Raw genomic sequence first — 116,394 nt, forward strand, 5'->3', positions numbered from 1 at the left:
CGACCCGATATTTTACCATAGACAATAAAGAAGATCTTATTAGCTGATTCATTTCCACTTAAATAAAACCTTATATCAGCCTGAAAGTTGCCTTCAACAGTGAAGTCCACTCCGGGGCCATAAAAGCTTAACCCAAGATGCTTCATGGCTTGATCTAAGATAGCATGAAAGCTAATTGCCGCAAAGGTGTCACCAAAAATATCCTACAAGCAAAAAAAATAAAATTCACGCTAACAGTTATGTATATCAAAACAACTGGATTACATATTATTGTATTATATCATATTCATAAAACTGAGCAAGCCTCTCACTGATTGAAGCCAAATCCTCTTCGCCCTCCTCAAGAGCTTTTATTCGAAAATAGTTGTAGTCAGGCAAAAAGAACCCATGCTCCTTAAGCACTTTCAAGCACCCTTCAATGACGGTTTTTTTTGGAATGCAATGAAATCAGTGATACCTTGCCACATGCCCTAATAATGATATCCCCACTACTTTCTCCCCTTTAACGTATTCCATCTAGAGTGGATTGCACCAAAGGTACAGTACCACCTATAACAGGTATTACCTCTTTAAGCCATAGGATCGTTTCAACACCTACATGATAGGCTGGTATGAATTGAGCCTAATATACTGTAAAGTCAATTAAATTATTGTGTCCTAATGGGTGTTACTATGAGCCTAACAATGAGGGAGAAAAAAAAGAAGAAGATGTTACTATAATCGGTCTCGATCGTGGCTGGTGGGGGAACATCAGTGGGGGAATGCCTGGAGGGTAGTATACGCCTGGTGCGTGAGTAGATGAAGGAGTTATCAGGATCCATCCAAGTCTGCCACGGTGACGGCAACAGCCCCCGCCACTACCTTGATCCATCGCCCTAACCCTAGCAGGTAGAGGGGGGGGCGTCGGCGTACGTCAGGCTATGGTGGAGGGGGGAGGATGGCGGCAGCATTGGTGGCAAGGTGCGAACGGCGGTGGCGGTGGGAGGAGGAGGCGAGCGGACGTGAGCGTATATGAGAGTGATCGAGAGAGAGAAATGGGCAGATAAGAGTGGTCGAGCAGATAGGAGTGGCAAAAATTAGTGACGGGTTATAAGGACACCTATCACTAATGAGTCAGTCATTAGTGATAGTAACAACTACAACCCGTCACTAATACTAAAGTATTAGTGATGGGTCTCATAACAACCCGTCACTAATGAGTAGGCTACATTTAGTGATGTGTGTTTCATATACCTGCCACTAATGATTGAATTATTAGTGACGGATATTAATGTGACATGTCACTGATATATTTAGTGATGGACCGTTTGCTCGCCGTCACTAAGGAACCTTTACTAGTGACGGGTCGAGACTGGGTCCCGACTTGAGCCACACATTAGTGACGGGTCGGCACAAGACCCGTCGCTAATAGTATACTAGTGACGGCTACTGATGAGCCATCACTAATGACGTGTCTCCTTTGATAGTTTCTTACGTAGTGTGTAACACTATCTGTTCTACGAAAAATTTGCTCTCTGCAAGAAAAGTTCTAGTGAAAGCTTCCGATGATCTCACCGGATAATCCGTCGTATACCAATCCATCGAACCATCCTTCTACAACATCTCTGCAACAAAATAAATGAGACATAATTTCTTAGACTCTGAAACAGTCTTTTCCAATTTAAACTTTGGTTAGCCATAAATAAGATCACACACAAGCTCATGCCAACCAAAATTATTTCAAAATCCAATATTAACAATAACTCATCGTATGCAAATTAAGTCATATTTCAACTTGATTTCTCAATTGATCTAAATATTTTCATAATTATTTCATTAAATAATTAAATTACAACCACTGCCCTTAAGAGCTAATCTCATCATTTTCTTAACCCAAATCACCACAACCTCTCTCGATCCTGTACGCACAGCTTCTCCGTTCCTCGAACGCCTATAGCCGTCATGACCAAGCTCTGTCGTCCCCTCCTCGTCTTGAGACGTGAACCACCGAGGGAGTTCGCCGTCGCATATGGCTTCGCCAGCGTACCTGCACAGATCCCGTTCCCCTTGCACGCACACCGCCATCGCCGACCGGATCCCACCATCTGTGGACGCCCGAGGACACCACCACTGGAGAGCCAGCATCCCCGTCATCGTCCGCAGCTCCAACGCGTCCCCGGCGGGTGTGGCTCACTTGGACACCAGTGACATGATCTCTGACAGATAAATTACTTCACTTACCTCAAGACCGGCCACTACTACAGAACCCCACATAATAGCCGCCACCTTCAGTGCCGGTTCAAAGGAACCGGTACTGAAAGTGGTATCAGTGCCGGTTCTAAAACGGCCCACGATCGAGGGTCTGGAGTTAAGAACCGGCACTGATAGTGGTGTTTCAGTGCCGGTTCCTCTTTAAATTGGCACTGATAGCATCCTACAGTATATATAGCCCATCTTCTTCCCCGTCTCGACCCAAAACAGAGCCGCCACCACCACAGCCGAGTGTTACAGCGTCTCCTTGCCATTTTTTTGGCGATTCAAGGTTTTTTTTTGCGTGGGAGCCTTCAAAATTTGGAGGAGTCAACTGTTTTAAGGTTAGTGAGATGATCTATATTTCATTTTTGGATAGATTACTTGGTAGATTGCTCTAGGGTTGATGATGGATGGTGCTTGTTCCATGGTTATGGATTTAGAGATGTAGTTGAGATCTAATTTAGGTAAAGTTTGCAACTTTGTCGTTGTTAGATGTATAGAGATTATCTACATTTGATTCTTAGATGGATTTTAGTTGCTAGATTGTTCTAGGTTTGAATTTAGGTGGTTGTTAGTTGGTGTTGAAATTTGGAATGAGCAAGAGCTCAAATATCCAAATAAATTAGAGAAAGGTCAAAAATTTATCATTGTAGATGATTTAACGAGTAGATTAAAAGTCACATGTAAATAGAGTTGGGTGCCTACATTAAAATCTAGGGACAATTGCAAATTTGCCACTTGTTGAACCGTTATTGCCATTCAAAAATTACAAAAATACCGCTAGAACTGTCATTCGAGTAGCATCCAAAGAATAAAAAATTAGGGAGGTATTTGCAAAATGTCCCTAAAATCTAGCTCTAATTTCTAGTATGTGGATTGCGTATATTTTTAAAGTCATGAATTTTAGTCATAATCCAGTGGATTTCCTCTGTTAATTAATCAACGTAGTGAATTTAATATGTACAGTTGATAAAATACTATGTTGTAGAGATGTCATGTCCACCCACGGGTCGCAATTGGACTCGGCAGCCTTTGGAAGGTGGGTCCCCTGACCCAGCCCAATCAGGATGCAAGGTAATTCGATGAATATGTTCTAGATTTTGAAATGTTTAATGATTATAAGTCCAATGTGTTTAATTATAATGATTTGCAGATGGACCGGTCATACATACTTTTACCCTACCACTAGGGGTACGTGTTTCTACTTTTTTTTAGCAATACATCGTTAGAAATTAGAACCAACTAACCTATGGTGACCTATGTGCAGTTTTCACTGGATCATCCTTGTCATCCAGTCAGATATTAGCAAGATCTTTATTTTCAACTCACAAAATAATCCGAAAGAAACCTACCAACCCGTCATTGACTTGCTACAAAGGTAAAAACCGACCATTTCGTTACTGCTCTTGTAATATTTGATTTGATTGAATCTAAGTCTACTTACGGTAATAATCACACACATACAGAGTGTACCCGCGATACACCAAGAAGAGCGTTAGATACAGGCCATACACGAAAGAATGGACAGTCCGACATGACTTTCCTTGTAGGAAGCAGGGTCCGAGCAATAATTTATGTGGTTTTTATGTAATGTAATTCATGCACAGCTTGAACAGAGAGGATTTGGTCCTGCCGGAAGATCCTGAGGTAGGCGGTATACATATTGAAGACTAATTTTCATGTTCGATACGCCAAAATCATATGTATTGATTTCTTCAATTCTTGAAATTGCAGATCCTCGAGCTGTCCAAAGAACGTCTCATGCCTCATGAAATCAACGCACTTCATGAACAACTTGTCGGGTTCATCAATGACGAAACCATCAATCCAACCGGCGAGTTCCATAAAATTGGATCATCTTTCTCGTTACCTTCAACCCATAAGAAAGGGCAGAGTTCAGACCCATTGGTTCACAAGAAATCTTAAACTTCATAAGATTATTGTAATGAAACTTGATATGTATGCGGTGTGTGTGTGTGTGTGTGTGTGTGTGTGTGTGTGTGTGTGTGTGTGTGTGTGTGTGTGTGTGTGTGTGTGTGTGTGTGTGTGTGTGTGTGTGTGTGTGTGTGTGTGTGTGTGTGTGTGTGTGTGTGTGTGTGTGTATTGTGACGAGACTTGATGTTTTATAAATAAAATTTATATGTACTTGTGTATATATGCTGTGACAAAACTTGATATGTATGCGTGTCTATTGCCGGCAACGTCCAAAATTTAAAAATGGCACAGTACTGACGGCAACCGTCACATTTTTTTTTAAAAAAAGCTGGAAATACCTATCAGTACCGGTTGGTAACAAACAACCGGCACTGATAGCACATCTATCAGTGTCGGTTCTCACCTCAAACCGGCACTGAAAATCATTTTCAGTGCCGGTTCCATACCCGGCACTGATAGTCACTGACTATCAGAAACCGACACTGATCACGTTTTTGAACCGGTACTGATCATCTATTCTGCAGTAGTGGGCCTTTCATATCACTTGTCGACGTCAGCTGCGTGCAAGACCTCACGAAGAAGATCGACCCTTACACCAGGAGGATGAAGGCGTCCAGAGGCTACACTGCAGCGCTGGGTGCCAAGGACCGATTGTCGAGGACGATAGCCAAGTAGGCACCAAGGGCTTCGCCGGACCGGCTGCTGTCGAGAGCAAGGAGCACATGCCTCCTGCGCAGCAGCGGCAAACCACCTGCATGCCAGGGCAAGAGAGAGATGTGCAGATGCTAGGTCAAGGCAAAATGTAGGGTCCTGCAAAATGAAACGAGATGAGATGAGATTTACCGCAGATGAGCTCTGACGCACTGGAGCTAGCATGTTCTTCATTTTGCCAGCCTCCTTGTCTTACTTTGTCCATAGAGCTTCTTGCAATCGAAGTTCTCTGAGGGAAGTTTTTGAAGGCAATTAGAAAATTGCACTTGCTATTTCCATTGGAATGCAAGGATATTTGTAGTACAGAGTGCAGCGGAAATACATGCCAAAACACAGGCTAGCTAAACATGGAAAGTCCAATCCTTAATTTCCTCCATGCGCTGGCTTTCCTTCATACGTTGGCTGGCTCTCCTTGCTTGCCGCTGCGCTGGCTTTCCTTGCTTGCTGCTGGGCTGATTTTGTGCCTTTCTTTCAGCGTGAGCTCCCCTCTGCTGGAAGGCATGCACGTTACGTGCATGTGTAACGTGCCTGCCTAACACCCCCCCGCAGTTGGAACGGGAGCGGGGCGGACATTCAAACTGGAACAGAAGTCCTTAAACAGTGCAGTAGGTAGCCCTTTGGTGAAGACGTCAGCGTACTACGAGGTCGTTGGGACATGAAGAACGCGGACCTCGCCGAGCGCAACGCGTTCTCGAACGAAGTGTAGGTCGATCTCGACATGTTTTGTCCGTTGATGTTGGACGGGGTTTGTCGAGAGATATACGGCACTGATGTTATCGCAGAAGATGACGGTGACATTCTGGAGCAGGCGGTGCAGCTCGGTGAGGAGTTGCCGGAGCCAACAGGTCTCGGCAACTGCGTTGGCGACGGCGCGGTACTCCGCTTTGGCGCTGGAACGAGAGACAGTCTGCTGCCGCTTGGAGGACCAAGAGATGAGATTGTCGCCGAGGAAGACGCCGTAGCCTGAGGTGGACTTGCGAGTGTCGGGGCAGCCGGCCCAGTCGGCGTCCGTGTACGCCGTGAGGGACGACGGAGTGGTGCGGTGCAACTGCAAGCCGTAGTCGAGGGTGCCCTTCAAGTAGCGTAGAATGTGCTTGAGAAGGTTGGCGTGGGGCTCGCGCGGATCATGCATGTGAAGACATGCCTGCTGAACCGCGTAGGCGATGTCCGGACGAGTGAACGTCAGGTACTGAAGAGCGTCGGCGATGCTGCGGTAGTCCGTGGCATTGTCGACGGGTGCACCGGTGGAGGGGAGTTTGGCGCATGTATCGACAGGCGTACTACAGGGCTTGCAATTGCTCATGCCGGCATGAGCGAGGATCTCCTCGGTGTACTACCGCTGGGAGAGGAAGAGGCCGGTGCTGGTACGCTGGACGGAGACGCCAAGAAAGTAGTGCAAGTCACCGAGGTCCTTGAGGGAGAACTCGCGGTAGAGGGACTCGATCACCTGGTGAAGGAGTGTCGTGGAGGAGGCCGTGAGGACGATGTCGTCGACGTACAGGAGTAAGTACATCATGTCCGTGCCCCGTCGATAGATGAATAGTGATGGATCAGCTTTGGAGGTGAGGAAGCCGACGGACGCGAGGAAGGTGGCGATGCGGCTGAACCAGGCATGAGGTGCCTGCTTGAGGCCATAGAGTGACTTGTTGAGGCGGCAGACGTGTGTGGGACGCTCGACATTGACGAAGCCGGACGGTTGTTGACAGTAGACCGTCTCGGCGAGAGTGCCGTTGAGGAAGGCGTTGTTGACGTCCAGCTGGTGAACCGGCCAACCATTTGAGAGCGCGATGGTGAGGACGGTGCGCACGGTGGCCGGTTTGACGACTGGAATGAAGGTCTCGCCGAAGTCGACGCCGGGACGTTGAGAGAAGCCACGGAGCACCTAGCGTGCCTTGTACCGATCCAAGGAGCCATCGGGCTTCAACTTGTGTCGGAAAATCCACTTGCCGGTGACAAGGTTAGCACCAACCGGACGTGGAATGAGCTCCCATGTGTTGTTCCTGCACAAGGCGTCAAACTCATCTTGCATGGCGAGACGCCAATGCTCATCATTAAGTGCGGCGCAGTATGTCCGTGGTAGAGGGGAGGGGGTAGCCACATGCAGATTGAGCCTTTCTGTGGGCTGCCGGAAACCATGCTTGCCGCGGGTCGTCATGCCGTGGGAGTTGACAACAGGAGTGATGGGCTGAGCGGTGGGAGGAATGGGTGCAGCTGGGACCGGATCTGCTATAGGGATGGCTGACTCAGCAGCCGACTGAGGAGCATGGGCCGGCGAGAGAGGCACTGGACTCTCCGCAGGGGCGGATGCAGCAGTGGGCGCTGGTGTTTGGGCGGGAGTAGCTGCAGGGGTGCAGGGAGAGGTAGATGCGGTGCTGCGGCAGGAGGAGCTACGGGACGAGCGATGGGAATAGGAGCTGGTGGTGCCGTGGCGACAGAGAGGAAGTCAAAGTCGGTAGGAACAGGCGGGTGGGACTGCTCAGAGAAGGGAAAAGAGCATTCGTCAAAAGTGACATGACGAGAGATGATTATGCGGTTTGTAGATAGATCAAGACAGCGGTAACCGCGGTGATTAGCCGGGTATCCGAGGAAGACACATGACACAGAACGCGGGGCAAGCTTATGGGGTGCCGTCGCGGAGAGGTTGGGGTAACACCGACAACCAAAGACTCATAGATCGGAGTAATTTGGATGAGTGAGAAAGAGGGCTTGATAGGGTGTACCAAACTTGAGAGCTTTGGTGGGGTGGAGATTGAGAAGGTAGGTGGTGGTGTGGAGGGCTCAACCCAGTAAGACGGCGGCATGCTAGCTTGGAATAGAAGGGAGCGGAGGATGTCGTTGGTAGAGCGAATGACACGTTCGGCTTTACCATTTTGCTGGGAGGTATGAGGACATGACATGCGGAGTGCAACGCCATGGGAGAGGAGGTGAAGACGCATGGCGCGATTGTTGAATTCGCCACCGTTGTCACACTGGATACTCCGGACAGTGGAGGAGAACTGAGTGTGGACGTACGCAAAGAAATTGCGGAGTGTGTCAAAAGCTTCGGACTTGTGACGAAGGGGAAAAGTCCACAAGTAATGTGTGAAATCATCGAGGATAACAAGATAATATTTATAACCGGAAATGCTAGGAATAGGTGATGTCCAAAGATCGCAATGTATCAACTCGAAAGATTTATTTGTGTGAGTGGAAGAAAGATAAAATGGAAGACGAACATGCCGACCTAATTGGCACGCATGGCACAAGGTGTCTTTTGTGAGTTTATTACATGAAATGATAGACTGGCTGCAAAGTTGTGTTAGAGCTTGGTTGCCGAGATGACCAAGACGACGATGCCACAAAGTAGCGGACAGAGTGGTGGTGGAGAGGGCACTTGGAGTAGCCTGCGGCCAATGGAAGGGATAGAGGTCACCTCTACTATTGCACCTGACGATCTCGTTCCTGGTTCGAAGGTCCTTTATAGAAAGGCCAAAGGGGTCAAACTCGATGGAACAATGATTGTCAATGGTAAATTGACGAACGGAAATAAGGTTCTTGACAAGGTTAGGAGTGACAAGAACATTATTAAGATTGAAGGTACAAAACGGCGTATGAATAGAAGTGCTGCCAGTATGGGTGATAGGGAGATGAGACCCATTGCCGACAATAGCATATGGAGGAGGAGGTGGAAGAGAGGGGAGAGACGGACATCAAGTTACCATGCTCTGAAGTCATATGTGTGGATGCACCCGAATCCATATACCAGTCCGCCGAGGAGGGGGGCGTGAGTGACATGGTGTTGAAAGCTTGCATTAGCTGCTGTTGATCCCAGGAGTGGGGTGGTGTGGATGATGACCCAGGAGCAGCGGTGGACTGCCATGATGCACTTTGCCAGGGCGCACCTTGCCACGGCGCCAGAGAAGCCGGGGGAAGAGCGGCAGTGAACGCACCAGGAGGCGCTGGACCGAGAAGGCCCTGTCCAGAAGGCCGTGGTGGACCGGGCCACATGCGGATCGAGCCGGCCCATGGGTTCTGCATGGACGGCCATGGCGCAGCGTTGTTGGTGGTGTTCTGGGCCCTACCACCGATGCCACCGCCGCCGTTGCTGACACGGCGACAACGGTTGTTGGAGTTGCCGTTCCCGCCGGAGGAGTAGCGGTTGCCGCCACCTTGCTGTCCGCCAGACACGCCCCCATTGCTTTGTCCGAGTCGGGAGGCGTTGGAGGAGCCGCCAGAGGACCTGGTGTCGCCGGTTTTGCCCTTGCTGCCGCCACGAGTGCTGGAGTAGAGGACGGATGGAGGTGAGGCGTCGGACGGGCTGGAGGAGAGCTCCTCAAGCATGAGCGCGGAGCGCACTTGGGCGAAGGAGGGCAACGGGCGTTGCAGGGACAGAAGGGTGCGCATGTGACTGAAACGCACGTTGAGTCCCCGCAGGACGTTGTGGACGAGGTTCTTGTCGACGATGGGCATGCCGATGGCGATGAGCTCATCCGCGAGCGCCTTTTGGCGCCTGCAGTAGTCGCCAACGGACATGGTGCCCTGTTGGAGTCCGTAGAACTCGGCCTCGAGGAGGATGGCGCGAGTATCGGCATTGTCGCGGAAGATGGCCTCGACGTTTGTCCAGACGGCATGGGCTTTGGGTGCAGCCACCATGGCTTGGAGCTCGGTGGAGATAGTGCCGTAGAGCCACTTGCGAAATAGAGCATCGAGACGAAGCCACTGGGCGTCAAGTGCAGGCGGCGGCGGGGTGGCGACGTGGTCGTCGAGGGCGTACGTGAAGAGGGCGACCTCGAAGAGATCACGCCATTGGGAGTAATTGGAGTGGAGGTCAAGGGTGAGGGGCACCACTGATTTGATGCTGGGCACAGCGACGGCTTGCGCCCAAAGGGCAGCCTGGGCGCTGCGCTCAGACTTAGCAGTGAGGCGCTCGGCCTCAGCCGCGACATCAGTTGGATCGGTTGGTGCCATGGGGGCAGAAAGGAGGTGTAGAGCTCAAGATCGGAACTTCACTGATACCATGAAGGCAATTAGAAAATTGCACTTGCTATTTCCATTGGAATGCAAGGATATTTGTAGTACAGAGTGCAGCGGAAATACATGCCAAAACACAGGCTAGCTAAACATGGAAAGTCCAATCCTTAATTTCCTCCATGCGCTGGCTTTCCTTCATACGTTGGCTGGCTCTCCTTGCTTGCCGCTGCGCTGGCTTTCCTTGCTTGCTGCTGGGCTGATTTTGCGCCTTTCTTTCAGCGTGAGCTCCCCTCTGCTGGAAGGCATGCACGTTAGTGCATGTGTAACGTGCCTGCCTAACAGTTTTGTTCAGCTTTTCCTTCTGTGACCAATCCTGTGTCTTTATGCTTGGCCTGTAGTCGGTAAAGGTCAACAGCTGAATTGGCTGAACTAAAAGCAAAATACATTCTTGTTAAAAAAAACTAAATCTGCGGCAATAACCTTACAATTTCTGCCATTTGTTAGACAGTAATCCTATCCAAAAAAACACCATACAAATCGACATAATAATCACCATGCATATCTGATGGGTCAAATTTTCAATACTTGATTGAAATTTCATCTGCTTCAACTAAAAGAGTTATTTACCATCCTTGGAAGGTAAGGTGCCAAGAAGTACCGCTAGTTATAGCTGTAACGAATTTTGGTATCCCAAGTACTGTAAAGAAAGCTATGAAACTAGATGATTTACAAATGAGAACAGTTTCAATGGTCTCACAATTTGCATCACCACAAATGCTTTCCGTAGTATGGGAAAAGATGAATCCATTACAATATAGGGCAAACTACTTATTTGCCATCAAAAATTTTCGCTCTTCACTCTAAAAAACAAACTTCCTTATCTATCATCGGTTTAATTTTTCGTTCCTTCCCTGCCACTATTATGTTTGCCGTCGAAATTCACAGTTCATTGTTACTGATCACCGGTATTGTTCAAGGTCACAGTAGTCTTTTGTTTCTCCAAAAATCAGTGATCTTTTATTTCTCGAAAATCCTAGAATTTTTTTTACATATCTTATAATTCATGTGCAGCTCATTTAATTAGATTCATCCAAAAATCATGTGTAAAATTTAAACTAAAATTCTCCAAAAAAAAACTACTTTTATAACTTCTAACAATTGTTATGGCCTCAAAATCCGAAAAATATGAAAAAATCTCTAATATTTTTCTTATATGATGGAATAATTTCTAAAATTATTTTCATCCCTAGGTTATATTATGAAAAAATGAGTTCCTTTGTGATGATAAAAATTACATGTAAATAGAGTATTACAAAGTAACTCACTTTTTTACCATATAATATAGGACTGAAAATAATTTTAAAAATTATTCCATCACATAAGAAGAATATTAGTGATTTTTTTTCAGATTTTTAGGATTTATTTGAGGCCTAACAATTGTTAGAATTTATAAAAGTAACTTTTTAAAAAAAAATTAGTTCAAATTCTATCCATACTTTTTAGTGAATCTAATTAAAATGGTTTGAATATGGAATATGAAACATGTAAAAAAAATTAGCATTTTAAGAAACAGAAGACTACTGATTTTGGAGAAACACACCGTGCAATGAATAGTACATGTGAACAGTTATGGTAAACAGTAACTTTGGCCATCAAGGTAGCTTCGTTTTTTTTTGCAGTGACGTAGAGGGAAGAGTGAAAAAAATTTATTGTAAATAAGGAATTTTCCCTATAATATATTAGAGTCACACGCGTATCGGCCCCCTCGATGTACTCCGGCGAGAACGTCCCACAGCGCACAATGAACCTAGCACGATGAATCACCGTAGCGCATAATGAACCAGTCGATATAAATCTATAAAAAATGATTCAAAATTTTGATTACTATTTTATCCTATTTTATTTTAATTATTTATAAGTTTGTAACTCATTTTATTTTCTAATAGTACTTCTATGATACTCATAGATGATATCATGATACAGGAGATGATGGAAACTATTATTAGATTGATCCAAATTATCCAATTAAAGAATTTGATGATCCATATTAATTGTTGACTACCGTAAAAATTCTCTCTTCTATAATGACCGACTCCCGAGCCTGTCAAGGAATATGCACGGATGATGATAACACTTTTTTCTAATTAAAAAGAAAGACACACGCATAGTATGCATATCACACTCATATCACACGCGAATGTGACTGTTATCACACTGACTATGCTAAAACGGCGTATAAAAAAGCATAATCAGCTTCGTTCTCTTTGTTTTATTTTTTTCATCTAAATCCTAATATTGTCTCAAGAGGATAAGGAGAACTGGAGAAGTCAAATAAATCTATAGGATGGTTGTTCAACTCAAGCACTCCAATTAATTAATTGCTTGGCTGGTCATTGTGCCAGACTGCCAGTCAAAATGTATTGCCCGTAGACGAAATCGCCATGGCTCTCATCGACAAATTAAATATTCATGTGCAGATCTGGGCGGGTGCGAGATCACTTTCAGGCATAAACTTGTCCATTTTAGAAAACCAATACGCTCCAATACAGAGAGCAAGCTTCCATTTTCAAAAAACTGACAGACGGCTAGGTTGAGAGCCCACAGTCCACAGACAACTGCGATGAGTTCAAATGGGCACTCTTAAGTCGCTTTATGTAAAATGAATTATATAAATATTTATTGGAATTAGAGATATATGATTCATCAACTATCCGTATGAAAGATGACTCGAGATTTTATATAGGTTCAAGCCACCCTTAGAATAATGATTCTCCATCTTCTGTTACTGTGATTCATCTTAAAAGAAGATAATTTGATGAGGATGTGTCCTAGATCTATTTTTATGAATCTCGGTAAGTCCTCTCATGTTCTAAATCATGAAACTCTTTGTTGGATAAATCTAATTGTGTCTTAAATATATTGTGGATTTCAATCAATGGTTTGTTTCTGCTTGTATCCGACCCGTATTGCATATATTTTCATCTTTGTGTGTGGCTTGTCCTGGCCTCCTTTCTTCTCTCTTGAAGTACCTGATCCCCTCCTTATATAGTTGGGTCAAAAAGGCATAGCATATTTGGAGTCTCGAACGCACCCTTATCAGATTGTGTTATCTATAGGATTTTTTTCTATCTATAGATAGTTTATGTGTGAAACACGATGAACTATCTATAATATTCGTACATACCTTATTTACCTCATGGCGGTTATTAATCCTACCGTATGAGGTAATAGATATATATACAATGGTACCCTACTTAGGATATATTATATTTTTAGTAATTCTTTAATTATTCATTATGAAATCCTAATCAATTAATAATTTATCGTATTTGAATTTTTTTACCTAGAATAATGTATAGATATCCAATTTTTAGTTTTTGTCACAAGTATCATCTTAGAAGACTCGAGCAGAATGCACGAAACTGGAATGAAGCATTTTTTTTCTTGTTTTGCTCACTTAAAAATAGTCTGCTGTTTTCTTCCCACATCGTCTCCAAATCCCGACCTACCTCTCTGTCTCTCAGTGAGGTTGCTTGCAGTCTTCTTTGCCCTCCTTTTGTTTTACTTCCTAGGGTTTTGTGACACCGATTTTGGGGTGGAGGAGGAGCAGTAGCCATTGAGGGTTGGCTCTTAGTGTTGGTTGGCTTTGTTTCGGAATGAATTGAAGAAGACATGAGCCATGGTAATGAAGCACCCAGGGTAGCAGATTCACGATATAAAAGTAAGGAGTGATAAATTTGGGTGGTATTAAATTTAACTGTTGCGCCTTCAGTGGTACATATCTAGGGATCTTCCTATGCTACCAAACCAAAAAAAAAAAAAAATCCTTATTCCATAGTGCACACTGCTGGTGGATGCTCACTTTCAGTAACAAGTGATATTTTGGACATTTCAGCTGCCTTAAAACTTGTACCACAAAACAAACCGTAATTTTGCAGAAGAAATTTGCAAAATGAATAAATGATACAATTGTACCATAGAACGCATCATAACAAGGAGAGGACTAAATCGATTCGGCTGAGGCAAAATAGTGACAACTAATTCCGTTAGACTCAAGCGGACAGGGTAGACTCAAGCGGACAGGGTAGTAAGTAATTGAACTGTGGGATCTTTCGGTGGTAAAGTGTACCGAATTCTTTCTTTTTTTTTTTAAAGCCTATTTAATTTGTCATAGCCCTGGTCTTTATTGGAGATTATAAATAGGCTAACTCTACCTATAGAGCAACCGAACAAAAATTCCGAGCTCAGCACCAAACCCAGGACCGAGAGAATCGAACCAAATGACCCTCCCAACGGAATGAAAAAAAATAACAAAAGTGTACCGAATTCACTTATGTGGTAAATAACTGAACACATAATCTTTGGGTGTTATGAAATCAATTTTTGCATTCATTTTATCATGCATCCATCACAAAGTTCTTTTTTTATTTTTCAAAGGTAATCGACACATCATTAACCGGAGGACAGGGTTGCGTGTGGTTGATCCATCCGACATTTCATTTTCGCTGCTGGGAAATCGGAAGCCAACTAAATCTTGTAGTAGTCGAGGTGGTTCCTTCGTCCATCGAGCTTCTTCGAGAAGAAGCGCTTCATGAAATCCGCGTGGCTCACCGATTTGTACCGCGCCACGCCGCCGTCTTTCACGAGCTCCGGCAGAGGGCCGACCGTTGTGTCGCGGCACGGCTGATGGAACATCGCCGCCGAGATGCGCTCTTTGTCCGGGTGTACCACGGCCCTGTGCTCCACGCTTCTGTATCTCCCGTTGCTTAGGATCTGCAAATAGCAATAGCTCACGGGTAAAAATTCAAAATTAGACGATATACATAAGTGTATTTATCGAAATTGATAACATGTTATCGTATTTACACATTTAGCATTCGTATTCGGTGTATTATTTACTGAAAATAGATTTTTGGTACATCGTACATCGAAAAACCCATATTCGGTATACCGTGTGACGAATACGGCACTATAACCCGTATTCGGCACACCGTGTGCCGAATATCAACTATATTCGGCACATAGAGTGTCGAATACGGGCTACAGTGCTGTATTCGTCACGGTGTGCCAAATATGACCGTGTGCCGAATTAGTGACCCCACGACAGGTAAATGCCATATTCGGCACACCGTGTGTCGAATACGGCACTGTAGCCCGTATTCGGCACACAATATGCCGAACACGGTTGATATTCGGTACATGGTGTGCCGAATATAGCACTATAGTCCATATTCGATACACGATGTGCCGAATATGACTGGGTACGTGATTTTTCGATATACGGTGTATCGAAATTCCATTTTGATAAATAATATATCAAATATGAATACTAAAATTGTAAATACGACAACATATTACCTATTTCAGCAAACACACTCATATATATATTGCCTAATTTTGAATATTTATCTAGCTCGCCACGTACGAGTTTAGTGTTCAGTGTAGACACGCGGTGACTACCGCCCCCGGTGCAATAATTTACATGTGGTTCAGGACATCGATTCGGTTTTTCCTTGTACGCAAACCTTCGGCCACTAAATGATGCACTATATCTGTGCTTACCTCCAGTATATCGCCGACGTTGACCAAGAATGCGCCGTCGAGAGGGTCGACGGCGAGCCACCTGCCATCGTCTCTCCTGACCTGCAGGCCCTGCACGTCGTTGACGTGGAGCAGAAGCGTCAGGCCGCACGCGTCGGTGTGCGGCGACAGGCCGAGCACCTCGCCGGCCCGCATGCACGATGGGTAGTAGCTCACCCTCATGGCCTGGGGCAGGCCCCCGAACATCTCCAGGAGGCGCTCCGGCTCCACGCCCATTTCCACGGCCATGAACCGCAGCAAGCACGACACCACGTTGGCCGCCTCGGCCGAGTACCGATCCACTGAGCTCCTGCACATCATCGAAAGTGAATAACCACGGTCGACGCAAAAGGCGTGCTGCGTGCATGGTCAGGACTCAGGAGGGATCAGAGAAACGGAGTGGGCGGCCGGCGCACACCATGGGTCACGACCTGAAAGACGGAGGCTGGGCGGGCCAGAACCTCATGTCCCGTGACTCCGCGGGACGGACCATGAGGTAGATCATGTCCGACCAGTCCAGCTTTTGCGTCTCGGAGACGACGAAGGCCTGACCGTACCCCTCGAGGCCGGACTCCGGTACTTGTGCGTACACCTTCTTGGCTTCGAGCGGGAGCTTGAAGAACTCGGCTATGTCTCTCCTCACGTCCTGGATCGCCTCATCCGGCACCCCATGGTTGATGAGCTGCATCTCGTTTGCGAGTGACACCAACAACTTAACAATTCCCATTTGGAAAGCATGGATTTCGTCAGAATTTCATAGTAAACAACTCTATTCCTCGAGGCTCGGCAAATTTCTCGCATTCTGAACGGAGCCTAAATCATCCTAGTACTAACTTGAGAAGATGGTCAAAACATGTGCAGAATATAATGGATGCACCATGAACCACCAGCTTGTGGTTATCGGCGTCTTCACGTACCTGAAAGAAACCCCAGTGCTGACAGGCAGACCCGAGGTTCGCGAGCTCCTCTTCAAACGACCGCGGGTCAAGCAACCTGCTGAGATCGACGACTGGGATCGCGCAGCCGGCGACGACCTCCTTGGCGCTGACCTCCTCCGTCCGGACGTACCGTTCAGGCACCTGCTCGCCTGATCCGTTCCAAGTCTGCGCGAGCGCCTGCACGTTCGGCACCGGCAGAGACGTTCCTGTTTTCGCGTGCGCCATCGATGATTTGGTTCCTCTCCTTATTCCTGCTTCACTTGGCGGATGATTCTTGTTCTGATGAATAATGAGCCCCCTTAAGGGTTGGGGATATGTACTGAACTGACCTACTGGTGATCTGGTGATGCTGAAATGTACTTGCTCTTTCTCTCCCTCTTTGTCTGTTATTTTGCAATAAAAAATCCTAATCAGTCAATCTTTATTGGAGGGTTGGTCAAGCACTCGAGCTAAAATTATTGCCGCAATGCACTACCGTAGACAAAATTGTCATGGCCCTCCCATTAAAACAATGCTGTATGTGCACGACTGTCGTTTTTTATTGGAGGACAGGTGAAACGCCACTTTCGAGATAAGTTCATTTTAGAAGAACAACTTCAATTCTTTCCTCACAAAAATGTTGTTCCAACATGGGTAGTGTTCTAGGTATAAAAAATGTATATTGTTCAATTCTTTACTCACAAAAATAGTTCAGACTCCCATCCTGATCAATATTCTTTTTTTAGACGAAGGGATAAAATTTATTCTAGCTTCTGCATAGAGTTATGCACGTAGCCGTTTATTATGACAAAGTTTGACATAACACATGACATTTCGAATAAATTATAAAAAAACAAGAGAATACTTGACATTGGCCGGTCCATGTCAAGATCGAAGTCTATTACTAAACCGCCAATCAAATCGGGCATAAATCTCCATCAATATTTTTTCTAATCTTCGACATGCATCCTTTATAAGAGACTAATTTTTTATCTTCTGTAGTAAAGACTAATACTGAATCTAGTGTGTGCCCCTAAAAAGAACATGCATGAAAGAATGTACTTTTGTTTTGTCAAATACTGCATCATTTCGACCTAACTAAATAGCCAACAAATAGCACTAGCTCCAACCAAAACGTGGTTTATAAGTTTTGACTCATCCCATTAAGCCAGTTACCAAACTTATTGGAGATACTTGTTGGTAGATTTAAGCCAAACGTAACTTGAACAGCACACCAAATAAATTTAGCAGGACGACATTCAAAAAGTAGATGTTGTATTGTTTCCTCATGGTGACAGTAACAACATTTGGTACTATCTTCCTAACATCGTTGTGCTAAATTATCTTTGGTTAGGGTCTTTCCGTTAAAAAGAAACCATAAAAACACTTTAATTTTAGTGATAATTTTAGCTCCCAAAGATATAAGTTATTTGGAATGACAAATTCACTAATTACAGCTCTATACATCGATTGGACCGTGAATCTTCCATATTGATGTAAAGACCATTGAAACATATAATGATTATCATTAAACTGTATAAAAGCCAACTTAAAAAACAAGTCATTCCAAACAGTCTAAGTTATTTTGAATCAATGTTCTTCTGAAAATATATTTAGGGTCTGCAACCGTGACATACTTTCTTTATGCAATTTGAAATAAGGAAGGATACTGCCGTTTGAGAGGTGTTTGTTCAAGCTAAATATCCTCCTAAAATCTTATATGAGAATCACTATTAAGTTAAAGAAGGCTAAGAAAATTATGTTTGACTATCGTAAGACCAGTCCAAAACTTTGACACTGACACCGAATTGATGGTTCTTAGTTCTTACAATATTACGATATTGCCCTTCATCAAATGCCATGACGCCGACAGACGAGTAGGTTAAGGAAACTGTGAAGAGTTCCACTTAAGCCGCGTTACAAAAAATCATCCAAATTTCTTAAAATTCATCCAAGTACACGATATCACTAACGAAGCAACTTCTCTTCCTAAATGCCACCAGTCAAGTCACACCATTTGTCAACAATCGTTCAGAATAAAGCTTAAACCCTAATAGATCATATCAACTCGAGATAATTTACAAGACACGACTCTGCAAAGGGTAGTTTCTACAGTTTACAGGGCCAGGGGAACAAGATGAGGGGGCAAAGGTGAGGAGCATCTGCAAGACCAAAGGGCCATGGATCTCCAGCCTCTGCATCACTCCAGTGTCACAGCACAGCAGCACAAGCACAAGGTCATGACATTTATTTATTTTTTTTGCGAAAGGTGGATGGATATTCATTGAAGCATTGAACAGTACACCCTAGGTTTTACAAACAGGTCCTCAAGAAAGATAAAAATTACAACCAGAGGACACAAATACTCTGTCTTCCACCTTCTCAGTTCGCCGGTCACTGGAGCATTTCATGGTGACGAGAAGCACAAGCACTACCAGGACACACCAAAGACTCAAACATTGTTGATCAACGGCAGTAGAAGCATGCGACTAGGCACGGCTGAGGAGCTCTCGCATGCGAAGGAACGGGTGAAGAAATATCAGCCATCGTCTTCGTTGTCGTAGCAGAGTAGAACGCTGGCGCTGTCGAGCAACTCGACAGCCCAGATCCAAAAGCCAGCATCATCGATGAGGACAACGCTGGCGCTGTCGAGCAACTCGACAGCCCAGATCCAAAAGCCAGCATCATCGATGAGGACATCAGTGACCCAGAGCCCAATCCCAACCTAGGGGAAACAAGATCCATCCAGCTCCAACAGAAACGAGTTGAGAAAAGAAAACTCACACGAGAGACTATAAACCTTACGAAGCTGCCACCGGGGACTTCACCGCCGGAGGAGAAGACACCATAAACAGCTTGAAGGAACAACAACCTGTCGGACATCGCCAACGACGACTCCACTAGAAACCCCGGTCGCAACCCAAACAAACGCATCTTCAACAAGACAACTATTACCATATACCTCCCATGACCGCCATAGGAGAGGTTGGCGAGGCCGACAACCTCACCGGAGATGGCTTGGAAGAGCAAAAACCGATGGAACCATCATAGGGCCAACCAGACCTTAAAACTACACTAAACTAAACCTAATCCACAGACTAACACCAACTAAAACTACCTTATTAGAAGCTTCAGGCGTTGATCCACCCAATCTCCACCAACCCCGGTGCCCGCCGGCGTTGAGGAGATCGGCGGGATCGACGCCGAATTTCTAAAATCACCTTTTTCACATGGTGATCGTAGCAATGAAACTAGTATTGTACACCATATGAAGACATAATCTGCAAAGTCAAGAACTGATTAGCAAACCCATTCTCCACCACAGAAGATATTGTATAAATTTCAGCTACATAATGCGTCACTTAAACGATGCATGATTTATTTTACACAGTGTTATATCTATTGCACCTCAAAAATCAACCATTGCAACTAAAAGGTCATCAAGCCACAGTGAATCACTCGGACAAATTGGAGCAAACAAGATGGCACACGATGATTCAGTGAGGCGGGAATGCTATTGCAGACCTCAATGTGTGATGAGGTGGAGCAGCAACAACAATCATTGTGGCCTCCAATGTGTGAGAGATGGTCAGCGTGAAAAATTGTCATCTCGTTTGTGAGGCTAATTAGAACATGGCCTCAACCATTTTTCCACTCCTTGCCCCCTTCACAATTTCCTGCAAAATGGGTCATCATTTCCACTTACCATTTGATGCAACAAGTAGGCAAAAAAAAAAAAAACAGACTTGGTACAAAATTTATGTGACACAGCCTTAGCCTTGGCTCCTCAGCCGCACCCTTGTGCTACTCGCACCATACCATACGTGTTACTTATTAATGGTGTTTTCAAACAGGTACAAAGCAACAAAGCATAATTTAGATCTTGCTATGTGTTATTATACGAAGTTGAACTGAAATGAATGGAGTGACTGGAACTTAAAAATTGAGAAATAGGAAGGTACCTTAGGTTTGGTAATCATACAATAGAAACTTAGTACCATTGTCGCTGTAAGCCAGTTAGTAAGGAATTCTCACCCATACATTGTCTGAAGAATGCCAAAAAAAAAAAATCTATCTAAGCATAAGAAAGGTGGCAGCACCCAGAAAATTACATTTTTTATTTCCATATGAATTCAGCAGTCCTAAAACAAAGCAAATATCCGATTATGCCTATTGTTGTCAAAGAATAATGGATAATACAGGTAAGCAGTCCCTCTCAGCTGCATTGTGTGACACAAATCGTATTAAGGCCACATTAACTCACTGCAACATACTAACAACTAAATACACAAACTTTCCCATGATTCTCATGTAATCACAAGATCAGAGGTTTTACCTCGAAAACAAGTAATGGAACAACTGGTATTGATCAGCATCATAACTGTAATGATCTTAAATCATATAAACAAGACAAAAGGAATTTATAGAAAAGCAGAAACAGAAAGGCCAGATGCTGAGATAGTGAGATATATGGATTCCAGAGCAGGAGCAAGCATGCACAACCAGGCAAAAGAATCTCACCGGAGGCATAGACCAGCGAGGAGGCCGTGCGCGCCAGGTGGAGGCGGACGGCACCCTCACACCTGCGGAGCACTTCTGCCAGGCGGCCGAGCCCGATGAGCACAGCGGCGCGGTTGCCGCGGCATGAGGCGCTGTCGGGGCACAGTACCTCGCCATACCAGCCCTTCTTGTAGCACTCACTCCCGGCGCGAGTCACTTCCTGAAGACCACTACTGATGCCCGGCCGCGCCGACAGCTCGCCAGAGACATCGATGAGTTACTAAGGAATGGAGTGCCGGCGGCGTCAATGCTACTTCTTGCGGGAGCCGTGCCTCGGCCTCCGCCCCGCCGCGCATGATGCTGCCGCGACCTTAGTGCCCGGTGTTGAATCCGAGCACGATCGGGCTGGTGCGTGGCGGCTGCGGCGTAGCTGCCGCCCCCTCGACACGGCCAGACGAGAAGATATTTCCGGTGGGGGGTGCATTGGTCAGTGGCGAGCTCGCGGTGCTTCGCCCGCCGCATCCTCCCAAATCCCCAACCGCGATCGCAATTCGCATGGGGCAGATCGCGAATCGCCACGCCCTAGCAGCGGCGGATCGAGCAGCGCAGCGGCACGGTAGCGCGGCCCCACCCCACCCGAACCCAAGGAGACTGGAGTATCTCACCGTTCTGGAGGTAGGGCCCGTACTCCGTGGCGGTGAGATGCATCTTGACGTCGTCGAGGTTCTCGCACTGGCATAGGTTGTTGTAGTCGGCGGCGGTGAGGAGTCTCGAGCTCCCCCGCACGATACCTCCAGGAACCCATCGTGGATGTTGGAAGACAGCATACCGTACATCGTCGCCTCCAGCTCGTCGGAGATGCCTCAGCGAGTTGGGGGTTTCGGGGGAGGCAGTGCGGTGGCGGGGGAGAGGCGGCGCCGACGGGGCGTACTTGGGTGGGGAAGGAGGACGGGGGCAGCGAGGTGGGCGGGGAAGGATGACGAAGGGATAAGGTGGTCTTATTCTTCGGTTTTTTAGTTTCGCGGGGGTTTTTTCCTCATTTTTATTGGATTAATTAGATTCCTACCATTGCAAATTTATCTGCTCGGAAAGAATATCACTATAAATATTAAAATCGAGCTGATGCTATTACAATTTATCTCATATCATTACAATTTATTTCTTCTCTAAGATATACCAATATAAAGATTTTTAATCAATTACTCTTATCCTTCTTTCATCCTCTTCTCTCTCCCTTTTATCTTCGCGTGCTCTTTTGCTCATCTCTGATGTCACCTTCCCATGGCCGACGATAAGAGGTGATACCAACGAGCTACTCTGCCACTAAAATCAACAATAGGATTCAGTCATTCCATGGACGAACCTAACATGTGCCAGTGAGAGCACAGACTCCCACTCAGATTCTTATTTTTCAGTAGACTACAGTAGACTTAGTCTTTTTTCTTGAAATTGTAAAGTCTCAGTCACTAGTATACCCTACTCGATTTTTGGGCTAGGTTCGCCTCTGGCGCCACTCCAAGATCCAGCCGCCAAACGAACTCGGGCAATCATTTTCTTCGGATCCTGTTGTCATCAGCTCTCGTGGGGACTAAAATGATGTGGCAGCAGGGGCCATATTTGATGACCCACCGAGGAGAATCTCCGCCGACACAGATGTTGCCTACTTGGCGATGCAATATGCATCGACGCGAGAACACCTGGTCTTTGATCATAAGCACCGCTCGGCAACGATGAATACTAGATTGACGGAAGAGAAGAAGTGGTGTGAAAGTGTAAGGTAATAGGAAGAATAAGAACGAGGTAGGTAGGTCAAAAAAATCTTCATAATAGCATATCTCAAAATTTACTCGATTCTTCTTCTTCTGGCCACCATTTGGATCTCCCGTCTGTAGCTAGGTTAGTTTCTTCAGTGAGATGGAGCTCGGGCTATGGCCATTGGCTAAAATGGCCCTAGCCATTGGAGTCGCCGTGCTAGTTTCCATGGCCATACCTCGAGGTTGCGACGCTGCAGGGACCGTGGTGAGAAGCATCTATGTCAACCGGAACGGAAGCGCCGATTTCAAGTCCATCCAAGACGCCGTCGACTCTGTCCCGTACGGCAACGACCGGTGGATCCGAGTTCATGTCGCTGCGGGCGTCTACAAGTAAGTAATCCATGCATCCCTTGGGCTGTGCAGTTTAGATAAAAAAAAAGGTTCATTCTAGCTTTTGTTCTACATGGATTGTCACTGAAAAACCGACCATTATTATAGTAGCTATAGATGTCAGGCTTAATCCAAATTGCCTCCATTTTCATGTCAAGATTTTAACAATTTTGTTTATATCTATAAAAACGTCGACATTCTTTTGTTCATCGTGAAAGCAGAGGCTAATTTCGCTCTGTTTTTTGGTGCTATTGTCTCTGCATCCATGAAGTGAGAAGCTGAGCATACCTAGTAACAAGAGCTTCATCCTGCTGGAAGGCGAGGGGAGGCAGCAGACGTCGATCGAGTGGGCGGACCACGCCGGTGGGGACTCGGGCACCACCAGCTCCCCGACGTTCGCCGCGTACGCCACCGACTTCATGGCCCGCGACATCGCCTTCAAGGTCCGTCTCGTCGTCTCTGTGTCTATACTCTACCCTCTCCGGCCGTCACGCACGCACGGCTGTGGAGCTGCTGCCGCGCGCAGAACACGTACAACGGGGACGGGTCGATCGCGCCGGCGGTGGCGGCGCTGGTGGCGGGCGACCGGGCTTCGTTCTACGGGTGCGGCTTCGTGAGCATCCAGGACACCCTCTGCGACCTGGCGGGGAGGCACTACTACGAGAGCTGCTACATCGAGGGCGAGATGGACTTCATCTTCGGCAACGGCCAGTCCATCTTCCAGGGGTGCGAGATATCGACGGCGAGGACGCCGGTGTGGCTGGGGTTCGTCACGGCGCAGGGGCGGAGCAGCGAGGCGGACACGAGCGGGTTCGTGTTCAAGGAGTGCACGGTGGGGGTCGTGACGCCGGCGTACCTGGGCCGCGCGTGGCGGGGCTACGCCAGGGTCATCTTCTACCGGACGGCCATGTCCGGCGTCGTCGTCAGCCGGGGATGGGACGCCTGGAACTACAAGGGCAGAGAGTGAGTGGTGGCACGTTCGATTGGTCGGCGCCTAGTCTCTTGGCGATCTGATCGATCGATCGTTTGTTGTGCATGCATGCATGCAGGGGCACGCTGATGATGGTGGAGGCGGAGTGCACGGGGCAGGGGTCCAACCTGACGGGGCGGGTGCCGTGGACCAAGGCGCTGCCCGGCGACGAGCTCGTCAAGTTCGTCGACCTCTCCTACGTCTCCGCCGACGGCTGGCTTGACTCGCAGCCACGCTAGCGAGAATCAGTCTAGCGAGCAATATATATATATATGACGAGGCTATTCTACGCCTATACGTAGCTACTATTCGCGTTGCGCATATCCCGCAACCGTCAGTTACAATATGAAGAATTGCGAGTTACAACTTATTACGTAAACCAGTTACAACTCTGAATTACAACTCAGCCTCCAACATGCACCAAACAACATAAGCCAGTCAACCAGCTTGTACCACATCACCCATCATCCACCCGCCAGAGTGTTGCATGCAGAGAATCTTTTGTTAATTCGAATCGTTAAAATGCAATATCTCTAGAACCACAGATCTGATTCTCGATCTGTTTGATGCATATTGTTGGAAAAAATATGTTTAACAAAATAAGATCCATCAAGACTATATTTTAATGAAATTTTAAAATTATAATGTAGTTACATCCATATAGTTACAACATAGTGAACATCGCAGGTACAACATGATGAATTGTAGTATTCTTTAGTAGTGGTAAGCACTTTAGTTACAATATGGTGAACTCTTTAGTTACAACATGCTGAACACTACAGTTGCAACATAGTCAAGTATGAAAAAATAAAATCAAATTAATTGTATTATGTAACTAAAAACAGTTACAATATGATGAACACTACACTTACAACATGTTGAATAATCTAGTTACAACATGTATATAATTGTAACCGTTCTGTCTATTGTTGCAACTAATAGTTATAACCGTTCTATCTGTAGTTGCAATCACTCCAAATATAATTACAAATACAGTATACGACAAGTTGTAATTCGTGAGTTACTATTTTGTGCCTATGCATATGCTACACATCCGCTACGCATAGATACAGAATAGTAACACAATATATAGAGAGAGAGAGATTGTCGTCAATATCATGCGTCGAATCCCAGATGCAAACCCAGACAGAAAGGGTAACAGTTATAGTTAACTTCTAGATTTGTTGTGCACAAGTCGGAGGAAGTTGGGATTCAAACACGAACGTTAAAAAGATGTTAATTCATGACTGAGCATGTGCACATTGACTTCGGACTCAAAACAGGCTGGAGCTCCAACCATAACAATTGCACATTTTATTGGCAAAAATTGAATCTATCGACAAACTAATCAGACACTACACCTTCAAAACTACATTTTTTGAGAGACCACTTTTCCCCCTGAGATCACAAGGTACATTCCTGAGAGAAGCGGTGGTAACGTGGAACAATAACTTACAACATGTTGAATAATCTAGTTACAACATGTATATAATTGTAACCGTTCTGTCTATGGTTGCAACTAATAGTTATAACCGTTCTATCTGTAGTTGCAATCACTCCATATATAATTACAAATACAGTATACGACAAGTTGTAATTCGTGAGTTACTATTTTGTGCTTATGCATATGCTACACATCCGCTACGCATAGATACAGAATAGTAACACAATATATAGAGAGAGAGATTGTCGCCAATATCATGCGTCGAATCCCATATGCAAACCCAGACAGAAAGGGTAACAGTTATAGTTAACTTCTAGATTTGTTGTGCACAAGTCGGAGGAAGTTGGGATTCAAACACGAACGTTAAAAAGATGTTAATTCATGACTGAGCATGTGCACATTGACTTTGGACTCAAAACAGGCTGGAGCTCCAACCATAACAATTGCACATTTTATTGGCAAAAATTGAATCTATCGACAAACTAATCAGACACTACACCTCCAAAACTACATTTTTTGAGAGACCACTTTTTCCCCCTGAGATCACAAGGTACATTCCTGAGAGAAGCGGTGGTAACGTGGAACAATAACCATAGATTCCTTTTCAGTATCAGATGTCCTAACGGTTCATGGATGGACAAAAATCAGGACCGGAGACTCGATTTTTTCAACTTACATAAAACACACAGACAGTGCTGACTAGTGACGTTCCTCTTTCTCTCCTAGTTTCATCAACAACCACAACTTTGATTTCTATGCAATTTTGCTCGACTTTATGAGGTGTACAGACAGCTGGAAGACCTTGGTGATAATAACGCTGTGCTCAAAGAATAGTCGAATCTCACTTGGTGTAGAGGACATCCTCCCATGGGTGGCGGTAGAGGGGTTGCTTGAGCCTCTTCTGGTCAAAGGTGTGCCTGTGAATCCGAGTGGCACATTTGTTCAGAAAAGTGAATAGCTGTAAAATAATAACTCAAACTAAAGAAAATACGTAACTCCAGCATATAATCTAAACGTTGATATCAGGAGCACCGCAAAAGCAAATAGAAGTATCAGTTGCCGAAGAATAAGACTCACCCAATCAGGCCAATTGAACGTGCAAGCACAAAGAGCCCATTAAGATAACCAATCTCAACAATCTCATCGATCTCTTGTTTGCTGAACATTCCACTTCCAGAAAGAAGATCCAAGAAAAGTGACCCAATCGCACCATCAACATTCAGAACCAAATTGTTGGCTTTTGACAGGGTGTATGTCTCAACCTGAACAGCGTATTCCATGTACTTGACTGAAGGGAAATGCGTGTGAGCATATTTCTGTAGAAGCTGCACTCGTTTGTCCCTGTTGTCTCTGCTCTTGATCCTAATCATGACCGGCAAGTGAACTCAGTGCAAGTTCAGCTAATGGATGGCTTCAAGGCAATAAACTTTTAATGATTTTTTCTCGTAAAACCATTGCCAGATGGACATATTTTTATGACATCATCATGTCAAGGATATATATATATATATATAACATACCTGTGACCAATCCCAGGGACACGGATTCCCTTCTTTTTCATGCCTTCAACAAACTCATAAGGCGTGAGACCCTGCAAACAATGACGCAGATCCATTAGTGTGATTAAGCAACATTAGAAAAATGGAGATGCTGAAACCAAAAGGAGAAACTAAGTCGGCTCACCCTATCATATGCATCTTTGAAGTACCGGGCAGCATCATCAATTGCACCACCGAAACGGGGACCAATTGTCAGTAATCCTGTGATAACGGCATTTGGTTTTATTATTTCAACCATAAATATTGGTAATATGTACAATTGTGTGTCGAATGGGAAACTTTTGCATGCACAAATCAAACAAGCTCACCAGATACCAAGCTGGAAACAAGGTCCTTTCCAGCCCTAGCAGTAACTATAGAGTTATGAGCACCGGATACACAGGGACCATGGTCAGCACAAAGCATGATGCATATCTGTGAGACACATGGAACCCTTTTAGATTAAATGAACTCCACATACAGAAACAGTGTTGTTAGAATTATCAACAGCTGTTAGAGCTTGAATGCTGTAAAGAAGATAGGATATGCATATCACATATGCCAATAACATACCTCAATAAATTGAGTGCAATAGCGGGGAAGGCTGCGCTTGAACCACAAAAGAGAAATAACATCACCAACTCCGTAACCCTGTTCAATAATTGTAGACATGGGAACGCCAGCATAGCATGGTTCCTCACCTGCATCACAAACATGCGCCTATATTACTTCCTAGGGGAGAGAGTGGAACAAAAGTCAAATATAGAGCATATATAGAATAACATGACACCAGCAATCTAACCTCTGTCATCAGAGATAGTGGAGATAATGTGGGTAGGAGCTCGGACCTTCCCACTCTTGATTGCAGTTTTAAGGTCCTCGGGAATGGGAGGAGGTGTGATTTCAGGCACGGGAGAAATATTTCCTTCCTCAACCTGCCAAATATATTTAGCCTCAGAAGCTTTATTCCCGTATTACAGATTATCCCAAATTAATGCTTGGAAGACAGTCACGGTACAGAGAAACTCATCAATGTACCAGTTTTTCAAATGTCTCCTTAATAGCACTTTCGAGAGCTTCATATGAAGTAGGCACAACCGCCCCAGCTTCCCTTAGTGCCTGATTCTTAGCTTGTGCTGACTCCAACTCACCACCACTCTTTGCACCCTGTTATGTCCCACCAAAAAAGATCTCTGCACAGTAAGCATACTGTTCTCTTGACAGAAACTTAGGGGGGAAATAAACGCCAGTAGTTTTTCAAACTTACAGCATGGCCAAACTGTACTTCAGATTTGAATAGACGTGCGCATGTCCCACTAACCCATGCAACAACTGGTTTCTGAACCTTTCCTTGTTTCAAAGCTTCGACAAGTGAATACTCATCTTTTCCACCAAGCTCCCCGAGAACAACCATCATTTTAATCTAAAGCCAATTAACATTGAGTACAACAAGAAATTATTGGTAGACCAATGCTCCAGGCTTGGGTTACAGATGATGCATCGAAGGCAAGGTATTATGGTAAAAGCTTTTCTTTTATATGCTGACAACCTTTCTGTCCTGAAATTTTTTAGGGGTGTAAAGGTGTGCAAGATTATGGTAAAGGAATAGCCTTAGAAAATTAGAGAGCAAAAAGGATGTAACCAAGTTAACCAGGTTACAGAGATATAATTAGTCAGCCACAGGACAGTTCACCATACAGATAAATGAAGATATGTATACTACTGGAAGAAAACCCACACTAATTTACGTACAAAGATCTACAGCAGTTCAAATGTCAAACCTGTGGTATGTTATTAAAACGTAGAATGTGATCTGACAGAGTTGATCCAGGGAAAACATCCCCTCCAATTGCAATTCCTGAACATGTTAAAATAAAATTAGTACACAAGCATTTTCGTGTGTGCAGAAAATATTATATTTTAGAATTTATCCACAACTGTGTTACCTTCATAAATACCATCTGTCACTCTGGCAATGGTATTGTACAACTCATTTGACATGCCACCCTGTTGATGCAATGAAAGTTTAGCTCTTCATTGGCATTTGGGATGCTGTACAAGCATCCAAAAGTACACTCAAAATCTAGGACGTGCAAATGAATATATACTAGTCAACAAGTCAGAAATAAAAGAGACAGAAATTTGGTAGCTCACGCTAAAAAGATCCTTACATATGCATTTACATTTATGTATTTTAACTTAACATAAAGCCAAGCCTCATGTTCTACATTCGAAATTCTAAAAAGCTACTTAGCATATAATATATATTCTAATAATTCATTTGCTACAAAACAGAACATTTGCTCCTTCTGCCACTGTTTTTTTTTATGGATGGAAGCATAAGATGGTTATTTAAGTAACCAGGTCGACAAGCAAGAAACAAGTTTCTTTAACTACTACTGTTATTACTAGAACTATTTTGATGTTTCTATATTTTTCGAGTTTGTAGCTCTTGTTGGATTTCATCTCTTGCACAACTCAAATTACTTGGGACAAAAGGCTTTGATGTAGTTGTTTTTGTTGCATGCAGACAAGCAAACCAAGTAATGAAAGAAGGGCATAAAGGTGGTACCGATTTAGACACAAAACCGACAGATCCAGGCCTGTAAAGCTTGCATTGAATTATGTTGTCAATAGTCCCAGCAGTATCACCAATCTTGAAAGCACCAGCTTGAACTCCTCCAACTGTTGCAGGTCCAATGATGACCTACAAATAATACTAAAGCTGCTTAGCAAAAATAAAGGGCAAATATGCAGGCCAAAACACGATGATGTGATTCTTTGACAGATAGGGCATGAAGGTGCGTGCTAATAGCAATATCTGGGATGAACCGAAGAATCCAGAAGAAGTTTTTTAATAAACTTTTCTAGAAGGATGTGATCCTATTGACATAAAACTGTACTTCTTTTTTATGATAACTTGTAGATGAACCCTCAGGTCTAAAAATCAGTTAATTCATGTGAAGCTCAGTTCTTACCTTGTTATTAGCACGTGCATAACTAATTAGCTGCTTTGTGTCTGATTCAGGAACACCCTCAGCGATAATGGCTACAACTCTTATTGTTGGCTGCTTCAAAGCTGACATTGTAGAAGCAGCAGCACTGCAAATTTCACAGATAAAGTTACCATGTAGCTGCTCCAAGATCATGCGCTCTTTCACATAAAGAATACTGAAATTATAGCTAACCTTCGGAAGGATGCAAAGTTGATAAATACATCAGCAGTTGGGTGTGCATTGCAGGCTGCTTCAATTCTACAAAAGGTACACAAGTAAATCCAAGTTGAACTAGCAATAGGATAGCATACTCATCTCCACCCAGAACAAGAATTACTTTATTGCTCAATGAAACAACATATACGAGGAGCTACAGAACGCACGTAGGATGAACTGGAATAGCAATTTCCTCCTGTCCAAAGAAAAGTTTCTGAAACCCGTCAGAACCAGGATTGATTATTCCAGCAACAGAAGGTGTTTCCCTCCCTATAAAGAAATGCAAAGTCAGTAAGGAAGAAGCAAAACAGGAGTGCTATGCAATCCTGTTAACCAAGAATAAAGGGGCAATGTGTACCGCAGAGGAAGTCAAAATCAAGCATCCGTTGGATGGGAAGTTGCTTGTAATTGTAGAATAATGCTTGGGTAGTTTTTGAGAAAATTTGACCTGTCGCCATGATTTACTTCGCCTGTAAAAAGATAAATTAGAATATGATGAGAAAGAATAGTTACTAAATAGACAATCAGAAATCCTAACTCATAAGTCTCGCCATAGTTCTTGTACAACAATGTTTGCAGAATACTACCACAGCAGAATGTAAATATGTTCGCACAAAGACTTTAGGGTTGAACGGTGCCATGTTTGCACAAAAAAGGTGTCATAGCGGAACAAGGTAAAGCACTCTCAAACAGTCCCTCTGAGCAAACATAAGACCCAACTTTTATCAACAAACTGCAGAATGAACTAAAACTATAAAGAACCAACGCCAAGTATATTAATCTCAAATCCACTTTTTTCTATTACAATATCAGATCCACTTTAATGATGACCGTGTCGAAATTCAAAAGCACTTGGTCAAAAATCCGGTGTACACCTACTAAAACAGGACACTCGACAGCCCACAGAAGACTGCTCAATATTCAAAAGTACACCGTCAAGGAACTGAAATCTGAGCAGCACACCGGATCTCAAATATGATACAGTAGCACATTTTATTCGCATCATTGTACTTCCATCCGTCATCAATGCCAAAGCAAAGCAAATTACTTCCCAGCTGTCCAAATCTCATATTTGACCACCGAGTTCACCGTTCACGAGTTAGCAAACTCAAATCCCCAGTAAGAATAACGCTACCATTCCAACAAGTGATCACTCGCAGACAAATTATAACGAGTAAAAACGTCCTTCGACAGTTCGACAACGGAACCATCAAATTGGAGTCTCAACTTAACATTTGAAACTCGGCAAATTTAAACCATCGCTACTTGCCACTTCCACACCAATCAAATCCAGCGCTAAAAACACGAGATCTCCTCAGATCCATTAAAAAAAAACGCAGTCCGAATCCCTAGTACCCGACAAAAACCCCGGTACTCCTCACACCACCGCGCAGCAACACCTCGAAATCAAAACCCAGCTCGCGCGGCAAGGGACCATTTCGCGGCCCAGTTCAGATCAGGCGCGGCACGCAGGCAGGCCACTCCCACCCGAACCCCCACTAAATCCCACGCGAGCCGCGAGATCCCCGCGCGATCCCGCCGCCCGCGGCAGCCGCGGATCCGCAGATCCGCGGCCCAGCGATCCGAGCCACTAGGCGCTCGGCCTAATGCCGCAGAGAGCAAGAGCAGTGGGAGTGCGCGTGGGAGTGGGTAGAGGCTGCGAACCTTCCGAGTCGGCGCGAAGCGAGGCGGAGGGGGGGATTCGTCGGGAGATCAGTATGGGCGGATGGACGGACGGAGCTGAAGCGGACGGAGGAAGCTGAAGCGGAGGGATTTATAGTGGCGGGTAGTTTGATATTTTGCCACCAGTCATCCGGTAAAATAGCATATTTATTATTGTATTTATTGTTATAGACTAAGAGAGTCCATTTATTATTTTTAACAAGAAATTGTCACTCTAATAAAATAATAAAAAGTTAAATATTCAAAGTTAGATCGGTGACGAGTAGGCAACACGAGCAACGCACTCCCCATCTACCCATGACCTCCCTGCCCCTGGCACCGTGAGGGTTGTCTGGACCGGCTCCATGAGCCGAACATGGAGTTTCAGACGGCGGCACGTGCAGGACAGGGGAGGCGCGGCGCCACCGGTTGTGGAATCAGCGATAATACCGAGGCTGAGATTTAATAGAGCTGCATGATATATGTGCTAAACATAAATCGGTGGGTATAGTTATATTTGTTAAAAAATATTTAGTTAGTTGTATTTGTTTAAATAGTTTATGTTTAGTTGATCGAATTTGAGTTTGTATAAGCAGATGTAAGAATTAAGATTATGATTAGTTACTTGTATGAATATTATTTTATCTAATAAATAGGCTGGTATGTATTAGCTGATACAAGAGTCTATATCCGTCAGGTTAAACTGCAGAGTGAAACTTGATTCGGCAGCAAATGAGACCATATATAAGATCCATCGAGTTAAATTACAACAGTAAATGCAAACGACCGAATGAACCTTTTTCAAATTTATACGCATCTACTAAGCTAAAGTAACATAAATTTGAGTAATCGCCCACATCATATATCGTAAGCGTAGCTAACAATATGAGTGGAGGAGCCCACGGGGGATTAGAAAGTGGCCCACATGTCATCCTTCGTTCGCCGAGGTTGCATGGAGATCCCAAGACACAGACATTGGACGTCGTGGAGGGCTGTCTGATGTCTTTGTGTGGGCCCTGGTAAGCATAGATAGAGCTCGGAGTTCAAACTCTCTGGATACCTCCTGTATGGGTTTGTCGGATCAGCTGAGAAATAAATTTTATAAGATTTTTTTTAAAAGATTTTTATAAGATTTTAATCAGTTCTATATTCTCTGATCTAATGATTGAATTAAAGATGAGAGAGAAAAGGACACGTGTTATCACAAGTAAGAAAGTCTTTAGTAGGATTTGATCTTATAGTATTTGTTTTCATCAGCCGGTGGTAATCGATAACACCAATCTACCCAAAAGGTTTTGTTTACGCTACATGTTCGGTATAGTCCTCTAATATTTTAACAATCTAATTCTTGCAAAAAGTTCGCTGTATAGAGATATCTAGTTCAAATTAATGCAAAGATAACTCTTTCTTTAAAAAAGAGATAATTCTTTAAAAATCTTTGCGGGAGGACACTCGTTTTTAGGAAGGAAGGCATCTACTAAATCTCACGTAAAAGTTACTTGTGTCTAGAACTCTGGTGAATGGTAAAATCCGCCATTTCTAAGACGTGGCGCTTGTAAAATTTTCTACTTATTCCAACACGTGATGTTGTTGTTAACATGCCACTGACAAATGTCATCCGTCTTAAAATTTCCACCTTACAATTCATTTTTGATGGATCTCCAGGTTGAAAAGCCCTCCAACCGGTCTTTCGTTAGAAACAATGCGATCTAACCAAACAAATGCCATCCATCCATGTATCGTGACTGGTCAGCCGGCATGTCGCAATCTAAGCTGTTCATAGGCAGGCAGGGATAACGCTCTCTGACGCTAACTCCCAACAAAGCCGGTAGGTGTCAATTTGCAGCTAGCTCCATGTAGCAGTCAGCTCACCTAATGACCCCTTCAATTATTTCCTCACTGCCCACAGAAACATTTGGTTGTGCCAAAACTAAAAACAGAAGAAAAAGAAGAGTTTGGTTGCTTGCTGGTAGCTTGGTACAAATCCCTTACCAGATCAATGTTCTTTTTCATATAAAATGCTTGCAGACCCTTCAAGTCAAAGCAAGTGAACAATGATAGATCGATAGTACTAATCAGTTAGTTACGTGGTTGTGGCAGTGGTGACAGATTTTACAGACACAGACAAATGTCAAAAAAAAAATGTACCGGATTTTGTTATTCTTGATGGATGTGCTGGTGTTAGTGATCAGGTAGCTTAGTTTAGTGATTTTTTTGTTTTGGAATTGGTGGCTGATTATAACACGTAACGGTCAACTGCTAGCTGCACTTGATTACGTACTTCCGTCAGTCGACCTGTACATCTTAAAGGACTCATGTGCGATACCAAGAATTAATTGGCAATAAACTTGGGGTCCATCTCATTCATGTGCCCAATTTTTTTTGTCATTTATTTTGATCGTTCCTAGTTTTCTATACCCTGGCTACAACTATAAGCAAAGGCTAAGACCATCTCCAACGAAAGCTAAATTCAGAAATCCAATGCTACAGTGATTTACGGACTACTGTTCATCCGGTTTTCATCTCCAACAGAAGCTTTATCGGTCGCTACATGAATATGTTGGATTAGCACAGTAAACGGGAGAAGCAAATTTGTGGTCTACTGTAGCAATCCGCAATACTGTTTATAAGTATGAATGTGGGGTTGAAAAGAGGAAAAGAGTAATAAAAGATAGAAAATAGGTAGCTTTTGGAGATGAAAAAAATAAAGGATGTTGTAATAGTATTACTGGATGATGTAATAGTGTTATAGGGGATAAATTTTTAGATTCTCTGTTAGAGATGGTTTAAAAATATAAGTAGGTATTTAATATATAGTTCTGAGTCATTATTTAGTTTATTTTTTCTTTAATTTAATTAGATGACAGTAAATATTTAGTTCATTCTTTTAGTCTTGATCGACCTAACTTAGAAAATATAAAACTTGCATCGGCACTTGAGCAGCCAGCCGTCTCCACCTTGGCTTGCTTTCGCTTTCCTCCACCCGTCCACCGCATTGGCCTTTTCCTGGTCTCCCGTTGCTCACCATAGTTAGGTCCTCCAGACCTCCACCCTGCTCGATGTTCCTCTACTATTCGTGTACAATCCTACGGTGGGTGTGGGTCGTCGCCCATCTCCGAATTGCCCTCCTGTGCAGTTCGCAGCCGATAACGTCACCGTCGTGTCACCGCACATAGCCAACGCAGCCTAGTGACGGAGAGGAACAAAACGAGCCGCCAGAACGCAAATCAAAATGTAAGACCAATGTTGAGAAAATGGACTTCAGGTACCAATCGCTCTTTTATACAAATATGTGAAAATGAAAGAAAAAAATCAGTGGACATAGAACATGGCCTGGGTAGTTTGAATTTGAAGAGCAGAAAATAATCTTACTAGACATGGTCTCCTTTATTTAGCACTAGACTCAATTCATAAATGTGACATGTGACAATTTATTTCCTTTGTTATTTCATCATATATGATTTTTTCTTCATCATACATTTTATAATAATCTTTACCACATGTGATGTTATAAATAGATTCAGACTCTAAATATATAAAATCAGGTTTATAGAATTATTTTCCCTGTCAGCTGGTCACCCCGGTTGGCCCTCAAGACTAATTCATCGGATCCAATTGACCCACTGAATCTATATCTGCTGCCCCCTGGTCAGCAGATCCGTAGAGCACGTTTTACTTTTTTGCTGTACGGTGAAGACAAACAAACGATGTTTCATAGCAAATCTATTCTATTCTAGTCAGGCACTTCACCCACCGGCATGAAAACTGGACACACCATCAGTGTTGGATATGAGAGCCACAATCTGACCAAACTTGGAGCGCTCGGACCAAGACAGGTCACATGTACGCTATTAGAAGGAACATGATCAAAGAAAGAGTTCATTATACAACGACTCGCTCTTCTTAGTTTTTCTTAAGAACGTCCATGACCTGTAAACAGATTCAATGGAAGAGTGCTTTCTGTTATTACAGGGAAATTAAAGGCATTATTGGGCGCTTTGAAAACTGTACATAGTACTATCATACAACATCTGGAATGGCTATACGCCCAGCTTTGGCGTCAAAACTTGAAGCCAATAATGTCACAAAGCATCAACTGCCGCATTTCTTTTCATATGCAAAATTACCCCAGAGAGGAAACGAACAGCTATTTTCTACTCCGGACGTGCTCAATCTGTCAGTGATCATTTCTCGATCCCTAATCTCAAGCTAATTTGGGCTTTACACTCTCTTTCTCATTATATTCTTCCGTGGCTCCTTTTTGCTCGGCACAACCCCTGATCCTAGCGAAGTCAATCCTACAGCACTTTGGTACAAGTCCTTTAGCCTGTAGGAACCAAAATCAAACAAAATAGTTACTAGCAAATCCAATGTAATAGTTACTAGCCCATTATTACTTATGTAGAAGGAAATCCAATGTGATGTAGCAGCAAACCTTGGCATGCTGATGACCAGGGCAATCACAGAAACACCAACTATGAGCGGGAAAACTGGTGCCGGGGTCAGTTCCTGCATTGTACAAAAATTAACATGATATCCTAAAAAGACAAAAATGCAATTAACTTGACCCGATAACATGTCAAAGTTTCTAGTAAACTGACAGTTTGTCGGTTTGTCTGGGTATGCAGGAATTAGACTAAATCTGTTAGAATTAGAAAGGGAAATTAGTTCTTAAAGGTATTCTGCACCGCTACTGCCAAGTAAACTATCACTGTCTAATTCATATAGTGCCGATGAAAAAGGACCTCGATAATTTATATCCTTCTTGTGCAGTATAGTTACATCTTGAAAAGCAATTCACATTCTGTTCTCATCTCTTCCAGTTTGAGAGTGGAAACAAACTACAATGCTAACAGAATTATTAATGCTGCTGCAAGTGTGTGAGAGAAGTTACCTGCTTGTGATGGCGCTCCTCAGTTTTATATTTAAGGGGACCAACATGAATCTGGGGTTGCTTTTCCAGGTCTACTTCAACTAACTCTGACTCAAATCTATGGGTATGTGACGGAAGGCCGGATCGGAGTTGAACAAGATGCTTGCCTTTCGGTAAATCCCGCACTTCAAAATAGTTGGAAAGAGGAACAGGAAGTACAGATTCAACTCTAGAAGGGTCAGCTGCTGATCTGATTTCAACAGAAAGATGTGGCTGCAATGTATCAATGTCATCCCCTTCCACATGACCACTCAAAATTGTTACTTCCGGGCATTCAAAGACCACAAAATCAATACCCATGATGTCTTCCTGACCAACCTGAAAATGCAAATTATTGCTGAGCATAAACATCATAGAAGCGCAAGAAGTGCCCCATTCATCTGCAAATGCTAAGTGCAATCGACTTCAATAATAATTGTATATTACACTTACTTCAACCGAAACATATTTGGGCGAAGCACGCTCAACTGCTGCAAACCCGAAATTATCTTTTGCAACCACTCTTATAGAGTAAGTTGAGGCAGGCACAAGTCCTCTAAGACGAAACCTACCAGAAGTATCGGTAGTAGCTTCCTCATAATAACCTGTAGATTCAGATCTCGCTTCAACAAAAACTCCCTCCTTTGGTTGGCCAGTTAGCAGTGTTACAAAGCCCATGGCACTGCATTGAAATTTTAGTTGAATTAGTTACTGTAAGATTGGCTGCAAATTAGATGCAGCAATGCATATTCATAGAAGTTGTTTTTAGAACACAAGCATGAACATGATTATAACTGATTAGTTAAGCACTTCACATTGTGGCAACACACAGCAAAATAATAGAAAACACCCAGGCAGCTTAAGCAAGGTATTTACAAGTATTTAGTAACACGACCTGCAGTTATCAACAAACACTATTTGAGCCACACATGAAACAAAATAAACATCGGTGGTAGGTCTACCTCTCCACCCCACTAGTCAGCTGCTCATGTGTTGCCCATGTAGCGAATATAGTGGAACATTACCCAGAATGGCACTAATCATATGGTGCATTTACTTATATTTTGTGCATAACTTATTTACATAATTCAAAACAGTGCTTACCTTTTATTCTTTTTTAGTAATACTCTGTTTTTTAAAATATATAAGACCCTGCTTGACTAACAATCATATTGAGAATTGCTATTAGGTTATTCCATAGGAGATGCATAAATAATGAAGTATAGATTCTTTGAGAAATACCATAAATTCAAAGAATTGCATCAAAAGTCATTGCGATTTTAGTAATGCTCATAAGAAGAAGAAGCTAAATAAAATTAGCAATAAGCTTGAAAGCTAAATTACTTATGGAGATCAAGTAACTAAAGTTATAACTTGTTAATAGAGTTTTATGGACTAACCCGTGTGCTATGTGTTTAAGAATGAGTGGGGTTAGGTTCTATATGAAGATTGACAATATACATGAAGGCTAATCCATGTGCTTTGTGCTTTAGAGTGAGTTGGGGTTAGGATCCATAAGAAGGTATAAGTTGAATTAAAATCATATGTGACAAGAGTGAAGAACAAGAGTGGACTCCACATTTGATAAAGTGAATTCCTTGAAGATGTCAAATACAAATGGTTTCTATGGCAAGACGGTGAAGAGTAACCAAGACTCGACTGCGATGGACCATCCGGTGGTGAAGGACAAGCAAATGGCTTGACGCCAAAGGACCAAGGTGGTGGTGAAGAGTGAGTGAAGGCTTTGCGCCGATGGACCGTACGAGGCCATGGGAAGCTATGGATTGATGTGAACATATGAAGAATCAAGATAAGATGGAGTGAAGAATATATGGAAGTTGGCAACCCTCAAGGTTTGAAAGAAAGAAGCGATACTTGAAAGTATTCGAATACAAAGTGGTTCAAACGAGTTTTATCTTTGAATTTGAGTATAGGTATGCCGCATTATTAAGAAGGATGCAACGTGAGCTAATTGTCGTGTCTCGGTGCTCAAGAGTTTTTAACCAAACCCATGTGAGAATTTCTTTTTAGAAATCCCAGTGTGGAAAGTGTGGAAGTGTCCAAATTGGGTTTCGAAGTGTTCCTAATTTGATTCTATATGTTTTAGGTCATGAATTCAGTTGGGATGTGTAGCCCACTGAATAAACTTTCCATAGAGTCCAAAATTGTCGAAATTGGACTTCGTGATCAAAAGTTATTACCGTTTTTCAGAGGTCAACTGTGCTGAACCCGGATACTCCGGGTTGTCCAGAGTCTCCGGGTGAGGCTTCGCCAGAGTCTCGAGTTGGGCTGTTTCAGTTAACCCGGATACTCCGGAGTACCCCGGATACTCTGGGTCAGGCCAGAAAAGTCTCCAACGGCTAGTTTTTTGGAGGTGGGTATTTATATCCCGTCACCCCCATCCTTTGGGGCTGTTGCAAGGGCACGAAAGAAACACATTTTAGAGCCAAAATAACTTCTCCCCACTGTATAATAGTGTGTGATTTGAGAAGAAAAGTGAGTTGAGTTGAGAGATTGGAAGATTGAGAGCAAGTAAGCATAAATCCCATCTTGAGCACTCGAGTTTATCGGCAAGAAGTTCGATTGCGTTTGTTACTCTTGGAGGTGAAGCCTCCTAGCCGGCTAGGTGTTGCCGGCGAGCACCCAAGGTTGTGGTGTGCCGCGGAAGTTTGTGAAGGCTTTGATTTCGCTTCCGCAAGTGAAGAAATCAAGAGTGGATCGAGGAAAGCGGTTGAAAGAGACCCAGCTCGTTGGAGCTTCCTCAACGGAGACGTAGGATTCGCGGTGGTGAATCCGAACTTCGGAAAACAAATTTTGTGTCTCCTCTTTTGTTCCTCTACTGTTGAGTTCTTGCTCAATATTTGTGCATATTGCTCGATCTACTTGTTCGTGTGTATTTAAGTGTAGGTTCTCCGTGGATCTACTTGGAATCATCTCTTGGAACACACGACATCACTTGGTTTGAGCTAGAACTCTTTAGACATCCTTTTATTTCAGTTTCGAGCTCTGTTCTGTACAGAATCCGGAGATTCCGGATTTTCCTGGAAACTCCGGACCTGTACAACCCGGAGTATCCGGACTACCCCGGATACTCTAAATGAACAGTGATTTCATGCGTATGAACAGTGTTTTCAACCCTTCTTCAATTTAAGTTTTATTGCATATCTCTCGCTAGATTAGAGTAATTCTTGTCACCCTAGGATTGTAACTTTCACACTTATTTAGTGTAATCGTGCACTAGTTGAGCGTAGCATATTTAGGTTTTTCACTTGTGAAAAATCTATTAGTTTATATTCCGCTGCAAGTTTAGATCAATAGTAAAAGGGGACGAATTTTTGCAAAAACGCCTATTCAGCTCCCTTTAGGCGACATCATTGTCTTTTCACCAACACCCTCCCTCTCATCAAAGTTTCCATCACTCAATGTGAATGCCTCGTTGTAGGTTTGAACACAGTTATTTAAGGGTGGAGCCCCCTTTAAAAAAAAGCCATACTTGCAACATCATAATTGATCATAAGAAACCCGCTTACCAAAGTTGCACTAAGTATTGCATTGCACATCAGGACATGCCTTGAAAATGATATCAACTTTGCCAACCAACAGTGGCACAAAGAACATGAAGTTGAGATCTTTTAAATGTTATTTAGGTGTGTGACAATTTAAAACAATGAAGCTGACACCAGATAATATGCATTGGAGATCCCATAGCATATCCAGATATGCAATGAATACTTATCACAACTCTGATAAGGTGGTTTTCCATGTGTAGTTACGATGTTGCAGGCTGAAGCTATAATTTTTTTTGAAATCCCTCCCTCCATCACCCTTGGCCAGAGGAGCTGGCGACGACGCTGGCTAGGTGTGCGTACAGCAGCAACATCGAAAGGAATGAGTGGCAGCGGCTATGGTAAAATTTAACCTAAATATGCCAAATACAAATGCAATGCCTAATGATGCCATTTTTGTCTCACTCAACCTTGGTCAAATTTAAAGTATTACTCGGTAACTGCGTGGGCCTAAAATTTTGAAACCAGAGGGAATATACTACTTGTATTTCATAAATATCATTGATCATAAATATGTTTTCCATAGTAGTTGAATCACACATATGGCCAAATACGGCAATCCGAAGCATTCAAAGGTGGGGGCTACAACTCACATTAGATCCGTAACGGTGACATAACAGATACATATGTAACGGATTCCAAGAATGTCTCATTTCAAACTTAATAGAGTAAGGCACAAACTTTCTGTGAGTCCATGAGGTGGTTTCTTTGTTGCATACAAAGCAAGACATAAGAGAAATATTAAAACACCGAGATAAAGATTCATAAACAATGAAACAAACCTGTAAGCCACTCTGGTTGCATGGAATTCAACCTCTCTAGACTCTCCTGAATTAAGATCAATATCAACTGCTGATGGAGTAAATTTATATTCCTACAGCAGAAAATCAAACCATTAAGGGCTCTCCAGATAATTAAATATGGTGCCACAATTTAAGTAACATTTCGTAGCCTTGATAACACATCTTTTATACATTGCATCCTTAACTCCTTGTATGAACTTCTTTCAAAATTCTTAAAATGTGTCCAAGTATGAACTGGGAAAGTCTATATGGTGACAAAGTCCGGCACACTCACACTCAACCCACATCAAGAATACTCACTAGAAAAAATAAATTTCCAAAATTGTTTTTGAAATTTATTATATTTCTTAGAAAACTCATGGAAACTTCAATTAGAAGTGAATAAATCTACATTAAATAAACAGAATTGAATGGACGCTGTTATGACCAAATTTACATCAACTGGAAAGTTTTTTTTATTATTTAACTGAGGTGATACAAAGGATAGAGATATAGGGTACATGAAGTGCGATTTCGGTGATACTAAGCACGAGGGAGAATAATCTCGGTGGAGAGGTGGTTCCTAAGAAGGATACCTTTCGATATTTGGGATCGATGCTACAGAGGAATTGTGATATCGATGAAGATATTAGTCATAGAATCAAAGCCGGATGGATGAAATAGCGCCAAACTTCTGGCATCCTCTGTAACAAGAGGGTGCCATAAAAGCTAGAAGGTAAATTCTACAGGATGGCAATTCAACCTGTGATGTTATATGGCGACGAATGTTTGCCAGCTAAAAGGCGACATGTCCAACAATTAAGTATAGCAGAGATGCGTATGTTGCGATGGATTTGAGGTCATACAAGAAAGGATCGGATCCGAAATAATGATATACGTGATAGGGTAGGGGTAGCGTCAATTAAAGAAAAGCTTGTCTAACATCAGTTGAGATGGTTTAGACATATCCTCAAAGGCCTCCAGAATCACTTATGCATAGCGGGATACAAAGGCACGCTGATAATATGAAGAGAGGCAAGGGTCGACCAAACCTAGTATGAGAGGAGTATGTAAAGAGAGACTTGAAGGAATGAAATATTCTCAAAGAACTATCTGCGGATAGAAGCGCGTGCATTGATGAAAAAATCGGTTGATCAGCCGATTAATCAATGATCGGCAGGGCAACGAGTAGATTAGCCTGTTATCAGCTCTAAAATCAGCCAGCCGATTAATCGATCTGACAACCCGATTAATCGGGTTGACTAGCCGATTAATCCCCTGACTCGGTCGCAAAAAGACTCACCCAGCTCCAGGTTTCAACCAAAGAGAATGAAGAGGATGAACCAATGGATATTTGAGCCTACAACTTGTCAACTTATTTATTTTGCTGCATATACCTTATTTGAGCTAGATGAACTATGTGCCTATGTGTGAATTGTGATTGTGTGAACTGCTATCATGTGTGAACTGCTGTCATGTGTGCTGGACTGTTGTCATTTTTATTTGTATTTGAGACTTTTGAGTCTATTTTTTATGTGTTTGGTTGAATGAGAATGATTGCTGCCATTTTTTTTGGAATTTATAGTTTATATTTGAAGCACATACTCATAGATTGTTACTATGCATTTATTTTGCAGATTTATCGCCTTCCAATCAAGCATTCGTCATCAAAACTACTATATCAAGACATCAAGGTAACACCTTGCTACCCTAGTTAGTTCTTAGCATCTTATACATGTTTACAATAAGTATTTTATACCAACCTATTAATGGTCGACCGATTAATTCAGTTAATCCCCGATTAACCGATTAATCCCTACTCCCCGGCCGGCCGAGCAGCCACCAATCACCGACTTTTTGAACAATGAACGCGTGGAAGTTAGCAATCCACGTGCCAAAACTATAACTTATGCATCAATCTTCTTGTACCGTTATTACTTTTATTTTTTACTATTACTAGTACATTTATTATCATTATTGTCTTCACATAATCTTTTTAGTTGGATCTTGTGAGCTTCATCTCTAGCCTACACCAACTTGCTTGGGACAAAGGCTTTGTTGTTGTTGATACAAAGCATAGAGATATGAATAGCAGTGAAGCACCTTAAGAAGAGGTCGGAGATAGAAATTTCCAGGAAATAAGTTGTCAAAGCTGAAAGTTCCACCAGAACTACTAATTGAGTTATTTCTGTACCCTTCTTCACCACTCAAAGATAATAATACCGACGGTAACAGCTCTGCATCCTTTTCACCATAAATCCGCACTAATATCTGACCAAGCTTCTGACAAGCAAAGCTGTACAGACCAGTTTGCTTGAGATGATAACCATCCTGCACGAAGGTTGACAATAATATCAGACGGGATATTTAACAAAACATCATATTTATAATTACTGCTTAATGATTCCTACTTATGTTAACATGCATGTCATGCATACTATCACCACAGGCAATAGAACACTATTGTGCATTAGCTAGTAAGAAGGTTCTCAAATAAGCACGTAAGTCACAATAATATAACAACCATTTGAATGAAATAGGGCAGAGAATCATTTCCGAGTTCCAACTAAGCAGTTTACCCTAATATACAATGGCTAATTTACTAGAAAGGTGAAAAAGAATAAACATAAGTCTAACGCAAACCTCACTTTCCATTGTATCTTGTTCGGGAAAAGGGGAGGGGAATTCAGGTTATATCACTAACGAAAATGAAAAGATAAAGCTGCAAAAGCACAGCTGATAAGTCTGAAGTGGTTAGATAGTAAAGGCACGCATATGAGCTCAGAAATAATTTTTATTTAGCAAAGCTTTTTCTAAGACAGCATACCAGCTGCAGCCCACCACCAGTTGCTATTTGCCAGCTGGAACAAGAAAGAATTTTTGTTCTTCTAACCAGTGCTACTCACGTACTGGCCACTATACTGTAGCGTTGTACACCACTACAGCATATTACCAGTAATTCTTAGACTCTAGCATCTTGTGCTTACGTAAAGGAATACAACAACAACAACAACAAAGCCTTTGTCCCAAGCAAGTTGGGGTAGGCTAGAGATGAAACCCACAAGATCCAACAAAGCTTTGTAAAGGAATAGTCCATTTAAAAACATAAACATATGCCCAAAATATAATACAAACCTTTGAAGCTTCAACTTCATATTCTATATCATCATACAAGGGACCTGCAAAGAATGATCCCTCGGAATTTGTCTTTGTCTCTGTTGCCACGTCCCCTTTCTTCAGATGGGCATAGTTGCTCTTCCCAGCTGCTAGAATCTTGATGTCAACATCAGGAGTTGCGGGTGAAACTGATCCTTCAAGGTATAGACCAGTTTTTGCAGTAATTTTGGGAACAGTATCTTGGCATCCATTCACAGATACTGAATACTGCAGTTTGAAAAATACAAATGTATTACAAACGTGGTTTTAAGTAAACAGTGTTTACTAATCAACTATCACTCACCTGCTGTCTTGCTGGATAAAATAGGATCTTTTTCGCTCTAGCGCTGCAAATGGTGAATCGTGTTAGTAGAATAAATAAATTTGCATTATTGTTTGCTTATCAAAGAAAGATTATCTCCCTTCAAAAGAAAAAACAGTAGAAAAAAGGTAAACAAGGTTCGTGGCGGAACAAATTTCTAGGTCAACAAAACATAAACATTTTCAGTTAGTGGAAAAGAAGTATTATGGTCTATGGATGAACACTGTACCTAGAATCATGAGGGACAAAGATGAAATCTTCCCCAAGGTCAGCCCAAATAGAGTACTCAAAGGCAGTAAAGCCATTTCGATAACTCTTTCCAAGAACCAGTGTGGTGGCGATCTTTTCTACAAAACTGCCATCACTCTTAAAGGCATCGACAACAATATCTTTGGAACCAATTTCTTCTGGAAGGGATCCCATCTCAACATGGATTTCACCTTTTATAAGATACTTCTTTGCACTGATATGAACCGGCTAAAAGGAATACGTTAAATGTTAGGGTGCCGGACTGAATCTTGCAGGTATATACATAAATGTAATATAGGCAAGCAGCTCACCATTGGATTCGCTGTATCAAACAAAACAGACGAGCTCCCAAAGGAAATGCAAGAATTAATTAAATGGATCTCAAGTTCCCCTGACATTTCGACACAAATCCTTTGAGATCCTTTCTGTGCAACATGAAAAGTGGATTACTTAACCAAAGGTTCTATTAAATCAAACATAATGGGGATTCAATTAATCGCGAGGGTGGACCTTTATCAACAAGTCAAGTTTAGAAGAATCAGGTTGATGAATGTAAGCTTCAGTGTCATGTGTTGAAACTATCTCAATCCAGTAGCCCTTTTGAACAAACATAATATCTCTAACATCATCAGTGCCAACATCTATATCCAAGGTATTTTGGTCCCAGCACCAATCATCCTTTGCCGAGCCCTCAGATGAAGAGTGCTTCACCTGCAATGAAGGTGTATCCCCAAATAGTGAAGACTAGAATCTAGAAAAATGCCAGCAAACAATCCAATTTCTGTGACCATCATACAAAGTTTTACCTCTATAAGATATTTTCCAGGAAATACTTTGGTGAACACAAAATTGAAATTATCTTGATCCAAAGTAGTAGTCTTCTTTTCCTGCTCGACACCCCCAGCAAATCTAACAAGCGAGAGCAGAATATTTTGGTTGCATTGGTCTTTGCACAGGACTTTACCATGAACATTCACTTGTGACTGCCAACAAAGAGATAATCCTCTCAGATATTATCTCAATCCAAAAAGGCATCTATCGAACTCAGTAGAAGTTAAAATAGCCTTTCTAAGAAAAAGAACAGAAACATGGGTAAAAGTAATGCTCTTGTGTACCTGAGAGAACTCCAGATCAAGCAATGGGCTGTTGACATTGACAGCAATAGATCCTGGTGAAAACATAAGACTAGAAGAACGTTCAGAATCTACAGGTAATGCAGATAACTGGTATTGACCAGCAGGAACCTGCAAAGTACAACAGAGAAAGCAGAATTAACAAAGACACCATCTAAACTTTAAATGAAGACAGCAGTGTAGCTTCGTAGGAGCTATTAGCATTGCAGGTTGGTTCATGCCAAGATCAGACTAAGTTTCAAAGAAAATTAACAACTGTTCCAACTGGAATATTCTACATATATATTCCTAGTAACATAATTCTTGGCAACTTATCAGTCCTTGTTCACAGAAAAAAGCTCAGAATTAGATTCCCCTTTGCCTTGCTATTGTTAAATTACACATAATAACATGGAAGATAGGACCACTCTGAAATTGTGAAGCTCACTGTACATGTTTAAATTGCAATGCATAGTCCATGAGTGCTATATTCGTATAAAAAGAATTGTTCGAACACAATGGAATTCCCAATTATTAGCTAAAAGTATAAGATAGTTTTCACAACAAAAACTAAGAAAAAGGGAATACGTACCTCAAAGCAAAATCTTCCATTTTCGCTCACCAATTTCCTCTGCGGCTTTACGTTTTCAAGTCCATGTGTTAAAGTCACCTACCACCCCCATCAAAATTATAAGAATTAAGCTTTTGTAGTGATCTCATTGCAATAAACAGAAAGGTTTAAGATATTACCATTGCTTTTGAATTCGGAGTTACTGTTCGAACAATACCACATACATCATATCTAACTGATTTGATATCATCAATGCTGGCCATGTTTGGTAAAATCTAACCGAAACGATAATATTTAGTCAAAACAAGAAGCAGAGGCACTCAAGCTGTAGATTCAATTGAATGTTAGATTCCCTCAAACAAACTCTATATTACCATGAAATTTTCCAAACGATTGAACTTATAGTGATCCTTCTCGGCAGTTATAGTATACTTCTTGGATGTAACCTAGACAAGGGCAGCACAAAAGACAATTTATCACAGGTGGAAAACTGAAAATAGCAAGTGTAAGCTTCATGTTTAGACAGTGCAAAAAAAAGCAGCTTAAGTATCTTTCTTTTCTTTTCTTTTCTTTTATGAATTTGAGGAACCAACTATAAGTGCCTGTCCCTCATGATTCTAGGTAGAATGAGTTCAAGGTCATATAATGACCAGCTGAAAGCTACAGCTAATGTTTAGCTCCATTTTCAGAGCATAATATATTATTTCTGCCAATGTTAGATTGCAGAATATATATCGATTATTTATGATCAAGTAAAATCTTGCACAATATACTAATTGTATGCACTGACAGATCAAGTTGCATTTTATAATTTAATTAGATACTAAAATGTTTGATTATTCAGCCAAACACCACACTTCTGACTTAATGAGTGATCAAGATGCACAAGCATTAAAGCACTGACATATGAATTATGACACAAGTGGAAACATAAATAATTGGGAAATAAAGTCAATCAGATGCAGAATACAAGCTGAGGGGGAATTAGTTACGTAATGATGGAGCATGAATTACTCATATACGAACCATGCAAAATGTGGGCATGAACACATACAATCTAAACTATCTATCCCCGATCTCATGAGATCACTGGTTAAAATCGTACATTGATTAAATTGTATTAGAAAGTTATTGCCAGTTGAAATTACAAAAAATCAAACAAATCAACGAAGCAGATCAAAGTGAATGTAGACTTTACTGCTATTGTTACATAGAGAAAGACTGAAAATTATGCTAAGGTTGGAGCATGCCAAGAGTATAGGCCAAAAAAGGAAAAGAAAAATAGGCAAAATAAAGCAGAGGGTACGGTACATTAGATGAACATTCCACAGTAACCTTGCTGAGTTAATACAAAGTTCAGTGCAAGAAATCTGGTGGCTCAGTTTACGATTTACACATTCAAGTACTTTGTTTGGTTCGCCTTCTGTTAAGTATTTCACTCTTTAAGTGTTTCCCAGCCCAAAGGCCAACATATTTCCATGACTTGCAGAACTTTTTTAATGTGGAACTTGTGCCTGGATGACTAAAGAGGCAATTACTGCAAACATGCGGTAAAAAATAGCTTACTAATATTGGACAATGACTGCAAACATTCAGTAGAAATTAGCTTGCCAGTATTATTCGTGAGTGCAAAAACTAAAGGTACTTCAATTCTGAGGGTCACATATAAGGGAGATTCTACTATTTACCACTGAATAAGTTGCCTGTTCTACGATATGCCATCAGGCAACTTATTCAGTGGCAAATCGTAGATTGTTCCCACATATAATATCCTACATTGGATCTTCTGATGGAAATTTTCTGTTATTTTTAATAGTTATATTATTTTCTATTATTACTTATTCAATTTCAATTAATGCCTGCTCAAATATTATTATCATCATGTAACCTGCTAGCCTGGCACCACAACAATCATCTTGAATAAACAAGAAACCAAGTCCTAGCAGTGAAATTTCTTTCGTTTTGGTTACCAAAAAACCACTGAAAATCAGACTTACCGGAGGGTCCTGGTATATTTTGAAACCAGTCAAAAAAATAGGATGAATGAATTTTAGCTATGAAAATTCGTGAAGTATAAGTAGTCTATGGATAAAGGCCTTACTTGAAAGTTTGCTTTAGAGTAGTGATAAGATGCTACCCAAGTATACACGAGGTTCCGGGGTTGACTCTTGTACTTACACATTTCTTTTGGCTTCAAATACATTCTATGTATGGGTTATGTAGGTAGAAAGTACAAAAATGGAAAAATATTTTACAGGCACGGTAGTCAAATTAGCAACCTGTGCCTCCAGTTTGACCACAAACTACTACGATGACTGCAGCTTGATGTACAATAGACGGTCTTTCATATATTCATTCTGTGAATATGGATCTCAAAGTCAAATTCAAATTCAATATTCTATTTGAAAATTTCAGGCAGTAATGGGACAGTTAAGATGGTAACCGGGCATGCCGGTCACCTGCGGTAAATTTTTCCAAACGGTAATGTTTTCCCTGAGTAGAGTATCAAAAGTTCAAAACACGCAGAAAACAATGCTGTGCTCTATGTACAAAGAAAGGTGCCATCAAGACAAGAAGAAACTTCAAAGATCAACAGATGTGCTAGCTAATAATTTTATCAAATGAAAACAGTACAGTACCTGATCAAGTCTGTAATACCCAAGACTATCTGTTACAACTCTCAACTGCCCATCAACTATAACATTCGCACCTTCCACGCCAGCACCATAACCATCAACAACACGCCCTCCAACAGAAAAACCAGTAACCTATTTAAATATATGCGAGGAATTTTAATAAGTTAGTGGAGATCATTTAAACAAAATGAGGATGGAAGAAGAGAGCTGTACATAAACATAAAAAAGAACATATCAAATCTAATTATCAAATCGAATGCTTAAGAAGTTGAAAGATCAAAAGCCTAGAGCAATCGTACAATCCAAAATTTGTGCCCAGCCAACCTTGCAACAGTTTTTTACTGCTTGAATCATGTATAATTGTATATACATTTCTCATTTTTACCTACTATTAAGAAAGAATACAGGCTAATCCAACTGATGGCTCACTCAAAGTTACATTTTGCTAGAGTTAATGATAGATATTCTTTTGGCTATCATCCTCAAGAAAAATAGTTTTTACCATAACTTCAGTAGTCCAAACCATCAGATGTAAAGCAATTTCAAGCATTACCTGGAACTTTTGGGGAATGTTCATATGACTATGCTCAACAAAAACCGGCAGTGAAGGGGGTGAGACATCAAAGACAGTGTTCTCCCCCTTGTAGTATGGGAACAGCTCATAGCTACCTGCATGATTATAGCAAACGATATACCTTCAAATCACATTATATTGGGACCTGGCAAGAGCAGAACATGATCTCCAATGGATAAAAACATCAAACAGTTAAAAAGTGTTTCACTAGTGTTGCATGAGGTATGAGGATAAGCAGTCCATGTTTGTGGAATATTTTCTTATTCAGAAGATGATTACTCTTAGCTCGATGAACAGGGATATATGTAAAACATTCGTTGATGGATTGACGCATTCAAAGACATCATAGGTAGATATGTCAACAGGAGACCTCCAACATCTATAAAGAACTTCCAGATGCCAATTGCACTAAGATGGCCTTTTAAAAGGTTGAATAAGTTTGCAGCTTACCACAAGGTAGTGATTTAAATGTGAACTTTCCATCAGCACTAGATATTGCATGGCAAAGAACACCTTCCCTGGGTGCATCACCAAAACCTTGTGGGCAAGGCACCTCTGTTACATCATTTGAATATAAATACAAGTGTACTCCCAAAATTGGATTTCCCTAGAAAAGAAAATGCATGTAGTATGTTAGAAAATGAATGGAATATGTTTAAGATACGAATTTGAGGAACAAAGAAAATCAAAATTCAAAAAGGCTGTGCAATCATGCGTATGTAGTGTTAGTTATTATCAATAAAACAGAGCCATTTGGTTCTTCAAACCTGTGCAACTACAGAGCCATAAATATTGTATCCAGATACAAAGAAGACATCATCAGCTACAACATTTCCAAATCGCAAGTCAACCTGCATATGAAATCATGTACCATTGTAAGACAATACAATCATTGTCAAAACATCTAATGGCAGATGAGCATATATGAAATCCTAACCTCTGGTGAGCCTCTCATCTTGATATCATAATCAGGATGAGAAGCGCATAACTTGTAACGCCCTGGAAAAGGAGGAGCACAAACATAAGGAAAAATATTAACAAAAAAAGGGCTACTTGTAAACAATATACTCCATGTTTGTCACAATATTAGTCTAAGCCCACTTAACACACGGAGCCACAGACCAATGAAACATGAGATCAAGAAATAACTTGATAGAGATGGACCAAACTTGCTTCTATTACATAAATGCTAAACCACTCAGTATTCTCTCATCACTAAACTGATGAACGGTGTTGGCCTGGAGAGGCTGTGGCTTAAGCAGGGGGGCAGGAGGGGGCGATGTAAGTGGCAATAGCTCCATGCAGTGGTGTGAGGTGCTGGTGCTGGATATGGACAAGTTAGAATGATAAGGAGTGAACAGTATGGACGAAAGCGTGGTATTTTCAAATTATGGTTACGGTCGCAAAAAGATTATCTCCCTTCTTTGCAGTGGCAAAGTAGGAATTCACTCGAATTCAATGGCAGATCCTAAATTGCGCACCTTTGAAGTGGCAGATATGTAATTGTGCCAAATCAGAATTTGTAATGGATTTTTGTGGAGTTTGTGGGTTTTATCTCTAGCCTATCCCAACTTGTTTGAGACTAAAAAGTTTTATTGTTGTTGTCCTAGAATTTGTAATGGATTTTGTGGAGTTTGTTGTTGTACAGACGTTCACATTGGTGGCTACAAATGGAATCATACCGTATAAATTCTTTATAAGGTAGTAGCTCCTAAAAATTGACAATGGTATGGGATAGACATACAGGAACCATTCATACTAAATTTTTCATGTACATTAATGTTATTTGCTAAACATAAAGCACGGTAAGAAAGGAAAACCTGGAATGATGTTTGCAAACGAATATTCCCCTGTTGGTGATGTTAAAGCAGATGCAACCAGCTCATCAGAGTCTGACATCAGCTCAACTTTCACACCGGAAGGTCCTCCGTCTTTTGAGCAGCTCTTACCACCAACAGCTCCCACTACTTTACCCGATATCATAAACCTGCATGGTGTACTCACGGTTGAAATATCAATGTGCTAAATGTTCACACACAAAACATAAACTATCTGACCAAAGAAAACTATCTGACCAAAGAAACAGACCCAGTGAACTGGAAATTTATATCTTCATTTCCATTGCATCCATTCTGATCGATGACAACAGGAACCTGAAGTGTTAAGTGAACATTTCACACACAACAACAAAAAAAGTTAATGGCACTTAGTAAAGACAGAAACAAGGGAATGAAAGGAATTAAGGAAACATTTAGTTCAGACATCAACTTACAGTTTCGGGCTTCCATGACCATCCCTTAGGCCCCTTAACTCTGACCATGAATGAACCCTATGGGGATAAAAACACAAAGATAAACAAGAAAGAAAATTGTTTCAGTAAAAATGGTAAGAATATCTACATCGTAAGCTAAGCTAATTCCCTTTAATCTTACTGCCTACTTGCACAAACTTTATAAGAAACAGAGAGCACATATAAATGACAGCCAAAACGAAAGGCAATCAACAACCATAAGGATGATACCTTGTCATAGACTGGGATAAAATAGTAGCCATTAGGAGCACACTGCGTGCTTTCCTTCACCAAACCATCAACAGTGCACAGCTCAACCTGATACAGAGTTATTAGGGTATCAATTAGAGGCTATGAGAAAAGCACAAACACACAAACATAAAAACAAACCAAAAACAGTAGAATATACGCAGGCATAACGAAGTAAGCCTACATAATACTCATATCCTTCAGATGTAGCATTTAGTCTATACATACTACAGGTTTGCCTGAGCCATTATAGGAGAGATGAGAATATCTCTTTGACATAGTAGTATACACCTATAGGAGCGAAAGAAGTTAAGCATGTCCCATGTGACACAGGACCAATTATGCTAGCATTGAGAAAATTCTTAAGTAATAATTAGTTCAAACTATAAAAAACTATAAAGAGAATGAATGTAAGCGACTACATGAACCAACCACTATGCTTACAAGTCAGAAATTACAGCAACTGTTCACAGAATTTCCAACAACTCTAGCATTCTCGCGACGTTCAAAAACATGAAACTAACACATATTTCATCTATCCTTATATCATATATTCATATGCATAATTGGATCAGAACACTCAGCTCACCCTGAGCAAAATTGGTATCCACATGAAACAACTACAGTAGCCCCCCCCCCCCCCCCCCCGCGGGGGGGGGACAATATTTTGTCCATGATCCAGGTACAAAGTAAACCATCTACAAGCTCCTAACCCAGAAGTAAAAGCTTCTGCAAACTCATACGAACAACGGGAAATTCGAAACTAACACGTTTCGCTTGACTAGTGGCAGCGACTCAAACCAGCAGCTCTCCACGAGGTCCAGTTGAAGCGAACTACCTCAAGCAACAAAACATTGCGACTATCCGAATCATGCATGAACTACCAGGCACGGCTCGATCAACAACGACAACTAGCGGAGTGCAATTGATAGAAACAACTCAAACAAATGGAGTGTGCCGCAAACGAGGGGCAGGCCGGCGCACCGTGATATCGGAGTAGTCGAGCTTGGAGTCCGACGCCTTCCTCGACTTGGCCAAGCCGGAGCTCGCCTGCACCCAAAGCCCAAAACCCCCAAGTCGCATCAGTAACAAGCCCAGCGGAACTAAAGTGAAGCGCACGGAGATCGAGTAACGTGAGGGAGACCTCGACGAAGCCGCCGCATCCGTGGATCTCGTCTGAGGCGGCGGCGGACAAAAAGGCAGCGAAGAGGAGGAGGATGGAGAGGCGGGGATCCATAGATCGGATCTATCGGGCGCGGAGCATGCCACCACGTGAGACGACGAGATCGATGAGATGTGCGAGGGGGGGGGGGGGCGGGGGGCGGAGGTGCGTAGTAGTAATAGCAAGCAGCAGTGGAGGCGGAGTCGAGAGATTTTGCGTGCGATTGGGTTTTGCGGTCATGGGGGAAATGGCGATGGGCCGGCAAGGTTTGGGAATGGGCTTCCTTCTGGGGTTGATGCGTAGATCCGGGGAATTTTATATTATATATATTTTCAAAATACATGTCTATTTAAAAAAAATTGTATGTGTAGACTACCGTCGGCCGTTCAACAAGCGAGAACATGGGTGAAAACTTGTTGGCCCGATGCTCAGTATATTAAATAAGCGGAGAGAGGGACATCTCGCCCATTCAGTGGGCGAGACATGTGTTGTTGTGGCATCAGGCGAACACATCCAAAAGGTCTACCTGTTGAATGGGTGAGATGTTTTGGGTATTTAATGCAGCCGCGCTAGCCTTGTCGATGTCAGCCGCTCATTTTGCACCAATACAGCAGTGAGGAAAGGAGGGGAGAAGAGGAAATTATACGGTGAAGTCCAACCGGAGGAAAGCTATATTTTTTTCAGATTTTTTTATAAACCTGGTAGGATGACCACTTGTGCTAGGTTTTAACATAGGTTAGATGCTAGATCTAGAATATTTTTACAAATATGATAAGATAATCACTCGACGTAAGTTAGAATATAGATCTAGCTTTAGAATTAAGGTTAGATATAGTTTAGTAATTAGATACTTTTTATACGTATTTCTTAGCAATTAGATGTAGTATTTAGACATATGTAAGTAATAAATGTATGATTTGGATATAGTATGGTCATAACTGGTTTGATAGATATATGATGTAGCAATTCGGGAATATTTTGTTACAGTATAGATTTCATGTTGGACTATGTTTGTAATTAATTTTTCATTGTAAATATAGTTTTACATAATTATTTATGTTCTATTGCAATAATATTTGTGTTTTTGTTGATGGTTATCAGGTATGTCAGATATGTGGCAATTTATGATTTTTTTATGGGGATAATGAAAATATTATCTGGTCCAGAATGGATAATATTGTTCCCATTTCACTTAATGGATAAGAGTATTTCGAGACCTATGCACAAAGTGTCAGACATTTATATGCATGGTTGATGTAGGGTTTCAAAATAGACCCGGAGGTTTAAAAGATAACCATTAGCATTGTGGTGAGAGATGGTGTGCACTGGGAGGTGTACCCGCTTTGAAAAGATTTAGTGTGAAAGAGATACCTGATGGGATGTTGCGCACAGAGATTGGTCTCCTATGTTTCTTGTGCAATAAAAAAATAAGGAGGCAGTGAGGGAGATGCAAGGTGGGGGATACGTGGAGGAGAAGGGTGATGAGGAAGAGTATGAAGATGATGTCGATTCGGATGGTGCATATTCATCGGAGTATCCAACTGAACCGACTGGTAAGATGGGCGAGGGGAAACGAATCTCTTCTCTAATTGAGTAAATGGAGCGGGATGATCTTCAGGCTGACGAATCCCCTGAGTATGACATCTCTGACAATGAGGATGATGCTCTTGTTCCCGCAGATTTGAACAATCCCAGCTTCAATAATCTTGTGGTGAATGAGGAGAATAAGGTGGCATAGGAGTATACACATAATAAGGTCACCCAGGGTGCTAGGTATCATACCAGTCAAGCCAAGAAGGATGTAGTGACTCAATAGGCAACATCGCTTCGACGATAGTTTTATATTGTGAAGTCAAACAAGAAGGAATATGATATCAAGTGTATGAAGGCAGGTTGCTTGTGGCGGGTGCATGGCTTCAAGGGTAAGTGTATTGACTATTAGGATGTGTCGATTTTAGTTGACCACACTTACACGATGGATGAACTTGACCCCAGCTACAGGAACATCACCTCAGCCTTTGTCGTCAATATGATGTACGCATAGATTGTGAACAACCTGAGCTACAAACCAGGGTTCGTAATCAGACAAATTGAGAAGGAGTACATGTACACTATCAGCTACAACAAAACATAGAGTGCGAAGAGGAAGACAATTGAGACGAGGTTCGAGACATACGAGGCATCATATGATAATCTGTCACATTTGCTGCAAACCATTGCTCGAAGTAACCCGGTGTCGTATTAGGACATTGATAAGTACTAATTATTGTCCAAACCCTAGAAAGTACGTCCTGAAGCGATCTTTCTTTGCATTAGGAGCATGTATCGAAGCTTTCAAGCATTATCGGCATATCATGTGCATCGATGGTACTTTTCTTATTGGCAAGTGCATGTGACAGATCCTGACTGTTATTGGGGTTGATGGAAACAACCAAGTTTTACCATTGGTATTTGCATTTGTGGAGAGTGAGAACACCAGCAGTTGGTATTGGTTCTTGTACCGTGTGAGGATGATACTTGTTAGTGCTCGGTCGAACATGTGACTTATACATGACCGCCATATTGGGATGCTCATGGCAATTAAGGATCTGCAAAATGGAACATACGATAGCTTGATTGGACCTATGTGGCCAGATCTGCAGAATATGTGGTGCATGGAGCATTCAGATGCAAACTTCTTTCGCCAATTCAAGAACAAAAACCTCGTGAACATGTTCAAGAGGTTGTGCGGTTAGAACTAGTAGCAGAAATTTGATGTTCTTTGAAAGACATTGGATGAGCTGATGAAGAAGCAAACACATGAGCGTGCAGGGAGGCCCGTGAGCGGACCAAAGGACGAAATAGTACTTCTTGAGTCCCTGTCAACAGACAATGAAGCTAGCATCACGCAGAGGACCGAGTCATCTACCAAGTTATTTAGTGAGTGGATTGAGAATGAGCCAAAACAGAAGTGGGCTCTTCTCTACGACACAAATGGGGCTAGGTACGACATTATGACTATAAATTTAACAAACGTTTATAACTGGATAATGAAATGTGTGAGGGGGGTAGCCGCTGGTGAGGATTGCAGAGTTCATACTTCAATGAACTTGCAAGTATTTCAGGAACCATTATGCAGCAGCGCACATGGCGCGCTGAATGACGCTCGTCCAATTTATGGGACAAAAATGACTAAGTACATGGAAGACAATGCATATAAGGAAAAGATGCACTAGGTGAAGATCATGGGAACTGCACAGCACAAATATGAAATTCTATGCAGGGATAAAGGAATGAGAGGGGGTCAAGCGTGAGAGAGTTATCCACGAGTGCTCCATCTTCAATGATATGTGCGTTTGCACCCACTACAAGCCGATGCTACTGCAGAAGCCATACTCCCATGTGATTGCCATGTGTGTTGTAACGAATATTATGACTTGGAGGTACGTCTCTGAGTACTTCAAGAAAGAAGCTCTGTTCGACACCTGAAACCATGAGGTCTGCGGTTTTAGGATTTATGGTTGTTTCACGAAGGAACCTAGGTCCGATTGTGTATTTATCCCTGATCCCGACAAGATGAGGTAGAAAAAGGAACGACCCAGGACTACGAGGCTCTGTAATGATATGTATGAAGCAGATGCTGGGTGTCATGTAAAATTGTGCGGCAAGTGCAATGGAACATGACATATTTACAAGAAATGTACCGTTGGTGTCCCAAGTATGAACCCCGCAGAAGTAGGTCCTTCCGGGTCTGGTGCAGATGAGAGACGTCATCAGGGTCATCGGCCGTCAGCTCCATCAGCTCATTGACATTGATTAATGTGGTAATTGGTGGTGTGATGGAAATTCATGTGCACACCATTGTACTTTACTATTTTAATACTGAGACTGCCACTATGTGCGAAGTTGTAACATGTTAGGTTATGATTTGTTCACATATTTATGTACAATTTGAACAATCTATTATGTCATATTATATGTTGGACGTTTCCTTGTTCAGTTCCCATAAATCTTACTTTGTTTTTGTTTTGTATATACAAATGTAAATAACTTGTGAACATGTAGGTATGACGCATCTAGAGCTGCTTGACCTTTAGCTCGACGTTAGCCACCCTTCGTACCGCACCGCGGTGCAGATTGAGGAGCTCCTGGTACTATAACGTCGTGTGCCGGATGAGCTCATGAGGATTGATGAGCGTTGGATCCCGAGGTTTGTCCATTTTGAATTTAACGTATCATACCAATTTTTATCAGTATTCGTCTTTAACTGTATTATATTTGCAAGTTGTGTATTGCTGGCCTACTTCCACTATGTCGGTTGGTGGAGGTGGACGCATTAGCGGGAGCCTCGGAGGCGGCGACGTTGTTCAGCTACGACAGGGCCCTCCTCGCGGCTCTCATCGATAGGTGGCGTCCCAAGATGCATATGTTCCTCCTCCCGTGCAGCGAGATGATGCCCACGCTCGAGGACGTCTCGCTCCTGATGGGCCTATCTTGTGCGGATACCGCTGTTGGGGCTAGGGATGTGGGTGTGGGCTAGCGTGATGAGATGCTGACCCACTTGTAACCCGCTTCTTTGTCGTTGAACGGAGGGACGACATAGTCCCGTTCAGGCCTTTTCCAGGGACTGAGAAGCATGACCCAACGAATACCTTTCTCGTTCAGTTTTTTTACATATGTCTTGTGATGTACTCTCATCTCCTTTATGTTACTAACAGATAAAGATATTGGTACTTGTTTCTTTTTTTACAGGCGGACAATATCCACTCATAGGCTGGCGATGACGACGTCTCCTACCACCTGTAGGAGTACCTCCTATGGTTGTTCGTGTGGGTCATATTCACTAAGACACATGGCAACACAGTCTCGAGGAGCATGATCCCCTACGCCAAAGAGCTTACCGATGCCGACCCAGGGGAGGTCTCGCAGTACAACTGGGCTTCAGCTGGGCTGGGTGTGACATATCGCGGCCTGTGCGACGGCTGCACGAAAACCAACATCAACACGATCCTCATCGGGTGTCCCCTGCTACTTCAGATGTGGTCGTATGAGCGCATCTCCATTGGCAAGCCTGTTGTTGACCGTAGCGCGTTCCAGTTCGATGCTGTCGGAGGATGAACTCCACAAGCGGGGATCCGGAGGGACCCCTTTGAGATTCGGCTGGGGGGATGATTCTGAATCCACCTCGTACATGGAATGAATGGGAGTAAATGAGATGTAGGTGGAATGGATGATTGGATGCAGGAGGAAATAAATGCTCAAGGGGTTTTAGACAGGTTCGGACCGCACAGAGCGTAATACCCTACTCCTGTGTGTATGCTATAAATGCTCAGGGAATACCTTTCTGAGGATCTCTTGTGATACAAGGATGTTTGTCTAAGTTTAGAGCTTCGTGCTTCTTATTCTTCATCGGCTTGTCTTTTGTGTGTCTTGATCTTCTCCGAGTTCCAGAGTTGTTTGTCCTCGGGGAACTGTGAATGCTCGGGGACTACTGTTCACAGCCCCGAGCATTCTGTCCTAGATATGCTCTTCCTTGGTCCTCGGGGAACTGCGAGTGCTCGGGGACTACTGTTCATAGCTCCGAGCACTCTCTCCCGGATATGCCCTTTTCTTGATCCTCGGGGAACTCGAGTACTCGAGGACCACTGTTCATGGCCCCGAGCGCCCTCTCCCGGAACTTGACTGCTCGGGTCCTCGAGGAACTCGGGTGCTCGGGGGCCACTGTTCATGGCCCCGAGCACCCTCTCCCGGAACTTGGTCTTCTCGGGTCATCGGGGAACTCGGGTGCTCGCGGGCCACTGTTTATGGCCTCGAGCACCCTCTCCCGGAACTTGGTCTTCTCGAACTTCGGGGAGATAATCCCCGAGGGAGGGCGCCACGTGGCACTATGCTGTCCTGGCCTCGGGACTCGGGGACCCCCGGTTCCTATGTCACCGACAGCAGCCCCCGAGCCCATTGGCAGGTGATGGCCCAGAGTCTGCGGATGGGGCCCTCGTTTTCTTCAAGGCCAATCCCAGCATCGATGCCACGTGACCTGTTCTGAGGCGCTGGTCTTTTTGGCCTAGGCTTTTGGTACGGCCCAGGCGGGGAACTGAAAGGACGCGTGTCCTTCCGACTCCCGAGGAGTGTGATAACGAGGCGTGAGGCGCGCGTGGTAACCACGCGGATCGAGGATAGTGCGCCTGGCAACCGCACGGATCGAGAGAAGTTCGCTTGGCACCCGCGTCGATCGAGGGAATGCGCTTCGCAGAATGCGCCGCAGAAAGCGCCATTTGAAATCCCTAGGATATAAAAAAGGGAGGGGGAGAGAATCATTGACCCTTACGCCATTCTTGCGATCACCGCCTATGTCTTCTTCTTCCTTGCGCTCAGGAGCTCTCGCCCTCCTTTCGGCCCGCAGTGCACTCTTTCTCTCATCCCTTCCAGCACACTCCTCACCCCCAAAGATGCCGAGGGCAGGAAGCATCTGCCGGGACAAGTCGAGCTCTGACAGTGTGCTGCCGAAGTCACGCATCGTGAACGAGGAGGGGGCGGAGAAAGTTTGCAAGCTGATGATACCCACCGGCCAGCGGGAGGCGTCCGTGGTGACACCAACGAGCTTTCCGCCCTCCACGCGCCGACCGGAGCGGATCGTCATCTTCGTATCCTTCGTCGCCGCTGGGCTGGTGCCGCCCTTCTCGACCTTCTTCCTTCAAGTGCTGGACACCTTCGGCATCCAGCTTGTCCACCTGAGTCCAAACTCGGTGGTGATCCTGACCATCTTCGCGCACTTCTGCGAGATGTTCGTGGGAGTGCGGCCGTCGGTGGCCCTGTTCCGGCACTTCTTCGTCCTCTGAGCGGCAGGGAAGAAGAAGGGGTCATCCGAGGTGAACGTCGCCGGCTGCTGCAATTTCTGCCTGCAAGACGGGCTCGGCGAACTCTATATTTTGCAAGTGCTGCGCAACAAATGGGAGGACTAGCGCCGGGACTGGGTCTACGTCGACGTCAGCCCCCATGACCACCTCACGCTGCCCGAGACATCGGCGGAACCCCACAGGCCGACCTGGGAGGCGGCCCCCGCGGAAGATGAGCGCCTTTGCCCGGTGCTGAATCGCATCGATGATCTGCGCCGAGCGGGGCTGACTTCACTGATGTGGTGGTCGACTACCTGCGCTGCCGTCTGACCCCCTTGCGGGAGTGGGCCCACTTCGCCTGGATGTACACGGGCTCGGGCGACATCACGAGGACCCACATCGGCGAGGACGGGGACCTGGACGAGGGGGCGCTGGCGACCTTGCTGAAGGTGGTGACCGACGTCGAGGACCTCGTCCGGGCAGTCCTGCCCTGAGAGGAGCTAGCGCTCTGCGTGGACCCGGGCCGGGCGGCACTGCAAGCGTCCATGCCGGAGTTCGATGCCTAGGGCCTGGTGGAGTGTCCAGGGCGCCGGAACCCTGGGACTATACAAATCCTCGGGGTGGATGAAGAGGCCAGGACCAGGCAGCAAGACGGGGGTAGGGACGCCGCGGGCAGCAGGCAGCAGACCAGTGGCAGGGACGCCGCAGGCAGCATGCAGCAGGCCGGCGGCAAGGACGCCGCAAGCAGCAAGTCGGCGGCCCAAGGGGACAAGGGGAAACGTCCCCGGGCTTACGTGCCTCAGCCATCTTCCTCATCGTCACCGTCACCTCCGCGACAACGACCGGCGACGGGCGGCGCGACAGAGGGTGGCCGGGGTGGCCAATCTTCGGGAGCGGAGTCCGGGACAGAGGCCAGGTCTAGGACATGGGAGCCCGAGGGACAGGGTCCGGCCGGCGGCGCAACAGCTGGCTCCCGGGCCGACCAGTCGCCGGAGTCAGGCTCCAAAGCGGTCGCTGGGGCCGGCCCGCAACGGCCTGAGGGCCAGAGCCCTCCACCGAAGAGGAGGAAGGCGGAGTACTCATCGTGTGATGTGGCAAGTCGAGAAGTTCTGGGTGTTCCCGCTACAGGTGACTAGGTTGGTGTCTATCAACATACACATGTGCGTAACATGTAATTACATTTTCATACGACCCACATCTACCCATATTTTCATGTATATATGTTTTTGTAGGTTGACGTGGAGGAGGGCTCATTCCACGAGTGTGTTTGCATCGCGTGTGCAGCGGTGGGTTGATGAATGAGATCAAGCTGTCGAGCACATCGTGGACGAGGATCGACCACATTCTAAGAAGGCGTACACAGAGTACTTCTCGTGGTTTGTGCCTCAAACATGGATTCAGTTCACGTACACACCAGCTGAGCTGCCATAGCATGTGGTAGACATGCGCGACATGTACCTAACGCATAGGGCCCAGGCGCATTCTCTTGAGGTACGAATAACACTACGCGAGTCCTCATTTACTACAATAGATTGTAAAAAATGTGTAATTAAATGAAGCTTTTCTTTACAGAGGGACATACTGCACCAGATTGATGTCGAGGCACGTGCGTCGAAGCTGCGACTCGACAGTGGTGGCGAGGTCCCTAGGGCTGAGATAAGCATGGCGTTTGGCCTGATTATCTGGAACGTGGCTAAGGTCTTCCGATCGATGAGCTGTAGTTCATCCTCGGACGTTAGGACAGGACCACGAGCGTTAGCTCATGTTTCGGCATGCCCATCCGCCACCTTCACTGAGTCGCTGCACCCACCAGAACGGCTGACCTTCGCCGTCAACCTGTCGACGACGTCTTCAACCCTGACTTCCTCTTCGACCCCTACTACGGCGACACAGTCCTTCATTGGGGCTGGTCACCCTCGGTATAGTGGCATGTTGCCTTGGATTTCGTTCTTTGGCACCAGTGACGCCGCTATGGCATCACAGCCTCTAGGCCACCCTTCACTAGTGGTGGTGACCGCTTCTACACCACGAGCGGGGCGACACACCCTTCCACCGCGGACCCAGGTCATTCGAGTTCTCGTGTCCCCAGCTCAGGTACGACACTCGCTTCATGCATAACAAATTGTTATGTATGTCATAGTTTATCTATTCTAACATGTTTTCTTTGTTGTTCCATGTGTAGAGATCGATGATCTCCGGGACGTAGAGGCGCAGAGTAGCTACATGGAGCTTCTTAGTATGGATGTTACTCAGGTCACTAGGTATGACTGCATCTTTGGACAGAGCGACGAGCTCGGTGTGTCGCAGCTACCTAGCACGCCACTCCTAGGGACACAACTCTCCTAGGACGAGTACGTCACTCCACCGCCCGTTGGACGGCCTGAGTGGCTGATCATTCCACCTGACCACCTGACGTACTCATCTAACTAGGTGAGAGTGAGGAGGCGTATGGTCCCAAGGGCGGATACGACCAGGGGCCTCGTCCCTAAGACCGAACCCAACGGCTTCCCTTCGCAGGGGAGATTCCCGTCGTGAAGGGATTCTCGTTTTCTTCAGCGCTCCAATGATTTCCCTTCACGGTTCCCTTCACGACGGGATTCCCAGGGCCATTCCCTTCAAGACGGGATTCTCTCTCCTTTCCCTTCGCGATTCCCCTTGAAGGGAAGCTGTTGGAGATGAGAGGAAATAAAGGGAATGAGAACGGGGAAGGGAATCGAGAAGGGAACGAAATGAAGGGAATATGGTTGGGGGTAGTCTAAGAGAGGACATAATCTATAGGTAGCTATGTCATTGTTAGTTTCATGGTGTTATATTATTGTCTTTCTTCACGTTATTATGTTATTGTTACTGTCATAATAGCTTTCATGTACCGTGTTTTTGTTTTGTGATTCTATTTAGACCATTGACTCGTACAACGATCATTCCATAACAATCATAATAAACATGTCGACTGAATGAACGATGGCATATACTATACCCCTAGTGGTGTACTAGCGCTTTACCTAATATGCCTTAGGGAATGAAAAACAGTACAAGTCAAATACGAAATTAAATCCTCTGCCGATAACTAGAACACATCGATAGTACTCCAAGTTGTTCCTCTAACCCTCCATGCGAGGCAGGATATAGCATCTTTTGAAGTTTCTGGCTCTCTCTTGGCGCAATTGTTCCTGTAGTTCCTCGATGACGACGTAAAGGTGACGGATGTATTCTTAAATATGTGGTTCTATCTGCGGGTCAATCTAGTATTGGAACCCACAATCATTCGTCTGGAAAAAGTGATTGATGAGATAAGTAAATGAAAATGAGTATTATTTGTTCATACTCTAAAATGTGGAAAACGGAAGAATCGACAGCCTGTGTCACCGAAATACTCATAAACTTGGACTATAGCATCATCTCCATGCCGACATGGCGGCCAAAACGAGCAAGGACGAGCATTGCTGTTTTTGTATTAATCTCTACCGTAGACATCTAAATGGGGGTGTGGAGGAGGTCGATCGATGGGGCCATCAGGAGGATGAGGATACACCATTGTCTTGATTCAATTCAATGTCAGGAGATGTGTGAGTAGAGAATCGATTGGATTTTGTTTATAATAAGAAGTCCTGGCGGTAGTGGATACATGTGGCAGCACTGAAAAACCTATTGCCTAGACTAAGGTAGCACCAAAAAGTCTATTCGCTAGACTGCACCAGCCTATTAGGGGTACGACTAACAACTATACAATTTCTGAAACTTACTCTATATTATGGTGAAAATCAGCATCAGCACGTAGGCGAAAGTGAGCCAGAGGCTGGGGCCAGGGTAGGGGTGTTGTCCTGTCAGACAATTAATCATTGGCTTGCAACTTTTCACATTAAAACCATTCGAATTATGAACCCTACCAGTACTGCATTCAAGACATTATTTCTAGTCATACTGAATTGACAACACCATCATAAACTGCAACAATGATAGTATGATACACATAGCATACGGCACATGAATGTCTTACGTGGAATATATTAGCAGTAACAAACTCAATGGTCTGCACTAGTTGAACCACCCTTCCTACGAGAGATAACAATAACTCTTTTCTGAACTTTTGCAGAATGAAATGACCACATCAAACAACAGCTTTCACAGCGAATCTCTGTCAAATATCAATGCTACAATTTTTCTAGCTTTCACAGAGAATCCCATGCTCCAGCTCCCAGCCATGCTCATGCACTCAATCCATGCACCAGCCCTGAACCACTATAAATAACCTTACCCTCAACCATGGATAGACCACTCCTTTATCAGCTCTCTCAACTGCAATATCTTCCTTAGCACCACCAAACCCACCCAAGAAATATTGGGGGATTTTCATCTCCTATGGGGTCAAACCGTCGATGTGCTTATGTGGCAATCCTTGTAGGTTTCATGAGTCCTATGGCATCTCCTAAACCTATGACAAACACTTCTTCATATGTGCCAACTACCAGTATAATCTACCTCGACATGGACCGTATGAGTATCCACCGGTGTAGCAATATAGATCACTCATATGACACTTTCCATACGATTTCATGCATTATCTTACTAATCTCCCCTCTTACTTCATTTCTCCGGTCTCCTCCACCTATTTGTGATTTCATGGGATGACTAGAGATAGAGCAAACTGAGGACCAGAAGCGGTGGGTCAACATGAGCATACGGTGGAGGAGACAAGCTTACAAATGCCGAGAGTATGTGCAACAGCAGGAGGAACTACGACTCAAGCGTCAGGAGGAGGAGCGCATGAGGAAGGCAACGAAGAATCATGCCGTGGCTGAGGAACGCGAAGCAGAGAGGGAAAGAAAGCGGGAAAAGGCCCTTCGCGCTAAGGCGGAGTGCCCCGATATCATGCGAAAGGGCAAATATTCTAGGTGCACTCAGTAGAGAGCATCTATTATAACCTGACATATTTTTATTTTCTAAGTCATTTTAGGTTTAGTAGCGACACGCTATTAAGTTAGTTTTACGCAGACCTTACATGCCAATATTTGTTGTCGTCATCTTTTTATGGTTATGATCCATTCGCGCAGCGACGATAAACCCTACGTCCCATGAAATGTTTATTAGCATATGCAACCTCCGTACCGAGTTATATAAAAATTGTTCTTTACAACTACTATTGTTCGACAAATTAGATTTTGTATCCTCCCAACGTTACCTCACTAAAAAAATTAACGCACACACTTTTACATCAACTAAATAAAGAAATTTTGACATAATGACATCCAACCAAAATTAAGGATAGAATGAACCACTCTGTGATGCCGTTTGGATAACTATTTGTACAGCTAGCATTTTTCACGGAATGAATGTGCAATATTTTTCAAATTGTCATATACAAAGGTTATATTAATAAAACAATTATACATATGCATATTCTATTGTATATTAATAAAGATGTCGCTCATTTACTAGGCGAGACGAAGGTTTCGTCCTAAACAGACGAAACCAAGTTTTTGCCTACTGAACGAGCGAGATGTTCCTCTCTCTGATTATTAAATACACTAAGTGTCAGGGTCCACAAGTTCTCGCCTGTTAAATGAGCGACAATAGCCTACGCATATAATTTTTTCAAACAGACATGTATTATTAAAAATATTAAACAAAAATATACATAAAAAAAATTCTAGATCTGGGTGGGCGATCAGGATGGGCTGGTAGAATGGGCTTCACGAAAGGAAAGCCAGGCTCCCACCATTTTCTGGTAATTTTATCAATTTTAACAATCTCTATAGTTGCCATTAAGCACATAATGAAGTTGCTAAAAAATTTTAGTGAAGTTGGTACCAAAAACATTTAACGAAGTTGCTATACGCTCTCCACATGAATTATTACACATTCTCTACCGAAATTGCTACTAAGCATATATGTCTCTGAAACCTATGCAATATAGGTCTTATTTTATTAAGATCGTTGTGTACTAATGCAACAGTGCAAATGGAATTCAAATCGGACACTTGATGAAAAAATTATGACCATTTAATTTCTTGCGATTAACTTGAGCTAGCAGGAATGAAGGAGCGCATGCACGCTAAACGTGGAGTGTGGCAAGTCGCGTGCTTTGCTCTAGATTGACCGTCGTGTGTTAATGTGGTCCTTTTCATAGTTATTTGAGCCCGGATAGGATTAACTGCGAGTGAGAAACAATGGACCAAATTATGGAAAGTTAAGTAGCTTGAAAGTTTCGGTATTTGTACGGCGTTTGGCACAAAATTCTTTGCCTACGCGAGCTTTATTCAAGAGACGGAATACGAAGGAGGATACATGCAGATGTAGAATTTGCAACTCGGCCACTGATTCATGAGCACATACACTACTACACTGCAATGTGTCAAGGTGTGCATGCGGGCTTTAGTCGATGAGGAGCTAACTGAACATTTGGCTAGTTGCGACTTGCGAGATCAGTGATCCGAAGCAATGGTGCTTTTAAATGTAAGCCTCCTAATGGTTTGGTTCCAAACCGGTTTTAATGGGTTGGTTTGGCTGATTTGGTTTGGTGAGAAATGGATTGAGATAGCTAGTGGGCTGGCTTGGTTTGAGCTAGCAGTTAGGATGTCCTAGCTCAGTTTTGAATATGTTCAATTTTTTGGTTGAGTAACGTCTCGTAACATTCTGAGTTTTAGCGTGTAAATTAATTTCAAAATTCACTCTAAATTAAAAAATTCTAATTATTTAAACCAATATAAAACCAAGAAATATATATTTAAAGTGTATATATGCTCGTGAGTATATATTCAAATATATTATTGAGGCTAAGTATTCTAAATAGCACCAAGACAATTTCAGAATTAATCTCTGCTTTAGATTGGTTCATATACTTTGGTTTAGGATCTTTATGTAAAGATTTGAATTGAATGTCTCTCAAATTCAAATCTACTATTAGATTCTATTCAACTCAAATCCAATTCAAATTCCTTGATTCAAATCATCTTAGGAAGCTCGAGATTCAAGTTCAAATCATAATTCAAATATATTTATTTAAAATGATCCAAATAAAAGTTAAATTCAAATTCAAATCTATCATTTGAATTTAATTCCAAAACCAATTTTCTTTTCCTTTTTCTTTTCTTCCCCGGGCCAGATCTTTTCTCCCTCGCGCAGCCCAGCCAGCCACTCGGCCCGGCCTCCTTTCCCCTTCCCCTGCGCGCGCAGGTCACCGCAGCCTCGCGCGGCCCAGCCCAGCTCCCGCATTCACGGCCCGCTCTGGCGCGCGCCGGCCTACCCGCCTAGGGCTGGAAATTTAGCTCGAAGCTCGTGAGCCAGCTCGGGCTCGGAAAAGCTCGGCTCGGCTCAGCTATGAAACGAGCCGAGCCCGAGCCGCATCTCTAGCTCGGGTGCAATTCGAGCCAAGCCAGAACTGGCTCACGAGTGGCTCGGCGGCCCGCTTGCGGCCCAGCCCGTGAGGCAGCGCGGCATGAGCAACGACCTGCGAGCAGCCCACAGGCCAGATCCCACGTCAAGGCGCACGCACACGGCTGTTTAGGGTTAGGGTGGCACACAGGAGACTCCAGCCGTCAGGATTCAGGAGACATGGTCACACGGGCGCACGCTTGACGCCCCGCACCGCTGCACGGTAGCAACGCGCACAGCCGCCACGCCCGCATCGCCGCACGGCTGCACCCGGCAAGTCGGCACCCAGCCACCCACTACCCAGGCAGGCAGGCACAGAGGCACCCAGGACCCAACCGACTCCCCGAGATGCCACCGGCGGACTGGCCACCGCCCGCCAGTCCTAGCAGACCATCACCACCGCCCTTCTGGACGCCTGAGTCACCGACCTGTTGCGGCTTGTAGCGCTGCACTGCCCTTCGGGAGTCAAGACTCCAGTCGTGCTGGCCGCTCGCAGCCTCTCCGACCGAGCCGGCGCGCCGCCACATTAATGGAACCCGGAGTGGCAACGAAGCGTCGTCTCACGCATTGCCACCGCCACGCAAGTAGGGAAGGACGCGCTTCCTCCGCCGGTGCCGAGGCCGTCATGATGGAGTCTTCACTGGCAGCCACTACAGATCAGGTACATCACTGGACTCTTCACCGCCGTGATGGAATCATGGAATTGCTTGTCGATTAGCAGTTTCGCACAAATGGACCATTCGGGCTTCGTACAATTTTCTTTGTGTGTATAGCATGGTCACCTTACATGATGGCACGAGCAAGAACACATGTAGGAATAGGGAAGATTCAGTCAGTTCGATCAATAGTGAGGCACGCTCATACAGTACCAGAATCATACTAAACAGGTTGTGCACTATGCTTATGCATTAGATCTTACCGTATCCTTCCGGTTCTCTGTTTCATTGGGTTTGTCTGTGGGAAAGCAATTCGTGATTACATGAGTGCAAAAAAGCATAGTAAATTGTAGTTTGGTGCTTTTGTTTCCTGGTCCTGCTTAATTGCCCCTTCGGTTGCGTTCCTTTTGCGAGGAAATTTGCAAATACTGTATGGAAGTTTGTCAAGTTAGATTTTCCCTGTTATTTGTATCTAATGTTTTGAGCAAATGTCACTTCTCGACGGCACAAAGTAGTCTGATTTGTTGGAGTTGGAGCGAGAGGGAATGCTTCCAGGAGCAAGAGATGATGATGTTGCATGGTATTTATAGGGATCGATGAGTTTGCAGCTTGTTTTTGTCTATTTACATATGCAGATATGCTATAGCATGGTACTAACCTTTGTATTTACACTAGCTTAGAGCTTACTATCTTGTTTCTGCAATGATGAATGATGGTGTTTGTTTTGTATTTGCATTTGCAGCTGTTGAACCCGGACGAGGAAGACCAAGAAGAAAATTCTTTTGACAAGAACGACGACATGTTTGATATGTCAATGCCAATCGAGGGAGAGTCGATTGATATTTCTGATGATGGCTCAATCTCTCCAAGACGTAAGAAACAAAAAGGGGTGAAGGTTGGCAAGCGGTCTCGATCAACTTCAGAAGTTTGGAACAACTTTGAGAAGATCAAATTGCCATCCAAGACGGAGAAAGATATGTTTGTTCTGAAGGCAAAGTGTTTGTTCCGCCATAAATTATATTCTTATACTCAAGGATCAAGTACTTCTCATCTTGGAAGACACATGAAGAAGTGTGCTACATACTTGAACAAGTTGGCGAAGAAACAAAACCAAGCTCTCCTCAATTATGCTCCATCCAAGACAAGTGATGTTGGTCTTCCTGTTGTAGTCTCTCCTAGTGAGTATAACCATGAGGAAATTCGAAAATTAATTGCTAAGATGATAATAGTTCATGAATATCCATTTAGGATGGTAGAGCACACATGGTTTAACATCTTGATGAAGTAGTTAAATCCTGCTTCTGAGTTTATTGGTAGAAAGACCATAAGAAATGAATGCATAAAGGTTTTTGAGTCTGAGAGAGAAATCCTTTTGAAGAGCCTTAAAGGTGTGGATAGCATAAGTTTAACTACAGATTTATGGACATCCAACCAGACGCTTTCCTATATGTGTTTAGTTGCTCACTATATTGATAAAAATTGGAATATGCAATGTCGTGTGCTGAATTTCATCGAGTTAGACCCCCACACACTTGATCTGTGATAATACAAGCTGTGTTTGAATGTGTTGCTGCATGGAAGATAGAGGATAAGATCATCTCAATCACTCTAGATAATGCTTCCAACAATGATGTTGTTGTTCGGGGTTTAAAGGCTAAATTTGCTGCTAGACAATCAACTTCTTTCATTGCAAGATATTTTCATGTCCGTTGTTGTGCTCACATTGTTAATTTGATCGTGAATGATGGGATAGCGGTCATATCACCTTTGATAGGCAATGTAAGAGCATATGTGAAGTATATAAAGAAGTCTCCATCTCGCATGCACAAGTTTGTAGAAATTTGTAGATCTCTTGAATTGAAAATTGGAGAGAGACTCAAACTTGATGTGTCGACAAGGTGGAATTCGACATACAATATGTTAAAAACAGCCATTGCCTATAAGGAAGCATTAGTGTCTTATGCTAATTCCGATGCAAATTATAGATGGAAGCCTAGTTATGAAGAATGGGATTTGTTTGAAACAATTCAGCCAATACTTGGATCTTTGGTAGAACTAACTACAATATTTTCAGCTTCAACATATCCTACTTCAAATATATTTTATCCTCACATTGTTAATGTCAAGATTGCATTGAGGGATGCAAGTGCTTCTAGTAATGAACATTTGAAGGGTATGGGCATTGCAATGATGGATAAGTTCAACAAGTATTGGGAAGAAAAGAATAATGTCATGGTCATTGCTACTATTCTAGACCCAAGGTACAAGATGAAATATGTTGAGTGGTGCTTTAGGAGGATTTATGAATCCTCAAAAGCTGAAATTGAGATAGAAGATGTTCGCAAAGAGTTAGATAAGCTATATGACAAGTATGAGGTGGCTCAACGGCATAAGAAGGCGGCTGTTTATAAATGTGGTTCATCCTCAACTTCAACTACGGATACAAATACCTCTATACCATCGCGCTCAAATGAGTTTCAGTGCTTCTTGCAATCATCTTCTATGGAGCCATCTAAGAGCGAGCTTCTCATCTATCTAGATGAGAAAAATGAGAGCTTACAAAACATAGATTTTAATTTGCTTCAGTGGTGGAGGTTGAATGCACATAGATTCCTGGTAGTGTCAAAGATGGCAAAGAACTTCTTGACTATACCAGTCACCTCCATGTCTTCGGAATCCACTTTTAGCACAGGGGGTAGAGTTCTAGATGATTATCGGAGTTCTCTACAACCATGTATGGTGGAGGCATTGGTGTGTGCTTCTAGTTGGATTAGAGGTTCCCATAATGATTTCAGAGCTCCTATGCTTGTGGTATGTTCAATTGTTCATTTTTGTTATATATGTCTTTTAAAATTTTCCTTTGTTGACATCATGGTCCCATGGCTAACTTGATCATTATGAATTTGACTCCCCAGGAAGAAGATGATGAGGATGATGTGGAGAGCATTCCATTTCCTACAAGCGTGGTAGAGAGCAACTAGAATTGGTCTATTGGAGCTGGTTTGGTACTTCTTTTGCTGCTTTTGATTTCGGATGTGTTCTGGGCTGTCTACTCTTCTGTTCTGGAGTATGGATGTTGAGTGTTAAGTGTGGAACTTTGAACTTGAACTTGGTTAGTGTGTCTGTGTGACTATGTGTGGTTGCTTGTTAAGCTTATAAGCTATTTCATTTTCATGTAACTCAGTCCTCCTGGATGGACATTGGACAACCATCATACATTCATACTTTTGCATGTTTTGTCATGTGTGGATGTTGGAACTTGGAAGTTAATTCTTTTGAATGTTTTGTCATGTGTGGTTTAATCAAATGGTGCACAAATATTACATATGTTTTGAAATATGATATGTCAAATGTGGCTACTGTATTGCAGTACATTACCCTTATGGCTCCTATGCTTGTGTTCTTGTGGTATGTTCAATTAGTTGGCACTGCTGCATTGCGGCATGACCTTAGGCAGGCTTCAGCAAACTTGGCTCGCGAGCCAAGTCGAGCCGGCTCGAGCCACAATCGAGCCCGAGCCGAGCCTTTTTCCCAGTTCGGTGGAGCAGTCGAGCCATGCCTAGCTCGGCTCATCTAAAAGCGAGCTCGAGCGAGTCGAGCCGAGCCTGGCTCGGCTCAGCTCGTTTCTACCCCTATACCCACTCGTGCTCGCCCGTGCGCGAGCTGCGCCGTACGTGTGTCGCGCATTCTCCTTCCTCCTCCAACGCGATGTCGTGTCGCTCGCCACCGCGGTAGCCGTCTCCTCCGGGAAATATCCCCCTTGTGCCCCAACCGACCTCCGATTCTCTTGCTCTCTCCTTTCTCTCTTGCTCTCTCCTTTCTCTCTCTCTCTCTCTCTGCCCATGCTTGCACGCCCATGTCGCACGACTTTCACGCCCCACCCATGCGTGGATGACGCAAAGCGTCCACACCACGGGAAACGCGATGGGTGCCACCCCACCACCTCGCCATTGCGTGACCCGCTGACGTCACGCATGTGCACCGCCTCTCTGCAGCTCACTCCCCCGCTATAAATAGAGCAGCCCCGACCTCTCTTTTGCCCCTTTTCCCTATTCCACCACCGCCGTCGCCATTGTATGCCACCTCAGCTCGTTGCCGTCAATCCATAAACCATGTGCTGCTGAGGAGCCTCAGGCCCTTGCCGCCATCCGTTCACCGGAAACCCGACAAGAGCCCGCCCGAGCCAGTAGCCGAGCAGCACCATCACAGCCTTTGCGATGAGTCACCGGTCGCCGACCCGCCCATCACCGTTCTTGCGCTCGGTGAGCCTCCCTGTCCCTTCGCGCATCCGCCTAGGTGGCGTATAGCTGCCTGAGTTCTCCCTCTTAGTACGTAGCCATGAGCTACCGTGCTCTTGTTTCCACCGCCGTGCAATCGCTCGTTGCCGGTGTGCGTATGCATTGTGTGTGAGGCCGACCTTCATGCCGTGATGTTCAGGGTGCCTTTGGCTCCTTTTTTTTTGCAGGGATGAAGCTCGTTATAGTAGGGAGGTGTTGCCCGAGCTTTCTCTATTGCCGTCGCCCTCTTCGACCGTTGTCTAGCATTGCTCCGACACCCACCGGCCATTGATGAGACCCTAGACCCCCGTAGTGCCTAGGTCGCTGGTGTGAACTTCCTGTCAAAGAACTCTGTTGGGGCATGTCTCCGGCGAGCTTCCCAGTGCACGGCGCCGTGGATTCCTCACCGCTGTCCATTTTCCCCTCCCCTTCACTACTCAGCTGCGTCGCACGCCCACGTGCCCGTTCACGCACGTGGCTGGGCCGCCTCAGCGCGCTGCTCAGCCTAGCTCGACCAAGGAGCGGCCGGCTTGTCAGGCTGGCCAGTCGCCCAAAGGCCGTGCCCGAGTGGGTCGGCCCAGCTTCTCAGCCTGTTAAAACAGACCAGCCCAACCCGAGTGGGCCAGTACTGTGTAGCCTAGTACTGTACAGTCCAAGCCCGACCAGGCCTATCTAGACCCGGACCTGGCCCAATCTGAGCCCATTTTGACGCAACAATCTACTGTTCATTTAGGTCCCACCTAGTCACTGTTCATGTGGGACTAGGGCACTATTTAGTGGGCCCCAACTATGAACAGTAATTTTTTGTAATTTTTTGATTTAATTATTGATTAAACCTTTCAGGAGCGATAACTTCTTCGTTCTAGCTCCGATTTTGGCGTTTCTTTCACCAAAATTCATCTAAATTTGTGATCTACCCATATATCACAATATGATATCCATTAAGGCTCATTTGTCTTTCCATTTGGTATTAAATTTGGTTTTTCTCTAGCATAGTTTGTTACTGATCGTAGTCGTAATTTCAGAATCGCCAGAATTCTGCGAGTGCTGCGCAGGTAGTGTCCAAAGCGAGGAAGATCCTGACTGCAACTAAGACTTTGAAGAGAACCTCAGAGAAGGCAAGTCCTATCTCCTTGATCATATTGAACCTATGTTTTCAAATAATCTACATCATCGACTTAAAACTGGACTTATATCGTATGTGCTATATATTGTGCTTTACAAACTGCTTGCAGTAGTTAATCCTATTAAACATTTGCCATGCCATAAATGTTATAATCCAAAACACATATCACCATAGGATTAACTATTATTATCTATATTAATGATAGATGACGTCTTGATATCTAGCATGCTTAGGGTTGAATAAGTCTCCTTGGAGACGTCGTTTTTAAAACACCTCTCCTCGGAGATAAGAATTAATGTTGTCAATATTAAACTCATATACCATGTATCCTTGATGGTTATCAATCCCGTGATGGTTGTGAATTCTTGATTTCATGTGGGATATGGTGGGAGGCGTGTAAAAATGGGTGAAAACTGTTTGACGGGGGTAGGTGGAGTAGTATTCTAGTTGAGGATGCTTCTGGGAGCTTAAGTCACCTATGTGGTGTTCACAGCCAGAAGATATCTACCCTGACCGCTTAAGGACTGAGTCTTGTGTCGTCATGCTTAGCGACCCCCGTGCAACCATGCATCTTGAATGAATGGGACTTGACTTTTCTTTACCAGATTGAATTGGGCATCATACCAGGAGGCTGAAAGCAGCGAGCAGTCAAGTGACTATGTGGCCCTTTGTTTGAACATGCAGAGACCGGCAATTGCTTAAAATGGGAACATAGCATTTAGTACAAGACCACTGGTACTTGGGGGTAAATCTCGTAGAAAAGTATGGCAGGAAAGGTGATTGAAGGGTCTCGGTATGATTTGCTCCTCCTCTTGCAATGGATGGAGCCTGAGCATATCGCGTGGGTACAGTGTACAACCTCTGTAGAGTGTAGACCTATTTAAATAGCTGTGTCCGTAGTCATAGACATGCGAAGGAATGATCACGCTTGAATAGACTCCGGGTGCGTGTGTCTTAATGAGTGAGTGTGTGGACTAGATATTTGTGTGATAAGATTCCTGGCTCAATCCGCTAGAGGCGTGTGGTACTAGAGGTATACCGGATGTGATGATAGGGACTGCGGAGTGAGCTGTAGCCCCTCCTAGGACCAAAAACCCTCGACTAGCTTGTTACCTGTTTTTGAACTACTTAAACTGTTTCAAAGCCAATCATAGATGATGCACTTAAATACCTGCATAAACTGCTTCACGCTTAAAACTAAACCGTAAAGCCTCACCCTTGAATTACACCTTTATGCATCTATCGACACCTTAAAGTAGTATAGGGGTTTGTTGAGTACCTTCTGTACTCACTTTTGCTATCATTCAGATGAGGAATCCGATGCCGACTTCGCCAGAAGTGAAGGCAGGGATGAAGAGTAGTCTTAGAAGTCATGTTCGCACCCTAAGCTACGTGTGGCTTGAGTTTTTGCTTTTCGCTGTGTTTTGTTGGCCTATCGAACAGGTTTGTAATACACAGTATGGGTTGTAAACCTTTTGTATTCTATAGCGTAATACTTATGTACGAAGTTTGACTGTGATACTATTACTTTTATATTGTGTGTATCAGCTACTTGATCCAGAGCCTGATACAAGAGGTACAGGAGATCCCAGGTTTGGGGTCCCATAGGTCCAAACCATAGGTTCAGACTGTGGTGTCAAACCAACCGAGAGCCCAATGGTGAATGACTCTATCCTCCAAACTTAGAATCCCTCTCCTCCCATCTTGTTATTGCCCGGGGGTGTAGCGAAAATGGTCTTATTAGGTCATGATTGTGATTTTAGTGATTAATGACAACATAGTCATTTGAACTAACATATTTGTCAAGAATATATGTTAGTAGGTCTCATAGATGCAATACATCAAGAAGTCACCATAACCGGGATAAAGATTGATTGAATTAGAAAAGTCTCAAGAAGATTTGCCTCACCGGATAGTCCGTGAATAGGATATGAGACCACCAGAGTGTTTCTGATAAAGGGGGAGAAGACTGAGAACTCACCGGATAGTCCAGTGATCTGCATTGGGTAACACCGAAGGATGTCCTGGAGAGAAGAATGCAAGTGCAGAAGACTAAAGATTAACCCACCGGATGGTCCGGTGCTTGATTTGTGCACTCCGGATTATAGCACCGGAACATTTTTTTGCTGAAGCGACAATAAATGCTAAAGAATGAAGATCAACTCACCGGATAGTCCGGTGATTACAAAGATAGTTGCACCGGAGTATTTTCAGGGAAAAGAAGAGAATGCTTAACTCACTGGATGATCCTATGTGAATAGAATGAACACCGAATGAATGCACTGGAGTATTTTACACAGAGAGGCTGCAAAGGTTCGAATGGCTCAAGATAACTCACCGAAAGGTCCGATGATAGATTTGAAGGTACACCAGAGTGTTCGATGTTCACAGAGACATTGAGTGGTGTTTTAACGGCTATTTTCTAAGGTTGTACTCGCCGAATGATTTAGTTTTAGTACTACTGTTCTTACCGTATCATCTGATGATAACAACTTTTCTGAGTCGTTGGAAAAACGGCTAGTTGGCGGGTTTGATGCTATAAATACCTCTCCACTCAGTCATTTGAAGGGGTGGCATGCTGCTAGAGTCCAAAGAAACTCATATACACTTTAGAAGATATTCAAGTTACCAAAGTGCTTAAAGTGATCATCCAAGGTGATTAAGCTCAAGATTATAGTCCTAGAGTGAGTTGTAGCTAGGTGCTGCAGCTTGAAGAATGGATCAAGGAGTGATCCTAGCTTGTATGAAGTGGTATGCCAATGCTTTGGAGTCTTGGTGACTCACCGGTGTCTTGGGCCTTGGTGGCTCAAGCTTATTGACCCTCCGATTTGGTGTGGAGCGGTGGCAAGACACGTGTACAGAGACGCGGAGACTCTTGTCTTGGTAGCTCAAGCTTTGAAGTGATCACAGTGGCAAGTGACCGGAAGAGAGGCTAGTGGTGAGATCTTGACTTTGTGACTTGATGGCTCATCTGGCTTGGGGTATTGCCTTGGTGGCTTGGTGACTCAAGAGTCATGACTAGGTGTTGACTAGGGGCATATCCTTAGTGAAGCTCCAATGTGGACTAGAAGTGGTATTCTTCCAACGCCGGACCATCCAACGTGTACAAGTTTCCTGAGACTTCTCCAATTCAACCAATTTTTGTCCCAGCTTCGGTAACTTCTTCATATGTTGCATCTATGAGACATATTAAAACATATACTGACAAATATGGTAATCTTATTGACTATATTGGTATTAATTACTAAAATCAATCACATACATATCATAAGAGTGTCATGTTCGCTACAGGAGAAACCAACTTTTTCTGTTTCTCACGATGTAAAAAAAGGAAATGTTTCTCCTATTTTAAATTCAAATCATTGCAAAAAAGTAACATTTAGTGAGGAATCCACTTAATCTACTGAGAATCCAAAACGTTTAAACAGGCCCTAAATACACTATTGAAGCAGCAGCCTACGTCAAAGCAAGAGATGGATGGCTTACCATCTGTCTCGGGGGGGGGGGGGGGGGCTATGCGTGTTGATGAGGCCAAGACGACAGCGGCTTGCCATTCGACTCGGGGCTGTGCGTGTGAATGAGGTCAGGACAACTGCTCACCAAACCAAGGAGAAGGCTCCATGAACATCCTAGTGACCTTTGCATCGATGAGGTCAGGATGACCGCTCGCCTGCCAGGGAGACGACAACAGAATGTCTTAGCGATCTCCACGCCGATCGCCCCGACCCACCTCGGTGAAACATATGCGAATGGAGATCCCACATCCTTCCACTTTGCGCCCAAATCGGTGGTGATCGCACATCCTTCCACGTAGTTGGGCTGAGGCGATCGGCATAGCAAAGTGAAATAATTAGGCAGCAATATACATGGTTAAGTGATATGGGATCCTTTATACGGGGTTTTCTGCAACTGCAACATGTTTATATGGGGCAAACTACAATTCACTCATAAATAAATAAACCTAATAGAGTTACTCTTTAATTCTTTTCTTCTCTTGTCTATCTCTATGGTGTGCAAAGATCATGTATAGAAAGGAAATGAATAAATCCATATATGTCATTTCTGGTGAGAACAAAGCAGATGCACGTACAATACTAGTCCTATTGCAAATTGAAGAGAAATTGAATCACAATACAACAATCTCCTTCTCAAAGTTGAATCTTCTATTGTAGCCAATTCTATATCTTCATTAAAGAACAACTTGACTAGAAAATTCTGTATCTCCATTGTCTAAAAAAAGATCAGTATATAACACTAAAGTTGAGTATCTAGCGCCCGCAAGCACATATAGGGATGACAATTAAATGAGTCGGGTACTCGCGGTTAAAGAACCGTGGGGTCTAGTACTCGCGAGTTCTGTGCCTGACGGGTCCAGGTTGGGATGTAATTTTTCACCCACGGGTCTAACGAGTCGGGTACCCAAAATGGATTGGGTTGGGCTCATATTTCTAAAATTTGCCCATTGGTCGGGTTGGGTGCCCCCATTCGTCATCTGCCCAACCTCTCCCTTGTCTAATCCCCAATCCCTAATATGAGCCTCACCCTTCCATTCATTGTCACCGCCCCCACCAGTCCACCACACAACGACCGCCATTCAACCAATCCGCTATCGACAAATCTATCCAAAGAGGTTCGTTGAATCGAGATCTGGTCGCTGGGCAGGCCCAGAACGTGACCGACGTGCGTGTTGTGGCACAACTGCCGGTACGACAATCTTTTCCTCGGAGCCCTCTCCATGCTTCCCCTCCCTCACCATCTTCTCTTGCTCCGACAGCAAGGGTGATAAGACCCCGAGCAGCCACCACCTCGGCCATAGTGTCGCCTGTGTTAAGCCATGAAGGGCGCCTCATGGTGGCATTTGCCGCCCCTTGCATTGCTGCTCTAGTGACAAGGACGGCAGGACCTCGGGCAGTCGCTGCAGAAGGTCGTGCTCAATAGTTCGAGGGCATCTCGAACGTCTTACCGGTGCCGCAATAGAGGTTGTTGTAGCAAACATGGCCCTCTTAGGGTATGTATGTGATTTTGGTGATTAATGACAATATAGTCAATGAGACTAACAGTTTGTCAAGTATATACCTTAGTAGGTCTCATAGATGCAACAAAAGAAAAGTCACTGAAGCTGTAACAAAGAGAGGAATGAATTCGATTTGTTTCATGAATTTTTAATGTATTTCTATACAATCATGTAGAGCACATCACAAGCTTTCTATAGAGCCCAAGATCATCAAAATCGGAGTTTAGAGCGAAAAATTATGCCAAAAATACATAATACTATTCTGCTGAAATTTGCCTCACCGGATGATCCGGTGCTCATAACAAAAATAGTCCGGTGCTACACCAGATAGTCTGGTGCTCACAGAGAAAAATGGTCTGGTGTTAAAAAAATTGCACCAAAGTCTATATGTCTCACCGGATAATCCGGTTTTCATAAAAATGAACTCACCGGATTATTTTCCAAAGAGGTTGTAGAATGGCTCGGTTGACACCGTATGCACACCAGAGGTTCCGGTGTTCACAATGAAAAATACTCTGGTGTTCACAAAAATAACAGTGGAGTTCCAATGGCTAGTTTTTAGAGAGTACACACCGAATAGTCTGGTGCTTGTAATATTGCACACATCAGACCATCCGGTGAGTAAAAAAGAAGGTGACCATTGGAGCAACGACTAGTTCATGGAGCTGAGCCTATTTATACCCCTCCACTCAGTCATTTAAAGGTGTTGGAGTCCAGAGAAACCCTTGTACACCTAAGAAGACATTCGAGCCATCCAAGAGCATAAAGTGTTTATCCAAGGCGATTAAACACACCATTAGTAAGTGATTAGTGTTTATAGGCCTAGAGAGAAGAGTTGCTAGGCGCTATAAACTAGAGTGGGATCAAGGAATGATCCAAAAGTGTATCGAGAGGTACGCTGGCGCCTCGAAGTCTTGTGACTCGTCAGTAACTTGTTGACCCTCTGACTTGGTGCAGAGCGATGACAAGAGAATTGTGCGGGGACGCGGAGACCCTTGATTTTTTTACTAAAGCCCCGAAGTGAAGACGACGTACAAGTGATCGAAAGAGAGGTTAGTGGTGAGACCTCACCTTGGTGGCTTGGTAGCTCATCGTGCTTGAGGCATTGTCTTGGTGACTTGGTATCTCAAGAGCCGTGACCGGAATAGACTTGGCGACCGGGAGCATATCCATTGTAGAGCTCCAACGTGGATTAGGGGTGACTTGTATGCCACCAATACCACGGGATAAAAATCACTCGTACCTAGTTTGTCTCTCTACCTCATTTACGTTTCTGTATTTACATTCTTGTAATTTATCTTGCAATCCTTATGAGCGGTAGAAGTAGACACACTAGATAAGCCTAGAGCATATTTAGATATAAATTGAGATAGACTTATCTTGTGAAAGTTTTGGAGCCAATAGTTTTAATTGTCCTAATTCACCCATATCTTAGGACGTCCTCGATTCCCTTCAATTGGTATCAGAGCCTCATCCTAGAGTTGTGACGTCCGGGGTTAGGATGGATTCTTATAGTGCTCTACTTTTTGATGGTACAAATTTTTCACGTTAGAAAATTCTAATGACTTGATATTTGCAAGCTAAAGGTGTAGATGTTTGGAGAGTCACCAAGAAGGGATGAAACCTCGCATCACTAACAAGGAGAGACAATTAGATGCATTGGCAAAGAGTATCCTTTTATCATCTATATATATTGATGCATTCAATCGTGTTTATTCTCATTGAAATACACGAAGGCACAAAGAATATGCGCAATGAGAAATATCATGTGCTTGTTACTAAGCTTAATAGCATCAAGCAACTACCCTATGAAAATGCTAATGACATGTACTCACGTTTGAACATTTTTGTTAATGAAATCAATGGGTTAGGTTTGACGCCAATTGAAGATGATCAAGTGGTGAGAACAATACTTCAAGCTTTTTTTCCAAAATACAAGTTGATAGTCTCCATCATCTATGACAACAATGACATCAAGAAGATGACTCCAAGTCAAGTGCTTGGCAAGATCACCACCCATGAGATGACAATGAACATGGGGTGGAAGTTTCTTCCTCATCCGACGTCAAGAACCTTGCACTCACAAACAAGCAAGCTAAATGTCAACACATAAAGGCAAGGATGAGGAGACAAGAGTAAGAGTTAAGCTCAAGTGAAGATGATGAAGATGAAGATAAAGAGAGCTATGAAGAAGATGAGCAAATCACTTCAAGCGATGAAGAGATGGATCATGAAGTCGCCAAGCTCATCTCACAAGTGGAGAAGAACATCAAAAGGATTAATGCCAAGATTGATCACCCAATCTCAATGAAGGACTTGGTCAAAATAATTGATCATATTAAAAAGAAGAAAAAGACCAGGAACAAGAGTGAGACAAGTGGAAGAGCCAAAGCATTCGCAAGCATAGGAAGATGGGTGAGTGATGATGAAGATTCAAGCTCAAGTGATGAAAGCATCACCATCCACTCCTCCAAAAGAAACTCTTCCTCAAGGTCATCATCACACAAGTCGTCTCGCAAGCCATCCCACAAGTGCCTCATGGCAAAAGGTATGAATAGTGATGTAAGTGATGATGAATTTGATGGGGATTCTCCTTCCTATGATGAACTCCTTCATTGGTTAATGAGCAATAAAGGACCCTTAAGAAATAATCAAAAGAGCTTGAGAAATTCAATGCACTTAATAACATTCATGCTACCTTTGTTTCGAATTATGAACAATTATTGTGCAAATTCAATTTACTAAATAAAGAGCATGAAGAGCTTAAAGCCAAATTTGAGTGTATTGAATCTCAAACTAAGGTCCCTTTGAAGCAATCTACCTCTCTTTTTAATTACAATCCTAAGATAGATGCTTCCACTTTTTTTATGATTTATATGGTTTATCTAACTCACCCCTTTGCAATGAGATTTGTGTTGAGAATGTTGCTGTAGAACAGTCTAATAAACTTATTACACAAGAGAATGATGAGCTCAAGTAAGAACTAGAGAAGCTCAAGAGGGACTTGGCGAGATTGAAGGGCAAAGAACATCTCCAATCTCCTCAAGATAATCGTGCTTTCATGGTGAAGAAACTTGCGGAGGAGTTAACCGTGACATGCTTTAAATGCCATCAAGAAGGCCACAAGTCTTTTCTATGCAAGCAAGTAAAGAAGGAGATTAAGGAGAATAAGAAGATGACAAACCTCTCCAACAAGATCTCCAACCTCTACACCAAGCCCAACTACAAGAACAAGATAAAGAGCAACCACTATAAGCTCAAGAATAAGAAAAATGGCAAGGTGGTTGCACACATGGTTGGAAAGAAGTATCGGGGGTGGAACCAACCCATTTGGGTGCCCAAGGAAGTCATCACCAATATGAAGGGGCCTCAATCAGTTTGGGTTCAAAAGAAGACTTGAAGCCCGAGGCGACTATGGGGATTTGGACGCTTGGCTTACAAGATGAATTGAAGATTCAAGTAAATAAGTCAAGTGTACAAGATGGGCACATTGATGAAGATCATGATCATCATATACCCAAATCCGCATTCAAAGGTGAAAGGTACTAGATATAAAATATTTTCAATTGGCATCTTTGCCTTGCCTAGGATTGCATGTGCTTAATTCAATTTCTTGCAATGCCTAATATAAGTTTTCATATGGTAGGTTGCTTGTGTTTCTATCTTTGTTATGAGCAACCTACATGGTTTATTAGTAATAGGATCCTTTTGTGGCACTAGTTTTTCAAGTGGTATTCTTTTATGTGCCATGAGTCCAATCTATAGGGTACCTTCCCATTTGTTATCAATAATAAATGCATATGTCTAACAAGTATTCAATACTTGTATGCACACATTTAGGGGGAGTACATCCGATAGGTTGTGATTTTGAGACTAACATGTGTTTCAAGTGATATCATTTGTAGTCTCATGGAGCAATCTACAAGTTTCCGAAGGTATGCAATGCTTAATCTCTTCAATTTGTATCATTGTCAATTCATTCGTACGATGCATAATATGACTTAAACTTCCTAACTTGTCATATTGTCTAGTTGTGTATATGTTTTACTCTCATCATATATATGCACACATATATGGGAAGTTTAGATCATATTATGTGAGTTTCTTAAATTGTGATCCATTGCTCATTATCTTCAAGTGGTATCCACATAATCCATTAAATTGCATTCCTACAAGTGGTACTATCTTTTATCGGATCATGATTCATGAAGCTCTCTCCCATGTGCTCTAACGTTTTTCTTTGAGTTTAACATGTGTTTTTTGCTTTTTTTGAGATTGTTGATAAAATAGGAGAATTTTGATGACCAAAGAAAGATACAAGATGCCCGGGTTGACAAAGAAGGAGAATTTAGTTGACAAAGGAGAAGAAGAAGAAACTATTGTATTGGTCGATCAAGAGAGATAGTGACAATAGAGAAAGAGAAAGAACTATCTCTATAGCAGCCACAACAAAAAGGGGACATAATGTTGAGAAGAACATGGTTGCCCTTACAATTAGTATCATAGTTTGTTCTTATTATGCATCCAAGCAAATAGGTAATGCATTGTGCTCTTGAAAATTTGATATCATTTCCTTTACAATTGGTACCTTTTATCATTTACCTCTTGCTTTGGTTGTATTATCATTAATCACCAAAAAGGGGTGGTTGTAGCAAACATGTCCTTCTTAGGGCATGTATGTGGGGATGATTAATGATAACATAGTCAATGAGACTAATATGTTTGTTAAGTATATATTTTAATAGGTCTTATAGATGCAACAAAAGAAAAGTCACTGAAGCTGGAAGAAAGAGAGGAATGAATTAGATTTGTTTCATGAATTTTTTATATGATCAAATAAGATGGATTTCTGTACAATCATGTAGAGCACTTCACAAGCTTTCCATAGAGCGCAAGATCATCAAAATCGAAATTCGGAGCGAAAAGTTATGTCCAAAATACATAATGTTGTTCTGCTAAAATTTGCCTCACCGGATGATCCGGGGTGCTCATAACAAAAATAGTCAGGTGCTATACCGGATAGTCCGGTGCTCACAGAGAAAAATGGTCCGGTGTTAAAAAAAAATTGCACCAAAGTCTATATATCTCACCGGATGATCCGGTGTTCAAAAAATGAGCTCATCGGATTATTTTCCAAAGAGATTGCAAAATGGCTCAGTTGACACCGTATACACACCGGATGTTTCGGTGTTCACAATGAAAAATACTTCAGTGTTCACAAAAATAGCAGTGGAATTCCAACGGCTAGTTTTTACAGAGTACACACCTGATAGTCCGGTGCTTGTAATGTTGCAAACGCCGGACCATCCGGTGAGTACAAAAAGAATGTGACCGTTGGAGCAACGACTAGTTCACGGAGTTGAGCCTATTTATACCCCTCCACTCAGTCATTTGAAGTTGCTAGAGTTTAGAGAAACCCTTGTACACCTAATAAGCCATCCAAGAGCATAAAGTGTTCTTCCAAGGTAATTAAGCACACCATTAGTGAGTGATTAGTGTTTATAGGCCTAGAGAGAAGAGTTGCTAGGTGCTGCAACCTAGAGTGTGGATCAAGGAGTGATCCAAAAGTGTATCGAGAGATATGCCAGCGCCTTGGAGTCTTTGTGACTCACTGATAACTTGTTGACCCTCCAACTTGGTGTGGAGCGGCAACAAGAGGATTGTGTGGGGACGCGGAGGCCTTTGTTTTTGTGACTAAAGCTCTAAAGTGAAGACAGCGAACAAGTGACCAGAAGAGAGGTTAGTGGTGAGACCTCGCCTTGGCGGCTTGGTGGTTCATCGTGCTTGAGGCCTTGTCTTGGTGACTTGGTATCTAAAGAGCCATGACCGGAAGAGACTTGGCAACCGGGCGCATATCCTTTGTAGAGTTCCAACGTGGATTAGGGGTGACTTGTGTGCCACTAATACCACGGGATAAAAATTCCTCGTGTCGAGTTTGTCTCTCTACCTTATTTATGTTTTCGCATTTACATTCTTGCAATTTACTTTGCAATCCTTATAAGCGGTAGAAGTAGACACACTAGATAAGCCTAGAGCAAATTTAGATAGGAATTGAGATATGCATATTTTGTAAAAGTTTTGGAGCTAATAGTTTTAAGTGTTCTAATTCACCTCCCTCTTAGGACATCCTCGATTCCCTTCAGTGGTGCGCCGCAATCTTTGAATGTAATATTGGCTCCTTGAAAGTGTAGATATTAGTGTTGTTGATCTGAACCCGTTGGGTCCAGGTCTCATTTTTCACTCGTTTGGCATTTCAGTGTCTGATCAGATTAAGTCTGGTAAGTTTTGGGTCAAGCACGATTTTGCTCCACCTGGATCCAATCCGGCCCATTGCAATTCCTAAGCACATAAGCAACTCTAACAACCCGAGCTTTGGGATGGCTTAGGCCACTCCTAATATCTTATTTCTTAGGTGATATCTATGAGAAAAGAGAGAGTACAAAATTATCGCTAAACAAGCTTCCAAAGTATATATATATTGCTAGTTTGTTAATATCTTTTAAGGTAATTAATTATCTCATAGTCATTTAGTATTATTTAAAGAGTTAGTTTGTTCTATAAGAAACTGGTTCCTCTCGCTTATCTTTAAATTACTTATCAAATCAACTTTTTTTTTTGAGATTGACACTTAATTAATATCTAACAAACAATCACTTGGAGCGGGGCACTTGTGGCACACTACCCATATCAAAGTTGTGCTATGAAAACAACGTTGTTGTTCAGAAGCAGACAATTAGTTTGAGTTTATGATAAATATTCTTTTGTGATTATAATTAGTTGAAGATGCTCTTGGTAGTAAATATGTAATCATTCCCACTAACTTTATTTCTAGTAGATTTTTTTATTCATTCATACTGTAGAGCGGCTCGAATCAAATCAGTGTCGCATCACATACTTGAACACACCGCCTGACTCATACTCAAATTGCAAAAGCACATGAAGTGGAGTACTCTGTACTATCACATGCCAATAATTGTTTCCATCAGTATCTTCTATGCACGCGACGGCCCAACTTTTTGAAGTGTAGATATACAAATGCTAACAAGAATACACGTACGACGCGTATCTTTTCGTGGCTGGCACAAACTTTTTTTTTTTTTTGAACCTGGGAAATTTCCATTACTCAGACGACAAACTTGATGGTAAAGAAAAACCATACGAGGACATCTATAGGGTTAGAAATAACTGTTAGCTTTTAGGTAAGAGAACATATTTTTCAATAGTATGATTAACATGTTTTTTTTATCTCACATAAAAGAGTAGTAAATACTTAGCTCTTAAAAAAAGATAAAAAGTTAGTATTTATAGGTCGTCTTAGCGTCTTTTTTTTTTAAGTATGAAAAATTATAAATAATAAAATCGATATAAATTTTAGAAAATATATTCTTTTACTTAAAAGATAATAACTACTACCTCCGTTTTTGTTTATTTGACACCTATTTTTTACTGTAGTAATTTTGATCTTACGTTTTTTAATAAAAAAATTATAAATAATTAAAACTTTCGTATAATTAGATTCATCATGAAATATATTTTATTAGTATTAGATATTTTTAAATATTCGTAAATTTTAAAAAAAATATAAGATCAAAATTACTACAATAAAAATTGGTAACAAGTAAACAGAGATAATATCTAAATTCATTGAACATACTGACAACAAAGGCCGCGGATGGCCATGGGGCGCAGGATGTGACACCACTCGGGTGCCGTACCTTTCTTTTCTCTCCTGCGAATCAGTCGCTCTCAGTTCACTAATGTGTCACGCACAGCGTGCCTGTCACGTCCAACGTCGCCTCCTCCAATGACCAATGTTGCTTCACACTTCACGGATACTAGTACCAGGTTTGCAACGATCGGAGACAGACAGATAAAGACCGAGGAAAATATCAGTTAAACCAGCGCACTAGATAAGGGTCATGTAGATCAAGAACTTTATAAGAGTTTTTGTCTCGATTTTTTTGAAGCCATAGTTTTGTCTCGATTTTTTTGAAGCCATAGTTTTGTCTCGATTTTTGCAGTTTCTTTTTGTAAACAAAGCATGAAGCTCTCACCGAAATTGTGTTCATGCCTTCAGATGCTCCAAAACATCGTGAGCCCACCAGCGGCACCTGCCCACCCATACTCCCAGGCCAGGCGCCGGATTTGACCGCGGTGCGGTCGAGACCAATAACATCCTCGCAGGAGCAGCAGCGCCCTCTGGCTCCGGCCACACATGATGGACTGATTGACGGATGATGGAGGACGCAACGCGCGACGTGACAGCACCCCGACCACCGTCGCGCACGTCGTCCATCAAGGCGACGTGTATACTGTGCGCCCCCCGTCCGTGACACCGCCGCGTTCACATCGCGCGCGCCCCTCCCGCCGGGTGACAATGCCATCACGCGCGTCCGGCCCGTGGGCCGAAGCTTTCTTCCGGTCGGAAATTTTATGAGATTTTTTATCAAAATATCTTTACGAGATTTTATCTAATCTTTTTTATTCAACAGCTGTTACGTATAATTAAAAATAAAAAAAGAGATATATAATATATATAAAAAAGTTTTTTTAAAAACCAAATCTAACAGAAACATCCCCTAGCTCCGCTCCCGTACCGTGCACGCACCACGACGGCGCGCGGGCAAGAGCGAAACCAATCGGCGTACCCTACGCGTGATGCGCGCCCGGGGACGAGAGCGTGGACGGACGGGCGGTGGGCTACCGCTCTACCAGCGCATGCGCGGCTGCACACGGTCCCAAAGACCCAAAAGGGCGTACGCCGTCCCGGGCATTGTCGTGTCTGCGTAGCGCCACGCGACGGCCCGGCCGGGCGCGCGGTTCCAGCTCAGAGATGCTGCATCGGTCGCCGAAGCGTAGTTGACGTATCCCGTCCGTAGTCTACGTGCCGAGGCCCGAGGGCTCGATCGGTACCCGTGTTCCTGCTACTGGAGCACTTCGCCGTAGCCATCACGTACTTCCGTCTCATTACTTGCTTCTCACGAGGCGCTACCTTAGCGAGCCGCTCTCCTGCCTAGGTATGTGAATTCGTGATGTCTTGGGTACTGTAATACCACTAACACCGGCACCGAGCAAGAACAACACCTATTGCTAGTAGCGCTACAAGTATTCTGTTAGTACACCGAAAGTCACTGGTTTGATGCAACTGGAGATCTTTAATTTTTTTTTGGAACAAAATGATCTTTCAGAAAAAGGGAATCATCGAAAGTTTTTCTTTTTCCCGAAAGGAATCGATTGATCATTTGGCCGTTGGAGGCTTGGTTGGAGCGCTAACAGAGCCACCCACAGGTCAATCAGGCTGATAATCCAATCCAACCAAAACGTCCTTCAAAGTGTACGGGAATTTGGCAGCAGAGCACCAACCTCTTCGCCCCTCCCAGAGGAAAAGCAGGGGCAGTGTGTCCATCAATATCCGGTGCACCCATTAGGAGTGAAAATAGATTGAATATGAATTAAATAATCTATTTTTTATATTGCTATATACTTCATCCAATTGCAAATATAAATCATTTTAGACTTGTGCACAAGAATTAAGAAAATAGATCAAATAACCTTGTTACTATTTATTTATTATGTATCGGAAAAGATAACTCATTCATTTATGAGAGTGATAGCATTTATTAAACAAGGGTAAGAAAGGAACAAAAAAGAAAAAAGTGCACAAAAGTTCGAGAATAACTTATATTTAAAGAATAGTTGAGAGGCTAAAACGACATATATTTGCAATCAGAGAGAGTATATTTTAATATAAATACAATAAATTCGAATTTCCTTAAATGCGAATATTAATCGGATTGTTCGAATCTGAATCCGCATTTGGATATTTACTCGATCGGGTTGTAAGTAAATATCCTACATCTTTAATGATAAGATTTTTATTTTGGTGAGCAAAAAATTCATTCACATTTGGAATTACTGGAATTACCAAAAATTTAGAAATTTTGTTTGAAATTCATGTCAGAAATTTAAATTTTTGGTCAAATTTGATTGAAATTTGTTCCAATTTGATTGGATCGGAATATATAAATTTCATTCACCTCTAAAATTTCTAAAACTTTAGTAAAATTTAGTTCCCTAGTTGACGGTTACGGATATTATCCATTTTCATATCCGAATTCAAAGCAATTCGGATATCCACATTTGAATCCGAATCTCGAAAATGAATTCGAATTGTTCCATTTTAGTATCTGTTTCAGAAACTAATACGGATATAAATATCTATATATGTATTTTAACATATACGATATCAAATAATTTAGATATCTACTATCTCTTTTTCACCCTAGCTCCCACCTCTTCATATGCTTCCGTACTTCCACTTTATAAGAAGTGGTGAAAATTGTCATGAAAAGTCTAAGAAAATCATGTTAGACAGTGGATGAAATGATTAAGTACCGTCCAAAATTTCAACTTCAAACAAAATGTATGGTAGGAAAAACAAAAAAAGACAAATATTAGTGAACAGTATTATTTCTACCTCTTCTTTGTTTTTCAGATTTCATTTTCAGCAGAATTTATCCTTTTTGTTCTTCAGTATATACATTGAGTTTAGGATTGATATTTGTGGCATGGTAGATTGAATTTGGATCAATTTTACCTAATTTTCCCGGAATTTTTCATTACTACTTTTATCACCTTTTTGTGAGCGAGAGCACGGAAATACGACGGGGTGTTAACACTGCTGGATACGTTGTCGTGGACCCTCCTCTTCACATGCAGCCGGAGCGATCCAAAACACAAGGCCTGGCACCAATCTGAGCACTCGCATTGAATATTTGCACGAATTCGTGTGTCGTGGGCGTTTCCGATGCGTTCTCGAGAAAGTAAATCGCCTCTGGAGCCTCATTCGACGTGCATAAACAAAGTGAAACCCAGGCGCTCTGCTCACTGACCAAGATGAATGTGAGGACGTTGAGACTTGCGACCTTCCTGCCGTAAACTCCAAATCCCGAGGAAAAATATGGGGGGGACACGGCAACGAGATTTTGTTTTTGTCGATTTGTGCCGCCAGTCCACACAATATGACGTCAAACGTTCAAATTTGTAGGGGTTGAATCCAGATTTTACTCTATGATTCAAAGTTAAATTGTGGAAGCTTGAAATGGGTAGGGGCAGATTCAACGTAGAAGCGATGGGTCTAAAATTAACATAAACCTACCTGTCATGCCAATGAATTTTTGCCACTTTGATGTGAAACTTACTAGCTCTAAACAACGAGATGCATGTCATGAATAAGTAATAGACATAGTGATATACCAGTAAAAATGAACGTAATCATAAGTTTTTCTTGATATGATCCAAACTAGAGATACAAAACTCAAATTATATCGAAGTTCACAAATCCACATATTTTCCCTTCAAGTTCATGACAAATTATAAACTTAAATTTATATTCCACAATTAGATTAAAACCATCAGTAGTCATATGAAAACTTGAAGTTACTGTGCATTAACACATCTACCGAAAGAACGGAATGATATTTCCTAAAGCAAATCCTATCGGGGGATTTGAAGTCAATCTTGAAAATTCCTTTTTTAAAAAACTTCCGATGGATATATTTCTGATATGGAATACTTCGAGTATAGTATTAGCAGGTATACAAAAATAAATGTGGTACATAAGAAGATATATAAATCTGAAATTTCATAAGCTTTGCTTCTATGCTGTTTCAAATTTTTTTTGCATGTATTAAACATTAAAGCAGCTGTGTTGTATACTAAATCAACGAGCGACTAGTATAATAGGCCACTGGTAGGTGGTAGCCAATACAAATTTTCATTTAGTCTTGGGGGAGCGTTGAAGCAGTTCCCAACATTTTTACAACTCTGTTGCATTTCCTAATAACATCTTATTTATGCAAAAATATATTCTTTGTCTCATCACCTTTTGTTTCACAAGCTTCTAGATTTTAGTCGACTGAAATCTCAAGAAGTTTTAATCAATGTTGATTAGTGGAGGGGGATTTGTTGGACAAAAGTACACTTTTAGATTTAATTAATTTCCTAGATAAATCATAAATAGGAACTAATATAATATCATTATTATATAACAAGAGTATAAACTAGTCATGTATGTGATAGAACTACACATATGTGATATACTCAATAACAGGAAGAACAGAAAATCGTGCAACATGACAAATATGATTAAAAGAAGATTAATCATAGCCAACGCACCGATCCGCGATAAGAGACGCAGAAGCCCTCGTGATGACGATGCAAAAAGCGATTGTGAACAGGAGGAAGATTGCAAGCAATCGATGGTGACGAGGAAGCAGATTACAAGCAGTCGATGGCGACAAGGAAGTAGATCATGAGCAGTTACGCGGAGTGATTTCCAAAATCCTTCTTCGCCCTCTTTCGGTGCAAGATCCCAAGGATGACGAATTTCAAAGACATGCTCTCCCGATCACCATTACACGCCGGCGTAGAAAGATAGAGTAGACTACCTATGGCGATGTGGCAGAGAGAAGGAAAAATCCTAAATTGTTTGTAACTTTTGTGGAGGCAACCAATAGATATATGTGGAGAAAACCGCATAGTTGAGACATGTCACGATCGGACTTGGTTAATGTCTCACGATCGGACTGTTAACTGACATGATTTATGTATACAACAGTGGACTTTTTTTCTCATGCAACGAAAAAATAAAACTGCAAAATGGAGGCATCGCACCCACCTGTGTGCACCTGCACCCCAGGTTGGCCCGGCCCAGCTAGGCGAGCGAGCACACTTGTCATCTTTGAACCCTTCATCCACATGTGCTAAGGGGTGGAGGACACAACTCATTTTCAGTTAGTCTCCCTCCACCTTCACTAGTAATGTGAGACTAAATCCACTAGGTCCAATTTCTAATAGCCTTTTAAGGTTTATTAGAAATTATGCTCAAAATAAAATGGGACAAGTCCATATATCCTAAAAATCCACTACTAGATCTCAAAGCCCCACAGAGATTTGGCTGTTTCCAATACTAATCAATATATTAATGTTTCGATGGAGACCTGTTAGGGTTGAACATCTACCCAGAACTCAAAGCTACACTCACTCATAACTTGGACAATGGACTATATCTTGAATTGCATATTTTGTGAAAACAAGTTTCACGTAAAGACATAACTGATACTTAGCTGCCGATAGTCGACCCCTCGAGTGAAGCATATAAGTCGTACTCCTTGGCCTCTTCATGAGTTTATTAAAGATTACCCAAGTCTCACAGGCTACGACCAGCTGTCAGACTTATATAGTTATGTTCTTTTAAGGGTCCTCTGTAGGATAGTATATTTGCTAATTAAAGCTAATAGAACACATTAAGCTAATAGCCAACTTACCTTATAAATTTTGATATTATTACATCTTCACTAGAGTGGGTTGTATATTATTCTCCTTCAAGTGACCAATAGCTTATTCTTTTCAGATCCTAAGTCACGGGATCTCTGATCACATAGGTTAGGTTACCACTATAGTATAACTCACCTGGGTATCATATCCATCTCTTTTGATGCATTATCTATCACATTATGTGATAATTCTTTTATAAAAGGATATGTCAGGTTCTTAGCTATTTGAATATAATCTAAGGCTATCACTCCAGAGCTTCTCAATTTCCTGACATATTTCAATAATCTCTTTACATGTCTTGAGAATTTCATATTGTTCGTAGAACTGTTCACTTTGACAATAACCGTCTGATTATCATAGTTCATAAGGATAGCCGGCATCGGTTTTCAACCACTAGCAAATCCATCAAAAGCTCACGCATCAATTCTACCTTAACAGTGGCTATATCTAACGCTATGAGTTCTGCTTTCTTGGTTGACCTCGCTAGTACGGTCTGTTTGCAAGACCTCTATGAGATAGCACCACCTCCAAGAGTGAATATATATCCACTTGTGGTCTTAATCTCTTTAGCATCGGATATTCAATTTGAATCACTGTGACCCTCTAGAACTAATGGGTACTTATTATAGTGAAGTTCATAATTCATAGTACCTAGCGAATAGTGTATGACTCACTCAAGAACACACCAATGATCATCACCTGGGTTAGAAGTAAACCGGCTTAATTTGCTCTTAGCAAATAAGATATCAAGCATTATAGCACTAGCTAAGTACATGATTGATCAAATAATCTATGAGTATCTCAATTGATCCCTAACAATCTTTTTATTCTTTTGAAGTATTAAGCTAGGATCATAAGGTGCTAGAGAGGTCTTGATATCAATGTAGACAAACCAACTCAAGACCTTTTTCCATATAATGAGATTGCAAAAGTGTAATCCCATTATCACCCTTGATCAACTTGATGTTTAAGATTACATCATTCTTTTCTAGATCTTTCATATCAAAATTTTGAAACAAATAAGACTTGACCTTATTAATCACATCAATATTTATCCCAAAATCAGTACGTCATCAACATACAAGCACATAATAACTCCTCACCCCCACCATAGTGATAATACACACATCTATGAGCTTTATTAATCATAAAGCCCGCAGATGTTAAAGCTCTATCAAAATTATCATGTCATTGCTTATGATCTTGTTTAAGACCATACAAGCATTTCAATTGGTTACATACCTTGTCCTGATAACCTACTAAAAACCCATCAAATTGTTCTATATAAATTTATTTATCCAACTCGCCATTAAGTAAAGCTATATTAATGTCATCAGATGATCGAGAAGACCATGCAAAGTAGCCAAGAAAATTAGAACTCTTATGCTGGTCAGTCTAGCAACATTTGAATAAGTATCAAAGAAATCTTCTCCTTCTTTTTGGGTATAACCATTGGCCACAAACCGAGCCTTATACTTTTCAATAGTACAATTAGGCTTAAGCTTCTTTTTAAACACCCACTTGCATCCCGCAAGTTTGCAACCATAAAGTTGATCTATGATTTCCCAAGTCCTGTTAGCGAGAATGGAATCTATCTCGCTACGAGCTGCTTCCATCAAGTAGTCTGCATCTGAAGATGCATATGCTTATGAAGTAGACTTGGGAGCTCTACTATACAAATCGCTATCACTACCGGTTTTTTAAACTAACACTGCGCAATCGATAATGATAGTCTAGAATTATCATTGCTGGTTTCTAAATTGACTATCAGTACCAGTTTAAGCCACAAACTGACAATGATAATACTCCTGTCCCTGCTAGTTTGAGTCACAAACCGGTAGTGATGTATCCACTATCACTATTAGTTCATGGCTCAAAACAGTAGTGAAAGTGGTGATATCACTTTCGATTTTTGGCTCAAACCGACAGCGATAATTTTACACTCACAAAAACAACACATATGGTTCACATACAATTCAGCATCACATATCACATATGGTTTAATATAGGTAATTATCATTATCATATATCACAAATGCTTCAATATAGGTAATCATCACACATCGCATATCCATATCGCATATCATTGTTCAATATAGGTAATCACTAATTATGACATATGGTTGACTTGCAATTCATCATTCACATAGGGTTTCATCATTTATTTATATAGAAATTAAAAATCACCCATTAATATATAAAATTACACAACTTAACATCATTTAGGAGGACTTCGTCTCTATCATCACAAATTCCACCGAGGCCGGGGGGGGGGGGGGGGGCGCGTGGGAGTGGGGAGTGTGGATCCAATCCTAGGATGAGAACCGTGCATCATTAGTGAAACCCTTCATTAGATAAGTGCAATGTAAGATATAATACATTAGTGTTAATTATCATTATTGGCAACTGTTGTAAAAAGGGTCTCAACTCAGGGGCAAGTCATAAAAACAACAACATGTGGACTGTCATAATTGCATATTTTTTTGTTCCACACCTCATAGAATATGAGAGAGATTGAATAAAATGTGAAATTATGATAGTTAAGCTACTGTTCTTAACCATATAAATGCATAATCATTGCATACCCATTTGAACTATGGTGTATTTTAGTCATAAAAAAAATGAGAGCAAGCTACTACGCCAAAGAATGGCAACAAAATATATTCATTTGTGCCTCAGTTATGTGTTCCAAAATTTAAAAGTTGTATTATAGATAGCAGGGTGTAGGTATGTCCAATATAAACTATGATACCACATAACAACATATTCAAACTTAATTCAACATGATATCATCATTGACAAACCACACCTAGGTATCCAGAATCATAATTAATTTTTCAATATATGGCCTCATATCATTAGCATATTTACATTGATGCGTAATCTGTACATACGAGCCTAGCCACCTTATCTTATATGGCTGCTGATGCGGAATTGTAGTTGATTTGAGTGCATCAACAAGAGTTTGACTTGCAAAATTCTTAAGACAATATGGATCCACCACCATAGTTCATGTCATATTCTACATGTTGCACCAAGTATAACACATATACCAACCAGGTTCTTTTGTTTGGATCCATCTCACAACTTTCCACAGAATAATCTATTGCAAAAACTTCGGTGAAATAAAAAGCTTCAAAGCTAGTTCAATAGCAACATACGATGATCAACATCAGCTCTAGTACCATATGATATGAGGAACAGATGCGACGCATGCTTCTCTCCTCAGGTTGGCCCGATCTTTCATGGTACTATCAACAAAAAAAACACAAAGAGACAGCTTCTTCAGCTTGAGCAATGAAGGATCTGATCCGACTTGGCAAAGAGAAGCTCCAAACGCTCAATACAATCTTGACCTGCGTGGCAAAGCACACGAACAACATATGAGACAAGATATGATCAACATGTGATCTTGCACTACCACATAATCATTGAAAGCAGACGGTATATCACAGACGGTGATTTCTTAGGACCTATCATAGATAAAATATCCTTAGACGGTTGCTAAGACAGATATTTCTATAACAAGACATGTGTTTAGATGTGAATGGACTCACAAATGGCTTTTATAAATCTATCTATTTCTATAATATAAACACAAACAATTTTTACAAAAATCCGTCTATGATATTATTACAGACGGTTTCTTGTAAGATATCTTTGTATCTATTCGGTAGACACAGATGAATTTTATAAACATATATCTATATTTAAAGACCCATGAACATTTTCAAATTAACCGCATGTCTCTCCTGGATCTTTTGGCTTCAAACACATACAAACCGCTCATCTCCCTAAGCTCTTTTAGCTTCTCACACACACAACCTCTCGTCTCCCTTCAATATAAAGCGACGAAGAGTGTTCCTCTTCCTCACTCACCATATCCAAGTGTTTCACTACACTGAGAAGCGAAGAGTGTTCTGCGTCCTCACTCGCCATCAGCGTCGGAGAAGTGAGATCTCGACAGGGGCTGGATCCCTTTCACTACACTGATGTGAGTATCATATGGTTCCTTTCGTGGTTTAGGTAGAGTTTGTTAGGTTTTTATTGCTTCGATCTGCGATGGCGCAATTCACGGTAAGCATGAAGTGGTAGGATGGGGTTGTACTTTTGGCAGCTTCGATGGCGCGGATGCTTGGCGTTGACTTCAGGCTCGTGGACTTCATCTTTTTCACTGCTCTAAAGGCCCCCTTCGTTGACCCTATGTACATCATCAACCACGTTCTCCATTCGGTTCTACTGGATGGAAATTTCTCCATTGTTGTTTATCATAATAGAAATATTTTTGTCTACTGCAAAACAGGCTTGAATGTCCATTTCTTGCTAAACCATAGCTGAAGTTTTGGTAGCAACGCAGTCTGGTCCTGACTGATGCATGAGATCGTCAAGGTGCAGCCAGATTCGGATGACTGTTAGCTGCTAATTGAAGATGATTCTTGGGTTAATATTTGTGCTTAAATGCAGGAGGTTGAGATGATGTCTATCATCTCATCTTATTGAAAAACTGCGCCGATCGATCCAAGTTTATCGATCACTTTTTATCTTTTTAGAAGATGGTGTTGCCATGATGTCAACCACTTCATCCTTTTGGAATACGGCATCGGTCGACTAATGATGTATAGCTAGCTAGTTTTATGTGTTTTGAACAATGTGTGACTTGCATCTCTGTGATATATATATATATATATGTCTGTGTTTTGTGTTCTGAATAATATTTTATCGATGTTATGAATAATGTGTGATCGATATTCTGAACAATATGTCAATAAACATAGGTGAGTTTTAAAAAAATCCATCTGTTACAATAAACACAAACGGGTCTAAACGAAACTCGTCTGTGACTCTTAGTAATTACAAATGGGTTTAAACAAAACACCACATATGACTCTTGCTACTCATATACGCTTATCTGGAAAATTCGGCTATGTGTAAGTGTATTGCAGACAGTTCTGAAACCGTATGTAACAAGCCCAATATTACAAACACTTTTGTAAAGACACAACATATTACCATCTGTGATAGGGTTTAAAATTCATCTATAAATACCTGTTCTAGGATAGTATTAATTCTAGATTGAATCAAACCTATGCAACAATGAAGAACAAAGAACTTGATCAAGAGATCAACCCCTGTGCAACAAGGAATAATTTCTTCGATTGAAATTCAAGAACAGCAAAGAAGATATGGTCACCAACACACGGTGATTTTTCTAGGTTTATTTCTCATGAAATCCAAACATAATCATATGATCTCCTTTACATGGACGTGACTTTAGCATTACATAGAGACTCTACGATTTCTAAAATATGAAATAAACTCAAAATATTAAATGAACTCAAAAATAAAAAACCTAATTGTATAATCGTTAGATTGTTGCTCCAATTACGACGCATCTAGACGGAAATTGAAGCTAGGACTAGAACTATCATGTGAGCCATGAAGTAAGCTTTAGTTTCAACCAAGTACTTGCATGCCCAAAACGTATTATGTTTGCGAGTTCTATGAGCTTTTTACTTAATGCGTGTCTGGTTGTGATGAGCCGAACCCGAAACGGCTTCAACTCTTCACATCTTTTGCTTTCTTGTATGAATTGCATCTGAATCTATGTAGAACCAAATATGAAAGCCTTCCAAGCTTTTAAAAACTATTGAGGCGGTAGGATTCATCCAAGTGTGCCATATAAGCCATTGATTCATCATCTTTAGCAACTCTCGCGTGATGTTTTTGACAGCCCATGCTGTCTTTGTTCAAAATAGCATATATCTTCGTAGTACTCTAAATCATGCACCATTATATCCATTAAAAGAAGACTTCACAAGTTTTATGAATATGTATATTTTGGATGTTGGGATTATCTATTTTTGGCTTAGTTTTGACATCTTCTCTGGACTAAAAATAATAATATGACACATAGACATCTTGAACACAAAGTCATGGAGTTGTTGTGCTTCCAGCCGGTCAATCCGCATCACCTGGTCTCCAAAGATTAGGAGCTTGATCTCCAGATACCACAACTGATCACTAACAATTTGGTCTCGTGAGATAAGAACTTGGTCGATCACAACTTAGTCATAGTCGTGACCGTTAGAGATGCTCTTATCATCCACTATCTCTTTAACATGATTCATCTCGTAATCTGATTCTGATCCTTATCAAACTAGGTTAGCGTGACGGTAGCCAGCGGCAGCGGGAACACCGGCCAAGATGGTGGTGGAGGGGGGTGGGTTAACGCCACACTGTTGATGGAATGAAGAAGACGAAAAGGAGCAAGCATCGCAGGAAAGAAGAGGAGAGGAGCGGCATCCAATCCGGATAGAACGGCTGACGCGACAGGCATTGACGGAAGAGAAGAAAAAAATCGGTCGCCTCCGTGGAGTTGTTCGTCTCCTGTCATCGTTGTGACTCTAACCTCAAACGATTTATCATTCTATATAGTCATTGCCATCACCTTTCTATCAAAATCTGTCTTTCGATCAGACCAAATGGGACGACAAAAAAAAATAGTACTATACGTGCACACATGATCAACTAAACGACATAACAAGGGCACTAGTGAGTGACTTGGCCGCTTTCACGAAAGGTACCCTCCCCTGTTCATTTCCCTTTCGGAGTGAGTGAGGAAAATGACGGGAGCAACCGAGTGTTTTCAACGGCAACGATGGTAAACGTGCTTTTCCCTTTCTAATTCTATGTACCCTCTGCCCAAAATGCAAATGGCTAACGAAATGTTATTACAAGAAGAAAAAAAGTTAAACTTTACTCTCCCAAACTATTTCGTTGGCACATTTTTTAGGATTGTTGGTGCATTTGACCCCTTTAATAATTCTTTTATCCTATTTTATCTAAAAGAACTAAAACCAAGTCACTTCACATCTTGATATTTAAATTTTCTTATTTTCCTTATAAAAGTTGTATTTTAAGTCAACCTTTTGTGGCATGACTGTAGATGACAACATACCCGTGTATGCTATGATTTTTTAATGTTTGTATCCTGCACTTAAACCTGTCTCAGGTCACCTCAACGTATGCAAGTAGTCATTAAAAAATAAAAACAATATTTTTTAACATATGTAACACAGATGACATCCTACAAAATTTCAACTTAATACACGACTCGTGTAACAAGAAAAAAAAAGACAAATATAGTCCACGCTAGAAAGTGGGACAGAAAGAGAGAGAAATAGATCACGCTAGTAAATGAGTAAAATGCTTGTTTAATCATCACGAGTCAAGCAGGTTACCTCGGGGATTTCTCATACCAAGACCATCCCAATTATATTTATTTTATTTCGTTTCTTTCTAATTCTCCTTATTATTTTTATTCTCTTTATTTTTTTTTTACTTTCAACAACTTTCTTTCAAAAAGATTCAAAAGAAAAGTGAAGAGAATCTCGTTACAAATAAAATGACCTTGAAAATCCTTTCTTAACGAAAATCGTGAAAAAAAAACTATTGAGACGCTAAAAGAACGAAATTTTTTTTAAAGAGATTTTAGTGCTGATGGAAATCGGTTGGCGATGGACTAAGGTTTGGGTCTTTTCGTCGCGAGGCGCGACGTGACGTGCGATCACCCAGCTGCCTGCCTGCCTGCCACTCGCGCGCACACGGTGGCCGCACACAGACGCGGATGGACACCGGGGGCCTGCCGTGCCCTGCCCTGCCCTGACGTGACGCGAACGTATCACAGCCCACGTTCTATCCCTCCCTCTCGCGACGCATTGACTTGGCCGGAAAAAAACGAGCACTGCTCTACGGCAGCCATCCGGTAATCCGTCTCCGTTGTTGCCCGGCCACGAGAGACGTGCACCGGCCCTGCCTTTATTTCCTCGCGTCGCCATCGGCAGCATCCTGACTCCTGACGCCGGGGGTGGGGTGTTTATTACCTGTACAGACGAGGGAATTCAATCGCTCGGTTTGTGGTTGTTTGTGCACCGCCGGGAGTAGCTTCACAGACCCGGAAGCGATGTGTGAACATCATGAACAGTGCCGAGCGAATTGTTGTTATAAAATCGTTTTGCACGAACAGCGCCGAGTAAAGGCACCGTTGCTAGCGATACTTAGTTTTTTTTTCAACGGCACTCTCCATCTGTGTGATTTTCTAAGAGACCGGAGTACTGCTCGAGGGGCTCGAACACCCGCCGGCTCGGCTCTCACTTTGGAGTGTTAGGTCATTTTCAGTAATTACTTTAAATTTTCATCCTAAAAATACTATTACAGCATCCCCTATTACTATTACAGTATCCCTTATTTTTTCATTTTCAGCAACTACCTTATTTTCTACCTTCTACTTCTTTTTTTCTCTCTCCGGATCCGCTGTCAGCCTCTGTAAACAGTACTGCTACAGTAACAGGCATCGTTTTCTTCCTCCGAGCCCACTGTCAATCTCTGTGAGCAGTGTTGCTACAGTGTTACGGTCAACAGATGAGGGGATTCAAGCGCTCGGTTTGTGGTTGTTTGTACACCGCCGGGAGTGGCTTTACAGGCCTGAGAGTGAGGTGTGAACATCATGAACAGCACCGAGCGAATTGTTGTTATAAAATCGCTTTGCATGAACAGCACCAAGTAAAGGAACCGTTGCTAGCAGTACATATTTTTTTTTTAACGGTGCTCCCCATCTGTGCAGTTTCCTAGAGACCAGAGTGCGGTTCGGGAGGCTAGAACCCTCTGCCGGCTCGGCTCCTACGTTGGAGCGTTACCATCGTGCTCATGCACGTCCCCTAGCGTAGCGGTATGTAGTTTGATTTGATTAGTTTTAGTCTAGTCCTTGTCTTCCCCCCCCCCCCCCCCCCCTAAAAGAAGCCTAGTCGCTGCGTTAGTGATGTGATATTCAGTCGCTGAAATTCACAATGATCGAAGGGGCTACTGGTAGTACTGTAACACAGAATGCAAAAATTACCGAGCAGTGGTAACATCAATGGTTATATGAGAATCAGGGTTCTCCATTTCGATGAAAACGGGCGATTTTCTGTCTTGTTGGCCACCCGGTAGCAGCACATATCGGCTAAAATATTTCGGTTTTAGGGGTGGAAACAAGCTGAGTCGAGCTCACAGTCGTGCGCTAGTCAGGCTGGTGTTGCCTAAAAAAAAGATCGAGCTCAAGCCGTCTCGAGTCCCACCGCCACAAACGCCTAGACCCCAGACCTTAGACGATAGAGAGTCCCGCCTGCCAGCTTGCCGCCTTTCTGCTCGTCAACCTCTCCCGTTGTCCGCCCTCAGGTTCAGCAGGAGGCGTGCAGCAAGCACACACAAGAAGCTTTCCTGCTACGTTACTTAATTATGATTCGTGGCAATATAGCCGAGACAAAGATCTATAATGATTCTTGGAGAGTTGATGATTCGTGACATACATATCTATAGAAAGGAGAGTTGAAAAACTGAACATCTAAACCCAAAACCTCCTACTCACATCCTTAACCCCTAACTACCAGGCTGAAAGCTCTTTCGAGCTTTGATCTAGATTGTTTATTTATTCATTCATCAAATTACAGATTTAAATTTGAAGCTTTTCGCCTGGAGAAAATCCTAAAAATCAGTCATTTCGGGTTTATCGACGGGGTCTGGTAAAATTCCGCATGACGCTAACATTAACCCTGATGAGAGCACGCTAACTCTTAAGGATTATGTCTCACAGGAAGTAGTGAATTTGTGGAGTCAAGATCAACCAATTAAACATCCTTTGCTAACAATCTTTTGGCAGCGAATGTACATTTGATTAACAAATGCAAAATTACTCAGTGACATTACGGCAGTCATATTACTATGAGTGTAAAACGTGGGCTTAGTACTAGACTACAAAGTGAAGCAAAGCAGAAGCCAACAAGGCCAGTTTCAGCCCTGTAATTGCGCAATTCCATCTGCGATGAGTGTGTTTGGTTTATGAGATAAGATTGGATAGGAGATGATCTTTTATATTTTTAGGATATTTGATTAGAGAACGGATAGATGGTACCATCAGACTTTTAGAAATATTCTTCAATATGCTAGATGGAGTGATTCATTTATTTTAACCGGATGAGATCATCCACCTTGGCTAATTAGGATCATTAGTAAAATAATTAGTGATAATTAGCATATTGTATTACTAATAAGTATTTATTACTATGAGATTATAGTAGTTAAGTGTTAGTGTGTTTATTAGTTTACTATTGGCACGTCGATTAGAGTACGATTAATAATAATTAATATATTTTGTTATTAATTAGTAATTACTATAATAAAATTAGTATTATAAGTGTTAATATATATTGATTAGTGTATGATTAACTATTATTATTTAAAATTAAAAAATATAATTTAATTAATTACTTTTATCCTATCCATCCTCATCTCTATCACCAAATAAAAAACTGTAAAATCCTATCAACTCAACCAAATAAACAATTTAAATGAACATGTTAAAAAATTAAAAACAGTTATATCCTACTCATGTTTACCCTCGACAAAAACGCACCGCTAGAGAATCCGCAGCACCACCAAACCCAACCCCGGGAGCGACACACCTCCCCATCACATCCACACACCCCAATGCCTCCCCACTCCCCGTCACTTTCAGTTAGACAAATCCCTCTCCTCCAACCAAGCAATGGTCCGTCTCTCTCTCTCTCTCTCTGACTCTCTGCGCGCGTGAGAGTATACGAGTACTCAATTAGATACTCCCCCTTCCTCTCTCCTACTCCTCACACATTCCCACGCACACGTTTCCCCATACACAAACACACAGAGCCCAGGCCATAGATGCTGTGCGTACCTACAACTCTAGTACAATACATACAGGGCCACACTCACCAAGCACAGGCACAGAGACGCCTTTGCATCGCATGGTCACTCGTGTCTCCCGACTCACCTCCCTCCCTCCCTCAGTCCCTCCCCTTGCAGCAGTAGCAGTGGTGCTGTGCTTGGTGTGCTGGGTGCCTGCTGCTACAGTGGGTGCGCGTACCCCTGGCGAGGCGAGCTGAAAAACCTTGGACATGAGTTGAGAGGCCCTATCGTTTCATGTCCATCTCCGAGTGAGTGAGAGGGCGAGCGATAGACCGATTGATTGATGTGTGATGCCTCACTAGCTGACCCTTTGTGGCAAATCTCATCAGCGACAGAGACCGCTGGTGTGACAACTTGTGAAAACACTCTCCCTCTCGCCTCGCCCGCCTCCATATCTTTGGCCCTGTCTTCTTCTCCACCCTTGCTCGCTTCCTTCATTCCTTCAGACGGAGAGGGAACAGAGAAAGAGAGGGCAAGAGAAGCAAGAGAGAGGCAGAGGCAGAGGGAAGAGGGATGGAGCGGAGGAAGAAGGCAATGTGGTTGTACCCCAAGGTGGTTGGCTTCAATCCTCCGGAGAGATGGGGGCACTCCGCTTGCTTCTTCGAAGGAGTTGTCTACGTCTTTGGGGTATGTACCCATCGATTGATCTTTGCACTGAATTCTTTTAGAAATTTCCATTTTTTGCTTCTTTGTCTTGAGCTTATGGAAACTTAGTAGTAACTGAACTGCAAAACAATTTAGATCCTAGGGAGAGGCCGTGAGCTCTGACATTTTTTGGGGGGATTCGTTTGGAGAAAAAGCTGTATCTTTTCTGGTGTTAATCCTCTAGAGTTGTGTCTTGTCCTGTTGCAGCTCCCAGTGACGGAGTAGTAGCAAAATGTTTTGCAGCTTTCACCTAAATTGAGGAAGTCCTTGATGTAATATTCCTCTTTAATGAAAAAGTAGTAGTGAAGGAAAAGTAGATTTCCCTTTGTTGAATTACGGCCAGTTTGTCACCACCACCTGCAAACCAATATGCTAGTAGATTTTTGAGACCTCCAGTCTCCTATAGAAGCAAAAACTTTTGCATCAGAAACATGAAACCATTTGCTTTCACTGTAAGATTTTTGTTTGTCATTCAGTAGACCAGCTTAAGTTAGCGGCAAATGTCCTGCAAAAGGAGTACTCACAAACGGAAAAGGAAGAACAGGGACTTTTCGCTGTTTTCTCTTTCTCCAATCTTTTGGACCACTCCCATGTTCAAGTTTCCTGATTGGTATGCTGTGATGTTGGTGTGGTCACGCAAAGGAAATGTTAAATGCGACCTCCATTGACACCCATACCTCACAGCTCACATGGTCGATCGCTACTTACTGCACCGACCGAGGCGTCGTCCTCTGCTCAACGATCCATGGCCTCCAAACAATGAAACAAACCAGTACACAACACATGGTTTCACAGTGATCTTTCACAAGATCAAACAAACAATCTGCAATCGCAACTAGTTTGTTCAGTTTTGATGCGTTGCCGTTGTCCATGAAGGGATGCTGCGGCGGCCTGCACTTCAGCGACGTCTTGACACTGAACGTGGAGACCATGGCGTGGAGCTCCCTCGCCACGACGGGGCAGCGCCCGGGGACGCGGGACAGCCACGGTGCGGCGCTGGTGGGCCACCGGATGCTCGTGTTTGGGGGCACCAACGGCGGCAAGAAGGTGAACGACCTCCACGTGCTGGACCTGCGCACCGGGGAGTGGACCAAGCCGCAGTGCAAGGGCACCCCGCCGTCGCCGCGGGAGAGCCACACCGTGACCGTGGTCGGCGGTGACAGGCTCGTGGTGTTCGGCGGGAGTGGGGAGGGGGAGGGCAACTACCTCAGCGACGTTTACGTGCTGGACGTGCCCACCATGACGTGGTCCTCGCCGGAGGTGAAGGGCGACTACTCGCCCGCGCCCAGGGACAGCCACTGCGCTGTCGCCATCGGCGGCAGGCTGTTCATCTACGGCGGGGACTGCGGCAACCGCTACCACGGCGAGGTGGACGTGCTCGACGTCGACACCATGGCGTGGTCAAGGGTAAGTGTTACGTCCTTGTAATGTATGGTAGCGTGGCTCAAATGTGACAGCGCTAACAGATGCACATGTTTCCGGTCTAGATTGCCATTATCTTTCGCTTTCCAACTGTGACAGGGACTTGCTTTCTACATTAGATTTCTCGTTAAATCCCCAGGAGTTTGTCCATCTTTGATGCTGACTGCCATAGTGTTTAATTGCAGAATTTTGCTTGTTTCAGCTTGTAAACTAGCTAAGATACTGAGCAGACAAAAAATTTCTCAACGCAATTTGCATTTCAGGGTAAGGGTCTTGTGTGCTTACTTAAGTTCGTTGATTCGCAGTTTGCAGTAAAAGGAGTTTCACCCGGTGTCCGAGCAGGTCATGCAGCTGTGAGCGTTGGGTCTAAGGTTAGCATCAGTTACTGAAATGACAGGAACAAATTTTGTGAGACAACTCTTTTCTGGATCCTGAATAAAGCACATCTGTGTAGGTCTATATTATTGGAGGAGTTGGTGATAAGCAATACTACAGTGATGTCTGGATTCTTGATGTCACCAATCATTTGTGGAGCCAGCTCGAGGTATGCGGGCAGCAACCGCAGGGACGGTTTTCTCATACTGCAGTAGTCATGAATACTGACATTGCAATCTATGGAGGGTAAGCTTGCTGAAAAAAAAAATGCACTAACTTCTGAGACAACAGTTTAACATAGATTGAGAATTTGCAGGTGTGGTGAAGATGAACGCCCCCTGAATGAGCTGCTCATTCTGCAATTGGGCTCTGAGCATCCAAACGGCCGCTACAACATCTCGATGTGCAAGGTTCTTAGCAACCACTGGAGCCAGGAGAAGCGGAAATTTCTGAGGTCAGAAAATGTGAGTAGCTTAACTTGCTTACGAGTAATTGTGTTGTTAATTTGTCCTGTAAAAACCAAGTATGACGCATAAGACAATGCAGCAAAAAGATTTAAGCGTGAGCAATGGAGAAATCGTTCAGAAACCTCGAGAATCAGAGTTCGAGCAAAGAAATCCGTTTCTGCGTGGTCTGGGTAAGTGAATTTCTTAACACCCCTCCCCCCCCCCCCCAACAAAAAAAGGAACTTCTATTCTGTCGGTGTTATATTTGCGATACTTGCATTATTAAGCATTAGGTACATTGTTGAAATCTTCAGAGAATGGCCAAGTGAAACGAAGAAAAACTGGTGAAGTACGCCCAAATGATCCTGAGTCGGAGCAAGAGGAGCATTCATTGTCTCTTTCCCAACATTCTTCACCGTCGCAATCCGATCAAGAGCAGAATGGAGCTCACAAACTTTCAGCCTCGCCCAACGCGTCGATTTCAGCCCTGCAGCCGTTCGTTCGCCTCAACGCCAATGGCACTCTGAGGGCTCCTGGACCTGGGAGCATTTCGTCGAGAGCTCTGAAGGCTGATCAGTTTCTCCGCACCATTGCACCGCAACATCGGCAGGAAGTGCAGTTCCTTTCCTCCGATCATAAGCCACAGCCTCGGCCTCCCGGTCCACCCCTTGTAAGCCACTCATCGCATCAATCACTCAACAGGAAAAATGTTCGGCAATATCAACCGTGTTTATATCTGCTTGATCTGCAGATTGGCGCGGAGGTTCATGGCACAATCGATGGAGCTTTCGACTCGGGATACCTCATGACTGCCATGGTGAACGGGCAGCTCTTCAGAGGCGTACTGTTTGCTCCTGTAAGCAAATCCATCCGGAAACAAACTACAAATTATTCAGGCTTTCCCTGTTCTTGATGTTTCCCGCCGTTCACTTTCGTCTCAGGGACCCGGAGTGACGGCTCCGAGACCCGCGGCGCACCACCCGATCCCGACCGTGCCTCCCCAGCAGCGCCCATTGGTGGCTCACGCCATCCCAGTCCACGCGCGCCCAGTGCCACAGGCAACGGGCTTCGTGCTGCCGGATTGCGCCCACCACGCGCGGCAAGGGTTCCCCGTGAAGGCCGTCAAGTCTGAGCCGGAGAGGGGCAGCAGCGACCTGCATGATGTTGTGCTCACGCTGGGAGGGCCTGGAGGGGGCAAGTGAAGTGGGCCCCTTCCTCAACACTTGCGATCCAAGCCCTGCTGTTTATCTCTCGGCTTGCTTTGTAAATTAGACATTCTAGTTGAGAAAAAATAAGACTAGTAGCTTCGTGTAATCATGCAGGGTGATTTTACGGTTATTTTACATATGAATATAGTGTTACCTTGATGCAGTTAGTTTTGCTATGAGCAGTTAGTTCCGCGAGCTTTCCTGTACTCGTTAAGTCTTTTCTGATGGCACTGCATAATGTGGCTCCTGCCTTGAAAAAAAGTTAAGTTTTGCTTCAATTTACTCAATGGCCGTTCCAAATTGGATTTCTGGTTCACCTACTTGAAAAGACAGCATAAACCAAGAGTGATCAATATCCAATAAAGGTGACCCATTATTGTTTACAAGATGTTGCTATCTTGGGTAGAAGATTAGACGATTCTTAATGCCTTGATGCCCACAACAGGGTATGCATTCGTCTCATAAGAATCTTAGATATTTCAGAGTTTCACAATCCAAGTAGATTATGCATTCGTCTGATAGGAATATCTAAGGAATCTTAGATATTCGAGAGTTCCACAATCCAAATAGATTATGCTTGATATATTCGAGTAGGATTATACCTTGGGTTCCCTGAGTCTCTAAGGCGAGGAGAGGGGTACGTCCAGGGCATCAAGCAAACAAAACGATCGAATCTCAAATCAAATCAATCGAAGCACAAGCAAGCTGTGGTTTCAGATCTCTGAAGTCACGAAACCCCTCAAGACTAGTCGAGTAGAAGACCAACACCCATCGAAGATCCATAGTAGAAATAATCCCCTAGTTGATTAGGTCTTGAGCCCTAGACACAGCCAAATTTTGCCTACTTTTTAGGGTTAGACAATTTCATCATTATACTATGTGATCCAAATATAATAAATGCATGACAGGACGTAGGGTTATTACCCAACTCGAGGGGTCTGAATATGTATAAACTTTGTGTCTCTCTGTGTGATACACTTCTACAACTAAGCAGATATCCTTATTTTACATATTACAAAATAATTTATGATTGAGTATCAAATCCTTGATAGCTGGCGCCGTCCATGGGGAGATGAGAAACACAGTCAACATCAGAAGATCCAAGATTGAACTGGTAAAGTACACCTTTCATGATATTACCCTGGGGCTTCATCCAAACCCCCTGGCAAGATTTCACTGCCAGTCACGTTTGGGGATTTGAAAAACTTTCGGACAGAGAAACTCTAATTTGATGTGGCCGATTTTGACACGGCATACAACATCATCCTCGGCCTACCAACATTGGCCAAGTTCATGGCAGTGATCCATTACTCGTACCAAATCGTAAAGATACCAGGTTTGAAGGGAGTCATCCAAGTCTAGGGTGATAGACGCATGACGCTAAAATGCGAACATAAGAGCCTCAAGCTAGACGATTCGCCCCCTTGGCGTGAGGTCAACACTGCAGAAGAGGATCTTAATATCCCAAAGCCTAAAATTCACACCTAAGTCTGGTGATGAAGTCAAAACCGCCCCCTTAGACCCTGCAGAGCCATCCAAGTGCAATATGATCGGCACTATGCTAGATCCCCAATGGGAGATCACACTCGTCATGTTCCTACTGGCAAATTCGGACGTATTTGCTTGGCAGCTGTCCAATATGCCAGGAATTCTTAGGGTGGTAATTAAACACAAACTCGGGGCACAACCCAATGCCCGACCAGTATGACAAAAGCTTCGATGGTTTGCTGACAATCGCAAGGAGGCTATCCTGGAAGAAATAGGCAACCTCCAAAGGCGGGCTTCATAAGGGAAGTCATGTACCCTGAATGGTTGGCAAACCCTGTCATGGTGAAAAAAATCCAATGACAAATGCAGAATGTGCGTCGACTTCACCGACCTTAACAAAACCTGCCCAAAAAGACCCCTTCCTGCTTCCAAGGATCAATCAACTGGTCAACTCGACCTCTTGTTATGAAATGCTTAGTTTCTTGGACGCTTATTCAGGATATCACCAAATTAGTATGAGCAAAGAGGATGAGGAGAAAACTTCATTCATAACTCCTTTCAGAGTTTATTGTTATGTCAAGTTGCATTTTGGTTTGAATAGTGTTGGGGCCACCTTCCAATGTACCATCCAGCTCACCCTCCACAACTAGATCATGAGGAACGTGGAAGCATATGTTGATAACGTGGTAGTCAAGAGTCGACTCAAGGAAGACCTCCTCACTGACCTTCAAGAAACTTTTGATAACCTCAGGAAGCATCGCATGATACTAAACCCTGAGAAGTGTGTCTTCAGTGTAGAGTCGGGAAAGTTACTCAGTTTCCCGGTATCCAGTCGGGGCATCAAAGTGAACCCAGAGAAAATTAAAGCAATTGAAGAGATGCGTTCCCCAAGGAATAAAAAGAGGTCCAACGGCTGATAGGACATATGGCTACACTTAACCAATTTATCTCCCGACTAGGCGAACAGGGACCTTCTTTCTTTAAGCTACTAAAACATCATGAGACCTGCGAATGGACTAGCGAGGCCAAGACAACGTTCCAAGATCTCAAAAGTTACCTCTCCCATGCTCCCTTCCTAACATCACCAGAATCAGGTGAGGAATTGTTCTTGTACATTGTAGCTCCCCCTCAGGCTGTCAGTGCCGTAGTAATCATGGAATGACCTATTGTAGATAAAAGGGAGCCCATCCAATGACCCATATAACATGTCAGTGAAGTTATGCACGGACCTAATGTATGTTATCTGCACATACAAAAAATCTTGTATAACGTATTAATGTCTTCTCGCGAACTCTGACATTATTTTCAAGCACATAGGGTTATAGTAGCATCAGCCTTCCCTTTGGGAGATCTCATCCACAACAAGGAAGCAGTCGAGAGGATCATTAAGTGGGCCATGGAACTCAAAGAATTTGATGTCAACTTTGTCCCACATACAGCCACCAAATCCCAAGACCTGGCCGATTTCCTAGTCGAATGGACTAACCCCGAGCTGAACACCGCACCAGAATTTGAAACCCAGGAAACGTGGATGCTGGATTTTATGGATCGCTAACACTCTGAGGCTTTGGGGCTGTGGTCATAATTACTAAGCACATGGGAGAAATCTTGAGGTATGCCCTTCAATTCGACTTTCCCGTCACCAATAATGTGGTCAGATACGAAGGATTGTTGGCTGATCTCCGAGTAGCTATTTCGCTAAGGGTTCGTCGACTACTTGTAAAAGGGGATTCACTGTCGCCCTCTATTTTGCTGGAGCCAAGCGCCAGAGCGTGTGAGCCGTCCGATCTAGATGAACGACCGAGATTAGATCTGCATACCCCTTCGATTTATAATCCTGACAGCGATGACGTGGTAGCCGCGTCAGGGTATGAGTCCTACGTGTCTGACGTGTCATCAAGCCACCTCAGCAGAGAGTTATGTCAGCCAGCCCAGTCAGCATTGTTTTTTTATTTGTTTTAATTGTGTTGTTGACGTCATAATTAATATATATTGCGCAATAAATAGATTTTCAATGTAAAAATAATTCTAATAATAATAATAATTAGGAAATTAATTTTTGATAATGTATAATAATGTGTATTAGGTTTATTTAATTTTGTTTAATAGTTTTAAATAGTTTTATAATTCAAATAAATGCTAGAAAATTCAGAAAAATCCTAGAAAATCATAGATGGCTTTAGAAAAATTCTAGAAATTTCTAGCAACATAATTTCATATGTATATAATCTTTTTAGTCCTGTTTTAATGTTTTAAAAAAGCATAACTTGTTAACTATAGCTCTGTTTTGACCCGTTCTTTCGCCGGACTATCCGAAAAAGTGTGATCTTGTATATGATGATATTTGTTGTGTGATATTTGGTTCTTTTTGGATCTTGGTGTTTATGTGTTGTTATCTTTCACGTATGTTGTGAGTAGACACCAACATTCAGGGTGAGCTAGAAGGTCTGCAGGATCAGGATTTTGAAGACCCAACTGAGTTCAGTGAAGTCAAGTTGTGTTCTTGAACATATTTATCATAATTTTACAAATATTTTGTTTTACAAACATTCATGATAACAATATATTGGGTATCATATGAGTTAGGATTTACCTTAGTTTTTTCTTATCATCCTTGTCACCATAGTATGGTTTTGAGTTATGGAAGGGTAGATGATGTTTAGCCTTACTTTGGGATGAAAGTCATGATAATTGCACTACGAAATTGATAATGGTCCTATGCAACATTGATAAAATATTATGGAACAATTTTTGTAGCAACATGGCATAAGGATTTGAGCATGTGGTATGATCGATATGGGATGTACGAATATAAATGTGGTAGTCTTGCTCAAATAAAATGACAGGTTCGTGAGGTGACCTTTCTGTGTTTACAGTACCACCACAAGCCTAGTATGTGACGGACCTAGCCAAGTAATTTGCTTTACTCTTAGCATAGTGTAGACCAACCAAATAAATAAGGAATGGAAGGGTGTACTTTCGAAAGACGCAAGAGGGGGCTTCCGTTGTGGAGGTGGAATCACGCGGCAGTGAAACCTTAGCGGGTAGACATGTGCTGAGAGGGGCACTGTAAAGGATTTGTAGTGGATTCCTAGCGCACACCTCGCTAGTGTGTAAGAGTTTTCTGTCGGACAACGGATGCTCAACAAAAGGGAAGAAATATCTTGTGGGTAAAGTACAACCTCTACTGAGTGTTAAAACTGATTATTCAGCCGTGCTCATGGTCATGAGTGGCATTGAAAATCTACCACGATTATAACCGTGCTCATGGTCCCCATCATAGTTGAGGGTGATCAATCATAGTGGTGGGAACTATGATTGGGGTGTTCAACTTTTGTGGATGGAACTTTGGTTGAGGTGGTCAGTTGTTGGTTAAGTCAAGATGGATGGAATCTTAAGATGATTATTATTCACTTAATTATTATCACTTTTCAAATGTTTTTACTTAGATGATATTTTTGCAAAAGAGCCATTTATCTATATTCTTGTTAAAGCCTTCATATGTATATTATTTCCTTCATAACTTACTGAGTACGACATGTGCCCACTCTTGCTATCACCAAACACTCAGTTAGAGAAGGTATCGAGGAGTACGTTGAAGGTGGATCGTTCTAAGATGCTTTCTACATCGATAATGCCTATGGAAGAGTCATAAAGGATTAGAGTAGTTACAGTTCATTTAGTTATACTGCAGTTTATTTGGTTCTTCAACACTCGAAGGTCATTTGTGTAAGACAGTTTAATTCAATTAAGGTATGGATATTATAATGATATCATTAATGAAGTAACTATGTGTTGAGATTAATTCCTAGGCTCAGCACATAGAAGAGATTGATTTGTTTCCTTAAACCAGTCTTGACACTTGTCCACTTGCATCTCCACAAATTTCAATAGTCCATCATTAATGGCCAATTGAATCGGTCGACGAAAAAAATTGCAATCCTTAGTAGCATGAGAATAAGACCTATGCCATTTGCAATAAGCTCACCTCTTTAATTCATCTAATGGTGAAATTACATGACCATGAGACAACCTAATATGTTTTTCTTGTAGCAAGTAATAAAAAATTCTATCACACTAGCTACATTAAAAGTAAATTTAATTTCTTCTTGCCGACTCTTAGGAGACAGAGCTTAAGAGTAGAGCAAACGAATGGTTTAGATTTAGAAGAGCAAGCCCATTCGGCCACACATATCTCAATGTCATCATTGTCCAAACTTTCATATTCATATTCAAGCATATGAACATTAGGACGATCAACTCTTACTTTATCACCTGACCTCTGAAAATTTCTAGACTCTTTAGCTTGGCTTTCTTGTGCTAGAGCTCTCTGCAAAACCTGACTAATGCTTTGAAAATCATAACTTTCTAGTTTTTCTTTAAGATGAGACAATAAGCCCAAATAAGCTAATTTAGCCAAATCCTTTTCAGAAAATATTGGTTCTTTGTATATCTAAACCTTCTAATAAAATCAGCAACATGTTCATTATATTTTTGTTTAACCGATGTCAAATGTGAAAGCCTCAATTCAGTATCAACACTATAAAAATACTCATGAAAATTTTCTTCTAATTGAGACCACAGATGTATAGAGTCGGTAGCAAGAGATTTAAACCATATAAAAGTATTTCCAGATAATGACAAAGGAAACAATCTATTTTTCAGAATATCATTGGGACTAGCTTCACCCAATTATGCAAGAAATTGACGTAGATACTCTCTAGTTGTTCTATTATCTTCCCCGGTGAATTTCACAAAATCTGGGACTTTGAAACCACGGGGACATGGGATTGTGTCATAATGCTCGGGGTATGGATTTTGGTGTTCCGAGCTTTCCTTCTAACCTTCCCACCAAATTATTCTCTTAGCACAATAGCTACTTGCTCTGGCATAATTTCAGCATAATCGGCCACAGACCGAATAGGGTTAATTACTGGCTCAGGCTATGGTGTATACATATTCGGCACATAAGATGTAATAGGAGGTGGCATGATGAAATTTTCTTTAGGTGTCGACCCATAAGGGATCCCCGACCCTTGCGGCAATATAGGTGGAGCACTATGCGCTACGGTTTGGTAATAAGATGTTTTCACACTGGGATAACTTTCGGCTTTACAAGCTTGAGCCAAAGTCAAAGCATGGTGCTTAACATATGGTGTTTGATATGAGTTTTGTGCCACATCAATTCTAATAGTTTGAGCGGTAATATGATTAGGTGTAACACCATCCATACAATTTCGACCATTATGAGGATTATTCAAGTACGCATAAGAAGCACTAGGTAATGTTCTAACAATAGGAGGAATTGAAGCATTGATATTACTGGTAACAGCCTTTCTAAGTTCTGTTCATCATGTATTTGTAAAACTAAAGGCTGAATCTTATCAACCAATGTGTCCTCAACCATCTTTTGAACACTATTATCCATAGTTGCACTGACAGATTGATCAATCATATTAGCAACATCTTCGTGAGAGAGAGGGGGTTGAGCGCTTACATTGGTTAGTACCTTAGGATTTTGATCGGCAGGCGGTGGAGAATCTTCTTTCTTGAATATGCCTTACTGAGTCTTCACGTAATGCAAGAGGAGTTGCTGCCGACATTACTCCAAGTTGGCCTCGAACGCCAAGTGCGTTTCTTCCGACAACTCATCGTAGGATGTCATGATGACATTATCCTTGTCGATTTTCAAAATAGACATGTCTAGGGTTTAGAATTCGGGTAGAAGATAGCTGAAAAAACTTCGTCCCTAGCGGAGTCACCAAAAAGTGTGTTGATGTGCAAAAATGCCACGCTAAATACTGAGCACCTCGTGTGCAATTTCCTAGACCAAAACTTCCAGCCCAGATCAGATGTTCCGATCGGGCGATCGGATGTTCCAATCGGTGTATCCGACAGGCTACGCATAGGAAACCCTAATCGTGGCGTCACACCATTGAACCTTCGTCATCACCCACGCTCGGGAGGGATCCCGTCTGAGTGTAGATGGCTGGCGTCTTATCCTTGGTCATTGAGATCAAGAACGAGAAGCAATAGAGATTGAAAAAGAGAATTAAGACAAAAAGAGGTAAAAATGAAAGATAAAAGTAATTTGTGTTTGGTCCATTGGATATTGGATGATCTCAATAGGCCATAGCCCTTTATATTTACAGGGAGGGTGTGTCTTGCTCCGTTTTGAGTCAGAATCTATCAAAACTTATCTATAAATCTGACTCGATCTCTTATAAAAAATCTAGATCCGACTCGGATTGAATATCCCGATGTCCCTAATCGGATGTTCCGATCATATCGGAAGGTCTAATTTTTTTTAAACATAGATCTCTCAGTTTGACCAAAAATATTTAACCAGATATTCTAATCCTAACATCAGATGTTCCGATGCGATCGAAAGGTCCGATTTTTTCCAAATGCAGACCTCTCAGTTTGGATAAAAATATTATCCGGATGTTCTGATCCTCTATCGGATGTTTCTATGCGATCGGAAGATCTGATTTTTCTAAACACAGACTGGTTTGAAAAAAATATTTAACTGGATGTTGTAATGATGTCATCGTCAAATGTTCCTATCTATTAAAATTTCCAATTCTGAAACTCCTAACAAGATGTCAATTGTATCGTCAACCGGAAACGCGGCGTGCAGCAAAACCCACGAAGAAGTGCCCACCTTTTGCTTGGCGACAGCTGGGTCCGCCGAGCGCGCGGCGGATCACTTCCCACACCAGCGCAGCCCGGCCGTCCTCCACGTCCAACATGTCGCCGGTGTTTAATGTCACAACTTCGAGTTTCTCCCGGCGCCGCCATCCTCCTCGCCGTCGCTGGGGCGCTTCTCGCTGCTGCCTCTCGCGCATGCAAGGACCACATCGTTTCTAGCCTGTGCTTCCTATCTAAAACAGACAAAACCAGCTTGTTGGATGGTCATGGCAGTCAATATTTTGCCCCTGTTCCTTTTCTCTCAGCCATTTTTGCTAACAGACCGAAATGGCCTCAAGTTTTTTTTTCTGGTTTAATTGTCATGGTCCGATTTTTTTTAACTTTGGGTATTGGTGAGGTGCGAGGGAGAAATGATGTGGTGGGGTATAATAGATCGTCTCTATCACCAATTGGGCTTTCTAAAGTAGCGAAGATGTGAAGGTAGGCCATTTTGATCGCCATGATCATAAGGGAACAGGATTCAAGGTAAGGGGATTGTTTTAGCCACAGTCGAATCCGAAAGGATCAGTGCTCTAGTCGCAATGTAAAGTCTTTAATAACACATTAACACAACATGTGTAGTAGCAAGAAAGCGAGCTGCGTACTCTTTTCTTCTTACCATTTTCTCCCACTAGATTTTCCAAATAAGATTTTAGCCATTGGCCATATGTCAAGGGACTGTTTTAACACGGAAGGCCACTCCATATGATACGGACACTTGCCTAAAGAAACATCAATTGTAGTATCCCATTACATACAACAGTATCATGAAATGACCCTGCAAGTCCCTTGTGGCAGGTGACAACTATTGTACTCGCCCTTCAAATACATCGATAAAGATTGGAGAGGTTCTGTAATATATCCGCGTATACTTCTTGTTCTCGTAATTGTTTGATCTAGGTCACCTTGAATACGACCATTACTCGGTACAGCTTGTATCACAAGTTCATACAAGATGGACGTAAATGAAAAAAGAGAAAAACATCAGGTCTATACTTAAAGTTGGGCCTGAAGTTAGCTGCAGTCTTGTTGGGCCGACACAACGTATTGCAAATCCAACAACACCCTCTGACCAAATATGTTTATATGCCCTAATAAACTACTAAAAACTCTAACACAAGATTTTCTTTTTCTCGTTATGGGTGCTCTCTTCAGATGAGTAAATGTGATGAAATATTTTGTATTCAGTTTTGCAAGAATGGTTGTCAATAATACATGGACTCATGATGTATGTATAATGAGACTGATTGGAGGGCTGTTACTTTAGCAATGGTGTTTTCTGCTTGGTAGTGTGATGACGTATTGCTTGAGCTTAGCGGCGGCGGCCTGCAATAGAAGATGATCTATTGTAACCTCGGTTACGGAGAATTGCTTGGTTTTGTTTTGTTTTGT

The 116,394-nt window shown here is 42.7% G+C and overlaps 4 protein-coding genes, 1 long non-coding RNA gene and 1 pseudogene across 7 annotated transcripts; 2 read left to right on the forward strand and 4 right to left on the reverse strand.

The window, feature by feature from the left end:
• Positions 1-14,196: 14,196 nt before the first annotated feature.
• LOC133887982 (2-oxoglutarate-dependent dioxygenase 11-like) lies at positions 14,197-16,810 on the reverse strand. 2 transcript variants are annotated; one of them, XM_062328057.1, is made up of 4 exons: positions 16,326-16,810; positions 15,840-16,090; positions 15,391-15,718; positions 14,197-14,601 (listed from the first exon to the last, which is right to left on the reverse strand). In XM_062328057.1, the coding sequence occupies exons 1-4, from the start codon at positions 16,569-16,571 to the stop codon at positions 14,356-14,358; spliced, it is 1,071 nt and encodes a 356-aa protein (XP_062184041.1). In that variant the 5' UTR covers positions 16,572-16,810; the 3' UTR covers positions 14,197-14,355. The 2 variants fall into 2 exon arrangements, with proteins under 2 accessions (XP_062184041.1, XP_062184031.1); XM_062328047.1 differs by having other exon boundaries at positions 15,840-16,120.
• A 1,744-nt stretch (positions 16,811-18,554) lies between these two features.
• Positions 18,555-21,925, reverse strand: LOC133910803 (uncharacterized). Its single transcript, XR_009908554.1, has 2 exons — positions 20,847-21,925; positions 18,555-20,371 (listed from the first exon to the last, which is right to left on the reverse strand). It is a non-coding gene; the product is annotated as an uncharacterized LOC133910803 (long non-coding RNA).
• Positions 21,926-22,739: 814 nt separating this feature from the next.
• LOC133887991 (probable pectinesterase 29) lies at positions 22,740-24,191 on the forward strand (annotated as a pseudogene).
• Positions 24,192-25,957: 1,766 nt separating this feature from the next.
• LOC133910812 (ATP-citrate synthase beta chain protein 1-like) lies at positions 25,958-31,955 on the reverse strand. The gene is made up of 17 exons (XM_062353071.1): positions 31,799-31,955; positions 30,492-30,603; positions 30,301-30,403; positions 30,110-30,175; positions 29,900-30,023; positions 29,494-29,628; positions 28,868-28,928; positions 28,703-28,779; positions 28,189-28,344; positions 27,960-28,088; positions 27,724-27,856; positions 27,495-27,622; positions 27,251-27,356; positions 27,067-27,143; positions 26,904-26,974; positions 26,461-26,745; positions 25,958-26,300 (listed from the first exon to the last, which is right to left on the reverse strand). The coding sequence occupies exons 2-17, from the start codon at positions 30,589-30,591 to the stop codon at positions 26,225-26,227; spliced, it is 1,827 nt and encodes a 608-aa protein (XP_062209055.1). The 5' UTR covers positions 30,592-30,603; positions 31,799-31,955; the 3' UTR covers positions 25,958-26,224.
• Positions 31,956-35,702: 3,747 nt separating this feature from the next.
• On the reverse strand, positions 35,703-53,537 carry LOC133910823 (uncharacterized). Its single transcript, XM_062353074.1, has 27 exons — positions 53,359-53,537; positions 53,199-53,264; positions 52,197-52,283; positions 51,948-52,004; positions 51,764-51,828; positions 51,496-51,662; positions 50,613-50,674; positions 50,443-50,526; positions 50,126-50,282; positions 49,655-49,770; positions 49,105-49,233; positions 46,840-46,911; positions 46,645-46,740; positions 46,487-46,564; positions 45,898-46,026; positions 45,589-45,765; positions 45,293-45,493; positions 45,094-45,207; positions 44,763-45,010; positions 44,516-44,558; positions 44,191-44,439; positions 43,159-43,386; positions 41,056-41,147; positions 37,161-37,389; positions 36,690-37,046; positions 36,231-36,304; positions 35,703-36,122 (listed from the first exon to the last, which is right to left on the reverse strand). The coding sequence occupies exons 1-27, from the start codon at positions 53,449-53,451 to the stop codon at positions 36,017-36,019; spliced, it is 3,576 nt and encodes a 1,191-aa protein (XP_062209058.1). The 5' UTR covers positions 53,452-53,537; the 3' UTR covers positions 35,703-36,016.
• Positions 53,538-102,478: 48,941 nt separating this feature from the next.
• On the forward strand, positions 102,479-107,014 carry LOC133910833 (acyl-CoA-binding domain-containing protein 4-like). 2 transcript variants are annotated; one of them, XM_062353084.1, is made up of 10 exons: positions 103,233-103,355; positions 104,058-104,145; positions 104,250-104,780; positions 105,101-105,166; positions 105,250-105,416; positions 105,487-105,634; positions 105,717-105,807; positions 105,931-106,286; positions 106,368-106,472; positions 106,558-107,014. In XM_062353084.1, exons 3-10 carry the CDS (start codon positions 104,304-104,306, stop codon positions 106,816-106,818), a joined length of 1,671 nt encoding a protein of 556 aa, XP_062209068.1. In that variant the 5' UTR covers positions 103,233-103,355; positions 104,058-104,145; positions 104,250-104,303; the 3' UTR covers positions 106,819-107,014. The 2 variants fall into 2 exon arrangements, with proteins under 2 accessions (XP_062209064.1, XP_062209068.1); XM_062353080.1 differs by lacking the exon at positions 104,058-104,145 and having other exon boundaries at positions 102,479-103,355.
• The last annotated feature ends 9,380 nt before the right edge of the window (positions 107,015-116,394 follow it).

Source organism: Phragmites australis, chromosome 1 (assembly GCF_958298935.1).
Source record: "Phragmites australis chromosome 1, lpPhrAust1.1, whole genome shotgun sequence".
Lineage (NCBI taxonomy): Eukaryota > Viridiplantae > Streptophyta > Magnoliopsida > Poales > Poaceae > Phragmites > Phragmites australis.

Excerpts from the sequence above, each read along its gene's own strand:
- LOC133887982 (XM_062328047.1), bottom strand. The coding sequence starts at position 16,571 with ATGGCGCACGCGAAAACAGGAACGTCTCTGCCGGTGCCGAACGTGCAG. Across the intron at positions 15,719-15,839 it reads GCCCAGCCTCCGTCTTTCAG|GAGCTCAGTGGATCGGTACT; the intron begins GTCGTGACCCAT and ends GATGATGTGCAG. Across the intron at positions 14,602-15,390 it reads ACGTCGGCGATATACTGGAG|ATCCTAAGCAACGGGAGATA; the intron begins GTAAGCACAGAT and ends TGCTATTTGCAG.
- LOC133910812 (XM_062353071.1), bottom strand. The coding sequence starts at position 30,591 with ATGGCGACAGGTCAAATTTTCTCAAAAACTACCCAAGCATTATTCTAC. Across the intron at positions 30,404-30,491 it reads TGATTTTGACTTCCTCTGCG|GGAGGGAAACACCTTCTGTT; the intron begins GTACACATTGCC and ends ATTTCTTTATAG. Across the intron at positions 28,929-29,493 it reads TCGGTTTTGTGTCTAAATCG|GGTGGCATGTCAAATGAGTT; the intron begins GTACCACCTTTA and ends TTGCATCAACAG.
- LOC133910823 (XM_062353074.1), bottom strand. The coding sequence starts at position 53,451 with ATGGATCCCCGCCTCTCCATCCTCCTCCTCTTCGCTGCCTTTTTGTCC. Across the intron at positions 52,284-53,198 it reads TCGACTACTCCGATATCACG|GTTGAGCTGTGCACTGTTGA; the intron begins GTGCGCCGGCCT and ends ACTCTGTATCAG. Across the intron at positions 46,565-46,644 it reads CTCCGAATTCAAAAGCAATG|GTGACTTTAACACATGGACT; the intron begins GTAATATCTTAA and ends TGGGGGTGGTAG.
- LOC133910833 (XM_062353080.1), top strand. The coding sequence starts at position 103,242 with ATGGAGCGGAGGAAGAAGGCAATGTGGTTGTACCCCAAGGTGGTTGGC. Across the intron at positions 103,356-104,249 it reads GAGTTGTCTACGTCTTTGGG|GGATGCTGCGGCGGCCTGCA; the intron begins GTATGTACCCAT and ends TTGTCCATGAAG. Across the intron at positions 105,635-105,716 it reads AATTTCTGAGGTCAGAAAAT|CAAAAAGATTTAAGCGTGAG; the intron begins GTGAGTAGCTTA and ends AAGACAATGCAG.